This window comes from Rhinoderma darwinii, chromosome 12 (genome assembly GCF_050947455.1).
Source record: "Rhinoderma darwinii isolate aRhiDar2 chromosome 12, aRhiDar2.hap1, whole genome shotgun sequence".
NCBI classification, from domain to species: domain Eukaryota; kingdom Metazoa; phylum Chordata; class Amphibia; order Anura; family Rhinodermatidae; genus Rhinoderma; species Rhinoderma darwinii.
In genome coordinates this window covers 10,380,178-10,524,356 of record NC_134698.1, presented here as the reverse complement: position 1 = coordinate 10,524,356, position 144,179 = coordinate 10,380,178, and the positions used below count along the sequence as shown (strand labels likewise).

The 144,179-nt window shown below is 42.4% G+C and overlaps 5 protein-coding genes across 8 annotated transcripts; 3 read left to right on the top strand and 2 right to left on the bottom strand.

Moving 5' to 3' along the window:
* The first annotated feature begins 49,675 nt into the window (after nt 1-49,675).
* LOC142664454 (uncharacterized) lies at nt 49,676-82,421 on the top strand. 4 transcript variants are annotated; one of them, XM_075843520.1, is made up of 16 exons: nt 49,676-49,980; nt 56,224-56,326; nt 58,277-58,372; nt 60,062-60,139; nt 60,778-60,840; nt 62,502-62,573; nt 62,692-62,844; nt 63,625-63,711; nt 72,578-72,652; nt 72,751-72,816; nt 73,695-73,769; nt 75,154-75,240; nt 78,065-78,139; nt 79,654-79,725; nt 81,061-81,153; nt 82,222-82,421. In XM_075843520.1, exons 3-16 carry the CDS (start codon nt 58,309-58,311, stop codon nt 82,224-82,226), a joined length of 1,065 nt encoding a protein of 354 aa, XP_075699635.1. In that variant the 5' UTR covers nt 49,676-49,980; nt 56,224-56,326; nt 58,277-58,308; the 3' UTR covers nt 82,227-82,421. The 4 variants fall into 4 exon arrangements, with proteins under 4 accessions (XP_075699635.1, XP_075699632.1, XP_075699633.1 ...); XM_075843517.1 differs by lacking the exon at nt 49,676-49,980 and adding an exon at nt 54,966-55,117; XM_075843518.1 differs by lacking the exon at nt 49,676-49,980 and adding an exon at nt 55,882-55,950.
* Nucleotides 82,422-89,395: 6,974 nt separating this feature from the next.
* Nucleotides 89,396-94,820, bottom strand: LOC142664723 (C-reactive protein-like). Its single transcript, XM_075844010.1, has 2 exons — nt 94,750-94,820; nt 89,396-90,152 (listed from the first exon to the last, which is right to left on the bottom strand). Exons 1-2 carry the CDS (start codon nt 94,814-94,816, stop codon nt 89,533-89,535), a joined length of 687 nt encoding a protein of 228 aa, XP_075700125.1. The 5' UTR covers nt 94,817-94,820; the 3' UTR covers nt 89,396-89,532.
* Nucleotides 94,821-102,642: 7,822 nt separating this feature from the next.
* Nucleotides 102,643-103,840, bottom strand: LOC142664903 (germ cell nuclear acidic protein-like). The gene is made up of 3 exons (XM_075844328.1): nt 103,717-103,840; nt 103,412-103,619; nt 102,643-103,144 (listed from the first exon to the last, which is right to left on the bottom strand). The coding sequence occupies exons 1-3, from the start codon at nt 103,832-103,834 to the stop codon at nt 103,057-103,059; spliced, it is 414 nt and encodes a 137-aa protein (XP_075700443.1). The 5' UTR covers nt 103,835-103,840; the 3' UTR covers nt 102,643-103,056.
* Nucleotides 103,841-115,785: 11,945 nt separating this feature from the next.
* Nucleotides 115,786-118,577, top strand: LOC142664995 (mucosal pentraxin-like). Its single transcript, XM_075844522.1, has 2 exons — nt 115,786-115,857; nt 117,958-118,577. The coding sequence occupies exons 1-2, from the start codon at nt 115,791-115,793 to the stop codon at nt 118,575-118,577; spliced, it is 687 nt and encodes a 228-aa protein (XP_075700637.1). The 5' UTR covers nt 115,786-115,790.
* Nucleotides 118,578-136,507: 17,930 nt separating this feature from the next.
* LOC142664994 (jeltraxin-like) lies at nt 136,508-138,745 on the top strand. The gene is made up of 2 exons (XM_075844521.1): nt 136,508-136,622; nt 138,042-138,745. Exons 1-2 carry the CDS (start codon nt 136,508-136,510, stop codon nt 138,668-138,670), a joined length of 744 nt encoding a protein of 247 aa, XP_075700636.1. The 3' UTR covers nt 138,671-138,745.
* The last annotated feature ends 5,434 nt before the right edge of the window (nt 138,746-144,179 follow it).

Genomic DNA, 144,179 nt, shown 5'->3' with positions numbered 1-144,179 from the left:
GTATAAAACGGCATACTGTAAATAGATAGGTTGACCATTTAACACTCTAAGAAGGTTAAGCAACTACAGGTCCTGGACTTTGATTCAAAATCTGTACCAGGGCCCCCCAAACAACATGTGTCATTTATAACTCTGGTGTCCTCCAATGTGGTACCAGGGTCTGTGTGCGACTACTACATCTGCACCTCCAATAGTTGTGCCCTTGTTGACAACTATAGGTCAAGTCTATAAAACAACTCCTGTAGACGAAAAAAAAAATGTTAATGGTCTAAAAATCCCAATAATGTTCCCGTTCCTTCTCCCATTCTACAAGCATTTTCAAAAAGAATCCATAAAGGGATATGCCAAGGGGATACACCCTGTTATTATTACTAAACTCAAGACCCCTGCAATTAAGGGGCCGGTGCGTAGAGTCAGGGTGGCTCCAATCTGGCAGACTTGGATTGACTATTTATTACACATTACAAAGAAGTTCCAGATCAAGGCTAAAATAAAGGACTTTAATAGGGATGAGCCAACTGGATAAGCCTTGTGCATTTTCCGGTTGGGGTACATGGACGTTATAGAAGTGGCACCCCACTTGGATCCTGCTTAGCCAGAGCTGAGAGCCCCTACAAAAAGTGACTCCCGCTTTGACTAACTTGGCACGACCATGAATGGTTCCCCATTCATCTCAATGGGCGCTGTATTATACTACAATGCCCCCGAAGCCACTACTACTGTCATTCACACACATGCATATACCTTTTCGGGAGGTTTTAAGGATTAAATATGTCAAATAAAGTATTGATCATGGGGCAGACATTTTTCTGGACCTCCTGGCACTAATCCCATTAAGGAACACTATAGTCAATGACTGCTCTCAGGTACCAATGGTTAAGATTTAACTAAACCATTAATTGATATAACATAGGTTGCAGATTTAGTGTCCCCGTAAGGTGTGGTCATGGGTACGTAAGAGCCCTCTGGGTAAATATAATATGCATGAAAGTTTTCTGGACTCCTTCCAAGGAGCTCAATATTTTTCCCTTATATCCCTGGTATTGCTGGGCTGCTTACTGGCATTGTTCTTTCTAAAAACAGACACAATACAATATGCCATTCGTGGTGCCAGCCTCCTCAAATCTGCATCTTAACTTGCCATTCTGTAACACCCTGTCTAATCTTTATTCTAGAAACGTAACCCATACAGTATGTCAGTAACGGAGCCAAACTCCCCCCCCCCCCCCACGCAGACATACAATTTCAGCTGGGCTTTCATTCACATGCAGCGTGTGCAGAGTGTGCCAGACTCTGCCACAGCTTTCATTCATCATACGAATGAAAGATCAGTATGGGTAGTGACAATGCCAGTTTATTTTTCCAAAGGAAAGCCTGTTAAATGTTCTGTTCAGACACATAATCACAGCAGCATGAGCAAATTTCTGTGATATGGGCTGCCAAGCTTTACACTAACATAAAATAGAAAACGTAGCATCGGTACGTAAGAAATAGACCTTAATTTTTTTTTATATACAATATTCCTTCCAACAGGGTAGATATGGGGGCTACATGTTTGTGACCTATAGGATGTTGACATTATTGGGCAAAAATTGACATTTGCCGCACTAGATGTATATTAGATCTGGTGCAGTCAGAAATACTCGGTGTTACCTAATTATTTACGGTCCTCTGTCTTGCATTTTCTCTCTTCGTGTCTGGTGAGTGGGCGGGCTCCTCCTGGTGTGATGTAAGACCTGTGGTATGAACTCTGAACCAATCAGATATTTTCTCTCTTATGTTCCCCCTCCCCTTCACAGAATTCAGTCTCAAAACATAGGGAGAGATACTGCAGGTGCTTCTCCCTCCTCTCCCCTCCTCTCCCCCTCCTCTCCCCCTCCTCTCCCATCCTGTACTGTGTACTCTGAACCAATCCCCTCTCACAGAGTGCAGTGTCACAGACATAGGGAGAGATACTACAGCTGCTTCTCCCTCCTCTCCCCCTCCTCTCCCATCCTGTACTGTGTACTCTGAACCAATCAGATGTTTTCTCTCATATGTTCTCCCTCCCCTCTGACAGAATGCAGTCTCAAAGACACAGGAAAAGATACTGCAGCTGCATCTCCCTCCTCTCCTCCCCTCTCCCCTCCTCCTTGTTGCTTAAGCCAGTTGGATTTTTATGGGTGACTGAAAAGGTTGCTAAACATTTACAGAGAAAGAACATTTACAGGCTGCTGAAAGGTGAGGAAGGACATTTACAGGCTGCTGGAAGGCGAGGAAGGACATTTACAGCATGCTGGAAGGTGAGGAAGTATATTTACAGCATGCTGGAGGAGGAGGAAGATGCCGCTTGCATGTTTTCTGTATTGGCATGTACTACTGATTGATGCCAAATAAAACCCATAATGATGGCGCCATTAAAATATTGATGCTATATACCATAAGTACACAAATTGATTTGGTTTGAGGATATCTGTGGATGGTTTGTATGTTAAACAAACACTGCCCTTCCCCCATTACATGTACTAAATTTTACCAGGTATATATTACACAGTTGGAGCACAACTATCCATTACTTACCAATTTTTTATAAAATGCATAGAAGCCATTTAAGCACTAGGCGAACTCGATGATGTTGACTGAAACATATATCTCAATGGCGGACATAACCTTTGCGCAACCTGTGCAACTGCACAGGGGCCCTGAAGACAAAGGGGCCCACTGCTACCTTAATCAAATATTAGTACTTCCTACTATCTATTGGATCCCATGTAAGAGTCTATGCTTTTTCCTACCATGTCTACACAATTATTGGTGAATTGGCACAGGAGTTTGACACCACTAAATGTTCTATACAATAAAACATAAGCTCCATTCACATCACAGCGAAAACCTGTAACAAATTTTTAGCTGATCGGCTTTGTAAAAAAAAATGACAAAAATAAATACAGTTGTCAAAAACTTTATTTTAAATATAAATGAGTCATATTTCACATAATAAACACGCGTTTGCGCCTGACTTCTTCTGGCACTTCAGTACCATTGTCATGTTCATATCTCTGCTCTATATTCAGTAATCCTCTTCTGTACACAGAGATTTGACAGCCTTAGATTCGGCAAGATAAACAATATCAAACTCGTGTTAGCTGAGAATTATATCCGTATAAAAATCTCTGTAACAAAATTGTTATGTGGTAAAGGCCATTAATATTGTTGAGAAATGAGCGATCATACGCCGGGTTTGTGATTACATAAAGGTGCCGTTTCTATTAGTATAAAGGAAGCGGCGCAATCACTTCTAAATTAAGAAGGTGATAAATTTGTAGGAATCGCAGAATTCTGTTTATGCTAATGTCATATTTTAGAATACAGCTGTAATTTCTATGGTTCTATTATACAGAGTGGCTGGGAAAAGCTCCGTGTTTCAGGAGAAGCTTACAAAAAGGACGTCAAGGACAAAGAGCTTCTCGAAATGTGCTCCTATTATCATCCATCATGGGATTGTGCCAAAAACACGGCACAAAACACAAGCATCAGGCACAACGATAAAATATATCTCCCATAATGATCCCAATGAAACTGTGAGCATCATTACTGATCTTCGGAGTAATGACCTTCGTCAACCTTTGTCAATCATTTGTCACTTCTCAACTATGTTCTATCACCTCTTAGGCCAGAAAGTGGAAATGGGGTTACATGTAAAGCTCAATGAACCACATAGAGAGAGAGTGGTGTCAAGGGATCACATCTCGCGAAATCAACATCTTCGAGAGGTTCTTATGTTCTTCATATGTTTAGGGTTCCTTCAAAAGAATTTTCAGGTTAAACCCTTCCTGCATGATGACTGGGAATACACTTCGGCACTAATGTAAAAATCACTAGTGCGTGCCGTGTTACAGGTGAAGCTAAAAAAAAAGATGTCAAGGACTTAGAGCTTTACAAAATTGTGCTCATATTGCCCTCCATCATGAGGCTGTGCCAGAACACTATACAATAAAAAGCATCAGCCACATCATAAAATGTATCCCCCATAATGATCCCAATAAAACCATGAACCTTAGGCCCCTGCACACGGCCATAGCCGAAATTCTGTTTCTTGATAACAGCTACGGACGGCCGCGGGCAGTTTGCGGGCCGTTCTCCTATTATAAAGTATGGGAGCATGTCCTATTTGTTGCGGAGCATTTCTACGGCCCGGACACCTTCCAGTTCATATACAGGAAGGTGTCCATGGGCAATAGAAATGAATGGGTCTGCACTTTGATCCGCAATTACGGTCCGTATTTACGGATCAAAATTACGGCCATATGCATGGGGAGCTAGTCCACCTTTCAGGCAGAAGAAGCAATGACATCAGCATTCCAAAAAAAGCAAATCCTTTTATTGTCCCATAATGCAGACACCAGCAACGTTTCGACGTGAGCCTTTTTCAAGTTTGGTCAATCTTTGTGTCACCTTCCAATAATATGAAACTAGTCATGAACCCATGGTACTGTACGTTCCACTAACCTGAAGAAGATTCAGGATGACATACAAAGCCCAATGAACCACATGATGTGTTGGTGTCATGAATTCAAATCCCACCAGGTCAGGTTCTTCAAGAGGTTGACCTGGTGGGCATAGATCAGAGAAACCACCGTAATCAGTACTGATGAACCTGACCACTCACCACCAGGAGAAACGTTCAAAGGCCTAAGGATCCACAAGACAAAGTATGGGATCTCACCAGCTTCTCTCTTTTATGCCCACGTTCTTCAATCCGATTGGACCATGTGTTGGAATACTGAGGTATTATGGCTCCATATTGTATATTGTGCCCCATTATCACATTTACTTCGCCTGATTGTAATGGTTTATTATACAATTATGCAATAGATCTAACAGTTCCCATAAAACTTAAAGGTGAATTCCATCGTCATAACCCCTTTAAGTGTTCATTTCCTTGAGGATCCACTCTCCTCAACAAAAAAATAAAAAATATCACTGTATTTTTTTTCATATCTCCTGTTTTAATAATAATAATGATGGTAATTTTTCTTTATAAATCCAACTTGGACTTTAATTTTCATTCCCCCTTTGATACCTATTAATAAATCTTCCCATAACTCTTATTTATACAACTCTGTTTTCAATATTGACTAATATAAAGATGTCAAATCCATGAAATTGCATATCATCACTTCCTGTAGTTCATGTACCATAATATTTTTTCATGCTAATATGATTAATAGGTTTTACTTGCAATACCATTTCTGGCCAGATGGTGAGCTGTTCAGTGTAAACATTGCCATGACAATGATAGACAAAACAACATTTTTATTTTGTCATGTGTAATACAATACTCTGATCCCCACCTAGTGGTGGAAATATTTGCTGCAGTATTTAACACTTGTTATGTGAGATATAAATGAGACATTTATGTCACATTGCAGGAAAGTAAGGCTCATAGATGCACTCTACATTTTTTATTATTACTTTTTTTTTTCCTTAGTTATGATCAATATTTCTCTTAACTTTCTTTCACCTTCTTTTCCATTTTTAATCTATAAGTTGAGCAAAGATTTGGAAAACCACAGCTTTGTAAGACCCTTTCCCCTAACCGCTGGGTTATGTATATTTTCTTTCCCCTCTCAAGAAAACGTTTTAGCACATGTACCGACTGTTCCTTCTGCAGCCCGCAGTTGGTCTTGCATTCTCTTCCTGAAAGTGTAGCCGGTCGTACCTAAAAGGATTTCCTATTGATCGGAAAGTGAGGATTTCAGCGGGGCTCCAAGTGCCTTCAAAACTGGGTTAACTGAGAAGGTGCAGTTACTTTCCTGCATAAAAATCAGCAACATTTCTATCCACCTTCCACGAGAGTAATGCATCTACACTCCAGATACTTCTAATTCTTTCATGGAACTAATAGCCATGAAAAATAGCTGGAAATAAATACTCTATATATAGATGCAACAAGCAAAATATGAAATCTGTAATTCAATCAGATGGTGGGTGTTTTCAAGAAAAGATCTGGAAACAGACATGAGGAAGTTGCAAAAGATGGTAATACCTGAAGGACCATAACATGTGCTGGACCTCTCCTTCTTTAACTCTCATATGTATCAGTTTCTATCCAGTGGCATACATAGAACAGAGAGGGCCCTATAGAAAAGTTAAAAATGGGCCCTCCTTTATGGTCCTGACGTTGCCACCCGGAACAGAATGCCCTGGTGTAAGTTTCCCTCCACACTCCCTTTCCATGACCCAATTTCCTACCCTCTTGTTTGCTAAAAAAAAATTACCGTTTATTTGGAGAGGAGAGTTTATCACAGATTCTCACCATTCAGCAGCAAATGGGGTGGAACCAACCAGTGGTGGGTCCCCTATTTCTAAGGGCACCAAGGCAGCTGCATGGTCTGCCTCTAAAGTATGTATACCCTTGTTACCACAGCCACATGTGCCAGACCGTTGCTTCTTCAGCTCTCCTAAGCATCAGATTACTCCTTCTTTGGCTTTCCTATTTTCTGAGAACTGTCCTTCTTCAGCTCCTCTATGTGTCAGACCACTTCTCCTTCAGCTCTCCTATGTGCCAGACCACTCCTTCTTCAGCTCTCTTATGTGCCACCACTCCTTCTTCAGCTCTCCTATGTGCCAGACCATTCCTTCTTCAGCTCTCTATTATATACCAGACCACTCCTTCCGCAGTTCTCCTATGTACCCCACTACTCCTTTCACAGTTCTATGTACAAAACCACTCCTTTCTGAGATCTCCTAAGTACCAGACCACTCCTTCTTCAGCTAATCTATATACTAAACCACTCCTTCCTTAGTTCTTCTATAAACCAGACCGCTCCTTCCTCAACTCTCCTATGTACCAGACCACTCCTTCTTCAGCTCTCCTTTGTACCAGACCACTCCTTCCTCAGCTCTCCTATGTACCAGACCGCTCCTTCCTCAGCTCTCCTATGTACCAGACCACTCCTTCTTCAGCTTTCCTATGTACCAGACCACGCCTTCCTCAGCTCTCCTATGTACCAGACCACTCTTTCCTTGGCTCTCCTTTGTACCAGACTACTCCTTCCTCAGCTCTCCTACGTACCAGACCACTCCTTCCTCAGCTCTCCTATGTATCAGACCACTCCTTCCTCAGCTTTCCTATGTACCAGACCACTCCTTCCTCAGCTCTTCTATGTACCAGACCACTCTATCCTTGGCTCTCCTTTGTACCAGACTACTCCTTCCTCAGCTCTCCTATTTACCAGACCACTCCTTCCTCAGCTCTCCTATGTACCAGAACACTCTTTCCTTAGCTCTCCTTTGTACCATACCACTCCTTTCCCAGCTCTCCTATGTACCAGACCACTAATTTCTCTGCTCTCCTATGTACCAGACCACTCCTTCCTCAGCTCTCCTATGCACAAGACAACTCCTTCCTTAGCTCTTCTATGTAGCCAACCACTCCTACTTCAGCTCTCCTATGTTGCAGACCACTTTTTACTCAGTGCGCTATGTACCGGACCTTTTCCTCCTCAACCAAATGTACCAGACCACCCTAACATCAGGTCTCGTATATATCAGACTATTCCTTCATTAGCTTTTTTATATACCAGACCTTTCCCTTTTCAGCTATTATGCAAGGCCACGCCTTTTTCAGTTTTTCTATTTAGACCACCCCTTCCGCCTTGCTTGCCAAATCAATCAAAATATTTACTCTAGGTAACTTCATTGAGACATAATTTAATATAAAATGGTCTGCTGATGCATATCATGGTCAAATGTGTTAGAAGAGACAGCTACAGTAATTTATTCCTTACTCATAAAAGTTTAAAATAGTTCTCTGTCCCTTTAAATAACATTTCATATCAGACGTGAAAAAGTCACAGGTAGGAAATACTATAGACACATTATGTGAGAAATCTGTCGGTGGCTGATTGTTTTGTCACCTTTGTGTCCTCTCAGGATTAACAAATTGACTTTGATGTATCTGTCAGATTTTATTTTGGTTGTTGTTTCGAACTGTTTATTTTTTATATGAATAATAAATGTAATTTTTCTTATTGAAGTCAATGATCTCTGACTCACTGACCTTCAATTTCGTGACAGCGTACACATGAAATGGTTTTCGTCTAATGGGTTTCCCAATTTTCTTGTATATCTTAATTACAGACACAGCTCCCCCAACCTTTTAGTCAACACGCGAAGATAAAGATGTCATCTTGATTCCAAAAATACGTCCATCACAAAAATAGATATCAAGCACAACCTGTGGAATAAAGTTAACATGTCACTTTTAACGGACGCTGAATGCCGTAAAATTTAAACCCAAAAAAACAATGGCGGAATTGCTGTTTTTTGCCCTTTTCAGCCCACAGAGAATTTTTTACAACTCGTCCCGCAAAAAAAACAAGCCCTCCTACAGCTATATCGACGGAAATATAAAAAAAAGTTATGGCTGTTGGAAGACGGGGAGGAAAAACCGAAAATGAAAAACTGAAAACTGGCCTGGCCATTAACCCCTTAAAGACCAGGCCAATTTGAGTTTTTTTATTTTCGTTTTTTCCTCCCCGCCATAACTTTTCTATTTCTTCATCGACACAGCCGTATGAGGTCTTGTTTTTGCGGGACAAGGTGTAGTTTTTCATGGTACCATTTATTGTACCGCATAATGTACTGGGAATCTGGGAAAAAAATATTTGTGGGGTAAAATGGGCAAAAAAACTGTGATTACACCATATTTTGGGGGTTTTGTTTTTACGGCGTCCATCAGTCGGTAAAAATGACATATTCACCTTACTCTACAGGTTGATACGATTACGGAGATACCCAATTTTTTTATTTTTACCACTTTAAAAAAAATGAAAACTATTTACTAATGTTTTGTGTTGCCATGTTCTGAGAGGCGTAACTTTTTTTATTTTCCCATCAATTTTGCGAGGCGAGCTGCAGTTTTCACCGATACTATTTTGGGGTACATGCGACTTTTTGATCACTTTTTATTTCTTTTTTTTGGAGAGCTAAGGTGACCAAAAACCGGCAATTTGCATGTTTTATATATATATTTTTTTTACGGCATTCACCGAGCGAATTAAACAACGCTATATTGTGATAGTTCGGACTTTTATGGATGCGGCGATATCAGTTATGTTAAATGTATTTATTTATTAACATTGCTTTAGGGAAAAAAATTGTTTTTTTTTTGAACTTTTAATATTTTTTTTTTGAAAATGTAAAATTTTTTATTTCACTGTTTTTTACTTTTTTATTAGTCCCCCTAGGGGACCGGACGCAGCGATCGTTGGATCGCCTGCATGATATACTGCAATACTAATGTATTGCAGTATATCGTGATTCTGACAGTCTCCTTTGAAGCCCTGCCAGAGGCAGAGCTTCAAAGGAGTACAAAGATGGCAGACCTGGGGGCCCCTATTGGGCCCCCAGGCTGCCATAACAACCACTGTAACCGGCCGATCGTGCCGCGGGGACGAACTTTGATTCCGCCCGTTGCAGCGAGGTGTCGGCTGTGTAACACAACCGTCACCCGCTGTGTATGGAGCGAGCTCAGCCCGTGAGCTCGCTCCATACTTCCCCTTAACTGCTGCCGCGTACCAGTACGTCACGTCATTAAGGGTTTATTGAACCCAGCCGTGGCAGGGACAGGGCCCCCGTGTTCCTGGTCCTTTTATTGAATTTCCTCCGGTTTTCTATGAAGTCTCAGTGCTATTCATCTGTAAAAGTGCCATACAGTCAGGCTGGTGGCAAACGGCTAAATCTATTCCGCTGTTTACCCAAAAAGCAGCGATTTGTTGTGACGAATAAGCCGCGTGACATTGATTTTTATCAGAGGGACACGTCCTGTCTGCTTTCGGTACAGTCTGGAGGCTGGAGCTCCTGCAGCACACTCTGCGTAGAGGAAATGATACGGTTCTGCGTACACAGCTCCAATCTTGCCTAATGGCCGCCTGCGTGGTACTGTTATATCAGTCACACAGCTATTCCCCCCTGTATCTTCTCATCTTCAGCTTCCCAGCACTAAAGAAATTGGTGAAAAATGTGATTGCCCGAGAGGTGCGTCTTAAGATCAGAGAGAAGTGGCTTTAAGCGTGAGGCCGTAACATGGGCAGATCGTTTCAGTGTGTTTATTTCGAATGTTTTCTCGGAACGGAGAAATGAAACCCGCTGCTGCGGAGTCCCACTTGTGTTGTAATATAGAGTTGATGGCAGATGCTGCCACTAGTCCCTAATTTCTTCATTACTTTCATGATGCCAAGTGTGTTTTCGATAACTAAACTCACCCCCAGCTGGTGAATCCTCGAGTCATTGGAAGGAGGATAGATGTTTAACCCCCTTACAATCTACTGATACATCTAGAGGTACTTGGTGGCAAATTTAATAGGGGATTTCCCGAATATGTAGTTAATAATAAATTGTGCCAGCTCAAAACAGGACCAATCTCACAGCAGGAAGGGTTTTCGGGTCCCAAGAGATGGCAATTGTAAGGCCCTGTTCACACAGAGTTTTATGCAGGCAGAAAAATCTGCCTCAAAATTCCTTCAGGAATTTTGGGGCAGATTTTGACCTGCCTGCACTCTCTTTGCTGCGCTATTCCCTGCGTTTTTAGGCCGCGGGCATCGTGCGCCGCGGGCAAAAAATGCAGCGAAAAACGCTTTCTCTGCCTCCCATTGATATCAATAAGAGGTCAGAGACGGAAACACCTGAAGAAAGGGCATGTTGGATCTTTTTCCCGGAAGCATTTTTTTACCGCTCGCAGGAAAAAAACGCCTCTGCCTCCCATGGAAATCAATGGTTGGCAATTTTGGAAGTCTTCTGCCGCGGTTTTCGATGAGGTTTCCGCGGCAAAAAAAAACCAACTCTGTGTGAACAAGGCCTTACTGGGGACTGTGGCTGATACATACAAGGGGCAATGTGGCTCATTTCTATAAGAGATAATTTAACTAATACCTACAGGGGGAACTCTAGGTGACACCTAAAAGGGATATTTAGTCTGTCACTGTTATGATTAACAGCATGACTGCTGCTAATCCATTATTTCTATTTAATTCTGTGCTTGTGGGCGTTACTAGGCAATGCCTTTGGTCTGATTATGGATTTGGTCATCATTTAGCTTGGCCTGGTTGATTAGAGCGGAGTACTTTTTTTGGGCCTCTATTTACTTCAGGCCTGGATATCTCAGGAGCTGGTTATACTGTTTCTGGCATGTGCTAAACGTTTTCCAGATTCTTGTTGGTGACTATGTTCTTGTCTATGTGTTTGTTTGTACTGTGGGACCTGTTGGTCCTCTGAGGTATCTAGTTTTTGTATAGTGGTTTAATGTGTATCCTGGAATCAGTACTTCCACTGGTTTGTTTGCCTTTCCTGTGCGTTTGGTCAGCTAGCAAGCAGTTGTCTTACCCTGCTGTAGGATAGTATTCAGTTAGGGTCTGTGAGTGCTGTGAATTCTTGTACACTGTCTATTTGTCTGTTAACTGCTTGCATGCTATTCATCTGCCATCCACTCCATTTGTGCATCGTCTCCATCTTCTACTACTCGGTTCCACTCGTCCACTGGTGAGATACTTGTGCCTTTAGATTTCTGTTAGTGTTGATGCGTGCTTCATCTATGTGATAGCAATTGTCTGGTGTTGCGGTCTTGAGCACCATCAGTGGAGTAACAGTCACTTTATAGGATAACTGCAGCTTGTTCTTCTTATGTTCAGCTAGTGCTAGAACCGGGTTAGGCATACACATGGGGTCAAATTTATTAGAGCAGAATTTGGTAGAGGGAAGTAGGAACAATTTTAGGGGTTGGGGCTCCGTATTTCTTGTACAGAGCTTTAAATTTCCAGCCTCCTCTCACGCAGCCATAGTTAAATGATACAATTCTAGCTGCCTACAGCCACCACTAGGGCGAGCTTACAGATTTGGACATCTCCTGTTATACTCAATACTCAGTAAGCTCCTGAGCTCCCCCTGGTGGTGATTGCAGGCAGACAGAATTGTATGGCTGTGTCAAGTGAAGAATGTATTTGGAGCTCTGTACCAAAAAAATGGAGCGCTAATCCTTATAAAGATATACTGTGAAAGTAATTCTCTCTTAATTTCAGACCTAAAAACAAATGAAGTTTAAGGTTAGGGTTCCATTTTAAGTATGCCCTCACTTACAGGTTTTGATGATCAACAGGGCTTATTTTTTTTTTCCATTGATTTAACAAGAGTCACAAAAATCTTAGGAACTGCTTCCAGTCACACTAAAAGCTTATGTACAGCGTGAGCCAGGCATATTCTGAGCCACATCAATTGTGAAAGATGTGTGAGGATGCATACCCACTGCCAAATCTAATGCAATGCTTAAAGGGCAGATCCAAATGCTGTGCCAAGAACAAAAAAAAACAAAAAAAAAAAAACTGTCATGCACCTACGTCTGGCATCAAATCTAACATGGAAATCCAAATGCACTATATAGCTTAACACGTTAACAGCTTGCTCGAAGTTCATCACTAAAAGTATAAATATGGCCAAACCCAATGTGTACATTCGGGGTCACATTTGTTGTGCTGAAAACAAAGTACCACTTATTGTGTGATCACTTCATCTTATTATACATGACTTCATATGGTTCTGGTTAATGAATACTATTTAGTTATTTAGAGACAACCCCTTTAAGAATGCTACGGGTCCGGCTCCCGTCACTCCCGTCACCTCCAGCAAACAGTCGTGGCCAACCAGATGTGGGGGGACCTGAACGGGGATTCCCATTTATGAGTGGGGAAGTCATCTCTATGACATCTATATGCCATCCCATTTACTTAAGTCTTCAGATCCTTTAATCAGTAGTTTGTTAAAGAACTTTTTGCAGTAATTACAGCCTCAAGTCTTTTGGGGTATAAGCCTACAAGCTTGGCGCACCAGTATTTTGGGTCTATCTCCCATTCTTCTCTGTAGATTCTCTAAAGCTCTGTCAGGTTGGATGGGGAGTGTTGATCCACAGCTATTATAAGGTATTTTCAGAGATGTTCCACTGATTCCAATCCCAGGCTCTGTCTTGGCTGCTCAAGAACATTCCCACCCTTCGTCAGAAGGCAGTGATGGGGATGAAGCCCCCTTTGGCCTCAGGATTCCTTCTTTCTCAGGATCGGTGGGGGTCCTGGAGGTCGGAGCCACACTAATTATAAAATAATGGCATATCTTAGCGATATGCCATCAGTTTTTTTTAAGATGGGAATACCCCTTTAAGGTTGCTGTATTGTTGGAAGGTAAATCTGTGCCCTTCTCCAGAGCACTCTGGAGCAGATACTCATTAAGGGTCTCTCTGTACTTTGCATCCGTTCATCTCCATTCATCTTTTCTTCAATCCGGACTTAGTCTTCCAGTTCCTGCAGCTCGAGGGGAAGTGCTACAGAGAATGTTGTCCTTCTGGAAGGTTCTCGAGGAGCTCATGATCACCTCTCTGATGAAGTCTTCCCCCCGATTGCTCAGTTTGGCCGGGCTTACAGCTCTAGGAAGAGTCCAGGTAGTTACAAACTTCTCTTTTTCAAGAATGATGGTGGCCACTGTGTTCTTCCAAGTCTTCAATACTGCAACAACATTTTTACCCCGGCCAAGATCTGTACCTCGACAAAATCCTGACTCTAAGGTCTACTAAGAATTCCTTTGACTTGATGGCTTAATTTTTGTTCTACTATTCACTGTCAAGTGTGGAACATTATAGAGTGTACAAGTGTGTGCCTTTCCAAATCATGTCAAGTCGATTCGATTTTCGATAGGTGGACTTCAATTAAGTTGTAGAAACATCTCAAGGATGATCAATGGAAACCACTGGAGGCCACCTATTAGTTGCCTTCTTCCTCTAGGGCAGGTACACCGCTGCTGTTGGACAATTCGAGCAGGAGTGAAAGATACCATCTTACATCTATGATTTCAACCTTATAGAAAAGATCAACTATTGCACCCTGCACATTGAAGTCCATCTGTCTGTACAGATTGTGAGAGCATTTAATGTTCTAAACTACAATTCCCATAATACCAGAATCTTTCCACCTTTACGCTAAATAAATCAAGGCAAACTGGATAATCATTGAGGATCTTATTAGGGAAATAAGTGCTAATTAGTTTGGGAGGAGGCGTTCATATTAATTTGAAGGTGTTTTTTTCTACTTTAGATACATCTATTGTTAACCTGGGGGCGTTGGATTAAATTGGAATTTTAAATTAATTTTGTAATTTTAAAATGATAACAAATTTAGAATCCCTCTGTAATTAATACCTACATGGGGAGTTAATATAAATTAGTTAATATAAATTACTCGTATCAAAATTAAATGGGTGTATTCATGATAATATTGTGCTTAATAGAAATTGGTTGCGTTATAAATTAATCTGCAACAACAACAATGGATATTTGAAACCAGCTTACATAACTCTTTGTACTTGATACAAAATATTCTACTCCCACAATTCCAATGCAATTTACTGACTAGCAGAATTAATAAATCTTTACATCAGTCAATGATTTTAATTACAAAATTATATTAGATGGAAATGTAGTTTGAAATTATGACTTCCACCCCAATCTATATCCAACACACAGCCGGTTACTTTATTCACATGCTTATAAACAGACATGAGCATTTAGCTAAGCCCCGCCCATGAGGAACCAATAATGTCTTCTGTAGTTTATAGTTGTTTGTAGCCATCTTTATCTTGACTTTTAACGCATTAAATAAATTTTTCAATGTCTTTTGTTGTGTGATTTCACGCTGCAGCCTGACCGATACTAATTTAAATGATAAAAAAAATGATTGAAGCATCCCAAAGGGACTTCTCTCTTCCTGACTTTACATATGTTTTTCTTTTTGGTTTCTTTTGCATCTAAACAATGAAACTTTTTGAATTTAATCATTATGGATAAAGTACCAAAACAATTAGATGTGACCAATTAAATTACATGCTTTGAATTACTGTAGTTGGCCATAAATGGTCACTTACTTTTCAACAAACTTTTCATAAATCAAGAATCAATAAGAAATTGTGTAATATACCTTATTAGAGAAAAATGCTAATCCTAACTGTGCACTCACTCCAAATGTACTGCTTTTTCCATCGCCATAAGACAAGATGGACTATCAGCTCACTGAGGGATCAGGTTACAGCTGCCCATAGAAGTTTATGGAGGAGGGAGGGGAAGTAGGGAGCAGGAACAGAGTGAGAGAAAGGCCTAGGGACACACAGAGACACTGCATCAGCTTCCTAGTGTTTTATTTCACCCCAGTGCTGGATTCACAGCTACAATGCTCATTACTGCTGTATGTTATCCTAAATGTTGCTGCTGCTTCTAAATATGTGACAGATAGAGATAGGGGAGTAGGATGTTCTCTTCTTCGTGCGCAATGTATGGCAGACAAGATAGCAGTTAGGCTCCACCCACTAGTTCAGAAAATACTAAGAATTAGAGACAGAGACTGCAGAGGGGAAAACTGCTAAAAAATTATAGCATACAATTCATATAATGGCCAGAAATAGTGGTTTTCCTAATGTACATACACATGACGGCTTGTTCTGAAAAGTCACCTGAAAGGTGCAAGGTATGGAAACCTATGGTATAGCGTTTGGTGAGCACCACAACAGGCTTATCTAATGTAACGTCTATGGCCACGGCCCGTCGTTCGGTCGTTAACCTCGACGGCCGTGGCCATGGACAGCTTACCTCCCTGCAGCGTCGTCCCCCAGTCAGGCGCCGGCACTCACTTCCGGATTCTGAGTGTCTCCGGCGAGCGTGCGCGCCCGCACATGCACGCCTTAAAGGGCTAGTGCGCGCGTTTTTGCAGTAAATCTGCAATCTGGCCCAGGATGCCCTGGGCTATAAAAAGGGCTCTGCCCTCTTGCCCTTTGCCAGAGCGTTGTTAGTTTTCCATTGTTCATCTTGCTTATGGTCTCCCAGTGTCTTCCAGCCTCCCAGTGTACCTTGCTCCTGTATCCCGTATCCTGTTTCCGTGCTACCTAGTGCTATTGCCGTGCTGTGCTATTTGCCGTGCTGTGCTACAGCCTACACTGACCTGCTATGCCTCACCGGACGACTTCCCGCCACCTGGTCCTGGACGTGCCCGCCTCGCCTCTGCCTACGATTGCCTCAGGTACACTCGCTGAACTATCGAACTGTGTACTTACCGGTTTGGCCAGCTGCCATCCCGCTACGCGGTACGGCCCAGTGGGTTCACACCTCGCATCGTGACATCTAATATAATAGATTGTAGAGTAATGCTCGGGGAGAACTATCACAGATTAGCCTACTCCATAGGGAGATGGTTTTTATATATTGCACTGATGAGAACGAACAAACATGAAACATACGTAGGTTTTCGGGTTTTTTAGCTTTTTATATCTAGGTCACTAATCTAGTAACTGTTATAGCTATGGCCAGATTTACTCTACCTGCTTTCCCATGTTTTTATTTTTTGTCCTACATATCTTCTGTCCAACATCATGAATCAGCCTATGTATTTGTCCGAATCTTGGTGACTTTATATCTTCTTGCTTATGTTAGTAATGTATCTGTCAGTGAGTCCGTCAATATATCTTGTTTTATCGCTGCTGCCTATCTGTGTACAGTGTGTCTAAGGATTTATATTACTGCTTAATACTATTTCACTTCTACTGGTCAAATCCAAGAGAGATATAGGCAAAAGTGAAATTTCAATTATTATTTCAAATATTTTTACAATCTTGAATTTTTATGCATAATTTTTCCTCTGGTCCTGAGTTAATAAAAACAACTTTTATTTCTAAAAAAAAAATTCTGGCTAATTTTTTGAGGGATATCTTTACAATTTATTTTTTTATTTTTCAAAATGACGTTTTTCCCCAAAAAAAAAAAACAGAGTAGGACCATGTGCATACAAGCTGCTTCATGGCTTTTACCAGGGCCAAATCAGAATTGGTGGAAGCCCTTACAAATAAAATTTGGTGGGGTGCTCCCTACCTAGTAACCGTGTCATGTACTTGGCTAACTTAGAAAACAGGGTCCTCTTTTTTTTTTCTAGATACATCGCCATTCTCGTCCATGGTCTGTATCAGGTGTTGCAGCTCATCATCACTGACTTGAATGGATCAAGCTGCAGTACCAAACACAGCCCATGAACATGAGTGGCGCTGTTTCTCGAAAAAGAGCTGACCCTTTATTCTAATCCTGGTCAATCCCTTCAAGCTTGACATAAACGTAAGATAATTGTCAGCAGATCCCGTCAATGTTGAGGAGACGAGACAACAAAATAATATGTATGGGGACAGCCTGACTCTCCGCAATGTATGCAAGGTTTTAACATGCATAATCCTTTGTTCAACCCGGAGATAAGAGATGTCGGTTAGCTGCTTATCCCTCTCTTCCTAAGGAGGAAAAAAATTGATGCTAGACCCCCAGGTTCCTTCTTACTAGCAGTAGAGGAAAAAGGGGCATCGGAACTCTGGAGGGTAGAGGCCCGAGGGGAATTGCCCCTTTTACCCTTCTTATAAACTGACCCTGGGTGTTACTATCATATTACACAACATGTGCTTTGTATTAACATGGAATAGACTGACAACTAAGAAGTGGCCACAATCTTGGAGCACTTCTTCTGCATGCCTGGATGAAGATATAGTGATGTGTGCTATTTTTGTGTGTCCATTCTTTATGTTTTTGTATATGTGTATTTTCCACCCACACATAAAACTCATCCAGTGTTTCTGTATAATGTGTACAATTATCTTATTCATAGAAACATAATAGAAACTTAGATTATTCCTTCCTGGGAACCTGGGAACGTGACCGTGGCCGGAGGGTGGAGAATCAATGTTCTCCTGGAGGGGCTTTCCACTAATAACACAGATGAATAAAACATGGAGCTGTGTCCAGGTATTTCACGGAGGGCCAGCTGGACAAGGAGAGGAGCAGGTCCTATAATTGAGAGGTTTTCTATAGAGAAATACAGTGATAATCATCTACTGCATCTTATACGAGGAAATACAGAGGACAAAAAATTTTGAAAAGTCGTTTTGTTCCTTTTAGGTTCCAAAAACGGGTTAACCTGACATTCTTATCTTTGGTATGAAATACATAAATATTATCAAAGACAGAGTTGGTCTAGTTAGGCTGGGTTCACACGAGCATGTTACGTGCGTAATGGACGGAACGTATTTCAGCCGCAAGTCCCAGACCGAACACAATGCAGGGAGCCTGGCTCCTAGCATCATACTTATGTACGACGCTAGGAGTCCCTGTCTCTCCGTGTAACTACTGTCCCGTACTGAAAACATGATTACAGTACGGGACAGTTGTCCTGCAGCTAGGCAGGGACTCCAAGCATCGTACATAACTATGATACTAGGAGCCCGGCTCCCTGCATTGTGTTCGGTCCAGGACTTGCGGCCGAAATACGTTCCGTCCTTTACGAACGTAACATGCTCGTGTGAACCCAGCCTAAGAAGTCCATGACAACTTTCCAATATGGCCATTATTGGTAAATTTGAATGACTTAATTCCACCATGCAAGACCTACCTTACCTTAATTTCCATCAATGTCCATAGTCCTGGACCATCTGTGGGTTTCCAAAAACAAAGCTTATCTGACACCCTACAGGAGAAATTGTCAAGACGATGCCCCTTTCTCCTATATCACTTCCTGCTATGCAGCTATCAGCTGAAGCTGCATCACACAGACTTCCTGCTCTGCCAACCCTTTGAATGCACTCTGCACATAATACTTGTGATACTAAGAGCTCTCTGCTACATTTTAACTGCTTCCAACCAAGGTAGAGAAAATTATCTTGAAGAGAGCAGAGACCTTTCAGTATTACCAGTATTATCTACAGAGTGCATGTAGGGTGTAAGTAGAGCAGGAAGTCTGTGTGGTGCAGCTTCAGCCAATATCTGCAGAACAAGAAGTGATATTAGAAAAGTGGGCTCCGATTTGGCAATTTCTTTTCCACAGCCCGGGATCATGCAGCTATTTTGTTATTTCCTGTGGTGTTAAACCCATACAGAGTACAGAGCACCCTGAAAATTTGTATTTGAGAGATTATTGTAAAAGGAATAATTGCCCCAGTGTGTTACATAACCCTAGTAGTTCAGTACTAATCATAGAAATTCGCTTTGAAGTTTCACTTTACAGACTTTCATTGACACTTGATAGGAGAAGTTCGCGCTAGAAGGTGGAATATGAAGAAATAAATATTCTTTATTGCCAGATTATTATTTTTTAGGATTATTTGTGGATTAGCAACAACTCCAGACAGCTGGATGTATAGACCTTTGTCTTACTTGCCCATTAATGCACTTCTAAGTTATTCATGACACAACTATTTCGACACTTTCATTAACACTAATCCGCGTGTTAATAGGGCATCAGATTTTAGTATCTGTTACGACATCATTGTCTTTAATTCCCTCTAGCCCCAATTAATTATTTTGCCTTTTTCTTCGCATTCTTCGTCTCACTTCCAAACGGCTGTACAAGTTGTTTAGACATTTTTGAGTGTTTCACAGCTGAAGGGAAATGAGTTGAACCACGAGTACCGCAGTTCCCTATATTGGGAATCACAACAAAAATTTCCAATAGAACTGATTCCCACAACGCCCACCAGATGAAAATGAATAAATTGTTAGTTAAGACATATTGTGTATCTATATGATTGGTTACTGCATAATCAATTTAATAATATGAACTAAAGGGGTTTTGGGAAGTTACAAAAAAAAAATAAGCTTTTTGGCCAAAAACAGCGCCACTCTCCTCTTCTGGCTCGTTCTGGTATTGCAGCTCAGCCCCATTCACTTAGTCTGTATTAAAAAAAACAAAAAAACAGATGCCTTTGTGGACAAGAGCGACACTGTTTCTAGAAGAAAGCAGACCTATATTTATCATCTCATCCCCACACTCCTACTCACTCCAGACGCAACCCCAAAAATTCTGCACGCATCACCCCCAAAATGAACACACATAGCCCTACAATTTTAAGCACTCAATGCCACTCAATATTACAATGGTGTATATTAAATCAGTAAGGGGGCACCTTCTGGCGCTGGTTAATAATACCACATTCTAACCACATGGGGCAGGAGAATTTGGTGCTTGTTTGCCGTCACTTTTTTTTTCATGATCTTTGGGGTAATTCCCCACATCCTTGTAGAGTCTGTAGAGAGAGAATCCCTGCACAATTTCTCACCACCCATTAAAATAAGCGCTCCCTTTCTTCAGGAGCCCCATAGCACCTGCCTGCTGTGCCTCAATGTCACACTTTCCCTTGGGGTACATCATGACAACTGACAAGCTCAGCTCTGCTACATCTAATATGGGCCTGCACATCTTCGGTTCACTATAAAAGGCTTTCGGTAGTGTTGCTGGTTCCCAGTTCGCCTGTGGTTTACAATAGGTCAGACTACAATATAAGAATAACATGTATTTTTTCTCCATGTTTGACATTTCCTTTCCTAGCGCTGCATGTGAGAATTTCTTTCAGCTTTTGTGAATGAAATGCCGTGGAAAAACGTCACCGGTTGTACATTTCATATTTTTTCACATGGTCATAAGTTTCTTATTGTAAAGGACTTCACTCAATATTCCTGCTGTTCTCCTGACTCTCATAGAAGAACTCCGCTCATATTTACTAATGAAGAAACTTCTCTGTGGGGTTTTTACTGAAGACGCTCGAAGAGGATGAAAGGCTTAGAAATGTGACATGAAAGAGAATCTAGCAGTTTTATACATATATATATATATATATATATATATATATATATATATACACACTACCGTTCAAAAGTTTGGGGTCACCCAGACAATTTTGTGTTTTCCATGAAAACTCACTCTTATATTTATCAAATGAGTTGCAAAATGACTAGAATATATAGTCAAGACTAGAGATGAGCGAACCGGGACAACCGAACCCGGTTTCGGTCTGAACATCAGGAAAAGTTCGGTTCGCAGCGAAGAACAGAGTTCACAGCAGCACAGAATCTGCACGCTCCTCTCCTGAAATAATCTGTGCTGCTGTGAACTCTGCTCTTACCATTACGTAGCTCTCAGTCTGTTACCTCTCCTCCACTCCTGTCCTCAATAACACCTTCACATGATTGGCAAGTCACCACGTAATGGTAAGAGCAGAGTTCACCGCAGCACAGAGTATTTCAGGAGATGAGCGTGCGGATCTTGTGCGGGGTGGTGACTTGCCAATCATGTGAAGGTGTTATTGAGGACAGGAGTGGAGGAGAGGTAACAGACTGAGCTACGTAATGGTAAGAGCAGAGTTCACAGCAGCACAGAGTATTTCAGGAGAGGAGCGTGCAGATTCTGTGCTGCTGTGAACTCTGCTCTTACCATTACGTAGCTCTCAGTCTGTTACCTCTCCTCCACTCCTGTCCTCAATAACACCTTCACATGATTGGCAAGTCACCACGTAATGGTAAGAGCAGAGTTCACAGCAGCACAGAGTATTTCAGGAGATGAGCATGCGGATCTTGTGCGGGGTGGTGACTTGCCAATCATGTGAAGGTGTTATTGAGGACAGGAGTGGAGGAGAGGTAACAGACTGAGCTACGTAATAGTAAGAGCAGAGTTCACAGCAGCACAGAGTATTTCAGGAGAGGAGCGTGCAGATTCTGTGCTGCTGTGAACTCTGCTCTTACCATTACGTAGCTCTCAGTCTGTTACCTCTCCTCCACTCCTGACCTGTCCACAGAGTTTAAGGCAGCGCAGCACAGAGTATTTCAGGAGAGGAGCGTGTGATTGGCTGCAGAGGCCGCTGCAGCCTGTGATTGGCTGCAGAGGCGGTCACGTGGGATGAAGCGTTATCCCTGGAGGCCGGCCTTCTGATGTCATCCTGACGTGCGTGACCGCCACTACAGCCTGTGATTGGCTGCAGCGGCGACATGGATGAAACGTCATCGCTGGAGGCCGGACAGGAGGAATATAAGTATGAACGTATTTATTTTATTTTTTTATTACATTAAAATTTTATTTTCCGCGCGCCGAGCATGTACTGTCAAGGTTGCTGAAAGAGTTAGTGCAGCCCATTAACTCTTTCAGCACTGTGGACAGTAGCATGCTCGGCGCACGGAAATTACAGGTTCGGTCAGAACTAGTTCAGTTAGAATCGAACTTTTTCGTGAAATTCGGCGAACTAGCCGAACCGAACTTTTCATAAGTTCGCTCATCCCTAGTCAAGACATTGACAAGGTTAGAAATAATGATTTTTATTTGAAATAATAATTTTCTCCTTCAGACTTTGCTTTGGTCTTGGAATGCTCCATTTGCAGCAATTACAGCATTGCAGACCTTTGGCATTCTAGCTCTTAATTTGCTGAGGTAATCGGGAGAAATTTCCCCCCATGCTTCCAGAAGCCCCTCCCACAAGTTGGATTGGCTTGATGGGCACTTCTTGCGTACCATACGGTCAAGCTGCTCCCACAACAGCTCTATGGGGTTGAGATCTGGTGACTGCGCTGGCCACTCCATTACAGATAGAATACCAGCTGCCGGCTTCTTCCCTAAATAGTTCTTGCATCATTTGGAGGTGTGCTTTGGGTCATTGTCCTGTTGTAGGATGAAATTGGCTCCAATCAAGCGCTGTCCACAGGGTATGGCATGGCATTGCAAAATGGAGTGATAGCCTTCCTTATTCAAAATCCCTTTTACCTTGTACAAATCTCCCACTTTACCAGCACCAAAGCAACCCCAGACCATCACATGACCTGCACCATGCTTGACAGGTGGCGTCAGGCACTCTTCCAGCATCTCTTCAGTTGTTCTGCGTCTCACAAATGTTCTTCTGTGTGATCCAAACACCTCAAACTTCGATTCGTCTGTCCATAACACTCTTTTCCAATCTTCCTCTGTCCAATGTCTGTGTGCTTTTGCCCATATTAATCTTTTCCTTTTATTAGCCAGTCTCAGATATGGCTTTTTCTTTGCCCCTCTGCCCTGAAGGCCAACATCCCGGAGTCGCCTCTTCACTGTAGACCTTGACACTGGCGTTTTGCGGGTACTATTTAATGAAGCTGCCACTTGAGGACCTGTGAGGCGTCTATTTCTCAAACTAGAGACTCTAATGTACTTGTCTTGTTGCTCAGTTGTGCAGCGGGGCCTCCCACCTCTCTTTCTACTTTGGTTAGAGCCTGTTTGTGCTGTCCTGTGAAGGGAGTAGTACACACCGTTGTAAGAAATCTTCAGTTTCTTGGCAATTTCTCGCATGGAATAGCCTTCATTTCTAAGAACAAGAATAGACTGTCGAGTTTCACATGAAAGCTCTCTTTTTCTAGCCATTTTGAGAGTTTAATCGAACCCACAAATGTAATGCTCCAGATTCTCAACTAGCTCAAAGGAAGGTCAGTTTTATAGCTCCTCTAAACAGCAAAACTGTTTACAGCGGTGCTAACATAATTGCAGAAGGGTTTTCAAGTGTTTTCTAATCATCCATTAGCCTTCTAACACAGTTAGCAAACACAATGTACCATGAGAACACTGGAGTGATGGTTGCTGGAAATGGGCCTCTATACACCTATGTAGATATTGCATTAAAAATCAGACGTTTGCAGCTAGAATAGTCATTTAGCACATTAACAATGTATAGAGTGTATTTCTGATTAATTTAATGTTATCTTCATTGAAAAAAACTGTGCTTTTCTTGCAAAAATAAGGAAATTTCTAAGTGACCCTAAACTTTTGAACGGTAGTGTATATGGAGAAAAGTATTGGGACACCTATCAATCATTGAGTTTCGGTCTTTCCTTCAGTCCCATCCCCCCAGGTGTATAACATCCGGCACTCGCCCTGCCGTCACTTTACAGACATTAGTGATAGGACGGGTCATTGTAAAGAGATCACTGAATTCCAGCGCGGTCCTGTAATAGGACGTCACCATTGTAACATCAGTCCCTGAAATTTCCTCCCTCCTAGATATTCCACCATCACCTGTGAGTGATATTATTGTAAAGTGGAAGAAACCGCAGCAACTCAGACCACGTAAAGTTACAGAGCGGGGGGGGGGGGGCCGAGTGCTAAGGAGCAAGAGCAGAAAAGTTGCCAATGCTCTGCTGACTCCATAACTGCAGAGTACAGACATTCTCTAATATTAACATCCGCACAAAAACTTTGCCCAGGAGCTTCATGGCATCGGGTCTGAGCAGCTGCATGCCAGCCTTACAGCACCAAGCACAATGCCAAGCGTCGGATGGAGGTGTGTAAAGCCGCCGCCACTGGACTCGGGAGCAGGGGACACGTGTTCTGTGGAGTGACGCTTCTCTATCTGGCGGTCTGATGGACGAGTCTGGGTTTGGTGAATGCCAGGAAGACGTTATCTGTCTGACTGCATTGTGCCAACTGTAAGTGCAATAGAAGCAAAATATGTGTTTAAAACACCCGTAACAAGTGTGGGACCCCTCCTCCTCCGGCATACAGCTCATATGTCTGCCCCTGGTCACTGGCTTACACCTTCTAAAATTTGCATACTCGTCTAAGCTCCGCCTCGATCCACCAGGTGTCTTACTGTTTTGTGTACACAGCTCCTATGTAGATCTTTGTGTTTCTATGGTTACAGACTACAAACTAACCATGTGTAGTCAGATCCTGCAGTCATGTGTTTACGCTCTTCCATCTGTTTCCTCTTCTAATGTCTATAGGTTAGCAAGAAGAGGGGCAGTGGAAGTGGAGTAACACATGACTGCAGGATCCGACTACAAATAGGGTTTGTTTGTAGTCTGTAACCATGGAGATACAAAGGCCTGCATAGAAACTATGTACACAAAACGGTAGGAGTTTTTTAGTCACAACTATTGCAAAGTTGATTGATTTTTTTTATTTTAGATACATCGGAGCAATATAAATTGCTAATATTTTTAATATAATCTTGGTTTGACAGATTTTAAATTCAAGAGGTAATGGTGGCCATATGGATTGTGGCCTAGTCTTCCTAAAAAGAGATATAAAGACCTGGGGACCACTCAGGGACTTATATTTTCTGGTGTTTTTTGTTTTGTTGTTTTTAGTTAGAAATGTTTTTTCAGCTTGAAAAATAATGCCCAAACATATATATTTTTTGTAAAGTTTTGTGTGATCTACTTAATATTATAATTTTTGCACCTTGAGCTTTTAGAACGTACAGAGATTACCTACAGTACTATGTAAAATTACATGTTATCACAATGTGTCTTAAAAAGGAAATAAAGCTACTACAACTGACAAACTCGTTGCTACTACACCTGACAAACTCGACACTGCTACATTTGTATATGTCAAAAGCTGTGATTTTTTTTTTTTTTTAATTAGCACTCTCAGAATTAGCAGAATATTTTATTCTAGTTCTGGAGAAATCAGCTAGAGGATCATAGCGAGGTAATGTAGTGAGACCATGACTGCAATACATATCATGTGGCTGTGATGAAATATAGCAGCGGTAGTCTGGGTGACTCGTGTATTGTTCTGGTCGATCAGAAGCTTGACCTAACTTGTCCCTATAGTTTATGAGTGAGTATTGTGGGCTATGAATTAAATCCACAGAGGGCAGTAATGATGTAGACGTGTAAGTGGAGCCTATGAAATATCAGCTGATTTAAGACTGGTTGGGGCATAGTGGTCTTACTGGTGGCAAGACGTCTCTCATTAACTCTATTTTTCATACCGGACCCGTGTCCTTTATGTACTCGCCTAAGATGAAATCAATAAAACCAAAAATAAAATCCTCAGAAAGCCCCTGAGATAATGAAGGATGCCATGGACCAAAGTAGGGGGGGATTCTTAGTGCCCATAGTTCTCCTCCCGGCCACCGGATCTGCTTCTGCATCCTGCCACTTTGCCCGTGGGTCATGAGGATACGCCGACAGACGTCCCTGACCCCAGCCATTGTACCCCATCCTTTATATCGGCCCTTCCAAGAGTGCTCTGGGTTTGAGCCCAGAGGTCCATTAGTTTACTGAAGTCTGCATAGGTGTTCGTTCCGACCTGGCTTGTATATCTGACCACGTCGTTCTGTCTGCTACACAATATAATAAAAACCGTATACCGTTATAATGTTATTATATAATATTACATGTTAACCACTCTAGACCTTGAGGTATACAAGATAGAAACCGATAACCAACCCAATCCAAGAGCCCCAGGCCCCATATAGCAGTACTGCCTGTACTGTCATAATGGTCCCAACAGTCCAAACAAATCTCTCCAAATACAAAGACATAACAGTCCATATAGAGAACTGTCCATATACCAGGATATAGCACTCCATATAGAGAACCGTCCATATACCAGGATATAACAGTCCACATAGAGAACTCTCCATATAGCAGGATATAACAGTCCACATAGAGAAGTCTCCATATAGCAGGATATAACAGTCCACATAGAGAGCTCTCCATATACCAGGATATAACAGTCCACATAGAGAACTCTCCATATAGCAGGATATAACAGTCCACATAGAGAGCTCTCCATATACCAGGATATAACAGTCCACATAGAGAACTGTCCATATACCAGGATATAACAGTCCACATAGAGAGCTGTCCATATACCAGGATATAACAGTCCACATAGAGAACTCTCCATATACCCGGATATAACAGTCCACATAGAGAGCTCTCCATATACCAAGATATAACAGTCCACATAGAGAGCTCTCCATATACCAGGATATAACAGTCCACATAGAGAACTATCCATATACCAGGATATAACAGTCCACATAGAGAGCTCTCCATATACCAGGATATAACAGTCCACATAGAGAACTGTCCATATACCAGGATATAACAGTCCACATAGAGAACTCTCCATATACCAGGATATAACAGTCCACATAGAAAATTCTCCATATACCAGGATATAACAGTCCACATAGAGAGCTCTCCATATACCAGGATATAACAGTCCACATAGAGAACTCTCCATATAGCAGGATATAATAGTCCACATAGAGAGCTCTGCATATACCAGGATATAACAGTCCACATAGAGAACTCTCCATATACCAGGATATAACAGTCCACATAGAGAGCTCTGCATATACCAGGATATAATAGTCCACATAGAGAACTCTTCATATACCAGGATATAATAGTCCACATAGAGAACTCTCCATATACCAGGATATTACAGTCCACATAGAGAGCTCTCCATATACCAGAATATAACAGTCCACATAGAGAGCTCTCTGTATACCAGGATATAACAGTCCACATAAAAAATTCTCCATATACCAGGATATAACAGTCCACATAGAGAGCTGTCTATATACCAAGACAGAACAGTTCAGATAGAGAGTTCTCCATATACCAGGATATAACAGTCCACATAGAGAGCTGTCCATATATCAAGACAAAACAGTCCACATAGAGAACTCTCCATATACCAGGATATAACGGTCCACATAAAGAGCTTTCCATATACCAGGATATAATAGTCCACATAGAGAGCTCTCCATATACCAAGATATAAAAGTCCACATAGAGAGCTCTCCATATACCAGGATATAACAGTCCACATAGAGAGCTGTCCACATACCAAGCCATAAGTGTCCACATAGAGAGCTGTCTATATACCAAGACAGAACAGTTCAAATAGAGAGTTCTCCATATACCAGGATATAACAGTCCACATAGAGAGCTCTCCGTATACTAAGATATAACAGTCCACATAGAGAGCTCTCTGTATACCAGGATATAACAGTCCACATAGAGAGCTCTCTGTATACCAGGATATAACAGTCCACGTAGAGAGCTCTCTGTATACCAGGATATAACTGTCCACGTAGAGAGCTCTCTGTATACCAGGATATAACAGTCCACATAGAGAGCTCTCTGTATACCAGGATATAACAGTCCACATAGAGAGATCTCCATATACCAGAATATAACAGTCCACATAGAGAGCTCTCTGTATACCAGGATATAACAGTCCACGTAGAGAACTCTCCATATACCAGGATATAACAGTCCACATAGAGAGATCTCCATATACCAGAATATAACAGTCCACGTAGAGAGCTTTCCATATACCAGGATATAACAGTCCACATAGAGAGCTCTCCATATAGCAGGATATAACAGTCCACGTAGAGAACTCTCCATATACCAGGATATAACAGTCCACGTAGAGAACTCTCCATATACCAGAATATAACAGTCCACATAGAGAGCTCTCTGTATACCAGGATATAACAGTCCACGTAGAGAGCTTTCCATATACCAGGATATAACAGTCCACATAGAGAGCTCTCCATATAGCAGGATATAACAGTCCACGTAGAGAGCTCTCCATATAGCAGGATATAACAGTCCACATAGAGAGCTGTCCACATACCAAGCCATAAGTGTCCAAATAAAGAGCTCTGCATATACCAAGAAAGAACAGTCCACATCAAGAGCTCTCGATATTCTCAGACATCACAGTCCTTCACAGTCCAATACATTATATTGTGCATTCTCCATTCCAATATTAACAGGAGAGCTAGATAAGAATATCACATTCCTGTATACAGAAAATCTGGGACTTATTCAAGGACAAACAAAGGTGAATGTAAAGGTTAATTACCCAAATACCCAGGTAATACATGTAGTGGAAAAAGAACCCACTAGTTAAGATCTTATTACCTGTTAATGGGGTTATTCCCCAGATTCCACCCTCATTTCTACATCTGAAATACATGTCGCCAAATATTTTTACATCGTTACACGAATTTGCATTTCAAATCACGTCAATTAAGCTAATGAGTATCTCTGCGTTTATCTGATTAACATAATTTTGAAAGTGTGCCCGGAGGGGGCTGGGAGGGGGATTCTTGGTACGAATTTGCCTTGCGGTTTGTGATGGGTTACAAGGCCGGTTGCTGATTAGACGCTAAGATATTAACTGTATGTATCCCGACGCGTTTCCACCTGCTATCTGTGCTGATGATACAGAATTAATTAGGGTATTCGTCAGAGCATGTGCTCGCTGTATATATAAAGCTTTGTGTCTGCTTCCAATTTGTACGTGGTGTGATATATATGAGTGTGCCACTGTTCAGACTGCCCGTACCCACTAGTGTGTGCAGCAGTATCTATACTTGTGTGAGGGCATCGCAGTGCAGCTGAATAAATTGTTAATATTAAAGGGGTTGGGCCACGAAGACACACCCGTTTCTTTGTCGGCGATCAGAGATTATAATCTGCAACAGCCATTACCCTGTCATGGCCATTCATATAATTCATAGACACGCCAGGTCCGCCGGGAACCTCCCTCTTTGACATCTTTATGCCCTAAAAGGGTCTATAAACAGGGGTTTACTGGGTGAATAAAAAGAATAGAATAGTTACCTCCATGGGTAGATAACTTCCAAGGACTGTTCAGTCCCAAGTTTATTGAAATATTTTTTTATTAGCTCCACCATCTTTACACGGCTTCTTCCTTCCTTCCTTCCTTCCTTCCTTCCTTCCTTCCTTCCTTCCTTCCTTCCTTCCTTCCTTCCTTCCTTTCTTCCTTCCTTCCTTCCTTCCTTCCTTCCTTTCTTCCTTCCTTCCTTGGCAATCTGGCCTTCACTCCTGCAATATTCAGAATTATGGAGATGTTTTTGGAATTTTTTGTCACAACCTTGTAGAAATTTAGTCTGCACTAGGGCGGACATAGGCCAGCCCAGATTTACATCTTGTGCTAACGTCACCCACAAATCTTTTATCCAACTAATAAACACCTTAGCTGTGCCCAATTACCCCAACCCACAGATCTGCCACATTTTTGAAGAACCTTAGAGAGGTAGCCCCTGAAACTTTACGGGGCAAATGGAGAAGGGAACTTAATTTGCTGGTTCGCTTTTAACATGGGGAGTGAGCCCTGCATAGGGAAACAACTCTTCACATCCCCACTACCCTGGTGAATAACGGTAGAGTTGCCCAACTCTCTTTACTTCTACAAGAGATAAGAAGCATGATCGAATGGTTGGTGGCATGAACCAGACCAAGGGCAGGGCCGGCTCTAGGGGTGTGACCTGTGCGCCTCATCTGTCACTACTGAATGGGGCATCACTAGCCCTGATGGACTGGGCACCTGGAGCTTGTACCCCTGGGCCCACACTTCATGCTCAACCTATGGCTAAATAGATACACAGGACGCTGCTACATTCCTTAGTTTATTGTTTGACAGTAATTTTTTGGAAACTGCCTGGCAGAGCTAAATGGGCGACTTATGGCAATGTTATTTAAGCACTGTACGATTATATTATTTGGGCACTGTATGGTAAACCATAAAGGGGTGTCAATAAAAGTACTATACAGGGCACCAACAAACCTAAGGCAAGTCCTGTCCAGGGGGTAAGGTATTTTGATTTTTCCCGCACCCATGAGCAACCCTGGTGCCAATATGTAGTATGTGCCCTCATCTTGTGTGCCGTCATGGAAGGCCACCTCCAAATAATGGAAGATAAACCTGGTTATTTCAATGTTTTACACTGAAAAGTAATGCGAACTATATCCTCAACCAGTGTCAGATGTAGAGAATTAATTTGTAAAACTTCAGGATGTCTCAGAAGATTTTGTTGGCTGGTAGCATCAATGCCAGTCCTCGGCTATGATCTGCTGGGCCGCAAGACTCTGAATTTTTGGATTCCGAAATAATACCCAAATGCACTAATTAATCTTTACCAATCTGACATGGCCCCTGAGCTGCGGCATATCCCTGTACTCGTTACATGGTCTCTAATAATTGGCAGAATAATTCAATGGAATTCAAAAGTCCTGAGAGGAACATGATTCATTTGGCGTCCAAGGTCAGTATGGTGCCCGGTGCCAAGGCTGGCACCTTGGTTCTTATCAGTATTATTTTTGGCTTGTACATATTATTAATACCCAGATTTGAATACGTTTAGACTCCAGATTTTTCCCAAAAATGTCAACATATATATTAGATTTACAGTCCATCCTCATTCCTATTTTTAACCCCTTGCTGCACCATGATGACACTGTATGTCATGGTGCAGGGGGAGAAGTATGGAGCAGGCTCATGGGTTGAGCCCGCTTCATACTCTGCAGGTGTCTGTTGTGTAATACCTCTCACTAACGGCTAGAATTGGATTGAACTCCGACCCTGCCGATTAACCACTTAGATGCCTTGGTCAATAGCGACTGTGGCATATAATCTGTTAAAAAGAGCCGGTACCAAAAAAACTACAGCTTGGACCACAAAAAAACAAGCCCTCGCACCGCTCCATCGAAAGAAGATTAAAAAAGTTCTGGGTCTCAGAATGTAACTGTAATGTCGGGGTAGGGAGACAGACAGGTGAGCCCTAATCTACCCGCCACTCAGTCCCTGCCTAGTTGCACGGCCCGTCCTAGGCGACGGCGTACAACTGGGCGACGGTCCCTATGCTCAATATGTGCACGACAGACAAACAGACAAGGGTACACAGAAGCTAAGGGAAATGGGACTGTTGCCCACGGCAACACCGTGATCAACAAGAGTAGTGAACGAGCCGAGTCAAACCAGGAGTGTATGAGGTACCAAACGCAGAGCAGGAGCGTAGTCAGTAAAGCCAGGGTCAAAATGAAGCAAGGTCAATAATGATAGCAGGAGCAGCAGAGCCAGGAAACAGGAGAGAATCACAGGCAAAGACAAGAAGCAAATGAAGGTATAAATAGACCGAGGGCAGGAGCTAGCTCGGTCTGGCCAGGTTGTGATAGGTTCTCACACTCCTCAGCCTACCAGCCTGAGTGGTAGCAGATCGAGTCACTCTATCAGACCTAGGAGCAGATGCAGACTGATTAACCACGGGTGTCGACACAGAAGCTGTGTCTGGCAGATCCTTTACAGTAACGATAGAAAATATTTTTTTTACAACAAATGATCTCAATTTGGTATCGCCGTAATCGCATTGACCTGCAGAATAAAGTTAATATATATTTTTTTACCACGCGGTGAATGCAGTAACAACGAAACCCAAAAAACAATGGCGGAATCACCGGTTTTTTTTCCTATTCCACCTTACAAAGATTTTTTTTCCCGTTTCCACTACATTATAAGAATCATTATAAAAAATAATGGCTTTTCGAAGACAGGAAGGAAAAAATGAAAATGAAATTCCAAACAAATGGCTGTGGCGCCAGGGGGTTAATGGGGGAACGACTCCTACAACAGGTCATACAATACTCATACTACATGTGAAATCAGAGACCACTCATCCTGTAAACTCCTGAACTGAACTGATGCAGCCGCGGTTTTGCACGTGTCGCTGGAAAGCGATGTGACAAAGACAACAATTAACAGGAAATAATTATGTTTAGTTAATTGTCAAGTACTTTTCAACGAAGTCTATGGCCAATATTACTGGTTCTCGGCTGGCAGCGATTCAGAGTGTCGCCTATAACCCTGTTTTGATGCCAACGTGGTCTTTGTTTGAACGCCAGTATTCGTTACTGTGGGATGAACATAAAGGGTTACTATAGAAATGAAGGGGTACGTGTAACATAGACTGGGGTGAAACAATGGGGGAAATATATCAACAGGTTTACACCGGTTTTCTGACTTAAAATAGTCGCAAATTTGGCGCACGAAAAGTTGCGGGGTTTAGCCGAAGTGACGGAGACAACATATTTATCAGAATCGATGCCAGAAACTGGCGCAAATTTACACCTGCTCATAACAGATGTCGATTTATATTTTTTCGCACAGATGTTCAAAGATGCGCTAATGCAGCTCTTAATATATTCGGTGCATTTTCCGCCACCGTAAATTCGTTGTAAAGCCAGTCTTAAGATATTTCCCACAGTGGCTTAAAGGGGAGGTCTGGTTTAGAAAACCCATATTCAAATATTCTATTAGGGAAATCTGGAAAGAACACCTCTCTCTCTCTGGAGGACCCGGCACAGGCGTGTATAACACAAACAACCCATTGATTTACAATGCTCAACGTGTAATGCTTTATTTCACCTGCGGTTGTGCTGCAGGGGAATTGAACACTTCTGTTGGATTTCCCTGAAGATTATATTGGATTGAGGGACCCTTGTAACAGCTTATTATTTACGGATCACTTCTGCAGCTAAAATGGTCTCCTTTATTTCCTCAATTATCTAATAGAGTCAGCAACTCATCTTTGTACATGTTCAATATGGGGCCTAGAAATTTATGACAATGTCCTGGGTACAAAAATAAGTCAGACCGGGGTTCTTTAGACTGACCCCCTAGAGGAAATTGTTCTGAGGTCAGGGGCACACTTAGTTTCCTAGTTCCCATAATCCCTCCTTTGAGCAGTTCAGAAGAAAAGCATGAGCTAAATACTAAAATTATTTATGTCACCACTAGGGGGAGCTCACTGCAAGTGAATTCATTACAGCATTCAATGGGAGCTGTATAAATCTCGATGCAGTGAGCTCCCCCTAGTGGAAGAGGCAGACAGACAGAATTTTATTACGTTCATTTATGGCTATTTGAAGGGAAACAGCGGATTTGGAGATTTGGCCACTGTATCAGAACCCTGGACGTAATTATATCAAATACAATTATAGGTGCACTTCCCTGCCCTAAACCACCACTAACCCCTACCCAATTTTTGTTCATATCTATACTATTTGTAGGATTTGGTGCAGATTTAACCCTTTGCAATGGTTATTTGTGAATTGTCCGATAAGAAAAAGACCCAATTGGCAAGTGATTGTCTCCAAAGTCCGCTCCAAATGGGGTTGACTTAAATGCATCCTCTTCAAAGATGGGGAATCTGATTAATGTGGCTTTCAAAAGCACCAAAAAGACTGTGCACCCACCCCAGTCATAAAGAGTGGCCATTTAGTACAATGCTCTAAGGCGCCATCTAGTGGTTAAAATATGTATTGCCGTCATTAACATTTTCTATGCAATACACATGACACTTCATGATGCAGAACATAGAAAATAAATGATAGCGCCCAAGGTTGGATAAAGGCACATATGTCACATATAGATGCTGATGTCAATGAGCGCTGCGGGTTCAATGATTCATACAATTTCACGTGGTTACTGCATTGAGTAATATGTTATTTATATTCTGTATTGGGAAAAGTTGAGTGACAAGCAACCTGGCCTCCCTTACATCTTCCACAGGGATTGTCACCCAGCTTTCCTAGAATCCTGAACAGCAAGTCTGTCCAGTTATAGAGCAATATGGGTGTTTTCAATGGACAGCAAGCTGGATTTGCCATTCAGGACTCGGGGAAAGCTGTAGTTGTAATGGCGACCCCACTAGTTGTCTCCTACAGCATTAAAGCGGTTTTCCTCATCACAGACAAGTAACATTACATAGCGGTCATTCAGACTTGGAAACTTTTGAGAAGGGATCAGGGAGATTCTGAAAAATAATGTATGAAGCGGCACGCCACAATATCTTGTACATTTTGCCCCGCCCATGAGTATAAGACACGCCCACAATCTACATTATTTAAATCCCAAACAGTGCATATGACCTAAAGTAATACAGACCCTCTAAACAAATATTGACAACTACAATTTGTATCAAATTGGGTTTTTGTAAAACAGCGCCACTCTTGTCCATGGATCACGTCTGGTACTGCAGCTCAGCCCCAGTCACTTGGATGGGGATGAGCTGCAATTCCAGGCTAAGCCCATGTATAAGACTGGCGCTGTTTCAGAAAAGAAAAAACATCCCTTTTTCTAGTCCTGGACAACTCTTTTACTTAATAATAAGGACTGATTCTAGAAGTTATATTTACTGGGGATTTTTTATTTTATAGAAAAATGCTCTTTAATCATTAAAAAAAAATTGGCAATAGACAAAAGGGCATTATCCTTCTAAGGACAAAGTCATTTTTGGCCTTTATAACCAGAATAAATCTTTGATTTTTGCTTCCAAACCGTGGTTGTATCATTTTTATTTGAGGCAGATGTTTGCGTCTATGTGTGTCTGCAAGTTTGTAGTGAGCGTACATATGTATACGGAAGTGTAGTGAGCGTGTGTATGTGTATATATACATATACAGTGAAGGAAATAAGTATTTGATCCCTTGCTGATTTTGTAAGTTTGCCCACTGTCAAAGTCATGAACAGTCTAGAATTTTTAGGCTAGGTTAATTTTACCAGTGAGAGATAGATTATATTAAAAAAAAACAGAAAATCACATAGTCAAAATGATATATATTTATTTGCATTGTGCACAGAGAAATAAGTATTTTTATCCCTTTGGCAAACAAGACTTAATACTTGGTGGCAAAACCCTTGTTGGCAAGCACAGCAGTCAGACGTTTTTTGTAGTTGATGATGAGGTTTGCACACATGTTAGATGGAATTTTGGCACACTCCTCTTTGCAGATCATCTGTAAATCATTAAGATTTCGAGGTTGTTGCTTGGCAACTCGGATCTTCAGCTCCCTCCATAAGTTTTCGATGGGATTAAGGTCTGGAGACTGGCTAGGCCACTCCATGACCTTAATGTGCTTCTTTTTGAGCCACTCCTTTGTTGCCTTGGCTGTATGTTTCGGGTCATTGTCGTGCTGGAAGACCCAGCCACGAGCCATTTTTAATGTCCTGGTGGAGGGAAGGAGGTTGTCACTCAGGATTTGACGGTACATGGCTCCATCCATTCTCCCATTGATGCGGTGAAGTAGTCCTGTGCCCTGAGCAGAGAAACACCCCCAAAACATAATGTTTCCACCTCCATGCTTGACAGTGGGGACAGTGTTCTTTGGGTCATTGGCAGCATTTCTCTTCCTCCAAACACGGCGAGTTGAGTTAATGCCAAAGAGCTCAATTTTAGTCTCATCTGACCACAGCACCTTCTCCCAATCACTCTCAGAATCATCCAGATGTTCATTTGCAAACTTCAGACGGGCCTGTACATGTGCCTTCTTGAGCAGGGGGACCTTGCGGGCACTGCAGGATTTTAATCCATTACGGCGTAATGTGTTACCAATGGTTTTCTTGGTGACTGTGGTCCCAGCTGCCTTGAGATCATTAACAAGTTCCCCCCGTGTAGTTTTCGGCTGAGCTCTCACCTTCCTCAGGATCAAGGATACCCGACGAGGTGAGATTTTGCATGGAGCCCCAGATCGATGTCGATTGACAGTCATTTTGTATGTCTTCCATTTTCTTACTATTGCACCAACAGTTGTCTCCTCACCTAGCATCTTACTTATGGTTTTGTAGCCCATTCCAGCCTTGTGCAGGTCTATGATCTTGTCCCTGACATCCTTAGAAAGCTCTTTGGTCTTGCCCATGTTGTAGAGGTTAGAGTCAGACTGATTCATTGAGTCTGTGGACAGGAGTCTTTTATACAGGTGACCATGTAAGAGCTGTCTGTAATGCAGGCACCAAGTTGATTTGGAGCGTGTAACTGGTCTGGAGGAGGCTGAACTCTTAATGGTTGGTAGGGGATCAAATACTTATTTCTCTGTGCACAATGCAAATAAATATATATAATTTTGACAATGTGATTTTCTGTTTTTTTTTTTATATAATCTATCTCTCACTGGTAAAATTAACCTAGCCTAAAAATTCTAGACTGTTCATGACTTTGACAGTGGGCAAACTTACAAAATCAGCAAGGGATCAAATACTTATTTCCTTCACTGTATATACATATATATGCTGGAATGTATGTAGTGAGGATGTATATGTATGCAGAAATCTGTGGAGTGAGCATGTATACTGTGTGTGTTGAAATGTATGTAGTGAGCATACATATTTGTGCTGGTATGTATAGAGTGAGCATGCATATCTGGGCTGAAATGTACGTAGTGGGTATGTATAGGTATGCTGGCTGGAATGTATGTAGTGAGCAGGGGCGGACATACCGCATGTGCAGCCGGTGCAGCTGCACAAGGGCCCCGCGTGGGAAGGGGGCCCGTTCCTCTGCTGGCCGACTCAGTTCTCAGCTGCGCGATGCTGAGGACTGAGACAGAGGCCCGTGGACCACTGGCGTAGCTATAGGGGTCGCAGCGGTCGCAATTGCGACCGGGCCCCGAAGCCAGGGGGGCCCACGGCCCCCCGCACCACATCAATAAAAAGTTACTATAGTAACTCGGGCCGCGGGCCCCTGTTACTATAGTAACATACTTTACTTACCTTCCTGGTTCCGGATCGCAGCGGAGGTCCTGACGTCAGGCGCTGTGCGCAGCGCATGACGTCACAGCGCTATGCCGCCGCGCACAGCATCGAGACTACAGAACTCCCGCCGCGGCCGAAGAGGAAGGTAAGATAGCCCTGACTGGCGGGGTCCGACTCCCGGGACCCGCCAATCAGCTGTTTTGAAGGGGCCGCAGCACTCGTACGAGAGCTGCTCCCCTTCATTCCTGTCACTTCATTCCGGTCACACTGTGAATCGGTTTCGGCGATTCACAGTGTGGGCGAGTAGTGAAATGAAGGGGAAGCAGCTCTCGTACGAGTGCTGCGGCCCCTTCAAAACAGCTGATTTGCGGGTCCCGGGCGACACATCAGCTATTGATGGCCTATCCTGTGGATAGGCCATCAATGTTTAGGGACTGCACAACCCCTAAGCCTACGATGTAGCAGGCTTAGGGGGCCCATGAGACAGGATCACAGATTGTGTGATGCTGTCTGCTGGGCCCTGTATCTAAGCCAATCACATGGTAGGCTTAGATACATGGCCCATGCGTGATCCTGTCTGCTGGGCCCTGTATCTAAGCCTACCACACTGTAGGTTTAGATACAGGGCCCCAGCACACAGTAATCTTATACTGTATAAGATTACTGTCTGCTGGACCCTGTATCTAAGCCTACCTTGTGGTAGGCTTAGATACAGGGTCCCACAGACAGTATCACACATGGGCCCTGTATCTAAGCCTTAGGGTATGTGCACAGACACTAATTACGTCCGTAAGTGACGGATGTATTTCGGCCGCAAGTACCGGACCGAACACACTGCAGGGAGCCGGGCTCCTAGCGTCGTACTTATGTACGACGCTAGGAGTCCCTGCCTCGCTGTGGGACAACTGTCCTGTACTGTAATCATGTTTTCAGTACCGGACAGTTGTCCGGCAGCGAGGCAGGGACTCCTAGCGTCGTACATAACTATGATGCTAGGAGCCCGGCTCCCTGCAGTGTGTTCGGTCCGGTACTTGCGGCCGAAATACGTCCGTCAATTCCGGACGTAATTAGTGTGTGTGCACATACCCTAACACATGTGTTACTAATCATTTTTTGTGTGTTTTCTTACAGGTTCGGTCGTTGGACTACGGCGGATTCCAGGACTACTTCGATGACAGCTTTTTTTTTATTAATAAAATGGTTAATGAGGGTTGTGTTTTTTTTTTTTATTTCAATAAAATATTTTTTCTATGTCTTTGTGGTTTTTTTTAAACTATATTACTACCGCCTTAGTAATGGCCGCCGGCTGATTGACAGCATCCATTGCTAAGGCAGGGCTTAGTGTTAGCCGGTGCAGAGGCTAACACTAACCCCCTTTATTACCCCGGTACCCACCGCCACCAGGGGTGCTGGGAAGAGCCGGGTACGATCCAGTACCTGACCATCTGTAGTGATGGTCGGCCACTGGGGTGGCCGCAGGCTGGTATTATCAGGAGGGGAAAGGCCAGATACAGTGGCCCTTCCTACCCTGGTGATGCTAGGCTGCTGCTGCTTTATTGTATCTGGCTGGTTATGAAAATGGGGGGGACGCCACGTCATTTAAAAAATAATTGGAAAGAACGATGTCGGGTCCCCCCCAATTTTCATAACCAGCCAGATACAACACAGCAGCAGCAGGCAGCATTACAAGGGTGGGAAGGGCCACTGTTTTTGGCCTTCCCCAGCCTAATACTACCAGCCTGCGGCCACCCCGGTGCCTGCCCGTCACTACAGCTGGTCGGGTACTGGTTTGTACCCGGCTCTTCCCAGTACCCCTGGTGGCGGTGGGTACCGGGGTAATAATGGGGGTTAGTGTAGACTCTGCACCGGCTAACATTAAGCCTCGCCTTAGTAATGGAGGTTGTCAATCAGCCAGCGGCCATTACTAAGGCGGTGATAATAAAGTTTAAAAAGATACAAGCACATAGAAATTTTTTTTATTGAAATAAAAACACAACCCTCATTAACCATTTTATTGAGAATAAAAAAAACGCCGTCATTGAAGTCCTCGTATCCGAAGTCCAACAACCGAACCTGTAAAAAAAACACAAACACACAAAAATAATCAGTAACACATAAAGAAGCAAAATTATTATTCTTACCTTTCCTGGGTCCAGCGCTGGAGCCGCAATGTCAGCGAGCTGGGCCCTGTATCTAATCCTATCATGTGTGATACAGTCTGCTGAGCTGTGTATCTAATCCAATCATGTATGATACTGTGCTGGGCCCTATATCTAATCCGATCATGTGTGATACTGTCTGCTGAGCCACTGTATCTAATCCTATCATGTGTGATACTGTCTGCTGAGCCACTGTATCTAATCCTATAATGTGTGGTACTGTCTGCTGAGCCACTGTATCTAATCCTATCATGTGTGATACTGTCTGCTGAGCCACTGTATCTAATCCTATCATGTGTGGTACTGTCTGCTGAGCCACTGTATCTAATCCTATCATGTGTGGTACTGTCTGCTGAGCCACTGTATCTAATCCTATCATGTGTGATACTGTCTGCTGGGCCACTGTATCTAATCCTATCATGTGTGATACTGTCTGCTGAGCTGTGTATCTAATCCTATCATGTGTGATACTGCCTTCTGAGCCACTGTATCTAATCCTATCATGTGTGATACTGTCTGCTCAGCCACTGTATCTAATCCTATCCATAGTTTATAGGGTCGTAGTGCTATAGATATGCTATGCTGTCTCCTATACACACACTTTTTTTTGGGGCGGACACATATGTATTGGGGCTATTTCCCGGACATTTTAAGCCCTGAGGGTATGTTCACACGGCAGCGTCTGTTACGGCTGAAATTACAGAGCTGTTTTCAGGAGAAAACAGCACCGTAATTTCAGCCGTAATGGCATGTGCAGGCGTCTTTTGCTGCGTCCACTACGGAAGTAATTGAAGCTGGTTTTCCATGGAGTCCATGGAAAACGGCTCCATTTACATCTGAAGAAGTGACAGGCAGTTTTTTACGCGCCGCCTTTCGACAGCGGCGCGTAAAAAAAAATGACCATCGGCACAGAACATCGTAAGACCCATTCAAATGAATGGGCAGATGTTTTCCGACGCTTTTGAGCCGCATTTTCGGATGTAATTCAATGCTAAAACGCCCAAATTACGTCCGTAAATAGTGTGTGTGTGAACCCAGCCTTAGTGACGCCCCGGCTGCTAGTGCTGCATTGTTGGGTCACTTAGGAGACCCAGCGATGCAGCTGAAAGCGGACCGTCGGCCATGAGAAGTTTGCGGGGTGGGGGGGGGGGGGCCCTGGCACATTATCTGCACAGGGGCCTTTTGCAGTCTGTGTCCGCCACTGGTAGTGAGCATATAGATGAATGCTGAAATATATGTAGTGAGCATGCATATCTATGCTGAAATGTATGTAGTGGGTATGTATAGGTATGCTGGCTGGAATGAATGTGGTGAGCATGTATATGTATGCGGAAATATATGTAGTGAGCGTACATATGTATGCTGAAATGTAAGTAGTGAGCATGTATAGGTATGCTGAAATCGGTGTAGTAAACATGTATGCTGTGTGTGCTGAAATGTATGTAGTGAGCATACATATGTATGCTGAAATATAAGGAGTGAGTACGTATATGTGTGATGTGTAACTGCTCAAGCGGGAGTGCATTACATAGTGAGTGTGAATATGTACAGTATGTAGTGACTACACATATATGTGTGTGTGTGTGTGTGTGTGTGTGTGTGTGTGTGTGTGTGTGTGTGTGTGTGCGCGTGCGCGCGTGTGTGTGTGTGTGTGTGTGTAAGTTTGTTTATGTACTAATTTTATTTCACTGTTTAGGGTCACTGAATGGCACAATTATTTGGGCACAGTGCGGCACTATTTATAGCAGAGGTTACCCTGACTCAATAATTGATCTGGAATACCCCTTTCAAATGCTCGTTATTGGCCCCAATATTTTCAAGTTACGCCCTTTAAGTTACACCCCTGCTCTCAGTGCCATATGACTCACGATATGATGCACCTCTTTATGTCTATAAGCCAAGAGTGCTAGCTCCTATGGTTTTTACCCAGATGAAGAAAAAGTGCATTGGAAACCATTATTTCTAGTTAATTATGGGGTCTATGGGCGTTGGGTGGGGGGGCTTCCGATCTGTTATGACATGGCTGATAATACCAGAAGAATGTTGGGATTTTTTTTGCGGATCCATTGTTAGTCCACTGCTTGCTTGCTGTTGTGCTTTCGTTGCTGCTCTATGATACTGTATATAACGCTATTGTGCTTGTTAATGTCTTCCTATTATTATTATTATTATTATTATTATTATTATTGTTGTTGTTGTTGTTGTTGTTGTTGTTGCTCTCCGAGGCACCGGGGAGGAAAAAAAACACGACCGAATATTTCTCCCGTTTCTAAATCAATCAATGTATTGAAAATGATTACACAGGTGGAAACCGATGTTTTCACCGACCGAGGAAATACAAAATGATCCTTAACTGTATAACAACTAATGGAAGGACGGCACTCTATTGTCTACTGATAACGCCGGAGGCTGGAGACCATATAAAGTGGCACGCTGCCCCCTCCTGGTCATATCAGGGAATGACAGAAAAAGAAGAAAAATAGCACAGGCTATACTGTAAGCTCCAGAAGACCGGTGTGATCATTTCAATATCATCTGTAAAGCCGATGATGTCATCGGCAAAGCCGTAACTGTCATTTCCTTCATCCGGGGCGAAGATTCAGTTTGCTGCCCTTATCCCTGTATCTAAATGTCCCGGCCAAGGCAAATTCGCTGGTTGGCTCCCCCTAGCTACAACCTATTCAATAAGATATTCGGACCGCCACTGATCGCAAAGTGATGGCATATCCTAGCGATATATGTTATCACTTTGAGTAACGGGAATAACATATCTTCCAATCGTCCTTGAAAGGGGCGCGCTTATGCAAATGAGTATTTCTAGAAGTATTTCTAGAAGGTTTTCTGGGTGTCCTCACGTGGATTGGGGGCAGGACCTACTGATGTGTCCTTCCTTTTCTCTTATCTCAACATATCCTGAGATGTGTGGCACGAGATGACCAGCTTTGAAAAAGTCATACCCTGTCACGAGATGTCTATTCTATGTGTGTCTTTGTGTGGCCACCCAGTGGTTGTGATGTGTATTGCAGCCTGTCAAGAGTTTTGCCAGCATGTCGCGATATTGTATTGAATTGCTTTCATGAGGAATTGGAATTCTTAATCGAATTCAAGCAACGGTAAGGAGGGGAGACATCTGTAAAATATCCCGTGAATGGGGATTCAAATGATGGGAGGTATTGAATAACCCTTTAACAAGGCAGACGCACCATTCATGGTTGTACTGACCCTTCAGAGGAATGGAGGATTGTCTGGTAGGTTCGAGTCCAACATGATAACGGGTCCCTACCAGAACAGGAGACATGAGCCTTGTAGAAGACAATCCCGACTGAGGCTGTTACTGGAGCCCAAAGTCCCCCAGTCTGTTAAAGGGCAACTAAAAATCGGCATCTTTTTTTTTTTTTTAAGTACATATATTTTTATGGTGTTTTTTGTTTGTTTTTGTTGCGTTTTTTTCAATTAGTATGTTTTAGTACCTGACTTTTTACAGTTTTTTGTGGCGTTTTTCACATTGCAAATCACGTGATTCGAAGATTCCTTTTCAGATTTATTTAGAAAAAACGCCACTAAAAACGCTATAAAGCGTTTTTCCTTAAATACTCTGTGTGTGAAGGTACCCTCATAGAATTTTTAAAAGTGGACAAGCAACTCATTTACTGGGGATTGTTTTTATTCTATTTACGGGATCTGAATTAATGTTGGGGTCTGATTTGCGGTCTGAAATAATTTTTGGCTATGGTATGATGCTCCCACGCTCCCATCGTGATTGTGCAACTCCCATTTATCAGGACATGCTGGGAGTTGTACTTTCACGAGCGTTGTGATTTTATACCACGAGCTAGCAATTGTGCCGGTGTGGTGAAAGGATCCTATTTTTTTGATGATCTCAAAATTGAGGGGTGTATTGAGTACAATGGATGTTTAACCCTCAACAGATCATTCATCGCCGATTCTGAAAATCCTTTATTAATATTTTCAGAATTATTTCATTTTGCAGCTGAGTTTATACAGCAGAGTTTTCTGATGATAGAGATAAGGGCGCCACCTGCTGGCAGGTCAAGGTATACAGCTCCAGCAGCAGTTTGTACTCATTGAAAGCATGTTTACCCCAGTAGGGGGCATCCCATCAGGCACTTCCTGAATATTGTCTAAAAATATCCTTCCTATTCTTCCTGTCAACAGGAAATAAACAGTTCAGTGACGAGATCTTCAAGTATTTCTGAATATTGAAAAAAAACAACAATAAGGCTGTGCAAAGATGAAAGAAACGTACATTACATACACACAGAATTGAGGCTGCCGAAACCTCATTCACATGGCGCAGAAAAAAAATTCATGCAGCCGTCGCCGATGCGGGTTGACTAGGGTAGAAGCAGCGAGGGAAAAAAGGAGATTTCAGTGAGAAGGAAAGGATTGTTTAAAGGGTTAATACTTAGGGTAGGGGCTTAGTTGGTGCCCGTCAGAGGAAGAGTTTATGTCATGCCCCCTGCTCCTTGTGTTGTATTAACCGTTCCCCGGCGTCCTGGTTCACGTTGCTTGTCTATTTCTTTCTCAATGTCTGGAGGCCACTCTAACCGTCGCCGCTCTACGCTGGGTCCTAGTGCACGCGCGCTGACCTTTGCATTCTGAAATGGCCGATGCGCGCCAAAATTATTTCTCCTAGCTTTCCCTTGGCATAAAAGTCCTGCCTTGTCTAGAACTCATTTCCAGAGAAATTTGGTTCGTCTTGTGTTTCTTGAGTTCCAAGAGTTCTCCTGTTTGCTAGTGGTTGGATTCCCGTGTTTGACCTCTGCTTGTACTTTTTAACATCCGTGCCCGCCGCCTGTCCTGATCTTTTGCTATGTTACCCATGACGGACCTAGGCGCCTGCCTTTAACCACTTGCTATACCATACCTGACCACGCCACGCCTGTTACGTTGGCTGTCATTAAGGGAGACTACTTTGAGGGTAGCAACCTGGGGTTCCCCTGAAGCAAAGTCCAGATCCCTGTACAGGGGTTATAGGGTGAAGACCGTGGGTTCCCTCACACCGCTTCCCGGTTTAACCCTTTGTCAAATCCCTTGGTGATAAGGTGGGTTCACACCGCCCTCTGCTTGCCCCGTGGCAGAAAATCCAAGGGGCTCCATGACAGGTTAAATAGTGTCAGATAAGAGGAGTGAGGTAATTGCCAGTGGCGGCAGAATAGTGAAGTTCTCGTCCACCTGCCCTCACTTGGATTTTTTCGGGTTGGTTTGGTTGGGTTGGTTTGTCATAGCATTAGTGGCATGAGTTGGGGTCCTTAAAGGCAGAATTAATGGTCACACAGATATGTGCACGAGAGAAGGGTCGTAAATTATGTTGGAAGAGGATTGGGCTTCTGTTGGGCCAAAGTCCCCAGGAGCAAATGGAATAACTTTTCTTGGTGTCCTTGTGTCAGGTGTCCACGGCCAAGGGCAATGGTCCTATAACAAAAAAGGACAAAGGATAGGATGGGGACTGCCTTCAAGGACATTTGTCTTTCCATTAGTGACAGTATGTTTTATTGTACTGTTGGATTTTTATGTACATTATATTTGAAGAATTTTTTGAAGTTCCTAAAAAATTGACTGCTATGGCTTTCACCAGAACAAAGTGTCTGTATTTTATCATGTGGGGATCGTGTCGAGTTAGGTCATGACGAGTGAGAGTCTTCGGTCCTTTAACTCAAGTTTTTATACCCAATACCACTGCCCTTAAACACTTGGCCACTGTACAGAGAAGCTCTGATGAGGACACGTGGTCTTTCTCAATGCTAAACAATGCTGAAAGTTGTCCACAGTAGATAACTGGTGAACCTCGTCTTCTTGTGAGAACTGTTACGGTAGCACATGGTCATTGATCTACAAAAATGTTGAACTTTTTGAGGGGTTTCCACTGCTAAATTCTCACAGTACAAACTTCTATCACCAAAACACCAGGAAAAACGTTCATACCTCCAGATATGTTCGATCCAAAGTGCACAGCTTAAAGTCAAGTTTTAGTTGCTCAGGGCCTTTATCTTTAAGGCAATGATAAAGGATCTGCCTGCCCAAAACATTGACTAATTCTTGACATGGGGAAAAGGGATTCTCCACTCAACTTCATGTACCACAGCCTCTACTTGTGTATACAGTACAGAACTGTAGAGAACGGTACATTTTCAGAAGGATAGGTCTTAGTAAGAAGCCGCCAGGATTAACAAACGTTCCCTCTGTAGCATCTTACCCCAGTGGAGCATGATCAGGGGACTGTAGAGTGCGTACACTCCTACCGGGGACATGTGACTTCACCCACTCCCCTTCCCCATTATTGGCCATCCCCTTTACCAAGACCCCCATCCCTATAATAAAACTCGGACACTTGGGTTGGATAAATTTGGCCACAGCAGCCATTTTATTTACAAACAAACATAATGAACAACAATTTACAAATAATAATAACAATTGAAGGGGAGTCCTTGGAGCTACAAAAGTCTGTCACCAAACAGCCCACCTGCATCGTATTTTACTCCCAGCCGTCACCCTACTTGCTCAGGGGCACCGTTATACCTGCAGTTGGCTGACCTAAACCGCAACCACTCCCCGGGACACCACCCAGCAGGAGCCCAAATTGACCAGACTACCAACCATAATAAATTGGGGAGGGACCATACCCCCGATGAGTCCCCTCCCCCACAGTAATTTACCACCAACTCCAAGGACCCCCAATCCGCCATACAACTGCTGTGACATTGCAAAACTGTTCCACAGCATCCTCCGGCACCTGCGGAAAAAACAACGAGCAACAAAGCAAAATACCAAAATTGCCAACACAGACGAACAAAAACATTTAGGGATGGAGGGCGGGACAAGCTTTCCTGTGCTGCTAGGTGTAATGGCGTCGTCCTTCCTGTCTGCCACCCTTAAGTAACCTAGCCCCGCCCCACTAACCTCCGCCCCCTAACCACCCCTCCTACCTCCTTAACTCCTTCCCTGCCTACATCCCTGATCATGGTGGCCTCCCCCTAGGGCATTCTGCCGGGTCCAGCCTGTACTGGATACTAAGGCTGGCGTTGAAAACTGCCCCTTTATGTCTATGGATTTTGAGCTCTGTATAAGACAATCCGGAGGGGCACATGGTTTGCACCGTTTGGTCACTATGAGTCTTTCTGCATACATTTATATCTATACAAATATGATACTATAACGGGTTAAATGGGCCTTTATAACACTATAATGCTGATGAAAACAAGTGCACGGTCAGCAGCTGAATAATCGTTTTGTAGATTTCAATGGCTAGTAATATCCTCACATAATATCAGAAAGTATCACTCAACATGCTGCATGCTGGAAAGTGGGAAGTGTATTATAAAAGCTGAGGCAGGAAAATATTAATGTGTCCAGCGGTGGACCGGCTCCGGCATCCACTTTAAGGCACTTTGCACGGTCTTATTATTTACTGTTGGGTGTGTTAATGCGTGCTGCTTACGTTGAAAGTGGCAAGTGATATAATGAAATAGTAATAAAAATCTAGACCCCCCGGGGCTGTAATAGAAAGCTAAGACTTGTAGGGCTACCGTGATTCTGATGCGATCGCAATGGTTTTCTATGGCAAAATGATCGCAAGTGTCCTTGCGTCTGTTGCATATAATCCAACCATGTCTGATTTTTTTGCAAACCTCACTTGGTTGCTTACATAAACATAGACCTCAGTTTAGCTCCAAATTCAGCTAAATTATACAATTCTGGCTGATTCCTGCAGCCACTAAGGGGAGCGCTCTTCATATGAATTTATGCAGCTCCCACCCACTCAATGGTAAATGCATTATCTGGCCAAAGTATTTGTACTCGTGACCATCACACCTAAATGATCTTGTTTGACATCCCAATATCCATGGGCGTTAATATGAATTAGACCCCTTTTTGGAGCTAGAACATTCTCCACTCTTCTGGGAAGGCTTTCCACCAGTTTTGGAGTGTGTCTGTGAGAATTTGTGCCTATTATTATAATACATACCTCAGCTGCTGACGAACCTCATTATACATGCCTTAGCTGCTGCAATTCACCATCACTCACACCTCAGCAGCTGCAGAACAGAGAAAGCAGCCACTCTCCACAATGACCCGCCCCTGCGGAGCCCTCCGGAATTACAAAAGAGGGCAGCATAGATTACAGCCGCTGTGAAAGTAGAGAGGAATTAGAATTTCGACCACTGAGTCCTATTCGACCCAGCCGCAGACCTAGGGAGGTAAAAGTTACTAGCAGAACTCCTGTATACCCTGCAAACCGCCTATTCAATATCCTCATTCAGGATATAGGTTTAATGACACGACCAACAGGCAATGCCACACGTGCACCCACCATGCACACCATTTTCCTCTACAGGGAAGGCGGCAGCCTGGGCTTAGTAGGATAGCACTGCAAATTGACAACCTCTCAACATGGAATATAAAAATATTAAGAGCGGGCACAGTCATGTCTATGACTGAAAATGAGATCGAGTAACAGGTCACAGTGCTACTGTGCAACTAGTTTCCATCTCTAGTTGCCCCAGAGGAAGCCGGAAGGGTGAAACCCAGGGTCGGGCGAGACTGTTTGGCGTGCCGCCTAGAAATTTTAAAGATTTTTACTTACCTTGATGCTTTTATTGCTTGTTACTTCTGTGAGTATGGATTAAACTTGGCGTGGAGCAATCTTTTTTCAGAGGGTGTTGCACTATGTGTCTTCCTTTTTCCATCTATTAGAGACATAAGATCCTTTTCCTACCAGGAGTTCTTTGAATGTGGAGAGAGACGATAAGGAGCTTGGTGGAACTACAAGGATAAGAATTACCATCCACACCCTCATTGGATTGCGGACTGTCCACTGCATTTTTCTGGGAGAGAGTGTCTATACTGAATGATATTGGACTGTTACCAGTGCCGTCTGAGCGGTAAACTTCACTGTACTTTATATCTGTTATTTAGGGTATTTGTTGGATCATACCCAATTTAGTTTTGCCTGCTCCGGTCTGAGAGAGATTTTGTGGGTATTTGAGCCAAGAGAAACCACCATTATATTAGTTTCCATCTCTACCTGGCTCCGCACCAACCCTCGCTGCCCAGTCTGCCGTAACCACGGCTTCCAATGAAGAACTCAAAATACACCAAAGGCCTTCAAGAAGGAGGTGAAGATTACGGCACTCATAAGGTAGAATTCAACTTGTACTTCCGCCAGTGTAAGGGGCCCCATACATACATTGGAAATGCATTAGTTTGAAGGCTGGACAATAAATTCACGTCCTTTCTTCTTTTAGCCTGGCATTGGGCAACAATATGCCAAGATCCAGACTAACCATTTATGACATGAACTAACTTTAGTCTTCATGTGTCTGCCCATCTCTCTAGTCTACCACAAACTTTGGTCAGCATCTCACCATACATGAAGGGTCGTGAAGATCACGAGGTGTCCTTCATCTCAACAACACCCGGTGATGATAAGTGACCTGTGACTCCTTCTTCTAACTCCACACTGATAAGTCTGAAAAGGATGGAGAAAATCGGGTCATGACGACCTGTAGTTCAAGTAAGAATAAGACCACCTAATGGTCATTTCCACCATGATCCGAGGATTCCTCATCTACTACATAAGGATACCAACTCCACCGTGTGCAGTGATCCTGGGAACAGCGACTTCTCTGGACTCGGATATTGCCATACAATCCAATGATTGGCAAATGAACAAATAAAATACAAAAATATTTACCATCTTTGTCTGGTTTGTTTACAAGGAACTCGTTCATCCATACATAATTGGTGCAATAAAAAGTGAAAAATCATATAAGATCCACGCAATGGGTCCCCCCTACTGCTGCACCCCCAGGCTGCAAAATCCCCCACACAACATCCCCCACTCTGCCCTCCTCATTTTTTAACCCCCTATACCTGAGACATGTTGCTATAATGTTTTTTAAGCCCCTTCAGCCTCCACGATCTAACATTTATCACCTACTGTATCCCATTAATAGGTGTTAAATATAAAGGGGTACTCTCACTAATTCCTATGGGAGATATAAAAACAGCCAAGGAAGAGGAATCGGCAGTTTCCATAACTCCCATTGGAGTTCCCGAGATAGATGCAGGTCCCAGACATGGGATCGGCATCTATCAGACATTTGTGGCCTATCCCGTGGATATGCCATAAATGTCTTAGATGGTAATAACCCTTTAACGGTTGGAATACGCATTTAATCATTGCCATGTGATGAGGGCATTGTGTATGGCTCTATATACACATGTGCCGTGTGAATACAGCTTGTAAAACTATTTCAGACAAGAACTGGAAGTGTTGCCCATAGCAACCAATCAGATTACTGCTTTCATTTCCAAACTGCTTTAAAAAAAATAAAAGCTGAACTCTGATAGGTCGCTATGGGAAACACTGGAAGTTCTTGACTGCACAATATTCATACATGCCCAGGTTATAACCAAACAGTGAACATGTAGGCCTAAGTAGTCCCCCAGAACATCACCCCAGTAATTACCTTAAAATTAAAGGTGTTCATCTGGTGAAACCCAAGACACAAAAGTACATCTGCTCCAAAGAGGATCCAGTCAATGAAATGAAGATCAGTGTTTTCTAATCCCATAAGATTTGGCCACTTCACCCATTGCCAATAGGTGCAAAAAATCACGAATACTCGTCCTGAACGGTTCAGTGACTTTCAACACAGCACTGTGATGTGATGACAACCAGGGCTGGCCCGACGGGTGTGTGACCTGTGCGACACAGGGCGCCTCATCTGTCATTACCGAAGGGGCCAGTATTAGCCCTGATGGACGGGGCACCCGGCGCTTATACCCACAATCCCACTCTACATGCCTACACCCACTAATTTACTGTTTAGGTAATTGTTCGCCTTATTTTTTAGTGCCATAAGGGGACTTTTACTTTTGATCTTTTTTTTTTTAATGTACAATGTCCTGGCATATTTCTATTTATACTGTATATGAATATATACCGGTACATTATGCCTGGGAATAATAATACTTTTGAAGCATTTAGGTAGAGCAAATGCTCTCAATGTACGAAGTGCAGCCTGCGGTCACTGCTGATGTTTCTGCCTCGGCAAAGACAAACCAAAGGGAGAGACTGAAAAAGTATTAAATGCATAGAGGGTGCCCCCAAAACCGGAAAAGAAGTGTCGAGACTGGCCCCTTCACCATGTCCTGTGTAAGAGATTAAGGGGTTAAAAAGTTGAAACGCATGCGCAAGGAAAGCTCCCAGCAGATACGCTGAGCATATCCAAAGGGCCCTATTTACCAAAGTGTGTATTTTTGGCATACGCCAGGACGGTAAACAATGGCATCACTTTTTCTCAACTGTATAGAATAGCGTAGTCGACTGTGCTATTTCATACAGAGGCGCCCGGCAAATAAGTATATATGTCCATGCCGCAAGCAGATGGCTCCAGTCACAGAATATCAGCCGAGCTTCAGTACTGCAGCACGGTCACTATACAGTGTACGGAGCCATCTGCTTCCTGCTCCGAATACTGCATACCCTGAATAACATCCGGCACCCAGAAGCAGCTGGAGCAGCTGATCGTGTGAGGTCCGGGTGTCGGACCCCCACCGATCATAAATTGATGACCTATCCTGTGGATCGGTCATCGGTTGTCCGTGCCTGAATAACCCATTTAAGTGTTAATATTTTTTTATTATTGCAGGGGCAGCAGAAATATATTATTTTTGTATGTTACTATATATTTTCTAATTAGGCCACTTTCGATAATTGGTTGTCATATACAATACCAGACTTAATGCTGTAAAATTCTGTCTGTGACTTCAGCACTAGAGGGGTGTGAAATGCGTCAGACTGAGATCTGAAGACTTTCCACCTTTTGTACTGCACTTTATAATCGGCATTCATAAAACTTAAGGTTTTTGCTGTAAAGAGGAATGACTAATATATCACAACATAACATGATTGATCTTTGATCTGAAGTTTTAGAAGGAAAGATTACAGATTTATTTCTGTCTATGTTTTTCATGTTGCCTTAACACAAGGGGTTTGACAAACTAGGCAATTGCCTAGGGACCCCTTTTTATAGGGGGCCCTGTGGACAGAAACCCCAGAAGCAAACTAAAACCTACCCAGCATTATTTAGCAGTGTATGCTGGTATTATGTGGGAATTAAATTGTAGTATTAATGTGGGAAATTTATGGCAGCATTATGTGGGCTCTTTAGGGAGTATTATTTGGATGCTGCATATTATTTGGGTACTATATGGTGGCATTATATGGGCTATATGCGGTAGTATTATGTTGGCACTATATGCCGGATTATGGTATTAATTGGGCTGAGAAAAATTGTCTAAAATGGCAATCAGGGATAGAGGGACGGGCATTACTTCCACTAATAGCCCAACAATTGGCTATCACTCCACAAAAACACATATTTCATTCCACTAGAACAAACCCCTTGTCCAGGAATCTCTCGAAACAGGGGAGATCTTCTGAACTCTAAGCAGAATGGGCAAATCTCTTGCAAAATGTTGCTGTTAGCTGCCACTAGGGGGTACTACCTGTCTATGTATTTATAGATTGATTTCAAAGAAGCTGTTTAAATATGTATGCAGTGGGCTCCCCCTAGTGGCGACTGGAGGAAGCCAGAATTTTATTGAACAAGAAGTACTCTGCTGCACTGTTTGTTAGGTGGCACTCTGATTGTAGTATTTTTATTGGAGGCATTCTGACATATCTCTAAACATTTGCATTCACATTCGCGAGACACCTTTAAGACCCGCCCCCAATCCATCTGGGACACCCCCAAAACAAATTTGCATAAGCCCCACCCACTTTGATGCTCATATGTAGGACATCCCACTAAAAATGGAACGGTTGAAAGGAATGATTCTGCTGGCACTGTCTATGTGAGACCCTCTGCTTGCAGTATTGCGTATTGAGGGCATCAGAGAGGTGGTCAGCCAGGGCCGGCATTAGCACGCAGCAAGGTCGGGCAGATGCCAGGGCCCACTATGTGAAGTCCTGTGTAGTTTCTACTATAAAGAAGATACTACAGAGGAGACATATGCTGTGGAAATCCATGGCTCTCCCGGAGCGTCTTTGACATTGGTGGGTGGGCTCTGGCACTTCCCTGATACACGGATATTGGCTCATAAATTTTCCAATTTTCATCTCCAATCTCTGACATTTGAAAACAACAATGAAAATGTCACATGTGAACATTGAATTGGCGACGGTGTAAGAAGCTGATATATAAGGGTGCCCGCTGCGACTCTATTGCCCAAGGGCCCATATAAACCTAAAGCCGAACCTGCTGATGCCTCCTTCTGGTAGCTGTGCCGTGGGGTAGAAAGTGCAGGAGATGTGGTGGGGGGGGGCACAGAAAGGTTGAGACAGCCCCTACATGCGGTGCGCTGATCAGCATACGGTTGGGTGGGGGGTGCGCCCCTAACGCCGGTCTTGTATTTGATATTATATTAATGTTAGTCTTCTGTATACAGTGCTGTCTCTCTAGGCGCCTCTTAATATATATGTACTCAAGTATACTGTGCCGGCAACAGGGACAAACATGAGTCCCTAATCTGAAAACCCGAAAACCTTTTTAAGGGATATGGACATCATGAGGGAGGTAAGTCTCCCGCTATTATTAGCGGTCATGTTTTACATGGTAGGCACTTCAACTAATGACGTGTATGCTAGACACGATCGGCAGGCAGTAGCCGCATCATAATGGTCATACTCGTCATGCCAATTGGACGGGCTTGGCAACTGTGCCCTGTTGTTAGGGCATGCTTAGATGTACTATCAGAAGACAGGATCATCTACTGGCATAAAGATACACATTGTCAAGTCCCATTATTATGAGCAGCAGCTAATATCCATAGTAACCGGCGTGTGAAGCACGGACAGCAGTGGACAGGCTGGGGGTGACTCAATAAGGTGCTGGTCAGTGGTCTCCGGTATCGGGAGCCTCGCTGATTGCAGAACATCCCACATTTGCAAGAGGGTGCGTGGGGGATGATCCATAGAGCGAACAGGATCGAGGTGGTTCCACAGATGCTAAATTAGGCTCAAGTCTGGAGAATTAGGGGCCAGGGAAGTACTTGGAAGTCTTGGTCGGGCTCTTCCGGTCGGACATTTCTAGCCGTGTGACATGTCGCATTGTCTTGCTGGAAGATTCCATCTGCCCCAGGGAAGACAAACCGCATGTATGGGTGGACGTGATCTGCAATGATGGATTCACACCCAAATCGGTTCAGAGCCTTCCTCATGAATGAGTGGCCCAGAGATGCCTGGAAATAATCCCCCGACCATAACGCTGCCGCCACCGGCATGTGTTCTTCCAGCAATGGTTGCCGGGTGTTTGTTCTCTGATGTTTCTTGCCTGACGCGCCAACGTCCATCCGTTCCATGAAGCAGAAAACGTGACTCATCAGAGGAGATGACCCTCTGCCAATCATCGGTGGTCCAATCCCGATACTGCCGTGCAAATTGAAGCCATTTTTTCCGATGCACCTTTGTTACATAGGAGCAGTGACCGTCCGCCGGCTTCGGACCCCCATACGCAGTCAGGTTTGCTGAACTGATGTTTTAGACACACGTCTGGTCGCCCCTGGTTGATTTTCCCGGTGAGCTGCTTCACTGTAGCGTGTCGTTTGGTCCTCGCGCACCTTCATAGCGGAAGTTCACCTCTCACATCAATGGCACGTGGTGCTCCGCAGTTTCCACGTCGGTTATTCCCAATGGTGCCATTTGTCCACTCACGATACACTGTCACCACAGCAGCACGCGAACAGTTCACCAACTGCGCTGTGTGAGAAATACCGCCGCCCTTGGCCCGAAGGTCAATAATCATCCTCAAATCTAATAAATCGCCCCTTTTACCAATGGCAACAACGAGTGATACGTGTTCAGACAGCCTAACGCACGCCTCATACACCCACCAAGCCAGCCCACGACACATCACTGCCTTCATGGGCTACGCGCTGCTGACGTCGAAATTAGAAGGTGCTCATAATAATGTGACTTGACTATGTATAAGCCAGTACTGTCAAAATACAACTCGTCCCACAAAAAAAAAAACATGGCCTCATAAAGCTGGGTCGAACAAAAAACAAATATAGGCAAAAAGGCAAAATTAGAAAATTATTCATGTCCTCAGGCCAAAATGAGCCTAGTCCGCAAGGGGTTCAAATTAAATTCTGTTAATTTCAAATATTTAATATTATATTGTCACCTTATGCCACGTTCACATGGATTTGATGCAGGTTTTGGGCGGCTATTCCGAAAATTTCTACGCTACTTTTTTTCTTGGTAAATTCCTCTCATATTTTTTCAATTATCCAAGGAATTTTTTCATGTGTGGGACCTAAAGGGGCTCATCAAGCGTAATAGTGCACCTAACTGACTAACTCAGAAAGTTCTTCTGAAGATCAAAAATTATCCCAAAACTTTTTTGAGAAACTCGTTTGACCAGGAACATCCAATGGAGACGAAGGATGGAAATTAGGTAGTACAAAAATATTTTAAAAAAACTATTGAGGCCGATTTACTACTGTGTCTGCATCTAGAATGCGCATTTCATTTTAGACTAATTTAAAAACAGATCGTTTGCACCTCAAAGGGGTAATTGCCTATTTAACTCCAGTGATACCGAGAGTTGGATAAGCAGCTAAACACCACTGGATCCGCTTATCTCCAGTTTAGACAAATGAATTTAAATCTCTGCCCCATATACATTAGATTGTTGTTGGATTCTGTCGATATCAGTGGGATCTGGTGACCATTATCTACATCATTCTCATCATCAGTGTGTATGATGTCATCAAATATGTCATCGTCCCTCAAAGTCGGACCCACCCACAAGGAGCAGATCACGTTCTGGAACCCTCTGAGTTTCTATACCTATAATATCTATATATCTATATATCTATAACTGTTCCCACTAAATGTATGCAGCTCCGCTCAACGACTGCTACATCACAATGGCAGAACAACATGTGCAGAACGCGCCCGTGAGTAGTCACCCAACAATCATTTATACACATAGAGTTATTCAAGTCAAGCAATACCTGTTCAATATTTTAAGGGGAGCTCCACTTTTAGACAGGTTTGACCTAAAGGGATGAAAATAAATGTATTTGTGTTACGAAAATAAAAAAAATATACAATATTTTTTTTATTTTTTATTTGTGGCCTTTTTTTGATGGGTGGGGCCTCGTTTGAAGTAATTATATGTATTATATGATACTGTTATGTTAATTCTTGTTGTCATGTCACTATGGAAATAAGTGTTCTATATATTAGGGGAACACAGGCAACGTACCATAGAGGCAGACCATGAGGCTCTTATGGGGCCCTTGGAGAAAGCGGGCCCTGTCCATGTTGGTCCGATAAAATTTGCTATCAGGGGGTGACAACCTGCGCAGGGCTTCATCACCCTCTCCTTGGCGCCCGGTATCGGAAATACTGGATACATCAATATGTAGGAGTGTGTATATCCAGAATTGCCACCATGAGACCCTGTCTGCTGATACTAAGGAGCAGCCCAAACATATGTGGGGCATATCATGTAGACGGCAAAGGCAGGTGCCATGGGGCCTAGAAAAAGAGGGGCCCCAGCGTAGGTAAGCCAACCATTACCCCATGGACAAAGGGCCCCCTTCTCTACAGACCCAACAGAACGAATGGTCTTGCTGCCCGTCTCTCCACCATGGGTACGAATAGTACAAATAATCACCGTCTGTTCACCCTGGTTAGTTGTCCGCACGTTGTACGTCATGCGACGCAGCAGCTTAGCTCCAACTGTATAACTGTCATCTGAGCTCCCATAATGCACTGCTCTCAGGTAACCAGAATCCTGTATTTAGCTTTGGATGTGACTGGAGAAGCATCACACCATTTATCGGACACTTCAAGCACATAGCAGAGCTGTTCGCGCGCATCCGTAATTCACTATTTCTAAATGATACATTTATTGATATATAAAGTCTGCGGGGGGTTTGCTAATATTTGTAGGTGCATTTCATTGACCCCGTTATTCTTTGGTCTTAACATTATTTTGTTTATCGTTCTTGAAGTCATTTTAACTTTTTTTCTTTTCTTTTTGTTTATTTTTTAGTGCTACTGGGAGACACGCCAAACTGGTTGCCAGAAAAAGTCATGTGGCTTTTATCATATATTGCCAAGAAATATACAGGGGCTGTTCTTACCGCCGACTAGTGGTAAGGATATGGGGGCATAGGTTGGCCATTTATAGAAATACTATGTCAGTTCTATTTTTAGAGATGAGGAGGTCATGTAGTTTAAAAGGGTTGAGAAACAAGGGTCTGTATTTTTTATTTCTGAAAACAGCGCCACTCTTGTCTATAGGCTGTGTCTGGTATTGCAGGTCAATGATTTTTTTTTTTCTAATTTCGGATAACCATTTCAGCTCAAAGGAGTTTTTGATGATGACCATTGCTTCTAGTATCAAAATGTTGGGCACTTATATTCCAAAATATAGAGTCAAGGTACATGCTCCATATTCATCAAAGAGTTAGGACACTTTCTAAGTGAGCTGATGATAGGTTTCAGAAAGAAGCCTCTATGCACTACACAGCCAACCTTTCTATTAAGCGGACGTATACATTGCAGCCATTGCTTGGGTGCCGGGTCATCTGTGGCGACCCCGTTCAGCAGGGGATGATATTGCACCCTGTGAGACTGCTCAGCTACGTCATTTCAAAGAAAACTACAATCAGCAAATTCTATTTGTTAGAAACCTACATGTAAAACATTCCCAACATTAAAGAGTTTGTCCGGTTTCAGCAAATGAATCTTATTTTTTGTAAAAATTAAAAGTTATACAATTTTCCATTATACTTTCTGTATTAATTTTTCACCGTTTTCAAGATCTCTGCTTGCTGTTATTCAGTAGGAACATCCATTGCTTGTATCCAGTGCACGGTGCACGGCTCGTTACATGGTCATGTGATGATCACACAGGTTCTGAGATCATTAGAAGACACAGCTCTTACACGTACTGTAAGGCTCTGTTCACACTGAGTTTTTTTACGCTGATTTTGACGTCGGAATCAGAGCCAAAAAACGCCTGTAAACCCCCCACCCCTCCCCATTCATTTCAATGGGAGGCAGAGGCATGTTTTTTTGCCACGGTTCCGCCGCTGATCTCCTATTGAAATCAATAGGAGGCAGAAAAAAAAGCGGTGCTCGTTTCTGAACGTTTTTGCACAGCATTTTATGCCCACGCTCCCTGCATTAGTATCAATGTCCACGGACGAAACAACGTTGCGAAAAACACAGCGAAAACTTCAGAAAAGAAAAAGCGCCGGCAAGTCAAAATCTGCCTCAAAATTCCTGAAGGAATTCTGTATGCAGATTTTTTCTGTCTGCAAAAAAACCCTGTGTGAACAGGGCCTAACTGTAACGAGACATGCACCCGTGTGTCCATCACATGAGCATGGACAGAATTTTATCCACTGGAGGTAAACAATGAATGTTCCTACTGTAACAGCAAGCAGAGATCTTGAAAACCGGGAGGAATTAATACAGAAAGGGTATTGGAAAATTGTATAACTATTAATTAAACAAAAAAATAACATTCATTTGCTGAAACCGAACAACCCCTTTAAAAAAAAACCTCCTTGTAGGAGTTAAAATTGTCGAATATTTCCATACCTGGCCTATACAATGTCCAAAAATTGACCCCAACGTGATATTTGACCCACACAAGACCAGGTTTAGAACTGAGCTTTCATTTCTTCGCAACAGGAGGTCTTCAGAAGATAGAATCATGGTCAGGGTCATTCAAGGACATGGGCGCTTGTATGATGAGATCCTATTGTGAGTGCTCAATTGGTAACAGGGGGGATGGGAAGTTATTCGGTCACCTCTGTCTTTAATGGCCCTTTGTGCCCATATGGAGATATAGGGAACAACAACTAGGCCAATATGGCGAACATTGCTGTCCTGATGAGCTTAGAGGAAAAGTTGAAGGGTCCATGGTCAAGTCTATCTAAGGTTCCTCAGTATTTTCCACTTTAAGGTCATCAAGGTTCAAATAAAACCTACGTAGTTTCGGGTACGGCCATAAGTGACCATTACTGTAGATTGTAGAGATTTATACGAGACATCTATTGTATGATAATATCTTCTTATTCTTTATGCCTCAGACGTTCAGGTGCAGAGTGACGTCACACACCAAATGCCTCTGACGATAAAAATATACCTACTGGATGAAGATGATGAAGAAGAAGAACTGGATGACAGTAAATACATCCTTAATTGATCTGATGATTAAAAAAAAATCATGATTTCAAAAATTTTCTTATACTTAAACCATTGGGTGACAACATAGTTGCCGACTGTCCGTAAATTTAGAAGATTAGTTTGTGGAATTTTTTTTTCCCATTTTAGATAGCAATGTTCTGCGAAGTTATGTCTGGCCTAAAATAGTAAATTAAAAACTTTTTAATACATTCCCGATACCAATACTCCGTACAGTAGGTCTCCTGTCTATCCTGTTGTTCCATGCATAGAAGGGGGCAATAGGACATATTGTCCATAGTGGCAACACGTGACTTTACTGTAGTGGTCAATATCTGCCACGGTGTTATGTCATAGATGGTGACATCATTAAGGCAGGCAACAACGATTGGCTGTCCCAGTCAGGTGACACATTCTTCCAAAAAAGTGGCAAAAGACTTTCAAATGAGTGCATATGAGGCCAATGGCGGGGGAAACAAGTCTTAAAATTCAGAAAACCCCTTTACTACCTATTAAGGAGGAGAGAAAGCTAAATATTATAGTATATTAATGTGATTAAGATTATTAATGTATCATCCAAGCAGGATCGGACTGGCCCACCAGAGAACCAGAGGATCCTCCGGTGGGCCCAGGCTCTAACACAATAACGGACCTTAAGGCTATGTTCACACGGAGTATTTTGGAGGAGGAATATCTGCCTCAAAATTCCGTTTGGAACTTTGAGGCAGATTTTCCTCTCCCTGCACGCCTACTTTCGCGCCGTTTTTCGCCCGCGGCCATTGAGCGCCGCGGGCATAAAACAGCGCGAAATACGCTTTCTCTGCCTCCCATTGAAGTCAATGGGAGGTCAGAGGCGGAAGCGCCCGAAGATAGGGCGTGTCGCTTCTTTTTCCCGCGAGGCAGTTTTACTGCTCGCGGGAAAAAGACGCTGACGCCTCCCATTGAAATCAATGGGAGGCGTTCTCGGGTCGTTTTTGCCGAGTTTTGTGACGCGGTTAAAAACTCTGCAAAATACTCCGTGTGAACATAGCCTAAAGGTCCAGCAGAAGACAACCCCATTTAGAGGTGACTTTGGAGCAATCACTTGCCACTAGGCTCTATTTCTCATCAGTTGATTCACAATGAACCTATCAGAACTCATAGATGGTGTGTACAATGATAACAACAAGGACTATGATGAAATAAAAAGTAGAAATGTTCTATATAGATGGAGGGTGGGCCCTCAAAATCATATCCTCTGGTGGGCCCAAGGAACCCGGTCCGACGCAGTATCCAAGAAATACCCTCCTCCTATGTCCAGGAGCCCCTGTGTTATGCTATGGGAACTTCTACACATGGGAGAGCTATTGGGGGACAAGAAGTCAAGGAGCTCTTCTTCAAGAGGTATATGAGGGAGCACCAGGGAAGTAACAAGTAACCATGGGGCCCATGGCAAAACATTGAATGGGGCCGAGCACAAACACCTTTAGTATCATGGGAGTCCAGGACATGAAAAGTTCATGGCTATTTAGGCTTCCACCGTGTTCTCCTTGTTGTCCCCATTTTCTTGGTCTCCGAGTGATCTTCATTCGATTTTCCACTGCTCTCTTTTTCTCTGCCCATCCAACCTCCCCAAAGATCCCCTACATCTAACTACAATGACCCCATAGCTGTATATACTGCTGGTTATTATATTTTATATTACTCTACAGTTACAACAGAAGAAAGAGTTCAGACCCAAGAGGAAGAAGCGGAGGAGAAAGCCATAATAGCAGTTTGTCGTTCAGCAGGTAGTAATATAGATACTTGGATTAAGAGGAAGCTAAACTATAGAGACCATCAGCCATATATAATCACTAAGGACATCTACCTACTGGGTCAGTAGATCATGGGGCCTCATGATGCTTAAAACCAGGCTCGGCAGTCACGGGGACACTACATACTACACCATGCAACATGACATAATCATACTAAAGTATCATATCCCTGGTAGTTTAGGGGTTAATAATCTTATTCCTGGTGGTCTTTGGATTTATTAAAAATGATGCTGGTAACTGGTGTTAAAGGGTAACTAAAATTAGTGGAAAACTAGGAAAAGCCGATCAGAAACGAAGCGGCACAGTGCTCACCGGATCGTTTTAGCCTCTTAGTTTTAGCGATCGGTGGGGGTTTCAGTGCTTGGACCCCCGCCGATCAAAACTGCTGACATGTCAATATGAGTTGTCAAAGAATTTTTAAGAGTTTTGTTATACTATAATAATAATATCCTAAAGCTGCTGCTGCTACGACTCAGCTCGAAGGACGGAAGTCTTGAAAAGAGGTCACAGGCCAAATGTGCCCGACGCCTCTCAATACTGAATCTGGGAATCTTCCATGGGCAAATCATTCCAACAGTCCTAAGCTGATCCAGAAAAACTTTCTATTTTAGGAGACATATTTAAGATCTCCGCCTGTGAAGAAAAAGAACATCATGAAGAAGAGACTCCTGGAGGTAGAATTTATAGACTATCTAGAGTATAGACAGTCTACTGTAACTTGCATTTATACAGATGGAGCAGCAATATCACTATGTCAGTCCTCACCATCGGGGCTATATCAAGGTTGGTGGCAAAGAATTTGGTGGAGGACCACTTCTCCTCTTCTTTCTGCCATGCCATTCAGCAGTAGCCACGCCATAACCTTGAATTACAACCAACTGAAGTCTTCCTCCCTAGGTTACTCATTGTTTGAAACTATCATGTCTGGCTGATGGAGTATTTGGTAAGTGATGGAGGCGACTGGGTGGTGAAGGTCACTAGGTGATGGCGGTTCCTTGGCAAAATGCCCTTTTGGATCACCCTATAATCTGGCCGTGCTACTGTTTCATGTTCCTCATGTTTTGAGCATCATGGCCAAGGTACATCACACACTTATATGTCAGTTATTAATTTCCCTTCACATAAATTGCCCACTTCAAAATATAACCACTAGATGGTGCTAATATACAGGGATTTAACCTGTTAACAATTTTTATATTTTATAATGGAGACTAAATGACTACGCTCATTGAGAGTAGGTCGAGCATCCCACAGAACTAAAACTTTGTTAATATACACTCACATTTTTTAGCCTCTTGGATGGGACCTATAAGAAATAGGTAGGACTTGGTGTTCGTCGGTCGGGCTTTCAATATGGCTCTCTGCGCCTGCGCTGCTTCCCTGGTGACGCGTCCCGGGATTCGCGCATGCGCAGTGGGTCACTGAGGTCCGACGGCGATATCCAAGTTCCGTCACAGTCAGGCGCCGCTGAGATTGGCTCCTGATTGGCAGAGGGGAGATCAGATGACTCTATCGATGCACATATAAACAGGGCACCAGTATAACATCTGCACCCCTTGAGAAAGCTACGGGCGAAACGCGCGTCGGGGCGCTATCCTATACCGCTGGGTCACACTCCACCTCCCATACATGGGTAAGTGCACACTCTGGATTTACTTTTTTGCCATTTTTTAGGCAATAAGTACCTACTTTTCAGTCACTATAGACCCTTTCAGAGTTAGGCACTTTGCCTGTTTTTCATACAAATCATACTATGTTAATGCACCCCATGTTGGAGTTACATTGAGTCATAGTAACTGTGCATACTATCTGTGTTTTCCAATATATACAGTGACTCAATGTACACTTTTGTGATCCATTTAAGGACAATTTTTGGATTCTCTGTCTATGTTATTTTATGTATTTTATTCTTGTTTCTTAATAAAGATATTTAGTTGTTTCACACATTGATATATATGGACTCTGTTTCTCCGGTTTATCATATATTGTTAGAGTCCTTATCTCTAATTTTTCATATGGGTGGTTGAGTGTTTTTCCCACCTCTATATGCACTTGTCCTGTGAGACTCTTGTTTAATCAGAGACAATGTGGAAGTGCGGCTCTATTTTCTAAAGAGGTACAGAAGAACCTGCACAGCAAATGCCCAATACAGCACGTACCTGGCACAAAGAGCATGAACAGTGGAGAACGTAAAACCACAAACGCCCCCGACGGAAACCCAATGGAGTCCATTAATGTCATTGGGTCCAATCGGGTGCCAATTGTCTCCCGGAACGGAACAATGAAGTTCTACATTATTCATGGTTTCTACTACAGGAATAATTTTTCTTGGCAGGAGGTGACAATACTAAACAGAAACCCCCTGACCTTGGAGAAAAGAAAGCATTAGCACCCCCGTATGAGAAAGGTACAGTGTTACTATTCATCATTACATGGGGGGAAGGAGATGCATTTCTAGCGTATATTTTACATTACCTCTAGTATTATCTGTGATGTATGACTTCTCAGTCCCGAAAACTTTACAGGACATGGAGGGCAGAAACCCCCTGAGAACCATACAGCTCCTGTAGGCACAAGTGAGAGTACCACTGGCAAGAATCCACCAGGACCCCATGATGATCCGCCATCTAAACCTGAGAGATCCGCCAACTGGAAGGGGTCCCAGCACTATTATAGAGGTGTGTGATCCATTTATAAACTAATACTATCCTTAGTAGAATAATGACAGGACAGTCACATGAAGTGGTTGGTTCTGTCCCATTGGAACCTTTCCTTTTTTGATGATGGTTTTTGTATCAATCAGTAGTATGAATACATAAAGCTTTGTAATATACCTTATTAGGTACGAAAGAAAAAAAAAGGAGAATAAACAAATAATAATATAGGTGCTGATGGTCCAGACACAGTCCCTAATCTCCTATTTGGAGCGCTGTGCGGCGACCAACAAATATGTTTAATGTATAATACTTAACCTATAGCACACAGTTCATTTTATTATTACTTTGCATATGACACAACTATTGGATTCAATTCATTTATTAAGACTAAATAAAAATAAAAAGACTAAAAAAATAAAAACTATTGCTTATTAGGGACAATGCATCTTCTTTACCTTCCAGCAGCCTGTAGTTCCCTATGCCTACAAAATCTCAGTCTATTTTTACAAATTTCCTCAGTCTTTCAATGGAAGACAAGGAGTTGTGGAGAGGAGGGGGATGCAGCTGCAGCTTCTCACTCTGTTTCAGTGGAAGAGGAGGAGGAGGAGTAGAGAGAAAATGTTACTACCTCCTATGCAGAGACAAAGCAGCCTGCGCCCCATCCCTTTTTGCAAGCGGAAAGTATTTGACCCCTTCTAATTGTCCTCTAATATTGTTGCATTATTACTTTTTTATATATATTTTTTATAATTTCTACAACTAATATTCCTCAGTTTACTTATGAAAACAATATAATTTCAGGTGGTTATAAGAAAGATGGCCAAAGATGGAGAAAAAGATACTGGTACACAGACTATGACCAATACCAAGCAGACAAGGGTTATTATGGTATGTATTACGGTATGCATTATGGTATGTATTATTTATACATGTCTTTTTTCTATGTTATGTAGCTTATCTAGATTATTATATGTGAGACAAGACACAACTTCAGTGAATTCTAGTATGAGGGGAATGTCCTGCTCTTTGGTGCTGTCATATCCCTGCAGGGACAGCAGCTGTAATATATGCAGGAGCAGTAAACGTCTTGTCTTGCAGCAGCTGAGAATAGGCTGTACACATAAGATTTTAACAATTAATTCATATAATAATTTTTTTTACTAATTAAAACCAGATACTGATACATATTCTTTTTTTCTAATTTATTTTTATTATCATACTGTAGATTTTGTTTTTCTATTTTCTGTACATGGTTATTAGGCGGTCATCTTGTCTGAGCTGCTACTCAGCTCTGTTAAAGCATTTAGAGATATGCTTTACAGCAGCCACATGGACCTTAGGGAACAATAGTCTGGAGCTGACCCATTGACTTGGGACAGTGTTGTGGGCATGCTCTGTGACCTGTTCAGAGGTCATTGTGCAGGAAGGGATAGGAGAGGAGCTGTGTCCATCACCTATTATGAATGGTGGATCCTGTGTTATCTATATATAAGTGTTACCTGTCAGTGTAATCCTGCCAGTGATGATAATGAGATGACTGCTGAGAAGTGATCTCTACAGAAAAGGAAGGGTCAGTCTATTATGAATGGTGGATTCTGTCTTATCTATATTTAGATGTTACCTGTCAGTGTAATACTGCCTGTGATGATAATAAGATGAGTGCTGAGAAATGATCTCTAAAGAACAGGAAGGAGCAGTATATTATGAATGGTGGATCTTGTGTTATCTATATATAGGTGTTACCTGTCAGTGTAATCCTGCCTGTGATGATAATGACTGCTGAGAAGTGATCTCCACAGAACAGGAAGGGCCAGTCTATTATGAATGGTGGATCATGTGTTCTCTCTCTCTTTCTCTCTCTTTCCCTCTCTTTCTCTCTCTCTCTATATATATAGGTGTTAGAACAGGAAGGGTACGTCTATTATGAATGGTGGCTCCTGTGTTATTTATATATAGGTGTAACCTGTCAGTGTAATACTGCCTGTGATGATAATAAGATGAGTGCTGAGAAATTATCTTTACAGAACAGGAAGGAGCAGTATATTATGAATGGTGGATCTTGCGTTATCTATATATAGGTGTTACCTGTCAGTGTAATCCTGCCTGTGATGATAATGACTGCTGAGAAGTGATCTCCACAGAACAGGAAGGGACAGTCTATTATGAATGGTGGATCATGTTTTCTCTCTCTCTTTCTCTCTTTTTCTCTCTCTCTCTCTATATAGTTGTTAGAACAGGAAGGGTCCGTCTATTATGAATGGTGGATCCTGTGTTATCTATATATAGGTGTAACCTGTCAGTGTAATCCTGTCTGTGATGATTATGAGATGACTGCCGAGAGAACAGGAAGGGTCAGTCTATTAGGAATGGTGGATCCTGTGTTATCTATATATAGGTGTAACCTGTCAGTGTAATCCTGCCTTATGTTTAACATAAAAACTTGATTTAAAGGGAATGTGTTGCCAGAAAAACATGTTTTTTTTTTTAAATTAAACATTTATTGTTTGGTTGATTAAACATTGTTCAAATTTTTTTTATTTTTTTCACGAGTCAGGAAATATTATAAATTAATTCTAATTTAGAATACTTCCCATTTCTGGTCACTAGATAGAGCTATTCCCAAAATTGTAGCATTGCAAAATTGGGTAAAAAGCCCTCGCTCTAGTGAGCTCACAGCATCCCCCCCCCTCCTTTATCCTGGCTAGTGCCGGGATAAACGAGGGGTTTGAACGGTGTAACCTCCTACACTGTGTGTCGCCATTTTTTGAGCTAACACACAGTGTAGTAGGTTTACATACAGTAGTAAACACACACAAACACGAACATAGATTAAAATCTCTTACCTGCTCCTGCCGCCGCGGCTCCCTCCGGCCCGTCCGCTCCGTCTGCTGCCGCTGGTCCAAGTGCACAAGTCCGGAAGCCGCGACCGGAAGTAGTAATATTACTGTCCGGCCGCGACTTCCGGTCCACAGGAAAATGGCACCGGACGGCGCCAATTTCAAATTGGACTGTGTGGGAGCGGCGCATGCGCAGTTCCCACACAGACGCCGTACACACAAGTGAATGGGACGGGAGCCGTTCGCAGTCCCTATGGGACTGTGGCTGCCGTATTCCATGTCTGTATGTGTCGTTAATCGACACATACAGAAATGGAACAAAAAATGGCAGCCCCCATAGGGAAGAAAAAGTGTAAAAATAAGAAAAAGTAAAACACAAACACACAAATAAATATAAACGTTTTTAATAAAGCACTAACATCTTTAACATATAAAAAAAATAATTTGTGATGACACTGTTCCTTTAAACAATAGGTAATTTTCTGATGACACAGTCCCTTTAAAGCTCCTGCACCCCAATGATAAATCTGTAATAGGGTCCCACACCTCCTTACCATGTACCATTTATAATACTAGTGTTTTCTTACATGACAGAGGGACCTTTGAGCCCTCTCATGCATCATAGCCCAGATGTGACTGTTTCTTCTTCACCACCTATAGCTACACCCTGCATAGAACTATAGTAAAACCTACAACATTTTTACAAATCAGTTAAGAGACTAATAAGTTACTAAAATACAAAGACATTATTTACTTGCTCTATAAACACATAAATTGGTACTGCAGAAAAGTGGCAAGCTCAGAGCTGGGTTCAACCCCCCACCCCCCTTAAACAATAGATTAGGTACAGATGTAGTAATCCTTATCTTGACTCTGATAACTTGCTTCAGTGTGATAATGTGTCACATAAGCCATTGCAAAAAATCAAGTTAAAGTTTCTTGTCATTGTGTATTTATCGCGTTAAAAGTCAAGTTAAAGATCGCTTCATTATATTATGGCCCCTATATACACAATGCACCCAACTAAAAATGTAGAATTAAATCCTAAAATGCATCACATGTACTTTCTGAAACTAGCCACAAGAGGGCAGCAAAAAATAATTTGACTATATACTCTGTATGTTGGCTTGAATAAATCACAGTTTTTTCATTCATCCTATTGGAGTGCTGCAAGATTTTTTCACCTGAATATATATATATACTATGGCGTAAACACATATAGTAATATGCACAGTTACAGTATATAGCCCAGGGGTCGGGAACCTATGGCTCGCGAGCCAGATATGGCTCTTTTGATGGCCGTATCTGGCTCGCAGACAGGGCTCCTACCCAGTGGCGGATTATCATTAGGGCGTTTCGGGCGGTCGCCCGGGGCCCAAGACTGCCAGGGGGCCCAAGGAGCCTATGACCGCCCGAACCCCCTCATGCCCAGTGGCGTCGCTAGCACCGGAGGGAGCCCCGGTGCCAGGACCGCACCTGTCAGGCGAGGGGAGCTTTGCTTCTACTTAGCAGCCGTGGTCTGTGCTGCTTTAGAAGCTCCCCCTCCAGCCCCCCTTCCCTGCTCTAAACATCTCTGCTGCTAGCTGTCGGGACATGGGGGAGGGGAGACTGTCGGCGGGCTCTGTGCTGTGAGCAGGAGAAGAGCTGCAGTGAAGACATAAAAGGTAAGTGCATGTGTGTTTAATATCCATATTCATGTGTGTTTAATGTCCATATTCATGTATGTTTAATGTCCATATTCATGTGTGTTTAATGTCCATATTCATGTATGTTTAATGTCCATATTCATGTATGTTTAATGTCCATATTCATGTATGTTTAATGTCCATATTCATGTGTTTACAAGGTGTACTTTGTGTATAATGTGCATACTCGTGTATAATGTGCCTACTTAGTGTATAATGTGCATACTCGTGTGTACTTTGTGTACTATGCATACTTTGTGTATAATGTGCCTACTTTGTGTACTTTGTGCATAATGTGTGTACTTTGTGTACTGTGCGTACTTTGTGCATAATGTGCGTACTTTGTGCATAATGTGGTACTTTGTGTACTGTGCATACTTTGTGCATAATGTGGTACTTTGTGTACTGTGCATACTTTGTGCATAATGTGCATACTTTGTGCATAATGTGTGTACTTTGTGTACTGTGCGTACTTTGTGCATAATGTGCATACTTTGTGCATAATGTGGTACTTTGTGTACTGTGCGTACTTTGTGCATAATGTGCGTACTTTGTGCATAATGTGCGTACTTTGTGCATAATGTGCGTACTTTGTGCATAATGTGCCTACTTTGTGCATAATGTGCGTACTTTGTGCATAATGTGGTACTTTGTGTACTGTGCATACTTTGTGCATAATGTGCGTACTTTGTGTACTTTGTGCATAATGTGCGTACTTTGTGCATAATGTGCCTACTTTGTGCATAATGTGCGTACTTTGTGTACTTTGTGCATAATGTGCGTACTTTGTGCATAATGTGCGTACTTTGTGCATAATGTGCATACTTTGTGTACTTTGTGCATAATGTACGTACTTTGTGCATAATGTCCTTACTTTGTGCATAATGTGCGTACTTTGTGTACTTTGTGCATAATGTGCGTACTTTGTGCATAATGTGCCTACTTTGTGCATAATGTGCGTACTTTGTGTACTTTGTGCATAATGTGCGTACTTTGTGCATAATGTGCATACTTTGTGTACTTTGTGCATAATGTGCGTACTTTGTGCATAATGTCCTTACTTTGTGCATAATGTGCGTACTTTGTGCATAATATGGTACTTTGTGTACTGTGCGTACTTTGTGCATAATGTGCCTACTTTGTGTACTTTGTGCATAATGTGGTACTTTGTGTACTTTGTGCATAATGTGCGTACTTTGTGCATAATGTGCCTACTTTGTGTACTTTGTGCATAATGTGCGTACTTTGTGCATAATGTGCGTACTTTGTGCATAATTTGCGTACTTTGTGCATAATGTGGTACTTTGTGTACTGTGCGTACTTTGTGCATAATGTGCCTACTTTGTGTACTTTGTGCATAATGTGGTACTTTGTGTACTGTGCGTACTTTGTGCATAATGTGCGTACTTTGTGCATAATGTGCCTACTTTGTGTACTGTGTGTACTTTGTGCATAATGTGCGTACTTTGTGCATAATGTGCCTACTTTGTGTACTTTGTGCATAATGTGCGTACTTTGTGCATAATGTGCGTACTTTGTGCATAATTTGCGTACTTTGTGCATAATGTGGTACTTTGTGTACTGTGCGTACTTTGTGCATAATGTGCCTACTTTGTGTACTTTGTGCATAATGTGGTACTTTGTGTACTGTGCGTACTTTGTGCATAATGTGCGTACTTTGTGCATAATGTGCCTACTTTGTGTACTGTGTGTACTTTGTGCATAATGTGCGTACTTTGTGCATAATGTGCCTACTTTGTGTACTTTGTGCATAATGTGCGTACTTTGTGCATAATGTGCGTACTTTGTGCATAATTTGCGTACTTTGTGCATAATGTGGTACTTTGTGTACTGTGCGTACTTTGTGCATAATGTGCCTACTTTGTGTACTTTGTGCATAATGTGGTACTTTGTGTACTGTGCGTACTTTGTGCATAATGTGCGTACTTTGTGCATAATGTGCCTACTTTGTGTACTGTGTGTACTTTGTGCATAATGTGCGTACTTTGTGCATAATGTGCCTACTTTGTGTACTTTGTGCATAATGTGCGTACTTTGTGCATAATGTGCGTACTTTGTGCATAATTTGCGTACTTTGTGCATAATGTGGTACTTTGTGTACTGTGCGTACTTTGTGCATAATGTGCCTACTTTGTGTACTTTGTGCATAATGTGGTACTTTGTGTACTGTGCGTACTTTGTGCATAATGTGCGTACTTTGTGCATAATGTGCCTACTTTGTGTACTGTGTGTACTTTGTGCATAATGTGCGTACTTTGTGCATAATGTGCCTACTTTGTGTACTTTGTGCATAATGTGCGTACTTTGTGCATAATGTGCGTACTTTGTGCATAATTTGCGTACTTTGTGCATAATGTGGTACTTTGTGTACTGTGCGTACTTTGTGCATAATGTGCCTACTTTGTGTACTTTGTGCATAATGTGGTACTTTGTGTACTGTGCGTACTTTGTGCATAATGTGCGTACTTTGTGCATAATGTGCCTACTTTGTGTACTGTGTGTACTTTGTGCATAATGTGCGTACTTTGTGCATAATGTGCGTACTGTGTGTACTTTGTGCATAATGTGCCTACTTTGTGTACTAGTGTTTAGGTAGTGTTAGCAATAGTTACGGCGCGGCAGGGTGGTGGTGGAGAAGGGGGGCCCAAGTTTGGGTAACAGCCCAGGGCCCATGGTCTTCTTAATCCGCCACTGCTCCTACCTGTCTATGGGAAGGATGCATGCACCGTGCTCCATCAGCCCGTGCACCGCGCTCCATCAGGCCGCGGTGCACGCTGATATTGGTAGTTCTTTGATGGCCTGATAAGCATTGGCGGCAGTGGTGAGCGGCAGGGAGCATGGACTACATTTCCCATAACTCCCTGCATAGCCGCGCCGTCTGCAAGCACGCACCTGCGTCCCCTAGTGAAGCGGCATCTGCCTCCTCCCTTGTGTCTCCCTTGGACGTTAACGGTAGGAAGTATTCTATTCGTCGTTGGTTAGCAACAGCATTAAAACGTTATTATGTTATAAAAAAAAGAGTTCGGAGATTTGTTGTTCTTTAAAATTAAATACAAGTCAATGTGTGCACTTTATGTACAGTGAGACTATTTAATAAAGTTCAATTATTTATTACGCTGGGTGTGCCTGCTTGTATGTACCACTTTAAGTAGTAAATGCTTTAGTTCCCTATGGGTCTGAGCCTCTCTTTTTTGTTCATTTTCTGTAAGACCAACACTTTTAAAAGGGCCACTGACAGATACAATTGCTCCAGCGGTCACTTAGTACACAAAGGAGTGTTCCTCTCTGCTGCACTAAGCCACCGCTGGACCTAAACAATAATTCGCTGTAAAATAATAAAATAGATAATTGACATAACTGACAATGCGTTGTGTGACATGTCCAACATTCCAGCTTCTTTCTTCTGCGAATGCCTCAAAGCTGGCATTCTCTCAACATCAGGTGGGAAGAATGCCAGCTTCCAGTCATGCGCAGGAAAAAGAAGAAGCCAGACTGCTGGACTGATGTCATGCATCGCAAGCTCACAATGTAAGTTATTTATTTAATTTTTTTACTGCTAATTACCATTGTTTCAGTCCAGTTGTGGCTTTATACAGCAGGGAGGAGCATTCCTTGCTGTACTAAGTGAACATTGGAGCGATTGATCTGTCAATGGCCCTTTAAACATATTGTACGGCTCTCGCGGAATTATATTTCAAAATATGTGGCGTTTACGGCTCTCTTAGCCAAAAAGGTTCCTGACCCCTGATATAGCCCATAACAACATGTCAGCACAACTAAATATTGGTAAATTAATCTTAAAATGCAGCAAATGTCCTTCTAGCCACAAGAGGGCAGCAAAACAGCATCACACTCTATATCTAAAAAATACTACAAAGTTAACACACAGATGAACAGTATGAAGCCCATTACAGCAGGTCAGCGTACTTGTATGTGATTATTAAAAAGGGTACGTAGATTCTAGATGTTACTGGTACTTCCAAGGGCCGCAATAAAACTTAATGGAGTAAAACTGATAAATTGTGTTGTACCCGGTGCTTGGCCTGAGGAGCTGGTGCATGACGCAGGGATATAAATACAACCAAAAACAGAATCCACGCGTCATGCACCATCTGTTTTGCCCACATCGCCTTTAAGTTATTTAAAATATAACAGTGACAGCCACAGTGCCCCACCATAGAAGTCACATGCCTCCTCATGGCAGTGAGAGCTATAGTGCCCCCATAACAGTAACAGCCACAGTGCCCCACCATAGAAGTCACATGCCTCTTCATGCCAGTGAGAGCTACAGTGCCCCCATAACAGAAACAGCCACAGTGCCCCACCATAGAATTCACAAGCCTCCTCATGGCAGTGAGAGCTAAAGTGCCCCCATAACAGTAACAACCATAGTGCCTGCCATTGCAGTGACAGCCACAGTGCCCCTATAGAAGTGACAGATACAGTGCCTCTCATAGACGTGACAGCCACAGTGCTCAACATCGCGGTGACAGCCACAATGCTCAACATCGCGGTGACAGCCACAATGCTCAACATCGCGGTGACAGCCACAGTGCTCAACATCGTGGTGACAGCCACAGTGCTCAACATCGCGGTGACAGCCATAGTGCCCAACTAGCAGCACCAGCAAACTTTGCAACTTTGTTAGTAGTCTTGTATGTCTCCATGGTTATAGACTATAAAAAAACCTTGTGTAGGTTGATCCTGCTGCATACTCTTATCCATTGGTAGCCAACTACTTGCCAACATACATTTGCAGGAAGTGGGGAACAGGAGTATGACTGCAGGATCAGACTACACATGGTTTGTTTGTAGTCTGTAACCATGGACACACTTAGATCTGCAGAGGAGATATATACACAAAACGAAAGCAGATTTTTAGTTAAGACTATTTACAAAGTTGTTTCATTTTTTATTTTAGATCCATTGGAGAAAGATGAACATACTCTTAAAAAATCTCTATGCAGAACTATGTGTTTCCATGGTCTCAGACTACAAACAAACCCTACGTAGTCTGACTATCCCCTACTTCTTGCTAATGTACATTCATTAAGTAAGAAATGGGGGACAAATGGAAGGACATTTTCATCTCTTGGCTTCATAAAACCCTTTTCCTCAAGGAAGGACTTTAATCTTAACAGAGTATGTTCTTATTTCTTATTCCATAAGGTTAAAATACACAAGGTGAGACCTGGTCCTTGTTTCTTTCAGACAATTACCAACCTTGCAGGAAGCCCTATCCAAAAGGATGGAGGAAGACGTTGATGTATGAAGAGAAGTATACCGGTATTATCTTAACTCATACAGTATATTATAATAATCTCTCCTACCCCTATATATGGACAATGGTGGTATACATAGAATACAATATGGTTTCCTTTCAGAGGATAGCAAACCTGCTTGCCAGGGACGGAGCGATGATCATCAGCAGGCAGACAATAGACGTCATGGTAAATACAACTATTGTCACGATGCAGGGTGTGGATCCACTGGGCCTTACCGCGTAGCGGGATGGCAGCTGGTCAAACAGGTATAGTACAGAGTCTATAGTCCAGAATGGGTACCTGTGGCAACTCGGACAATAGCAAGGCAGGCTCGGCTGGGACCAGGCAGCAGTAACCTCTTCTTGTTAAAAGGGTTCCTTGACAAGAAGCTGATCACAAAGTGTCCCTCTGCTGAGACACCAGCGATCAGCTGTAATCTGTGGGGACATCTGGCAGTGAGTGTTTAATTTCCCTGCAGCGCCGCCACAGGGGAAATGAAGAATTACACACTGTCCATTCAAATTAATAGGTTATCTGTGTAATGCAGGACAGGACAGGTCCTCCAGAGCGAGAGACACTCTTTGTAACCGCTCTCTACTCTGGCCAAGACATGAGATTCCTAAATAGAGGACCCCCCTCTATTAACTCAGAATTCCCTAATAGGGTGAATGAAAATGGGGTTTCTTAAACCCAATTCAAAACTCTCAACCGTAATATCAAAGCAATTAATTTCTCCAGGTCAGGACCTTACGAAACACGTGTGAACACTAAAGGAAGAAAGAAAGTCTAAATATTCACTGACCAGTAAGAGTGGGCAACACCATACAAACCAATGTGTGGCCAGGCTGGACCTACCAATATTGTCCATTGGGGAGGTTCAGAGAAGTTCAGGACCCAATGCTGGGGGTAGGGGGCAGAGAGAGGGGATAGAAGAAAGCCAAGGCAAAGATTTAACGAAACCATGCCCCAGGAAGTCAGGGGGCACTTTCTCTACTATGCTCCAGTCCCTATTAAAATGAATGATTAGTTATATTATAAATATATATATAATTTTTTTCCTACAGACAACTACCGACCAGCCAGGAAACCCCCTGGAAATGGATGGAGGAGAACATATTCCAATGAAGAGAAGAATTTTGGTATTATGTACATCTTTACGATTAGGAGCCACCCGGAGCCTCTGTCACAGATGTGGTAAAGTATGGCAGAAGAAATAGCGCAGCATGCTGCGCTATTTCTTCCAGTGAAATGACGGACCCTGACAGAATCTCAGCGATACCCATTGAAGTCAATAGGTTCTGTCAGCTGCCGCCAGTGTTCGCCATGCAATGGCTCCATCACTACAGTTTTTTCGTTCTGCTGTTCTTACGATAAAACTGAAAAACTGAAAAACTTAATGCAGACGTGAATGTAGCCTAAAAAAAAGGGATAAAAAAGTATATACATGAATGTATGGAAGGAGGGGCTTACAGGATTAACCCCTGCCCCACTTGGCAGGACTGGGGTTGCCAGATGCCAGGATAAGTGTAAGGACTCTATTGCCTGTGCAGCAACCAGGGTTTAAGGAGTCGAGGCAAAGCAGGTAAATGAAGGGGGTTGTGGCTGCACTGCTATAGGGCATGTGACTGGCACTGTTATGGAGCATGTGGCTTTAACTTTTATGGGGCAAGTGGCTGGAGGTATTAACTGGCATGTATATGGGGCAATCGGGCTGACACTTTTATGGGAGCTTTATTATGAGGGCTTAAATGTGACTGGTACTGGCACCTGCTTTGTTACATGGGGCATTGTCCAGCTAGACATTAAAGGATGGGTAGGCTATGGTCATAAGGGCATATGATCAGCAACAATACTGTTAGGTAGGTAGGATATGGTAGTTAAAGATGCTACGTCAGTATAAAGGGCCCTATGATGTGTCAAGAAGGCATTCCCACCACTACTACACCAGTCTGACCTGTTGACATAAGACAGGATAAATCCATGGACCTATAAGGTCTACCATCTACATGATGCAAAAGATATTGACCTTCATAAGATTAGGCAATCTATCTCCTACTGTATCTTCCAGTTTGGGGAGCCTGTATGCCCCTATTTTTCTGTTCTTTGATGCCAGGCTTGTAAGTAGATGTGGTTCTCTACAGTTTCCAAGAAGCAAGAGTATACGGAATATAGAGGCAGCCTATACGCCTGCCATGTGGCCCATGGATAGAGGGGTTCATCCCAACTATGTATTTTCATAATTTTAATGTGTGGTGAGAACCTCCTCAGGGATGTTTTCTCTACAAGTGCTGCAAAAGAGGAACTAGAAAATGTACGCAAGTCCTAAAAATTGTGTGATCAGGACCTCCTGTCGTGTGTGGTAATTTTTGCCTTTGCTATGGGTCCATTGTCTATGTGCAGTATGCCACTGCTGAGAAGCTCAAATCTGGCACCAATGATGCTTCAAATTACATTAGTTATCCATAACTTCTGCACAATAATTGGACATCTTAAATAATTAGCGAATAAACGTTTTACTTTTAGAGTATTACCAGTTTAACCATAAGAAAAGATCAAGGGAGAATAAGAAATCCATTGCTCGGCATTATGAACAAGACCAAAAGCAGACAGGTACCGTGTTTGATGCCAGTAATGTATGTATTGTTGTTTCAGGGGTGAGGCTGGAAGGCAGGATCTAGGTGCCAAGGGGGGCATCAAGGAGCCACTCAGCCGGGTCAGGCTATTTAGATACAGGTCTAGGACAGCTAACATATTTTTTTCCCTGGGTAAAAGAAAGCCTAGCTACAGCTCAAAACATTGTGAGAATTACCAGGACAATAGTGTGACAATGACCAGGATAACAGTGTGAGAATCACCAGGGGAACAGTGTGACAATGATTAGGAAAACAGTGTGACAATAACCAGGAGAATAGTGTGACAATGACCAGGAGAACAGTGTTAGAATGACCAGGAGAACAGTGTTAGAATGACCAGGAGAACAGTGTGAGAATGACCAGGAGAACAGTGTGACAATGACCAGGAGAACAGTGTGACATTGACCAGGAGAACAGTGTGAGAATGACCAGGAGAACAGTGTGACAATGACCAGAAGAACAGTGTGACAATGACCTGGAGAATAGTGTGAGAATGTCCTGGAGAACAGTGTGGAATGACTAGAATAATATTTTGAGAATGACCAAGGAGAACAGTGTGAGCATAACCAGGAGAACAGTGTGAGAATGACCAGAAGAATAGTGTGAGAAGAACCATTAAAAAAGTGTGAGAATGAACAGGAAAACAGTGTGAGAATGACCAGAAGAATAGTGTCAGAATAACCAGGAGAACAGTGTGAGAATGACCAGGAGAACAGAGTGAAAATAACCTGGAGAGCAGAGTGAGAATGACTAGGAGAACAGTGTGAGAATGACCAGAATAACAGTGTGAGAATAAGCAGAAGAACAGTGTGGGGGTGAACAGAAGAATATTGTGAGAATGACTAGAACAATAGTATGACAATACCCATAAGAACAGTGTGACAATGAACAGGAGAACAGTGTGAAAATGACCAGGAAAACAGTGTGAGAATGACCAGGAGAACAGTGTGAGAACAACCAGGAGTACAGTGTGAGAATGACCAGGAGAACAGTGTGAGAATAACCTGGAGAATAGTGTCCGAATAACCAGGGTAATAGTGTGATAATCTCCAGAAGAACAGTGTGAGAATGATCAGGAGAACAGAGTGAGAATAACCCAAAGAACAGTGTGAGAATAAGTAGGAGAATAGTGTGACAGTGATCAGGAGAATAGTGTGACAATGATCAGGAGAATAGTGTGATAATGATCAGGAGAAACGTGTGAGAATGACTGGGAGAATAGTGTGACCATGACCAGGAGTGCAGTGTGACAATGACCAGGAGAATAGTGTGGCAATAAACAGGAAAATAGTGTGACAATGACTGGAAGAACGGTGTGACAATGACCAAAAAAATTACCAGGAGAATAGTGTGAGACTATCCAAGAGAACCGCATGGAATGACTAGGATAATATTTTGAGAATAACCAGGAAAACAGTGTGAGAATGACCAGGAGAACAGAGTGAAAATAACCTGGAGAACAAAGTGAGAATGACCAGGAGAACAGCGTGAGAATGACCAGGAGAATAATGTGAGAATGACCAGAAGAATAGTATGACAATAACTATGAAAACAGTGTGAGAATGAACAGGAGAAAAGTGTGAAAATTAGCAGGAAAACTGTGTGAGCAGTGTGAGAATGACAAGGAGAACAGAGGGAGAATAACCAAGACTATAGTACGAGAATGACTAGGAGTACAGTGTCAGTATAACCAGGGATATAGTGTGAGAGTGACCAAGAGTACAGTGTGACAATGACCAGGAGAATAGTGTGACAATGACCAGGGAAACTGTGATAATGACCAGAAAAACAGTGTGACAATGACCAGGAGAATAGTGTGACAATGACCAGGAGAATAGTGTGATAATGGCCAGGAGAACAGTGTGAGAATGACCAGGAGAACAGTGTGAGAATAACCAGGGATATAGTGTGAGAGTGACCAGGAGTACAGTGTGACAGTTACCAGGAGAATAGTGTGACAATGACCAGGGAAACTGTGACAATGACCAGAAAAACAGTGTGACAATTACCAGGAGAATAGTGTAACAATGACGAGGAGAATAGTGTGACAATGGCCAGGAGAACAGTGTGACTGGACTAGAAGAATATAGTCAGAATAACCAGGAGAATAGTGTGAGAATGTCCAAGAGAACAGAGTGGAATGACTAGGATAATATTTTGAGAATAACCAGGAAAACAGTGTGAGAATGACCAGGAGAACAGAGTGAGAATGACCAAGAAAATAGGGTGAGAATGACCAGGAGAATAGTGTGAGAATGACCAGAAGAATAGTATGAGCATAACCTTGAGAACAGTGTGAAAATGAACAGGAAAACAGTGTGAGCAGTGTGAGAATGACCAGGAGAACAGTGTGACAATGACCAGGAGTACAGTGTGACAATGACCAGGAGAATAGTGTGACAATGAACAAGAAAACAGTGTGACAATGAACAGAAAAATAGTGTGAGAGTGACCAGGAGAATAGTGTGACAATGACCAGGAGAATAGTGTGACAGTGACCAGGAGAATAGTGTGAGAATGACCAGGTGAACAGTGTGACAATGACCAGAAGAATAGTGTGTCAATGACCAGAAGAACAGTATGACAATGACCAGAAGAATAGTGTGAGAATAAGGGGGAGAACAGTGTGAAACTGAACAGGAGAACAGTGTAAGAATAATCAGGTGAAACTGTGTGAATGACCTTAAGTCCCCAATTTCTCTGCTCTCATTGGCTGAGCTGAATGCTTATTACCATTTGGTAACGACCAATTCTCATAGGAGCTCAACTTAATTTAAAATCGGGATATTATTTTTTCTCAGATAACTACCGTCCGCCTAAGGAACCCTCAAGTAGAGGCAGAAGAAAGACTGATTTCAACTTGGAGACGAATAACGGTATAAATATAATGATATGATATTTGAAGTATGTTGTAGAAAATCATAGCAGGAGTTTTATAAATACATATATATTTGCCATCTAAAGTCTGATAATTTAGCACATGTTTTAAGGGGCAGAATTTCAAGGGCAGTAGGTGTAGGTCAAGGTAATTGGTGGAGTCCCTCTATGACTGTGCATTTACAGATAGCTGTCAATCATTGATGAGGACCGCCCACTAGACTCATAAGCATCGGATTTAATCAGTTAATGACAAGTTATACTGAATCTATTCCCACACATTTCTACATCAGTGTGCTCAGCTCCTCCTGCGCCATAAAATTGTGACTACACATAGGTCAGAAAGTTCAACATGAAGAGTTCCCTTTTAGGTTAAGACTGAAATGTTCATTTAAAGAGATGTGGCATGAAGGCAATCATTTGCTAATAGGGCATATAAGCGTCATAAGAGAGGGGTTCCCCACTCGCGACCCACCTCCATTAGCCAGAGTGGACTAAATGGTCATATTTGATTGGCACTTATGTTACAGTACATATATCCTGCCGCGGCCGCTGGAAATGTCTCTTTGGCTACGACTTGCCCCGGCACATACAACTGATTGCCGCACTGGCTTCAATCTGTTGTCTTTCTTGGGATTACCCCTGTAAAATTATGTGTTCCTCTTTTTTAATGCAATGTCTATGTCACGAGGGGTACGTGGACCCACTGGGCCGTACCGCCTTGATGGTATGGCAGCTTAGCAACAGGACACAGGTCACAGTCTATAGTTCGTATAGTGTACCTGTGGTAGCTTAGGCAGTAGAAAGACAGGCTCGGCTGGGACTAGGCAGCAGGCAGGCACCAGGCGTGGTGTAGCAGGACAGGCGTGGAACACAGCACAGCACGACTTCAACTCAACACGGCACTTGACCAGGATAGCACGGGATACAGGTTACAGGTAGCAGGAACGGGGAACACTGGGAACTGGGAAACACTTAGGCGACCATTTGCATAGACATACTAGGATAAAGACAACAAGGCTGAGGCATTGGAGGGAGGGGCACAGTCCTTCAAATAGTCCAGGGTGCTCTGGGAGCAATCAGCTCAATCTTCCACCGTTGTACGACCCGGCTCCTTGTCTGGACTGAACTCGCGAGCGCACCCTGGTGGTCACTGTGGAACAGGACGGCCACATGTGCAGACATCTCTGGAGAGAAGGGTGTCGACCGGATGGAAGGAGTTCGTGGTCAGCGACCAAGGATGTTACAGTCCATTTTTAAACAATATTTCAACATAAGACTCAGTTCACACATTCGTAAGGAGGCTTCATACGGGGTTCTGTATGCCATTCTTGTATTTTTTTATGGCAAAAATATCGCAGTCTGCAGTCCAAATTTTGCCCTAAAAAATATCAGGCCAGTGCCAAGGTGCTAGAGTGAACAGAGCCCAAACATATAATTTTTTCTAATTTTCGTTCGTTTTTTTTTCTATTAATATCCAAGCTCAAAATTAATATGAATGTTCTTCTTTCAGAAAATTACAAACCATTCAGAAAGCCCTTTACCGAAACCTTCCGGAAGCAAAAAGCCATAGAGAAAAATACTGGTAAAATTATTATCCTTTTACAGTCACCCACTCCTGCCCCCCTCGCCCTGGTGTCTATTGTGAGGATATTACATATTAGTTGGCTTAGGCTTTCATATAGGTCTTGGTTTATCTCAGAATGTATCAGTAGTGGCTCCTCGATAGGCAGATCCTATCCCATTCTGCCCTTTTAAGTCTCTTTACACTGACCAGTGATCGGGAAAATGAGGTGAACGCTCGTTCCTGATCATTGTCCTGTCTAAACAGGTCAACGACCAGCCGATAAACGAGCAAACGCTGGTTCATTGGCTGAACTGCTCATTTATGCAGCCAATTAAATTGTCGGTAGTCGGCAGCACATTTCCATGTGTAAGCAGGGAGATGTGCTGCCAACATAATGCAAACGAATGGGCAAAAACGATCATAACGATCACTCATCCCCATACATAACCGATCATTGGTTCTTGTGAAAGAAACAAACGAATGCTGATCGACAAGCTGTCGCGTCGATCGCCGCTCATTTGTATGGCCCAAACATAAAGTCTTAAAGGACCTTTAGGAAGAGAAAGGATAACTGATAAATCTGGTAGAGGGTGGATTGTCTTCTTCGGACTGTCACGGCGCGGGGTGTGGATCCACTGGACCGTACCGCGTAGTGGGATAGCAGCTGGACAAACAGGTATAAGTAATGTCTATAGTTCTGGAAAGAGTACCTGAGGCACCGTAGACAGTAGCAGTGGTTTCAAGCTGAGATGAGGCTCCAGCACTAGGCAGGCACCAGGCGGGGTGCAACACAGCAGATGCAGCAGAAAGCACAACACGACTCCCACACTTTAAGGCACAGGGGCACGGTAGCACGGGATACGGGATACTGGCAGCAGGAACGGAAACTGGAAACTGGGAAATACTAAGGGACCATTTGCAAAGACAGACTAGGGTAACACAACAACGCTCAGGCAATGAATGGATGGGCATAGCACTTTTTATAGTCCAGAGGCATTCTGGGCTAATTTGCAGATATTCTGCATGTGCAGAATTAAGGCCGAGCACGCACGTGCGCGCGCACCCTTCGGGATCCAGTACCACGATGCGGAAGTCAGTGCCAGCATCTCCCAGGAGGGAGATGCCGCCCGGCACTCACTAGTCCATGGCCGCGGCCTTCATGGGTTAAGTCAGGACGATGGTCCGCGGCCATAGATGTTACAGGGACTTTAGTTCCTGATGTTGCACAATTCTCGCTGCGACACGTTAACTGTCACATTCTCTATGTCAGTAGATCAGACAACATAGTAAGCCTAATTCTGAACAGGAGGTTCTCGAAGTAACATATATTTTTTTTATATATCGCCCTTACAGGGTCTAACCAAAATCTGGGAAATGCATCCTCGAAAGAGAAAAACAAAGATTCCACTTCAATGTCCAAAACCCAATCAGCACAAAGGCAGCCTGGTAATTGTGTACTATAAGGGACAATGTCCCCCCTACTTTAAATTCCAAAGAATATTAGAAGTCACCTTAGAGTTCCAGAAATGCCCCTTTTAACCCCTTAAGGACCGAGCCATTTTTAATTTTTTTTGTTTTCGTTTTTCACTCCCCGCGTAGCCATAACTTTTTTATTTTTCCGTCAATGGAGCGGTGTGGGCGCTTAATGTTTGCGGGAGGAGTTGTAGTTTCTAATGGCACCATTTAAAGTACCATATAACAAACTGGGAAACTGAAAAAAAATTACTTGTTGGCTAAAATTGGATAAAACTGCGATTCCTACATTGTTTTTCGATTTTTGTTTTTACGGCTTTCACCGTGCAGTGAAAACTACAACGTAACTTTATTCTGCGGCTCAATCTGATTACGGTGATACCAAATTTATATTGTTTCTTTTATATTTTATTACAAAAAACTTTTTGTTAAAGATGAAACTTTTTTTTTCACCACATTCTGAGAGCCATAACTTTTTAATTTTTTCGTCGATTGAGCGGTGTGAGGGCTATATATTAGTAAGTCAGATATTAGAGAAGCAGACAAGATTTGGTAATTATGTTTTATTTAATTACAGAGGTATTGGCATTTTACTGTTTTATTCTAGCGGCCATTTTGAAAAATAACAACAGGAAGTGCATCCTTGTGATTGTCAACTTTCAATAAGCTTCTCAAAAATGTATGGTCAATATAAGTTTGTTGGCGTATTCAATCAATAACTAAGTGACAAGTTACTGAGAAGCTAATTCAAAGGTGACAACCAATATGGCTGCACTTTTTATTGTCACTTTAAAAAGATGGCCGCCGCAACAAAGGATGCCCATATCTCTGTAAGGACATAAAACATAAGTATCAAACTTTGGCAATTTCTGTAAATATATGGCCAATTTTAAATTTCGGGTGGAATTATTTTTAGGGGAGCATGGATCGGAAGGGACTGTCAGAGTTTAGGGGGTGCTGTGGCAGTCACTATTATGGAACCCCTATTGCTGCCATCTTGTATGCAGTTTTAGTTATTTCTGACTTTGTCTTTTCTTCTAGATTGACACGGAAGATAGACCTACAAAAATATTAATTTTAATCTCCAGTGAGATCTGCTCACAAAATATAACAAAAACCTAAAAAGGAAAACTATTTTATGACTTTAAGCAGAAATAAATTAGTTATAGTCATAGCGTTAGTGTATGAGCATTACTAAGAGATCCAAGGCCATCGTCCCCCTCTAAGGAGCCCCATAAATCTTAAGCACTAAGCCGTCAATCACTAATGATTGACACATGATCGATGTGGACTTTATGGGATACAGTAGATAACTGCCATATAAAAGAGGTAATATACAAAACATACAAAACTTTATTTAAATTTGACATCAACCAAAGTTTTTTTTTATGGGACATTGCACATTAGCTCTGATAGACCTCAGAAGTATAAGAAAAAAATATGTCATAAAAGAGAGGAATGAGAAGAGCGCCAGCAAGATGGATGGACATCATGGAGAAGGAGAACACAAGATGAAAGAAAGACCTTCATATGGCGGGAAAAATCGACGTAACAGCATATAATATTTTTCTATATAAAATAGGCATCACATAATGGACCAGCCTGAGATTAGACAGCGCCCTCTGTTGGTGCCCCCCCCCCTATATCGTGTACAATGTACAAATAATGCCAAACTGTGCCTAATTATAAGTACCATAAGATAAGGTGCCCAAATAACAGTGCCATACTTTGGACTAATTACATTTTACATGCAGTTGCCTAAATAAAAATGCTATAACAGTGCCACCACCATCATACCCTACCCAAATACTGCAGTGCCATCCAAAACCAATATGTCTACATAATACTAATATTCACAATTCGTGGTGGACACTAGCCTCTGATGCCAGGCTGAGCGAATCAATTCTACACAAATTGAATTCGGTCCGAATTTCTAAAAAGTTTCCGATTCAGCAAAACTTTTTGGGTTTGCGGCCTACGAATTGCAACAAAATGACGACCGATGCTGTAATTTGAGGCGTTGTCCACTATTTATTTTCACGAATGTGCGGGTAGCAGCATTGTGTGGCACTTACTAATACATAGAATTCATGAGATCAGCGCCGATGTCATCCTCTGTGAAGTGCTGCGCCCTTGTTAGTACAGACTTCCTCACGGACTGTACGGCGCTCCCTTTCTGATCATGGTCGCTGATGTAGGGGACGTCCATCAGCAGCCTCTATTAAATAACAATGCACACAGTAATACGAATGCTCTAATTGTGCTTGCTTATTCAATGGAGGCCACAGAAAGACGTCCCTGGCCACTTGTCTCTCTATCAGTGGCCATGATCAGAACAGGAGAGCTGTACAGTCCATGGAGAAGGCTATATCAACAAGGGGCAGCGCTTCACAGAGGAAGATCGGCGCTGATCGGGATAATTTTATACGGGCTGCAATGGGCAGCGGAAATAAACACCAGAGGTTAGGTGGGCCTCTTTTTTTATTTTTGTGGCCGGGCCCCTGACATGAGTTCTACCTGTACAGTTCTGATGACTGCCCTAATCAAGGGAATAGGGGTCCGATGACTCACGAGAAGGTGAAGCCGGGGAGAACTTGTCTGCTCTAATAACCTGGAATTTGTGTTAAAAGTTTCACCTTGGAGCCACAGTATATTAAAGTATAACTCCAACTTTAAAGGCTCACATTTTTTTTGTCCAAAAATTCTGGTTAATTTCTTTATGTATCTTTATAAAGGACAGAGTTTCGTTTTTGTAATATAGAGGACTAATAGACTGTATGGTTATAGAATTGAATGATAAAATACTAGCTGCCACTAGAGGGAGCTCAGGAGTTTTCTGCATACAGATTTATTATTGAGTACAATAGAAGATGTATGAGTCCTGTATGTATGCAATAAGCTCCCTCTAAGGGTGGCTGCAGGCACACTAAAGAATTAATTTAGAGATCTGTAAAAGAAAAATGGAGGTCCATCTCTTATAATGCTATGTTGTAATAATAATCAGCAGAGAACTTAAAGGGGTTGTAAAGGATTAAAAAAAAACAAAAAAAACATGCCTGCTTTGTTCCAGAAACAGCACTACACCTGTTACCTGTTGTGTCTGGTATTGCAGTTTAGCTCAATTGAAGTGAATGAGGCGGAGCTGCAATACCACAAACAACCTGTGGACAAGTGTGGTGCTGTTTTTGGAAGAAGGTATCCATGTTTTTCTTATCTTGGACAGCCCTTTTAAATAACCTAATAATAAAATGATCTTCAAAGTTGGTCTTTACTATATCATCTATTACTTTCCACCCAAATATTAAAGGAAATGTATCACTTACATTATTTTTATTACTTAAAACTAAGCTGTGTCCATCACCTATTGCTTGTCAATGGTGGATCTTGTGTGTGTATGTATATAAATATATATATATATATATATATATATATATATATACAGTAGGTGTAACTTTTCATTGTAACCTGCCTGTGATGATAATGAGATGACTGCTGAGAAGTGATCTCTACAGAACAGGAAGGGTCAGTCTATTATATATAGTGGACTTAGGACTGTCACCTTAAACAGATTAAAAGATTAAAATGGTCTAGAATTTAGGCACTATCTCTAAAACACAATGGGATGACATTTTGACTACTCTAGCTAGTTCTAGGCTAAGCTCTTCATATAATTTGGTACAACACAAAATATTACACAGGATATAGTATACGCCTGTGGGAATCTTCCCCGGGTACATGGCAGACCACTATGTTTATCAATTCTTTATTATAGATCGCAAAATACTGTATTGCCAAAAATTGGGTGGCCAAAAATTCTCCACAGGTGGCAATATGGAAGAATCTTGGTAGGGAAATAATGTATCTCTATGAGTGCAGGAAAAACTAAAATGTTAACCTTCTTCTCTTTTTTTTTTTTTTCTCTCTATTTTCCATTTTGTCACCCTCTTTTGGGCTGGGCTTGGGGGTTAAAGTATATATAACTAGAATTTTACATCTTATTGTTTTCTCTACAGATCATGTCTGAAAATCAGTTTGGTATTAGCAATTTTGCACATATATTAGATATTATGAAAGGATCAGAACAGAAAGGATCAGTCTATTATGAATGTTGGATCCCATGTTATCTATATATAGGTGTTACCTGTCAGTGTAATCCTGCCTGTAATGATAATGAGATGACTGCTGAGAAGTGATCGCTGCAGAGCAGGAAGGGTCAGTCGATTATAAATGGTGGATCCTGTGTTATCTCTATATAGGTGTTACTTGTCATTGTAACCTGCCTGTGATAAGATGTCTGCTGAGAAGTGATCTATGCACAACAGGAAGGGTCAGTCTATTATAAAGGGTGGATCCTGTATTATCTATATATAGGTGTTACTTATCGTAACCTGCCTGTGATAAGATGTCTGCTGAGAAGTGATCTATGCAGAACAGGAAGGGTCAGTCTATTATAAATGATGGATCCTGTGTTATCTATATATTTGTGTTGCCTTTTATTGTAATCTTGTCTGGGATGATAATGAGATGACTGCTGAGTAGCGATCACTACAGAACAGGAAGGATCACTCTATTATGAGGCTCAGTGGCCAGTTTGAAACCTGCAAGATTTAAGGATTATATTTTAATATAAATAATGACATGGAAAATAAAATTAATCATCTAAAACTCTTAAAAATATGTTTAACATAAACACGATTTAAATAATAGGTCATTTTCTTTAAATCCAATCTTAGTGATATGTAAATGTATAAGAAAATTTGTGTATATTTGGTGCCATGCCCAATTCAAATACAAATACATTTAGGGTTGGTACTGTCCGCAGCCACTGGCTTTGGGCAGCCTTTGGCAATCTGGTTAAACCAAGGGTGGGGTAGGCAGGTGGCCCACTGTAATTCTGTTGCACATAGGGCCACATATGCTGGTCACTATTTAGGGGCACAATATTGGTATAGGCTGGGCTGTAATAACCACCCAATCTTCTGCATGGAAAAAGGAGCGGTGGCCACAATTCATAGATGAATAGAAATGGTTGAAATAATATTTATTGTTAAAATGTAAAAATTTTTTTTTTTAATGGAAATGCTATGTAATTTAGTCTTTGCATTTTTATCATCTACTGTTTCGTTCTTGTGGGTATTTTATTGCTTTCGCAACACCTTTGCATAACCCTGTCCTGTGTGACTATAGAATTAGGGAAGTTACGATAAGACATATATTTCCTAAACAAAATCTTATCTTGGCTGCACTTAGATATGTGTAAGGGTGTGCGGGTGAATTTCTATACTTTGCTGCCTCCGATGTATATTTTGCACATATATCAGTAAATGTCAATTTATTGATGCTCTTTGACTTTATTCCCTAAAGGACTCATAACTTTTTTTTTTTAGGGCAATTTTTATTTTAATGTACTCGAATATATCTATATACCAGTACATTAGACTGAGTACTGATATTATGCCCTAACAACAGGAAATATGATCAGACAGCCCAGGGTTCGGTCCTTTAATGGACCAGGGCTGTATGTCCCTCAAACGCATCACACAGATTACCTGTGACACGATCAAAGGGGGGGTCCTCCCTTCTTACTTTGCCTTTAAATGCCGCAATCAGATTTAACCAAGGGGTTAACGATGGAGATCAGAGGGTTCTCTGATCTACACCGCTAGAATGGAGAAGTACAAACGGGTAGAGAACTGAGCATCGCGGCCCCTTCAAATAGCTGATCGGCGAGGATGCCGACAGTTAGACCCCCACCGATCTTATGTTGATGGCCTATCCTAAGGATAGACGATCAATTTTAATTTCCCGGATAACCCCTTTAACACGCATCCTTATGTAGATCCCTATCCTTGTATAATTGTACATATTACTGTATATAGTAATGTATTGATTATGTCATAGCCATATCTCTTAAAGATACTGTAAGCGAAATAGTTTTCCTCCAGAAGGAAGAAAATTGTCTTTCTAGTGCCACCTATAGGTGACTACCCTATAAGTCCATGCCCAACCCTTGGGAATGTTTTACGTATTTCATTTTAGGTCTATTAATTAGACTTGAATGACCAGCATGTAATGCTACATGGGAAATTTGTGGTTGGCTCCCCCAATGATCACAGCTGATCATCACTGGCATAAACTATAGGAAATTTGACGTGCTGTGGGTGGCCCCGCCCCTTACTCTAGGCCGCACCCACTTAAAAATTAGTGCAGTGGTAGTAAAACGGCTGAAAAGTCACATTTATTTTTGAAAATCTCTTTTTATTGAAAGCAATAATGCATATAAAAGAGAAAATAAATCTCACCATGGCAATGTATACAAAGCGTACAGATTGAAAAGGGTGCGCAGACCCCAAAAACAAGAATGATATATGGAGAGCATGAGTACAAACACAATTTGTCAAAAGAAAAAACAGAAGAACTATATACAATAAAGTGTAAACCTCCAGGTAGCGTACCTAGTAATTATATATTTCCAATTAAAAGACCATGTGACAAACGAGAACAGTACAATAATTGATGGGAATATAGACCATAAATACTGCCAAGTGATCGAGTCATTAATTCATAAGGATATGGGATGAGGGGAGGGGCATATTTATTTTATTTATGGCTTGGCACCAAATCACCATTAAAGGGCCGAGATGGTGCCCTTGACTATGGAGGGCACGGGCCATGAGGGAAAGCCCATTTTCATTTTGTTATTGGGTCCTCCATATGCAATGAATACCACTGACCTAATGTCTATATGCCATTTGGGTAAATTCACGCTGTTGTTCCCTGTTATCACTAATTTCAGGCTATATGTAATTTTCTTTACAAAAAGTCTAAAAAAAAAATTTTGCCCCAGTGATATTTTACCCAACAACAACATTTTAATAATAGTTTTTTGAGCATTGCTGAATTCTATAAAGAAGTAAAGCAATGCCTTTAACTGTGAGAGCACTCCCATCATGCCTCAGGACAGAGCACAGGGTTGTAGTAGATTAAATAATGCCTGTATGGCATAAGCTTCAAGAACCAGTAATAGAAAAATTGTTCTAGTCAAATTTACTTTAGGAATGGGCAGGAATCGAGGTGGTAAGTATATTCAATAGTGTATTATTTTAACATTTTGGGGCTATGGCGACCTTTTTGAGGACCTAGAAAATCCTTTTAGGTTCGTGAATAAGATGTAAAGACCTACCAAGAAAGCAAAGAGCCCGAACAAGCTCGGTGCATATATAGGGCCAGCTAGATGCTGGAAGATTCAGTTCTAAAGCAGAATTGTGAATGCAGCTCTGGAGTATAATACAGTTGTAACTTAGGATCCGTTAAAGATACAGTAAATAATGTCATGTATTTACAAACAGGAATTGTGTACAGACCACTATATGTCATCAGGTCACCACGTAACAAAATGGGTGTTATATATATTGTTTGCGCTGGAGGGCGTTTAATATTAGATAGTGCCAGCATAGCGCAAATGGTGTAGCTACACCAGGCCCACCTTGACGCAGTGAAAAAGTCCAGTCCATCCGAAAAGGTAAAAAGCCTAAGGGGCATTGTGGCAGGCATGCTCGTGAAATCTGTGATAGCTACACTAGGAGGGCATCTCTGGGGGCATGCACTATGGCGGTGACAGATTTGGGGGAAGAGTAGTTGCCCCTATTTTTCTTTTCAAATGTCCGAGGCTATGAAAATTTTCAATAAAGTGGGGCCCATTCATGACATTTTTGCCGTAGGCTCACCAGTATATTAAAATGCCACTGTGTAGTGCTTTAAGGAATTTTGATCCACCAAGTATTACCAAATATTTTTACTTTCCTATAATGGATGCAAGCCCACTTCTCAGGCAGGAATGTTGCCCGGAAACCCCTATTCTCACGAATGGTGGGGTCCTGGCAGACAAACTGGGAAATCCAGTAAAAATGGCCTTAAATGGGTTTTCCCATAATCAATATTTATCACCTACAGGATAGGGGCTAAATATCTGATTGCATGGGGTCCGACCACTGGGACCCGACCAATCACGAGAACGGGCTTACCATACCATTGCTGGGAGCCCCAAAGGAATGGAGCAGTAGTGTGCGTGCTTGACCATCACTCCATTAATTTCTATGGGGCTGCCGAAGATTTCTCTTGGCAGCCTCAAAGAAATAACTGGAGCGGATGTCGGGCATGCGCAGCACCGCTCCATTCCTATGGGGCTCCCAGCAATGGCAAGAAAAGCCCGTTCTCTTGATCAGTGAGGATCCCAGAGTTCAGGCCCACACCGATCACATTAGTATCACGGAGACAATCGATCAAGGACAAGTGATAATTGTCCCTTGTGGGAGAAACCACCTTAAACTGCAGAGTTTTCAGATAGATTTATTAAATAGGCAGACAGGGGGCAGTATTTATGGTGACGTCTCCTGTAATGTTAAACCTTAGGGCCCTCCAAGTAATCACATTACCTCTTATGTTGTCAAGATACAGAAAATCCATAACTTCACTATTGGTTAGAACCTTGTCCCACATGTTGATATCGGCAATGTCACCAATAAACGACTGCAATTTATCGAAACTTCCCCCATATGAATCCTGCTCCTCCCCTATAGTAATAAAATGGTTTCCAGAGATGGTGTATCCTTTTTGGAAACCTATCCTTTCATATAAGTCTCCATTGATCCAAAAATTTACATTTCCAGTGTAGGAACTCCAGGTGACACACGTGCTCGTCCAGTCTCTGGATAACGGCTTCTTCAGGGTGACACGTAAGTCTGTCGATACGGAAAGGGATACTTGGTTATTTCCCTTAACTTCTACTAGAAAGGAATTAAAATCCCACTCAGTGGCCAAAGAAAACAGCACAAATTCTCGATTCAGAGATGTCTTGAATCTCAGACAAAGAGAAATTTCTTTGAATATATTATTCTGATCGGGGAAGATGCGAGCGTAGGACTCAATTGGCGTACTGGCGAAAGTGAAGACGTCCTCCTTCATGTCTATATCTAAAAATAAAATAGAGACACATATTTAAACAATGGTCAATAGAAATACAATTTTCCAGTCTATTGCCCTAAGGAGCTTTTAACCCCTTCCCACCGCAGCCATTGTTCTGATTTTCACTTTAATCTTTTTCCTCCCTACCCTTCAAAAGCCACAACTTTTTTTTTCCCATCATTTTTTGTGGGGCGAGCTGTAGTCTCTATTGGTACCATTTTGAGGGGACATGAGGCTTTTATGATTATTTTTTTTAATTTATTTTTTTTACGGCATTCACCGTGCTGGTTCAATAATGCAATATTGTAATAGTTCAACTTTTACAGATCAGTTATGCTGATTTTTATATTTTTTTACATTGTGCGTTGGGGTTAAATGGGAAAAGTATTTTTTTTAAAACTTTTAATATATATATTTTATATATATATATATATATATATATATATATATATATATATATACATATATATATATATATATATATATATATATATATATATATATATATTTAAAAAACTTTATTTAACTATTTTTACTAGACCTCCTAGGGGCCTTGAACCAGGGATTATTGGTTAGCTTGCATCATGTACTGCAATACTAATGTTTTGCAGTACATCATTATACTGAAAGTCTCAGATGAAGCCCTTCATAGTAATACAAACATGGCAGACCTGGGGGCCTTCATCAGGCCCCCAGGCTGACATGTCAACCATGGCACTGCGCTATCACGTCACAGGGGGGGCCGATACAATGTCACAGGGGGCCGCCCCCTGTTTCTAACCACTTACATGCCGTGGTCGCTTTTGAACGTGGCGCCTAAGGGGGTCACACAGCCGACATTCTCGTTCTATTGAGCGGCCTCAGCAAGTGACACAGCTCCATAGTCCCCCACCCATCATCCAATGTGTATATATATATATACAATGATGTTGGGAAGGGGTTAAAGTGATAATAATACAATTAATAACCACCTGGCCAGGTTATTAAGAGAACACAGAAGAGACCAAATGCAAAATATAATAACATGCATTTGCATTCATGTACAAAAAAAGGGGAATCATCAAATGTATACCCCCGAAACAAACAAATGGTATCATAAGGTACCGAAGGCAATAGGCCGTACAGGATTGGATAACAAACAATGTCCACCTTTAACACCAGTAATGATAGAAGATGTATGACCCGGCCATGGGCAAATAGCCGTCTATGGTTTGTTTAGATGCAGTTCATGCAAGTAAAAAAGACAGCAATAGCTTTTCAATAAACTCATCTGTTGACAATTATGTATATTCATGGGGCCCCAAATTTTTTCTTTAGAGACATGATGGCCCATATTACACTTATAGAATTATTGGTCCAAGGTGGTAGGGAGTAAGTCAAGACTGACAAAGGTAGTCCTAGACCTGGTGACCACCACCCAGAACCAAATTGTATATCCCAAGCATTATATATTCTATTTAACCAACAGAGTTCAAAAGCTAGCAAGAATATTTCCCCATTTTAAGGCCTCATTTACACGAGCGTATTATACGCACGTGCGACGCGCGTGCTTTTCACGCGTGTCGTACGCACCTATAATAGTCTATGGGGCTGTTTAGACGATGCGTGAATTTTGCGCAGCGTGAGTGCGTTGCGTAAAACTCACGACATGTTCTATATTCTTGCGTTTTTCACGCAACACGCACCCATTGACTTCAATGGGTGCGTGAAAACAACGCATGCCACACTGACGGTCCTGCGTTGCATGCGCGAAAATCACGCAAGAGCTGTCAAAAGGATGAATGTAAACAGAAAAGCACCACGTGCTTTTCTGGTTACAAACATCCAAACGGAGTGTCAAATTAGAGATGAGCGCACCGAACTTCACCGGGTTCGGCCGAACTCGTTTTGACCGAACCCGGCAAAAAATGTTCGGGTACGCGACGTCAGGAGACAGTCACTGCCCACGGTGCTGAAAGACTTAAACTGTTTCAGCACCATGGACAGTGACTTTCGATCACAATATACATATACGTGTAAAAAAAAACAGAAGTTCTGACTTACCGATAACTCCCGGCTTCTTCCTCCAGTCCGACCTCCCGGGATGACAATTCAGGCCAAGTGACAGCTGCAGCCAATCACAGGCCAAGCACAGGCTGCAGCCAATCACAGGCTGCAGCGGTCTCATGGCCTGCCGCGTCATCCTGGGAGGTGGGGCCGGATGACAAGAGAGGGACGCGTCACCAAGGCAACGGCCGGGAGACCGGACTGGAGGAAGCAGGCAGTTCATGGTAAGTGTGACCGTCTTTTTTTATTCACAGGTTGGTGTAGATTGTGATCGGCATTCACTGTCGAGGGTGCTGAAAGAGTTACTGCCGATCAGTTAGCTCTTTCAGCACCTTGGACAGTGACGGGCGTCGACTACCTCATCTCTATGATGGCGGCTGCGCGAAAATCACGCAGCCGCGCATCATACACGGATGACACACGGAGCTGTCAATTGCCTTTTGCGCACGCAAAACGCAGCGTTTTTTTGCGTGCGCAAAACGCACACGCTCGTGTAAATGAGGCCTAAAGATGACCTCTCTAAGATTGAGTTCACGAATGATAAGGAAATCATAACAGGGTTATTTTCATGATCCGGGGCGAGTGGATGTCAGCTGAGACGCTGGTATACAGCCTTTACAGCAGAGATCCCCTCAACACGGATCAAAGCCAGATATATTATCTTTTATTATTATATTTATTTTTTACTAAAATATCTTTAATTGTCAGTGCTCTCTTTGGGACCATACTCAGGCAGTGCCCACTAATGATCTAATTTTGCTATCCAAAGTTAGATGCAAACAACATTTAAGATTACGTAGTATATCCCAGTGGAATCCATAAAATGGACCCTATCGTCTTTCTGATTTTCCTTTCCCCCTTAAGAATATCCTTCCTATCACTCAGAGCTTTGTTGTATCCTTGTGTAATAATGCTTTTTTTGGGTAACCCCTCACTTGGTTAATTCCACTCCCTTGAATTAAATTTTTTTTAAACTTCAAACCATTTTGTCGAATTTGTAGATTGTACATGGTTCTTTCCTCTCTATGAAGTCAAATTCACATCAGCTGGCCAGGCCTTCATTTAAGGCAAAAATATTTTTTTTATTACGCATATGAATTATATTTTTTATAGGGTTTTCTGTTAAACAATTATAACAAATAGTATCCGGTTGTCTCCCAGTCGACAAGTCAAAGATCCCTATGCAAAGCTTCCATAAACACATGCATATAAATACTAGAGTAGATGCTTGCTATCGTACTACTCCTTTTACATAAATTAATCCTCTTCTACCCATAATGCATTCTGCCTAGCAACCACTTCCTGTCTGGGTGACCTCCATTTGAGTACTTATATCTACATGGACAGGAGTAGTCACAGGCAGTTCTATCTGCAGTACAATAGACTACCTTTTAAAAGTAAGCAGACTTGGAGTAAAGAAGGGGGATTTGCGCTGGTACCTATGCCTTGGGAAACCCTCCTTTAAAGAGGCTCTGTCACCACATTATAAGTGCCCTGCCTCCTAGATAAGGAGATGGGTGCTGTAATGTAGGTGACAGCAGTGCTTTTTTTTTAATAAAACGATCTGTTTTCACCACTTTATTAGCGATTTTAGATTTATGCTAATGAGTTGCTTAATGCCCAAGTGGGCGTATTTTTACTTTAGACCAAGTGGGAGTTGTATAGAGGAGTGTATGACTGACCAATCAGTGACCAATCAGCGTCATGCACTCCTCTCCATTCATTTAGGCAGCGCATAGGGATCCTGCTAGATCCTTATGTGCTGTCTTATACTAACACATTAACAATACTGAAGTGTTTAGACAGTGAATAGACATTCCACGGGATGTCTATTCACAATTTCTGCACTTCGTTACTGTTTTTGTGGTAGTTACAGCAGAGCAAAGCGTAATCTCGCTGTAACCTGTCATTTACCGCGTAATCTCGCGAGATTACGCTTCCTCTGCTGTAACTGCCACAGACAGAGTAACGAAGTGCAGAGATTGTGAATAGACATCCCGTGGAATGTCTATTCACTGTCTAAACACTTCAGTATTGTTAATGTGTATAAGACAGCACATAGCGATCTAAAAGGATCCCTATGCGCTGCCTAAATGAATGGAGAGTAGTGCATGACGCTGATTGGTCACTGATAGGTTAGCGTCACACACTCCTCTGTACAACGCCCTCTTAGTCTAAAGTAAAAATACGCCCACTTGGGCATTAAGCAACTCATTATCATAAATCTAAAATCGCTAATAAAGTGGTGAAAATAGATCGTTTTATTAAATAAAAAGCATTACTGTCACCTACATTATAGCGCCCATCTCCTTATGTAGGAGATAGGGCACTTATAATGTGGTGACAGAGTCTCTTTAAAAACCCTGTGTTTGCCCCTGGAGATTGGCCCATGTATGGACCCCGATGTGTCCATGGTACTGAAAACATAGCAGGGATTCTATCTATTTGTTTTAAGCCTCCAATAACGTCGCCCGTCTAATTATAGGTCCGATCATCCAAGAGTGCTTGTTATTTGGTCAGGTCGCACTTTGGTTTATGAGAAGACAACTGAAATCTTACCTTTCTGGCACAGGATTCCAGATATAATCAAACATAAAATCGTCCAGATCAGCATCTTTTTTTCCATATCCTGTTAAAAAAGAATAAATAAAAATTCAATTAAACTACTTGAATGTGCGTCTTGAAATCGTCAGACCAAGTTGACATTCTTCTTAAGAAAATTTTAGTAGAACCCCTTTCCTAGTGTAGCTTCCCACTGGTGATAAAGGTGATCACCAGATGATCTCGCTACTGTAACCCATGGCAATCAATTGTCATAGCAAGAGTAATGTATTATTAAATGTCATTCTTTGAATAAAAAAAATCCTATGGCTGCTCATCCCCCACTGACCACAGACTGTAGTTGGCCCATGAAGCCTGTCTACAGACTGCCAGTTCTCTACTGAAACATTGATTTGTAAATAATATTAATCCAAGAGCAACCACAGGGGCGACTCCTGAGACCCCCAGCAAACAGTTGATCATTTTTCCAGCAGCAGCCCCTACAGGGGAAATGTAGTGTTACATGGCAGGAGTGCATCATGTTGGATGGAGCTCTTTGTGGTACCGTCTGTTTGCATGTCTCTCCCCCTATATGGTGTACTGTCATATAGTGTACAAAGAAACATACCAAACAATGCCATACTGTATAAAATAATGTAATACCAAAATAATAGTGCCAAACATTGGCCAAATAACTTTTCCATATAGGTACCTAAATTACAATCTTAAACATTGCCTTCACCACCATATACAAAAAAAATAATATACTGTATAATGCCGAAATAGCAGTACCAGAAAAAGTAAATACCACCATATAGTGACAAAATAATACCAACATACAGTACCCAAATAATACCACCATACAGTGCTCAAATAATTCCACCATACAGTGCTCAAATAATGTGGCCATACAGTGCTCAAATAATACCACCATACAGTGATCAAATAATACCACCATACAGTGCTCAAATAATACTGCCATACAGTGCTCAAATAATACCACCATACAGTGATCAAATAATACCACAATACAGTGCCTAAATAATACCGCCATACAGTGCTCAAATAATACCACCATACAGTGCTCAAATAATACCACAATACAGTGCCTAAATAATACCAACATACAGTGCCCAAATAATACCACCATACAGTGCCCAAATAATACCACAATACAGTGCCTAAATAATACCAACATACAGTGCCCAAATAATACCACCATACAGTGCCTAAATAATACCACCATACAGTGACAAAATAATACCACCATACAGTTCTCAAATAATACCACCATACAGTGCCTAAATAATACCACCATACAGTGCCTAAATAATACCACCATACAGTGCCCAAATAATACCACCATACAGTTCTCAAATAATACCACCATACAGTACCCAAATAATACCACCATACATTGCCCAAATAATACCACCATACAGTACCAAAATAATACCACCATACAGTACCAAAATAATACCACCATACAGTCCTCAAATAATACCACCATAGAGTGCCCAAATAATACCACCATACAGTGCCCAAATAATACCACCATACAGTCCTCAAATAATACCACCATAGAGTGCCCAAATAATACCACCATACAGTGCTCAAATAATACCACCATACAGTGCCAAAGTAATACCAACATACATTGCCCAAATAATACCACCATACAGTGGCTAAATAATACCACCATACAGTGCTCAAATAATAGCAACATACAGTAACCAAATAATACCACCATACAGTGCCCAAATAATACCACCCTACAGTGGCAAAATAATACCAACATACATTGCCCAAATAATACCACCATACAGTGCCTAAATAATACCACCATACAGTGCTCAAATAAGACCAACATACAGTGCTCAAATAATACCAACATACAGTGCCCAAATAATACCAACATACAGTGGCCAAATAACTGCTCCATACATAAAGTATTCTTACAACCTTTAGACGTTGTATAGAACTAATAAAGCTATACAATTAATATTAACATTTTTGGGGGGCACAAGCCTTGGGTGCTAGGACATCTGAGGTGCCCCCTTAGCAGGGGCAGATGATGTGTCCTGTGCCACCACACACCCCTAAGGATAGCTCTGCATGCAGCAATTCAGATGAATGGCTGTCCTTGTGATACATGGGCGGATGTATTGTGCCAACCGCGGAAGCCCTCTGCTTGTTATCGGCACTCTGCTCCGGTTCATAGTTAGGGGTCTTGCGCGGGAGACCCCTTCTATGATATCAATATGCTCTAATAGGGCATATGGACAGGGCTTTTCCTGATGGGACATCCCCTTTAATGCATGTTGTGCTTCTATGCCCTTTCTATATCATAAAAAATATAGTATTTTAGATAGCGCTCCTTACCTTTTAATGTATTCGACCGGACGAGCCCCAACAGAAAGCTCCTTCAGCGATGTGAAGAGAGGATCCGACCATGTATTATATATAGATCATCTCTATGATTTACATAACTGTTCTTCCTGTATTTTTTTTTCTTTCTCTTGTATTTATTTACATGTCAGACAATTTTTCACTGTTAAGTGAATAAAAATAAGAAAACAGGAAGAGCAATAGGAGGGATTTACACAACGTGTATGACACAGGACATCTTTAAAAAGATCTCCGGAGTCGTCTGAGTTTTCTACGCGTTACAAGTTGAGTGTGTATTATAAAGTGAATTTCCTCCTTTTTACAACATTTACTTTTTAGGTTCGAAATCCTATTTCATAATAGTGGACGGAGCTCTATTTTACTGATACAGAGCTCCGAATCCTTGCATAGTCATAGTTAAAGGGATATTCCCATCTGAGACATTTGGGCTCAGCTGTGTCTATAACTATCATAGGAATCAATGGAGAGAGCTCATACCTCTCCGTTTACTCTTTGCCTGACAGAGAACGGGTGACTCCTGTTCTGGAGATAGGTGCGGGTCCCCAAGCTAGGAAGCCCACCTATCAGACACAATAACACTTTGTGGAGGACCCGTCACCTCTCCTGACGTGTCTATTTTAATAAATATTTTGTATTCCCCATGAAATAACAATTCTGGAGCATCTAAACTTGGCTACATCTGTAGATTGTGTACGGATGTAGCCATCTTTATCTTGATTCTGATAATTTGCTGCAGCGTGATATCACACAACAAAAGCCATTGAAAAGCCATTAAAAACATCAAATTAAAGTTGCTTGACACTGTGTATTTAATACGTTCAAACTCAAGATAAAAATGGCTACATCTGTAAAATATCAGAGAAGAAACAAAGGGACGAAAAACAAAATATAAAATGTGGTCTCCCACGCTGTGACCACAATGAGCAACATCTTGTATCAGGAAAGTAACGTGTAACTAAACTTTTAATAAACTTTTGACATGTTATAGTAACATGTCAAAAGTTTTGATTGGTGGGGGTCCGAGCACTGAAAACCGATCAATAAAACAAAGCGGCAGAATCACTCGGGTGACCGCTGTGCTGCTTCGGTTTCTGATTGGCTTTCCTCGGAGCGGTGTATGGGCTCAATAGAAAGTCTATGAGTCAGTACACCCCTAAGCTTTCCGGGGAAAGCCTGTCAAAAACGAAGCAGCACAGAGCTCACCCTAGCACATATTCCGCTTCGTTTTAGTGATCGGTGGGGGTCTCAGTGATCAACTTCTGACATGTCACTATGACGTTAAAAGTTTTTAAAAAGTTTAGTTACCCTTTAAAAGTAAAATATCCTGTCATCCGGAGTTACCCCTTTTCCAGTGGCAATAATACAGTGAGCGGGTGGCGGCAGACCCTCTTAGCTGCTGAGCTCCATTGCAACTGCTATACCTACAACCCTGGTAGTTACATCCTTGGTTCATACATAACCACCACGAGTTTAACCCGTTAGTGACCGGCCCATAGTCTTTTTACGTCGGTCACTAACGGGCCTTATTCTGATGCCATAGACTTTTTACGTCGCGGCATCGGAATAAGTAAACAGAGCAGGGAGCTGTCAAATCTGAGGGCTGGGTGCGTCCCTGCTCTGCCGGGTGAGATCGATATTAGTATCGATCTCACCCATTTAACCCCTCAGATGCAGTGCTTAATAGCGAGCACCGCATCTGAGTGGTTTTGGAGAGAGGGAGGGAGCTCCCTCTCTCTCCCACCGACACCCGGCGATAAGATCGCCGAGTGTCTGTGTTTGCGATGGCAGACGGGGGCCTAATAAAGGCCCCCAGGTCTGCCTGGAGCGACTGCCTGCTAGATCATGCCACAGGCATGACCTAGCAGATGCCTGTCCGTTTTAAACGGACAGGCATAATACACTGCAATACAAAAGTATTGCAGTGTATTATAATAGCGATCGGAGGATCGCATAGTGAAGTCCCCTAGTGGGACTAGTAAAAAAGTAAAAAAAAATGTTTAATAAAGTTAATTTAAAAAAAATGTGAAAAAAAAATGAAAAACCCACTTTTTCCCCTTACAAACTGCTTTAGTATTAAAAAACCAAAATAAAGTTAAAAAGTTACACATATTTGGTATCGCCGCGTCCGTAACAACCCCGACTATAAAGCTATTACATAACTTAACCCGCACGGTGAACGCCGTAAAAAATTAAATAAAAAACTACGGAAAAATTGCTGTTTTCTGTGAATCCTGACTTGTGATTAAAAAGTGATCAAAAAGTTGCATCTACTCCAAAATGGTACCGATAAAAACTACAAGTCTTCCCGCAAAAAAAAAGCCCTCATACAACTGCATGGGCGAAAAAATAAAAACGTTACGGCTCTTCAAATATGGAGACACAAAAACAAATAATTTTGAAAAAAAAAGAGTTTTTACTGTGTAAAATTAGTAAAACATACAAAAACTATACACATAAACAGAGCAGGGAGCTGTCAAATCGTTGCAATCATACCAACCCGCTGAATAAACTTATTGTGTTATTTATACCACACGGTAAACGGCGTAGATTTAGGACGCAAAAAAGAGTGGCGAAATGTCAGATTTTTTTCTATCCCCCCCCAAAAAAAAGTTAATAAAAGTTAATCAATAAATAATATGTCCTCCAAAATGGTGCTATTAAAAAATACAACTTGTCCCGCAAAAAACAAGACCTTATACAGCTATGTCGACGCAAAAATAAAAAGGTTATAGCTCTTGGAATGTGACGATGGAAAAATTTAAAAAATAGCCTGGTCATTAAGGTCTAAAATAGGCTGGTCATTAAGGTCAAAAATAGGCTGGTCATTAAGGGGTTAAAAGTAATACCGCCATACAATGCCACGATACTACATAATTAATACCAGTACACATATAATAGTGCCATTTGCACCAAGAAAGTGCCATACTGGGTCTATATAATAGAACATTACAACTAATAAACCAGGTGATCACATACCGTTTCTATCCATGACCCAAATAATATCACCATATTGGGCCATATTGACCGAGGATGTATTTTGGATATATTTCTATAATGATTTACCTTAGATGTCGGCACCCTCTTAATTTTCTATTCCTTCCCGTTTTCACCTCGCTGGAATGGCAAGTGAGTATATCATCACTGTGTGCTTACCAGTACTGAAAATTACTTCATTTCCCATCAGGCCTGGGATCACATGAAGATTCATGCAGAGAACTTTTTCCCGTTTATTTGGCATATATAATAAAAATGTTACACCAAAATGTTACCCAAAAAAAAAAATCACAATTTACTGAATACGTTTTTAATGTAATATCTAGAAGATCGTGGTGAATACGTAAATAGAACAATTTTCCAAGTGAAGGACGTCGATGAAGATCCAGAGCCAAGAAGGTTGGCAATTTTAGAGGAACGCGTTATCACCGATGCTTGTGCTCATTGATTGCCACCAGTGTGAAGGGGGAGAGGGGAGCCGAAGCTGCAGGGTGTCTAAGGGATCGGAATAAAGGGAGGGCACATGAGACATCTGTCTCATATCGCTCTATATATCTATTAAATTCTTTAAATAAATATGTATGATCTGGGGCCTACAGTACGCTGAGGAGGGAAGACCTGTAGAAAAATTAAAAACGGACCCAAAATTTAAAGGTTTGCTTTGGGGCCCAGTGTACTCTAGTTATGGTCCTAGCAGTAGTGTATATACTGGTCACCTCTCGGACCCACACTTCTCAGGAATATAGGGGTACCCCGATGGCCATTGGTGATCCTATCTAGCCAAGAAGGGGGAAACGCATGCATGTGGATCTCTCTTTTGGACCCTGACGAAGTCATTGGCTCAATTATCTCTAGAAGTCCAATAGACTTAAAGTATTTCTCCGGGATCCTTATACTATCCCCAAATATTGCTGAAATAATACAGCAAGCAAATAACATTTCCATTCTAGAACCAAGTGAGGCAGGTTTCAGATCACAAACACAGGGGGCCACATGAGGCTCCTGACGACCAAGGATGTGCCACCATTTTAAGGAGCTACTCTAAAATTTTTGATGGGGCATTGTGACTGCCATACAGGACATTGAGGCTGTTGTGGGGGCAATCTGTGGCTGTCCTGTGAGGTATGTGTTGTTTAGAGGAACCTGGGCAGAAAACACACCAGAGGTGTGTCATAGCTGGAAGATTTTACACCAAATGGCAAAGACGGGAAAGTTAAGGATGAAGATGGGAGAAGAGGCGCCAGTCATTGGACTTACCCTTTGTTTGTGCTGTAATTAATGTCAGATAGATGTGGGTCCCACCACTGGGACCCGCACCTATCTCTAGAACGGGGACCCTAAACCCCGTTCTACAACTGTGTGTTCCGGCGGACGCGTGTGATTCCCGACCATGAAGGAGAAAACAGCCTAGCTCGCTGTGCTATGCTGTTTCCGTAGCTACCATAGTAGTGAATGGCAGTTACGGAAGCAGCGTAGAATGCGAGCTAGGTTGTTTTCTTCTTCATGGTCGGGAATCACACGCGTCGTCGGAATACAGAGTGGTAGAACGGGGTTTAGGGGGCCCCGTTCTAGAGATCGGTGCAGGCCTCAGAGGTGGGACCCGCATCTATCTGACATTTATGACATATCCTGTGGATATGTCATAAATGTCTCTGACATGAAAACCCCTTTAATGTTCATGTCTTACTTTACCAATATTGTGCCCACGATGTTTCCAGAGTCTAGCAGCGCCCCTGTGCCCATCATATAGTGCCACATGCAGCTTCCTGGTACTGAACCCATCTCTGCCAACAGAGGAATATGGAGGCTACAAGGGAGCTCAGCGGCAGGAGCGCTTCGTGTCCAGGGTGAAGGGAATGGGCAGAATCTGTTCCTATGTAAGGCTATGTTCACACGGGGTATTTTGCCGAGTTTTTTGACGCGGAAACCGCATCGCAAAACTCGGCAAAAACGGCCCGAGAACGCCTCCCATTGATTTCAATGGGAGGCGTCGGCGTCTTTTTCCCAGTAAAACTGCCTCGCGGGAAAAAGAAGCGGCATGCCCTATCTTCGGGCGCTTCCGCCTCTGACCTCCCATTGACTTCAATGGGAGGCAGAGAAAGCGTATTTCTTGCTGTTTTATGCCCGCGGCGCTCAATGGCCGCGGGCGAAAAATGGCGCGATAATCGCCGCGAAAATCGGCGTGCAGGGAGAGGAATATCTGCCTCAAAGTTCCATATGGAATTTTGAGGCAGATATTCCTCCCCCAAAATACTCCGTGTGAACATAGCCTTATAGTCTCTAGGTGTTGTCTGAATGACTGGAATGAAACTCCCCTTGTTTATATGCAGATGTAGCAGCAGCGGTTGGGGCTCTGTACAATGTTATATTACACGTCTCAGCTGCTGCAGAACCTCTTTGACTCTTCCAGTTTAGCACACGATTCTATGGTCCATAATTTTCTTGTAAATAATCCGTACACTGAGTTACTGACGCCATACAACATTACAACCAAAAATTGTCCTTTATAAGAGATGTTTTATTTAATGATGGATTTATATCCTGTGGTTGGTTTTATAGCGCCAGCATATAGTTTAGCGCTGTACAGGGATCACCATCCTTGACCTATCAGTATATTTTTTTTAAGTGTGGGAGGAAACCGGAGTACCCGGAGGAAACCCACGCAAACACGAGGAGAACATACAAACTCCATGCAGATGTTGTCCTGGGTCAGATTGTATACGAGACCCCGATCCTGCAAGGCAACAGCGCTAACCACTGAGCCACCGTGCCGCCCCAAAATATATGATATGACCATATTGTGGTGGAAGATAGAGATGTCACTTTCCACAGGTCTTCTGGATGACTTCTTCTATGTGCTGCCATCTTTGCTGGTTTTTATTCTGGCTTATGATGGAACATGATGGCTACTGATGGATCTTCTCAGTTCTTGGTCACGAGGACCATCTTGTTGTGACAGGAGCCACACAGAAACCTCTCAGTGTCAAGAGACTCTGTCCATCGTCCAACTCTAGGGGGAGAAAAAGCTTATATTAAAGACAAATCCTAAAAACCCAAACAGATCCAGAATAACTGATGTATAACCCCCTAATATTCTTTCTGTAGAGACTAGTCTCCAGACAACAGTAAAGCAAGCAGTGGTGGTAACTAACTGATTATACATACTTAAATAATACAGAAAGAGGACAGAAATACTAGAACATGACCCCTCCAGCCTCAGGTCCGGTCTTTCTCTGCTTGACACAATGCCAGGCTTTTATAACAGATGGAATCTTACCTGAATTGGCACCCTGAGCATTCATAGACCACCGGGTAGTGGATCTCATAATCATGGTGTTGTGTAATGGGTGGCAGCTCAGGGTGAGCCAGGTTGGCCTCCTCACAGTAGAACTTCCATAGCCGGCCATGGCAATCCTCCGCTCGTCCATCGATGATCCAGCAGGCAGCGTGACACATCTCATGGATCAATGTGTTTTTAACTCGTTCTGAAGACAGAGGAGGAAATAATTACAATCAGTATTAACGACACTTGGAAGATTTCACAGCAGCAGATCTAGAAATGGTCCATGATGTGACACCGACCTGCAGAATCGCAGACTTTGTCCGATAGTTGGATAATGGCGCTGCGATCTCCATTGTTATTAAGGAAGCCGGTGCGACCGCATGTTTTTCTCAGCCTTTTATTCCAGCTGATGTCCATGTGTTCAGGAAGCTACAGAAGAAGGAAGGAGAAAATCTAGAAATATGACAGAGACACCTTTACATCTATGATACACGGATGTTTTCTGACCGTATACCTGATTGTCAAAGACGCTCTGGTTGTAGAACTCGTACAGACGTCTTGTCAGCTCCTGTTTGTTCTGATGGAAATTGGTCACATATTTGGATCTAGGAGAAGTCAGGTCTCTCAGGAAACAGTTATTGATGGGACGCTCCTGTCTCCTGATAATAAAACATATTAGGAGTTCACATATTAATAATGGAAATATTCTAAGAACATACACAATATGGAAACACACATAACAGCTTATCTGAGAGTAATTATACTGCCACCTAGTGACCAGATAACATGAACTAGATAACATGGTTTATATAGAAATACTCTACCTTGCCTCCTTCTGCACGAAGCTGAATGGAGAATTGGGCTCTGGAAAATACAACAAATAGTGTTATAAACTTATCAGTAATTCAGTTTTCCTGATCAAGAATAAGAAATGATGATCATTACAAAATCTTTATTGTATACCTGACTCTATATGTAACAGGTGGGGACCAAAGAAACCATCATCATCCTCAAGGCTACTTGGAGACCTTGGAATAGGCAGGTGAGACTGGAAAAATGAAACATAAGACCCAAACAATTTAAAAGAAGGAGAAGAAACAATATAAAAGTGTAACTAAATACTGTAGAGAAGTGACCACCGACCTGATGTAGATTCTCATCACTGCCGCTGTCCTGTGTGTCCGACTCAAAAATCTCACGGCACTTTTTCTTGACCAATAACTATGAAGAAAAAAATAAAAAAGTTGTTATTTTACCTTTATAATCCCAAAAATTGTAATCTCAAATAGAAATATGAACTAAAATATCTTCACATTCAAGCCGCCACTCACCTGGTCATCACTGCCGGCGTCCTCTGTATCAGATTCGATAATAAAGCAACGTTTGCGCTTTTTATTTGACATTTTTGCACAATTGAAAAGCAAAAATCTCTCTCCACAAATTCTATCACCCTCAGCGGATGTGTCCGGAACTGGAACTTTTATCATCTCTTCATATTGTGACATCATCATGACTTGGTATGGAATCACCGATACTGTGATGTCATGACTTATGTGATCTGTTGGACTTTAATGTGTGTGTATGTATATGTATATGTGTATATGTATATATATATATATATATATATATATATATATATATAAATATATATATATAAATATATATATATATATATATAATTACGGAACGGAGTAATATCTGTATACAGGAATAGTCACATAGTAAAGGTCCCTTGTACAAAAAATATATCACTCCAGTTCTAAGGTGAATTGGCAAAATTGCTGAAAACATGTGATCACCCCTAATAATAGTGATAAAAAATATATAATATATAATATGTATTTAAGAAAAAAAAAATGCACACATGCCACACTCATGCCACTCACCCACTGGACACATGTCGCCCACACATCTGCTAGAGTGAATTCATCTCATTCTCCAGCTGCTGCCTGCTTCCTTTTCCATTACTTCTTGGCATAGACTACTACTTCCATCCTCACCCTCTTCAGTACCAAGGAAACTGAATTATCTCCATCCCCTATTTCTATCATCACATCCTCAATTTCTGACTACTCTAATTTTCCTCCTCATCAGAGGGTTGAGAAATGGAAAGTGGAGGATGCTCCAGGACATGTAATAAAGAACTAGTACCTACAATAGTGGATGGACTCATAGCCTCCTGGACTCTCTACTGTCCGATTTCTGTGTGATATAGAAGTTGTAATACTATTAGGTCGCTAACATGATCGGTGGATGCTGGAGATTGTCTGTCGTGGCTCATACGTTCTGTTGTAAAGAGCTAATGGTTAATCATCCCTTTCAACTTCACGAGGTGTACGGTATATCGGCAGCGTTTCTCAGTGCTGTCAGGGAGGAGTGAAGGACCTGCTTGGTTTCTTAACTTCTTGTCTGGATTTTTTGACTGTGCCCTCCGCCTGTTTTCACCATCTGTGTTGGAAGCAGGAAAAATAGTCTGATGGATCACATTTTCTTTTACATCATGAGGAGGGCCGGGTGCGTGTGCAACGTTAGAAGACAAGCCTGCGGGGGCAGTGTGATGATCTGGGCAATGTTCTGCTGGGAAACCTTGGGTCCTGACATTCATGTGGATGTGACACTTTACACCTACCTAAACATTGCTGCAAACCAAGTACCCACTTCATGGCAGCGGTATTCCCTAATGGCAGTGCCCTCTTTCAGAAGGATAATTCGCCCGCCACACTGCAATCATTGTTCAGGAATAATTTGAGGAACATGACAAAGAGTTCAAGGTGATGACTTGGCCTCCAAATTCCCCAGATCTCAATCCCATCGATCATCTGTGGGAGGTGCTGGAAAAACAAGTCCGATCCATGAAGGCCGCACCTCACAACTTACAGGACTTATCGTCTTGGTGCCAGATACCACAAGAATGTTCAGACGTCTTGTAGAGTCCATGCCTCGATGGGTCAGAGCTGTTCTGGTGGCACAAGGAGGATCTACACAATATAAGGCAGGTGGTTTCAATGTTATGGCTGATCAGTGTATATAGATATATATATAGATATGTATGTACAGAAATGCCACACACATATCCAAACTTATCACACTTGCCTACTTTGCAGAGAGCCAGGTCTTCATACAGGCAGCCTCCTCTAGTATAAAGCGGTGAGCAGCATGTGGATGGTGTGATGTATGATCTGCTGCCTTGATCTGCAGTGTGGGGGGCTGTATTATAAATCATTGATGTGATTGGACACTGTGTAATGCTTAGTTTCCCCTGTGGGGGCACTGCAGGGAAATTGAACACTTACTGCCAGTATTCCTCCACAGATAACCAGTGATTGCCGAGGGTCTGGGGAACGCTTGTGATTAGCTTATTGTTAAGGTACAATAACAAGTAGAGACTCTCCAATCTTTAAAAGTCCCACAGAACCCCTCTAAAGGGTTGTCCACTTTATATATAATCTGTGAAAAGAGGGGGTAAGGGGAATATAGGGAGTTTACTAATATATGCTCTTTAGATTTTCTGCCTTGTTTAAACGCATTGTGAAGCCACGTCCAGTCTTATCCCTGGATAGCACCGCCGCACCCGTCCTGATAATGGCCTCTGAGGATGGGCATGAGACGCAACCCCGTCCATCAGCACCTCCCATCGAAACGTTCTGCGCCTTCACTAGTTTTCTGGTGCCTTATGACATTCTCCGGTGCCTGATTTGGTGACACATTGTCCTCCCTATAGAATGATGTAAATTACACAGGTCACCAGCAAAATATTTAGATTGTAGATAAGGAGAAATTTCTATTTCTAAATGATTACAGTTACAATTCATGAAAGGAAGGAGGGAAATTGTCATTTATTGAACATATACTTATTACAATATAGAAAGATTTGTCATTAATATCTGCAAAATAAAGAAATGTAACAACTATGCTGTAATCCGGGGCTGCAGAAATGAGTACACCGTTGGCTAAAATCTACTAATAAGTAACATTAAGTACTGCACTGACTCTTCTTGGCATGGAGTATACAAGTGTAGGACATATTGTCACATCTATCCTGTCCCACTCCTGCAGGATGACCTCCTGCCTTCGTGCTTGATTGGGAGTGCTGCAGGTTCTCAATAGGGTTGGAGTCGAGGCACCTTCTAGCCACGGCACTTTCCCCTTTCTTAAGAATATTCGGGGTGATCGTCCTGCTGAAAAAGTATGACCGGGGTGTGTAGAGAGGGTAGCATCTTCTCTTTCATTATTTTGCAGTACATCTGGGGAGTCCCGTATGACTCCTGCTCCTCAACTATGATAATAAAAGGGTGTCTGGAGATGGTGTGTCCTTTTTGGAAACCTTTCCTTGTATAACGTCCCTATTAACCCATTACTGTATAATTCCAGTGTAAGAACTGCAGATAACACATACGGGTCCAGTCTCTGACATTCGTCTTCTTCAGGGTGATACGTGATCTTCAGTAGACTGGAAGGGAAAACGTCTTATTTCTCTTTACTTCTACGAGAAAGGATTTAGAGCATGTTTCATGAGTTTGGCACATCTTCGGCTGTCCGTGCGCCACAAAGCAAAATCGATGGCAGCTATGAGCTGGCCTCGATTATATGTAATTTGTGCCACAGGGGGGAAATTCCTTCCTGACCCTGGGAAAAGGCGATCAATCCTAGAACCCTGGATCAAACCTGCTGATGTTATTAATATAATTTATGTTATTACTGCTAATATTTTATACTTATACTCTACCTATTAAAATACTATTCTTATACTGTTATTATGTCTATTACATTTTTTATGCTTATTTAACCTAACAATTATTATTATCAGATTATTAATCATATTACAGTTGTTGTTGGTGCCATACATTACATCACCGGCACATTGGTCTGAGGAGGGTGGTCCAGATGATGTTCCTCTTTCCTCGGAGGTTGCTGTGGATGTAACGGAGGAGGGAATGCTGGCAAATCTTATATATTCTTCCTGCCTGATGTTGAACTCTTCTCATCTTCGTCCTGACCTGTCCAGTGGTGTCTGCTACCTTTTCAACAGTTCTCTCTTCATCCTCCTCATTCTCATTATGCTCCTCAGTGACTTCATTCTCCTCATGGTCTACATCTATGCTTTCTAATTCCTCCTCCTTGTTGGACTCCTCCTCATCGTTGTCTTCCTGATTCGTTCTTCCTGCTCTTCTTCTTCTTCCTCGTTGTTGGACTCCTCATCATTGTCTTCCTCCTCATGTTCTTCTTGTTCGTCTTCCTCCCGGTCCTCTGCCTCTTCTGCCTCTGTCTTGTCATCCTCCTCCTTCAGATCTTCGCACAGCTGGCCTACCATCATTGGTGTAGTTTTGGGTTGTTCTTCTTCTGAGCTTCCCGGTTGGTCGGCATGAGGAGCTAAGAAAAAGAAAAGATTCAGTCAATTGTCTATTGAGACGTTCCTATAAAACCTTCACATCTATAGAGAGATCATGGATGAATCTGTTATATAGAGAACTCAATGGGCGGTATGATCAGTGATCTCCATCCTGAAAATTGGTGACGGCAGGAAATTCATACAGCCGATCACATTATATAGAAATAGGGCACTTATAATGTGGTGACAGAGCCTCTTTAAGGGCAGCAATATAAATACATATAAAGCTAGCTCCCCCTAGTGGTGGCTGATAACATTATTTTTGGGAGATTTGTCTGGAGATCGCCACTATTTTGGGACAATCTGGGAGACCAGACAAGTAGGATTTAGGTAAAATGATAAAATCATCAGCAGATTCCTAATAATGTGCGTGAAGCATCATGGGAGATGAGATAAATTAGCTTAATTTTCATCACATTATGGGATGTGAGAACTCAGAGACTAGTCGTTGTCCTGTAACAGACTGAGGACCACTGACTGCTGACCAGTGACATATGTAACAGAAAATTTAAAGGGACATCGTTGTGCAGGAAAATCAGTGAAGGAGCTTAGCCAATGCTGAAACCCTTTTATTCTGAGGATGGGTGGGGGTCCTTAAAGTCAGACCCCCACTGTTAAGGGTGTTAAAGGTCATCAATTTAGGCAGGTCATCAACTGGACCTCCTAGTCTCTTATCTGGTTTCAAATATGTGGGAGAGCTTGACGATGCTTCGGAGAGAAACTACACACTTCACACATTTTGTAAGTGCAATCAGATTCTCTAGTTTATTAGCAAATAATACATAGATTATATATAATTAAAAGGGGTGTTGGCCATGTCTCCCCCTCCAATCACATAAGAGGGGTAATGGCCTTCAGTCCATCCAATCAATATTGACCATGTCTCCTCCTCCTCTAAATCACGAGGGATTTTATTCTGGAAAAGAACACGTATACATTATATCACATTCAATCACATTATATCATTTTATATCACATGTTTTGTATAATTGTAGTCAGCATATTTTAGCTACGTGCTCAGACATTATATATTTTAGCTATGTAAGCAGATTCATAGTCTGTCTAAGAAAGAGGAAATATCATTTTAGCTCGCGGTGAGACATCTAAAAGAAGAACAAGACTGAATCGGTAGTTTTAAAACTTGAGAATAATATATAAAATGGAAGATAAAAGTCCAGGCTTCCATCTCAGCCACCGATTAGGAAGTGATGGCATATACTAGCGGTATACTATGACTTCCTGAACTGAAAAAAAAAACCTTTAAAGGGAACCTGTACCTCTCCTTACATGTCTGTTTTAGTAAATACTTGTATTCCCCATGAAATAACAATTCTGGAACATCTTTTCTGAGAACTCTATGTTGAGCCGTTCCTCTGTTATTCCTACTAGAAGTTTATGAATAAATTGACAACTGGGTGTTACCAGTTGGGGCTGTGTCCCTACACAGACTGACACTGTCCAATCAGTGCTCACAGTCTCAGACTGTGTAGGGACACGCCCCATTAACAAGGAGAATGGTTACACCCAGTTGCCAATTTATTCAGAATTTTCTAGGAAGAATAACAGAGGAACGGTACAATGCAGAGTTATAAGAAAATATGTTCCAGAATTGTTATTTTATGGGGAATACAAGTATTTACTAATACAGACATTTCAGGAGAATCTTATAATTAGAATATAACAGTAGTGATGATGATCTCCTCATCCGCAGCACATATTCCCTCATCATTACACGTTCCGTCTTCGTCCAAGACAACCCCCGTTCCTGCCCTATGTCATATAATGTAATGTTATATTGCAAAAGTAAAAAAAGGAACATGACCACATTTTATGTAATATCTAAGACAATAAATAGATAAGACAGCAGGAAGGGCAGTGTCTTAAATACAATTAAGATTCCAGAAGGTTTATCATTGAATATTGCTGAATTCAGAACCGGTCCATATCTGTACAGCTTAATACATAGTCAGGTAAGGAGTCTTTGAACTTAAATGGATTTTAATTATACTCATTTTATCATCTTTACAATATATCTTTATTACCGTTTTTTGTAGTTTTCACTTTGTTCTTACTCAGTGCCATTTATAATACTCTAATGCTTCTTGGAAACCATCAGCAAGCAGGCTAGATATTATTACATACATTACAGTTGGATTTGTACTCTAATTATGCCTTAGATTTATACATAGAGACTGATTATCATGAACACAGAATACTTACATTGGGAAATGAAATCGGTAGCACTGGACAAAGATACGGAGCATGGCTCGTAGGACGGTCCAACGTCTTTTCCAATAGACAATAATAGAGATCAAGGCAGAACTACTAACATAGTATAATACATAAATAATTGGTAAATTAATACCATGGGTGCCCTAAAAAAAAATCATAATACATAAATATATGATTACCGGAAAGGTAAATGCCTCTCACCCTTGATGGATTCTCAGCGACCCTCTCGCCCCAATGTGTATGTCATCTTGAAGCAGCTCAGAATCGGGCAATTGCGCATGTGACTACTTCGCTGTATTGAATAGAGGCAAATAGATCTGACTTAATGTGGCTATGTGACCTAGAGACTCAGTGTGAAAATATCCCGTTTTTCTTACACTTATGGTCAATATGTCCCAACAAAACGGGGATACACTGATCTTATTGAGGAAAGAAATACATATATCGCTTTAACCCTTATATAAGAGGCATTGACCTCTCCAGTAATTATGTATTCATATCTTAATGATGATTTTATCAGGCACCTGCGATATTAATTTATCAATTCGTTATGTATTACACTATGTTTGTCCACTGTATTTGTCTGCATACACAGTCCTGGTCAAGAGTTTTGAGACTGACACAAATTTTGGTTTTCGACAAAGTTTGCTGCTTCAGTTTTCTTAGTGGCAATTTGCATTAACTCTAGATTGTTATGAAGTGTGATCAGATTAATTGTAATTAATTGTAAAGTTATTCCTTGCCATGAAAATTAACTTAATCACAAAAACCCAATTTCCACTGCATTTCAGCCCTGCCACAAAATGACCGGCTAACATCTTGTCAGTGATCTTCCCGTTAGCTCAGGAGAAAGAGAGGAGAGGGAGAAGCCAGGAGAGGTAGAAGATACAGGGGGGTTGTCGCCAGGGGTGTATCGTGAGGGGGGGACGATGTGGGCGGGAGGTTTGTCGCGTGGGGGAGACGTGAGAGGGGTGCAGGGGGGGTGCCGTAATTATGGGGAAGACCCGCTGATGGTGATAGTATTGTGATCATTGTGACAGATTGTCACAATGATCACATGCCCAGAGACCACGATGATTAGTCTCTGGGCAGAAATCTGTGATGTCAGCTGTCTAGAGACAGTAAACCCGGCCGTCAAAAAATGGGACATGCTCTATTTTCGGCCGTTCTCCCGGCTCCCATAGAAGTCTATGGGGCCGTGTAAAGATCTACTGTCACTCGGATGTGACCCAACTGACGGCCGAGCTTTCTGCCGCTCGTTCGGCCTCTCCTCCTCACAGTGCGAAGTGCATGTGAGGAGGAGGAGGAGGGTATTTTTTTCTCCCTGTAGGAGCAGAATCCCCAGACACAGCGTTGCCGAAGCTGTGGCCGGGGATTCCGCTCCAGGAGAAGTCCCTGACTTCACTGTCTATATATGGACAGTGACGGCAGGGACTTCTCCTGGCACGGTCCCCTACTCCTCAAACTGAATCCCCGGCGGTGTGGCCGGTGTTTCCACTCAAGGAGAAGTCCCTGACTTCACTGTTCATATATGGACACAGTGACGTCAGGGACATCTGAAGCGGCACCCCCGGAGCTGTGGCCGGTATTTCCACTCCAGGAGAAGTCCCTGACTTCACTGTTCATATATGGACACAGTGACGTCAGGGACTTCTGAAATGGAATACCCAGCGCTGTGGCCAGTGTTTCCGCTCCAGGAATAGTCCCTGACTTCACTGTGCATATATGGACACAGTGACGTCAGGGACTTCTGAAGCGGAATCCCCAGCACTGTGGCCGGTATTTCCGCTCCAGGAGAAGTCCCTGACTTCACTCTCCATATATGGAGATTGAAGTCAGGGACTTCTCCTGGAATGATTCCCTACAGTGGCGCTATCTACGGGAAGGTAGCAGGTGCCATTTATGGGGGGTGCTACGTAAAATGGTGCTGTGTAGAGCTACCTACAGGGAGGCTGTGTGGCATTACCTACAGGGGGCTGTGTGGCATTACCTACAGGGGGGCTGTGTGGCATTACCTACAGGGGGCTGTGTGGCATTACCTACAGGGAGCTATGTGGCATTACCTACAGGGGGGATGTGTGGCACTACCTACAGGGGGCTGTGTGGCACTACCTACAGGGAGGCCGTGGCAGTATCTACAGAGGGCAGTGTGTGGACTACAGAGGGAAGTGTGTGGCAAAAAATTGACAAATGTAATTCATATGTTTTTAAAACGGACAGAGAAAATAACGAATGCAAAACGGGTCAAAATCGGCCATTAAAACCGGAAACACGGCCCAGAACAGAAACGGATGCAAAACGGCCGAGCAAAACGGACCAACACTCGGACCCTGTCGTGTGAATAGAGCCTAAGTGCAGCAAGTGATAGAACAGTGATATAGAACTTCTGTCCTCACACTGCAGTGTATCCTGTGTGATGCAGCTTCAGCCTGCCTCCTCTGCAATCTGCTTGTGATAGGTTTCTTCATGTCTGTTGTTACACAGGAGACAGTGAGTAGCAGCATCTCATAGAAATACACTTTTTTAATGCAGCACAAAGATGTACAGACAGTTAGTGTGAGTCAGTGGGGTTACAACTCTGCAGCAAATCATTGTAAGAACTCACCTTTTATATGACTGCACTCCTGCTCCCTTAGATAAGGCACAAATAATTTCTTCAGCAGCACTATGTACATGGGGGGGCATAAAGAGGAACAAGGAGGATGCTGGGTGGGGAGGGGTCTCAGTTCTTCCAGGAGGGATTGATAGGTGATGATGTAATCCTGTAGTTCAGAGAAAGTCAGCCACAGAGGAGAGTGACCTCCTGTCTACACATGAGAGCATGATCTATTCTGGTGGTCAGACTGAGATCACATGACACAGCTGCCCATAATGAAAGGGTTCAAAATGTATAGATGCAACTGAGCTGGAAAGAAATAAATGACTTCTAGAATGTTGCTGGTAAGTTAGCAGGATATGTGCAAAAAAAATAAAAAAGCAACAACAATCTGCCGGAGTGCTTCTTTAATTAACCCCTTAGTGACCACTAATACGCCTTTTTACGTCGGTCACTAATGGGCTTTAGGCTAGGCTGACGCCTTTTCACGTCAGCCTAGTCTAAGTGCTGCACGGGTCTCCCGTGCTGCACGGGTCTCCCGTGCTGCACGGGTCTCCCGTGCAGGCAGGAGCCGGGGCTCTGCTGTCTGATGACAGCTGAGCTCCTGCTCCAACGCCCGCGATCGAAGTTTACTTCGATCGCGGCCGTTTAACCCGTTAAATGCCGCCGTCAATAGCGACCGCGGCATTTAACTTTGTTTACGGAGGGAGTGCGCTCCCTCTGTCACCCATCGGCGGCCCGCGAATGAAATCGCGGGTCTCCGATGGGGTGTCATGGCAGCCGGGGGCTTGATAAAAGCCCCCAGGTCTGTCCTGGACATATTCCTGTTAGGACGCGCCGGAGGCACGTCCCAACAGATTGCCTGTCAGATTTACACTGACAGGCAATAATGCTCTGGTATACGAAGTATACCAAAGCATTATAGCAGCGATCGGAATATCGCACAGTAAAGTCCCCTAGTGGGACTAATAAAATAAGTCATCAAAGTGAAATAAAGATTATTAATAAAAAGTACAGTAAAAAAATAAATAAAACCATTTTTTTCCATAAAAAGTGGTTTTATTTAGTAAAAGTGTAAAAAAAAAAAAAAGTACACATATGTGGTATCGCCGCGACCGTAATGACTCCATTAATAAAGTTAATATGTAATTTAAACCGCAAAGTGAACACCGTAAAAAAAAAACGCAAAAAAACATGGCGAAATTGCAATTTTTTTCCATTGCCCCCCAAAAAGTCATAATAAAAATGAATCAATAAGTCCCATGCACCCCAAAACAGTACCATTCAAAACTCTGTCTTGTCCCGCAGAAAACAAGCCCAAAAAATCACTACATTGATGGAAAAATAAAAAAATTACGGCTCTTGGAAAGCGACGATGCAAAAACAAATAATTTTAGTTCAAAAGAGTTTTTATTGTGCAAAAGTCGTAAAACATAAAAAAACCTCTACATATGTGCTATCGGCGTAATCGTACCGACCCATAGAATAAACTTAACATGTTATTTACGTCGCATAGTGAATGGCGTCAATTTAAAAACGCATAGAACAATGGCGGAATTTCAGGTTTTTTTTATAATCCCCCCCCCAAAAAGGTTAATAAAAGTTAATATAAAAATTATATGTTCCCAAAAATGGTGCCATTAAAAAGCACAACTAATCCCGCAAAAAACAAGTCCTCATACAGCTATGTAAACGAAAAAATAAGAACGTTATAGCTCTTTGAATGCGACTATAGAAAAACGAATAAAATAGCTTGGTCATTAGGGCCTAAAATGGGCTGGTCACTAAGGGGTTAATAAACTTGACTGTAGGAGTTATTGATGTAAATATACATTCACTGTACATTATCACTGCTTCTACCCTGATTCTTACTGTTTCTATGGTTAAAGCAGTGGCATACCGATCATAGCGGCATGGCACATTTGCTAAAGGACCCATGATGGTCTGCACCTGGCAGAGAACTTCTGTCCCTGCTTGCTTTGGCACTAATATTGTGGCTGATTTTAGCTGCCACTAGAGGAAGCTCACTGCATACAGAGTTATACAGAGTTTATTAGTATTTACAGCTCCCTCTAGTGGTGGCTTCATGCAGTCAGAATTCTATCATTTATGAAGTGAGGAAAACTAAATTAGATTTAATTTCCAGTCCACAGGGAATGGAAAAAATATTGGTCTGGATGATTCACTGCTCACTGGCTGTTTCTGGTATCATAGGACAGACAGGTAAGATTTACATACCTGCACTTTTGGGGTCTCACATTCCTTTGTATGTGATGACATTACACATTATGATCAATATACGTTATAACAAACCTGCATTCATTTGTATGGGAGATAGCTCTGTATATCATGTATTATTCACCGACCAGCTCCCACATCTGCACTTGCCTCCCCCCCCCCCCCCACCACCTCCACTCCGTAGGCTTTGACAGACTGCATTGCACTTTGCTATGGAGTCACTCGGGTGGGGGATTTAAATCCTGTGACTCTTGACACTCACTGCTTAATGGGAATGTATCACATATATTTATTTATTTTTTTACTTATTAAAACCAGATAGTGACACATATTCTTTTTTATTTTCACTACATGAGGACAGCCATCTTGCCAGATATGCTCTTAACAGCATTTAGAGATATGCTTTACAGCAGCGACCTGGACCATAGGAAACACTAGTGTAATGGCAGGAAGGAGGAGAAGGGAAAGTGAGCCCTAATCTACCCACCGCCCTGTCCCTGCCTACTTGCAACGACCCGCCCTAGGCGACGGGGTATAACTAGGCGGCGGTCCCTACGCTGTCTAAGTGCACGGGAGAACAAACAGGGAACACGCAAGGGAAGGGGCAGTAGCCACGGAACGCCGCGAGGAAACGGAGCGGTGAACGAGTAGTCAGGACCAGGATGAAGTGGAGTATACCAAAGTGAGCACGGAGAAGGAAGCAAGCCAGGGGCAAAGCAAAGCAGGTTAAGCGGAACTGCAGCAAGGCAGAAGCACGGCAGAAGCAGGCTGGAGCAAGCAGCAGTGAGGCCAGGAATCCAGAAGAATTACAAGCACTGAGGAAGAGAGCACGGCAGGTAATAAAGGACAGGGGGCGGAGCTAACTCCGACTGACCAGGCCGCGATAGGCTCTCCCACTCCTGAGCCTGCCACCCTGGTTGGTGGGAGATGGTTTCAGTCGAACAGGTCTGGCCTCAGGTGTGGATTGATTAATCCCAGGAGTATACCTAGACGTAGTACCTGGCAGATCCCTAACAACTAGTCTGGAGATGACCCACTAACTTCTGTGGGAGAGTTTTCTAGGCATGCTCCGTGACCTGTGCAAAGGTCATCATGCAGGGAGGGGGGAAGAGGGGAGCTCTGTCCATCACCTATTGTTTGTCAATGGCGGATCTTGTATATATATATATATATATATATATATATATCATCACAGGCAGGATTACACTGACAGGTAACACCTACAGTATATATACTGTATGTATATTTATATATGTGTATATATATATATATATACATATATAAATATACATACAGTATATATACTGTAGGTGTTACCTGTCAGTGTAATCCTGCCTGTGATGATAATTAAATGAGTGCTGAGAAGTGATCTCTACAGAACAGGAACGATTAGTCTATCAATTGTGTTATCTATATATAGATGTGTTATCTGTCAGTGTAATCCTGCCTGTGATGATAATGAGATGACTGATGAGAAGTGATCTCTACAGAACAGGAAGGGTCAGTCGTGAGGCTTAGTGGCTGGAGTGAAAACTGCAAGATTTTAGGATTATTTTTTACTACATATAATGAACTGAAACAATTTTAAAAAAACTCACCAAAAATCCTTTGAAAATATGTTAAACATAACAACTTGAATTAAACAATAGGTCACATTCCCTTTAAGAGTCTCTACACCGCTATGTTTCTGCACTTATCTATTGTGATGTCTCAGCTACAGACTTCTAATCCCGTCTTTCTCATCTTCTCCTTGATACCACTCCCATGTGACCTTGTGTTTGACCTTTGGCTACGTCTTGCCTCTCATCTTCTCCTTGGTACTGCTGTCATCTGACCTTCGGCTTGACCTTTGCCAAAAGACATAAGACAAAAAGAATAAAACGCTACCTAAAAAACCTCAAAATCGCCATAAAAAAGTCACAAAACATGTGGTGTTTTTCCTAAAAATGCTGCGTGTGATGCCCCCTAAATCTTGTTTTCGACTGGCGAACTTCTATAATATTGTTCTGACCTTTGTACAATATTGTTGACCTTGTTTTTAATTATTATATCAATTTTTTCATTTTGTATTCTCTTTTCCTATAGATATGAATGATGACGTGTTCACTTTCAACAAAATCTCAGATGATTCCTACGTTCGCCTCATTCCTTCGCAAAATGGTCCATTCCATGAACTAAGTCTCTGCCTGAGATTCAAAGCGATTCTCAAAAAGCGGTTGATCGTGTTTTCATTGGCTACTGAGGACGTACCAAATTCTTTCCGAATTATGTTGTTTCCCCAATCCCACGAACAAGTTACATTGACGATGTCTAAGATCCTCCCTATCCGCCTACATAGGGCAAATTTCAATGAATGGACCGGCATGTGTGTTGGGTGGAGTTCTTATACTGGAGATGTAGCATTATGGGTCAATCAGGACTTTTACCAAAGCAAAAATTTCAATAAACTCCCCGTTACTGGTGTCCCTTATATTATCATTGGGCAGGAACAGGATCTATACGGAGGAGGGTTTAACGAATTGCAGTGCTTCCAGGGTGATATTGCCGATATCAATATGTGGAATAAGAGTCTTTCCAATGAGGAAATGATAGATTTTATTAATTACGATAACATAACGGGTAATGTGATTACCTGGAGGGCCCTGAAGTTTAATGCGAGAGGAAGTGTCACTATAAATACTGCCCCTTGTCTGCCTATTGATTAATTCTACTGTATACAAAAACTCCATAATTAAACAAGTTCTCCACCTACATATATAGAAAAATCTGATTAAAAGTGCAAAGCCTGCATGATGAATAAAACATGATCAACTAGGGGTCGCTATAGTAACGTGTCGTCCATAGTGACCTCTGGTTTCTGGAAGGTAGCTGACGTCATGCAGACGTGTAAATAGAGATGAGGTGGGCGCAAAAAAGGTTTAATCTCCAGCAGTGGAAGGCTTCTTCACTGTAAGAGCAGTAAAGACGTAATATAGTCACCCCAGCAACTGAATATAGCAGAAACAGGTGATCGCTTCATGATGCTCCTTGAAACAAAATAACATAAATGCTTATGTAACAGTATGTAAACATGTAATGCTATAAATCAACATTTTTATTCCGTTAAAATGTATTTATGACTTTTCTTCAGAACCTTTGCACAGATGTCCCTCAGGATCGACCATTACAAGATTTATCAAAACTATCTAATAGAAAAACTGCTTTCCGCTGTAAAAAAAAAAAAAAGAGGCATTTGCATTCCCACATCCTTGGGTTCATGTGGGCTGTTATGTGGCAATTTGTACCATTCTGTAGGTGACCCTTCTATGCGCGTACCAATCCAAGTAGACACCCGGATGTGATATGGGAGTAACATACACAAGATTGACAGACAGAACATGTCTAGTTCTATAGGAAGTAGAGGGAATTTATCACTGATCGACTAGATAGACTTGGGCCCCAAAAGAGGTCTGAGGGCCACCCTATAATCTTCTTTCTAATAGGTTTTTAGCGACACAACCCATAAGAAAAAGTCCCTAGTGGCAAGCGATGGCTCCAAAGTCACCTCCACATGGGGTGGTATTCTGCAGGATCTGTTGTATTAGGGGTCCTTTATAGTGTAGGCGCCTGGGATGGGCCAGTCTGACCCTGTGGACAACTTTTATTGTTTTAAAGAGGACCTATAACCTCTCCTGACAGATCATTTAAGTAAATACTTGTATTCCATATAAAATAATGTTTTTTTGTTTTTTTTAGAACTCTGAGTTGTGCCGTTCCTCTGTTATTCCTCCTAGAAATGTATGAAAAAATTGACAACTGGTTGTTACCATTCCTCTTGTCAGAAGGGTGTGTCCCTACACAGTCTGAGACTGTCAGTCCTGATTGGACATTTTCAGTTTATGTAGAGCCACACCCCCATCTGGTAATTGTCAATTTATTAATACATTTCTAAGAGGAATAACAGAGGAATAACATGAGTTTTAAGAATGCTACAGACTTGTTATTTCATGGGGAATTGAAGTATTTATTAAAACAGACATGTCAGGAGAGGTGACAGGTCCTATTTAAAGCTTTTTATAAAAAGTGGAACATGAACTTCCTTTTATCTGATTACATTTCATGCTACATAGTTGTGTTATGTTTGTGTTGTCATACAAATGTTGCGGACATAGAAGGACACGGACATTAACCCTTCCTATACCCTAGACCACCTAGGATCTTTAGGATAGGCCATCAATGTTTGTTCAGTGAGGGTCTGACCTCAGGGACCTGTGCTTGGTACAGCAGCTCTACCCCTTCACTTCAATAATGCAGAATAGGATGAGCTGCAGTATCGGGGTCAGCCACGTACAGACGAGGCACTGCGCTGGTGTCAACAATGAAGTGACACTGTAATGGGCACATGGAAATAGTCAAACACCCTTTGCTCTGCGGCTGCAGTTAGATTGGCTATATTTATTTTTTCACAGCCCATTCTATTATTTCTGCTATTACTCATGACATACGGTACAGTAAGTTACCTCACGACCTCCTCTATAGGAATTGAAATGCATATGCAGCTGAGCCAAATGCACATTTTGAAGGGGTATTGGGGTAAACAATCTTCATCTGCTGAAAGGTACAATAGGAAACATCTGCAAGTGGAACAGTAACTTTCTAGCTTTTTGGAAGTCTGACCACAATTTTGTTCCAGTCACAAGTTCCTTGTCAAACTCCTGGTGGTCTAGAGTGGTTTAGCAGTTAATGCCTAATACCTCTGTTGGTCTAAAGTAAAGAAGGGGTTAGTATTGATATACATTGTACGTGGTGGTTATGGGTTAATATCTATTATCCCTGTCTTAGGAGGTCACTTTTGTCAGTTAGTGAAATTTTTGATCTGCTAGATCTGCCCCAGTCACCTGTAAATGTTATTATTATCTGCTAGATCTTCCCCGGTCATCTGTAAGTTCTATTATTATCTGCTAGATCTGCCACAGTCACCTGTAAGTGTTGTTGTTATTATTATCTGCTCAACCTGCCCCAGTCACCTGTAAGTGTTATTATCTGCTAGATATTCCCCGGTCACCAGTAAGTTCTATTATTTGCTATATCTGTCCTGGTCACCTGTAAGTGTTATTACTATCTACTAGATCTCCCTGGTCACCTGTAAGTGTTATTACTATTTGCTAGATCTACCCCGGTCACCTGTAAGTGCTATTATTATCTAATAGATCTGACCTGGTCACGTGTAAGTGTCATTATAATCTGCTAGATATGCCCCAGTCACCTGTAAGTGTTATTATCTGCTAGATATTCCCCGCTCACCTGTAAGTTCTATTATTTGCTATATTTGCCCCGGTCACCTGTAAGTGTTATTATTATCTGTTAGATCTTCCCCAGTCGCCTGTAAGTTCTATTATCTACTAGATCTGCCCTGGCCACCTGTAAGTGCTATTATCATCTGCTAGATCTGCCCAGGTCACATGTAAGTGTTATTATCTGGTAGATCAGCCTGGTCACCTGTAAGTGTTATTACTATCTACTAGATCTCCCTGGCCACCTGTAAGTGTTATTACTATCTGCTAGATCTACCCCGGTCACCTGTAAGTGCTATTATTATCTACTAGATCTGACCTGGTCACCTGTAAGTGTCATTATAATCTGCTAGATCTGCCCTGGTCAGCAGTAAGTGGTATTATTATCTGCTAGATCTGTGCCGGTCACCTGTAAATGTTATTACTATCTGCAAGATCTACCCCGGTCACCTGTTAGTGTTATTATTGCGAAGTGAAAGTATCTAGGAGTAACAATAGCTCAGCCACGAAGCAATAGACTACACAAACTCACAGAGCACTGCTGGCAGAGGCTGAAGCACGTGGCACAGGAAAATTGCCTATACTCTGTTGTATCACTTGTCACGGCGTGGGGTGTGGACCCTCTGAGCGGGATAGGAGCTGGCCAAACAGGTACAATACAATGTCTATAGTCCAGAAAGGGTACCTGAGGCAATGTAGACAGTAGCGGTGGATTCAGGCTAAGATGAGGCTCCGACAGTAGACAGACACCCGGCGGGGTGTGACACAATAGATGAAGCAGAAGACACCACTCCAACTCTTGACAGGACAGAGGCACAGTAGCACAGGATACAGGGTACAGGCAGCAGGAACGGGTAACACTGGGAACTGGAAAACACTTGGAGACCATTTGCAATGACAAACTTTGGGTAACACAACAACGCTCAGGCAGTGATCAAGAGGGCAGAGCCCCTTTTATAGTCCAGCAGCATTCTGGTCTAACTGCAGATATTCTACAACTGTGAGCCCAGTGGCCCTTTAAGGCTGTGCACGCGCGTGCACACGGGCCCTGCGGGAGACAGTGTCTGGACCAGGAAGTGAGTGCCGACATCTCTCATGAGGGAGATGCCACCGAGAACTCACTCGTCCATGGCCGCGGCTGTCAGAGGGTAAGTCAGGACGATGGTCCGTGGCCATAGACGTTACTTACATCACTCACTACAGAGATTCAAAAGAGCTGTGTATCAGGTTTCCATGGTCGCTACACACAAGCCTAAGATCACCATACATAATGCCAAGTGGCAGCTGGAGTGGTGTAAAGAACGCCGCCACTGGATACGTTACTCATAGTCTTCCGTATTACAGAAAACGTGTACCGCGCAGTCTACTTTTTTTGCAGTATCCGGCAAAATAGAATTGTGTGGTCTACTACGCTATTCCATCCTTAAAAAAAAAGGTATATAGAGAATACCAGCTAATGGAGCCCTATGGACATGTTTTGCGTGTACGTCAGAATCTCTCCTGACATAGACGATAAAACAAAAAAACACATGTGAACAGGGCCTTAATAAATAGGCGCATCTTACTCCAGCAATCAGTATATTAAGATGGGCGCATGAAACGCCAGTCTTAATTAATCTTCCCTAGTGTTGCAAAGGTCAAATAGCCATGATGGAGCGGTTACACGTGGCTCTCAGGCAGGTGCGTAACTAGGAAAGACTGGGCCCCATAGCAAACTTTTGACTGGGGCCCCCCCTCCCTTGGGTGTCACACAACCGCCCCTTGTAGATAGTGCTTTTTTACGGCCCCCCCTGTAGATAACGCCATACAGCCCCCCTGTAGATAACGCCATACAGCCCCCTCTGTAGATAACGCAATATAGCCCCCTCTGTAGATAACGCCATACAGCCCCCTCTGTAGATAACGCCATACAGCTCCCTCTGTAGATAGCACCATACAGCCCCCTCTGTACATAACGCCATACAGCCCCCTCTGTAGATAGCACCATACAGCCCCCTCTGTAGATAACGCCATACAGCCCCCACTGTAGAGAACAGATATCTACAAAGGGGGCTGTATGGAGTTATCTACAGGGGGAGGGCTGTATGGCGTTATCTACAGGGTGGCTGTATGGAGTTATCTACAGAGTGGGCTGTATGGAGTTATCTACAGGGGGGCTGTATGGCGTTATCTACAGGGGGGCTGTATGGCGTTATCTACAGAGGGGGCTGTATGTCGTTCTCTACAGTAGGGGCTGTATGGCATTATCTACAGAGGGGGCTGTATGGAGTTATCTACAGAGGGGGCTGTATGGAGTTATCTACAGGGGGGCTGTATGGCGTTATCTACAGGGGGGCTGTATAGCGCTATCTACAGAGGAGGCTGTATGGCGTTATCTACAGGGGGGCTGTATGGCGTTATCTACAGGTGAGGCTGTATGGCGTTATCTACAGGGGGGTGTATGGCGTCCTCTACAGTGGGGGCTTTATGGCGCTATCTACAGAGGGGGCTGTATGGAGTTATCTACAGAGGGGGCTGTATGGCGTTATCTACAGGGTGGCTGTATGGAGTTATCTACAGAGGGGGCTGTATGGAGTTATCTACAGGGGGGCTGTATGGCGTTATCTACAGGGGGGCTGTATGGCGTTATCTACAGAGGGGGCTGTATGTCGTTCTCTACAGTAGGGGCTGTATGGCATTATCTACAGAGGGGGCTGTATGGAGTTATCTACAGAGGGGGCTGTATGGAGTTATCTACATGGGGGCTGTATGGCGTTATCTACAGGGGGGCTGTATAGCGCTATCTACAGAGGAGGCTGTATGGCGTTATCTACAGGGGGGCTGTATGGCGTTATCTACAGGGGGGTGTATGGCATCATCTACAGGGGGGGCTGTATAGCATTATCTACAGAGGGGGCTGTATGGAGTTATCTACAGAGGGGGCTGTATGGAGTTATCTACAGGGGGGCTGTATGGCTGTACAGCCCCCTCTATAGATAGCGCCATACAGCCCCCACTGTAGATAACGCCATACAGCCCCCCCTGTAGGTAACGCCATACAGCCCCCCTGTAGGTAACGTGCAGCCCCCCTGTAGATAACTCCATACAGCCCCCTCTGTAGATAGCACCATACAGCCCCTTCTGTAGATAACGCCATACAGCCCCCACTGTAGAGAACAGATATCTACATAGGGGGCTGTATGGCGTTATCTACAGGGGGAGGGCTGTATGGCGTTATCTACAGGGGGGCTGTATGGCGTTATCTACAGAGGGGGTTGTATGGCGTTATCTACAGGGGGGCTGTATGGCGTTATCTACAGGGGGAGCTGTATGGCGTTATCTACAGGGGGGTGTATGGCGTTATCTACATGGGGGGCTGTATGGCGTTATCTACAGAGGGGGCTGTATGGCGTTCTCTACAGTGGGGACTGTATGGCGTTATCTACAGAGGGGGCTGTATGGCGCTATCTACAGAGGGGGCTGTATGGAGTTATCTACAGAGGGGGATGTATGGAGTTATCTACAGAGGGGACTGTATGGCATTATCTACAGGGGGGGCTGTATGGAGTTATTTACAGGGGGGGCTGTATGGCGTTATCTACAGGGGGGCTGTATGGCGTTATCTACAGAGGGGGCTGTATGGTGTTATTAACAGAGGGGGCTGTATGGCGTTATCTACAGAGGGGGCTGTATGGAGTTATCTACAGAGGGGGCTGTATGGAGTTATCTACAGGGGGGTCTGTATGGCGTTATCTACAGGGGGGCTGTATGGCGTTATCTACAGAGGGGGCTGTATGGCGTTCTGTACAGAGGGGGCTGTATGGCGCTAACGCCATACAGCCCCCACTGTAGAGAACGCCATACAGCCCCCACTGTAGAGAACGCTATACAGTCCCCCCTGTAGGTAACGCCATACAGCCCCCCTGTAGGTAATGCCATACAGCCCCCCTGTAGATAACTCCATGCAGCCCCCTCTGTAGATAGCGCCATACAGCCCCCACTGTAGATAACACCATACAGCCCCCTCTGTAGATAACGCCATACAGCCCCATTGTAGGTAGCGCTATACAGCCCCCCCTGTAGGTAACGCTATACAGCACCCCAGTAGGTAACGCCATGCAGCCTCAACTCCCCAAAAACATCTGACCTACAGTGTGTCCTACATAAGACATGTATCCCCTATCCACAGGATAGGGGATACATGTGTGATCGCTGGCAGCGATAGGGAGAACGGGGGACCGAAAGTCCCCCCGAAGTTCTCCATGACTAACCTCTGACTTCTGGCATCTGCGCAGCTCAATAAAAATGAAAGGAGCGCTGGTCACGCATGCGCACAAGCGAGACCGGCGCTCCATTCATTTCTACGGAGCTGCCGACACAGACCCCTGAAATCCGAGGTTTGTGATGGAGAACTTCAGGGGACTTTCAGTCCCCAATTCTCCCTATCAATGCCAGCAATCACACATGTATCCCCTATCCTGTGGATAGGGGATACATGTCTTTTGTTTAATGGCAGAGCGGGGAGATACCTCCCTGCTCTGCCGTAGTGTTCAGTGGCGTCGCGCTGTAGCAGCCATAGCAGCCTCCGGCGACACGGGCCCCCTCATGCCGCGGGCCCCGTAGCAGCCGCTACGGCTGCTACGGCGGTAGTTACGCCACTGCTCCCTATCAATGCCAGCGATCACACATGTATCCCCTATCCTGTGGATGGGGGATACATGTCTTTTGTTTAACGGCAGAGCGTGGAGATACCTCCCTGCTCTGCCGTAGTGTTCAGTGGCGTCACGCTGTAGCAGCCATAGCAGCCTCCGGCGACACAGGCCCCCTCATGCCGCGGGCCCAGTAGCAGCCGCTACGGCTGCTACGGCGGTAGTTACGCCACTGCTCTCAGGGGTAAGGTCATGCAGTCGACTATGGTATTCATTCTGTCAAAACGACGAAACCCTTGTACAACTGAGACAAATGTAAACCATTTGCACCGGATCCGTCACCATTGAAACCAATGGTGATGCAAACGGAAACCTATGATTTACGTTTGTTTAAGTCAGGGTTCCGGAATGACGGGAAGCTCCGACGGAACGTTGGAACGGAACCTTGACGCAGATGTGAACGAAGCCTAACATGTCTATCATGCATGTGCCTCTTTGATAATATTAGTAAATCTGCCCCTATGTTTCTTGTATCACCTTGATGCCCCACTTATTACAAAGCAGTATAAAATATGCTATAAAATAAAGTAGTACTGAGTCTGAAACTTCTACTTTCTATCTGTGGAAGTCACATTGTATATCTGGAATTGTGGAATGAGAAAAAAGGATTACTTTAGTAAATAGGTCCTACCGCTAAGATTAATCTCATGTGGAGCATAAGTATTTACTATAACAGACATACCAGGAGAAGTCACAGCTACTCTTTAAATACAGTAACTCACAGGTGACATATTTTCCCATTGGAGACGTTCTCTTTTCCTTTCTTCTCCATCCGGCCCAGACATCCATGATCTGCTCTGACCACTGCAGAGTTTCTTGCCCACACATCTTTGGCACCTTGCTTCTACAGAAATAGCAAACCTCTATAGCAACACAAATATATTTAGACCCCCCAAACCAGACCCCTAAATTAATTCGGACCATAGACCAGACCCCTTAAAATAATAAGACCCCAGACTAAACTTCTAAAATAATTCAGATTCCAGACCAAACCCCTAAATTAATCAGACCCCAGATCAGACCCCCTAAAGTAATCATCTCCAGACCCCATAAATTAATTAGATTATAGATCAGATGTTATATGCGCGGCTTCTCGCTCCCTTGACCTCTTCAGGTCCAGGCACCCATAAATCGAATAGACAGCGGATAATCACAAAATCGGTGCAGGGTTATATTCGGGCGAATTACCCCATCGCCTCCCCCTACCTAAATCCGCCCCCTGTCGCATCTCCCTCAGAACACAGATGAAGTTGAAGGCAGCAGGTCTCCGATGTAGGTCTACAGTAGGAGGGGCACTGATTTTGTGGTTGTAACATAAGATAAGAGATTTTGTGTATTGTGATATGGGAAAGTATTCTGCAGGCGCACCCAGTGATTAAATAGTTCATCATTATACGCATAATACTCCACGTAATACTAAACATAACAATGCACATAATACTACATGTAATACTCCACGTAATACTCAATGTAATACTCCACGTAATACTCCACTTTATGATACACATAATACTAAACATTAGGACCCGGTAATTCTGCCTTCACCATATAAGATGTTATGTAGACAGGAGTCTTACCTTCTACTCTTTATCAGAGCTGTGTCCATGTATTAAGCAGACACGTTCTTTATATATACATGACATGTCAGGAATGTAAACTGGAAATTCCGCCTTGTATTGTGTTGCTAGTTATACAAGAAAAGCTAGAAAAAGTATTCACCCCCTCTCCTCCCCGGGGATGTTTTATGTTGTACTGTGACATTTTATAATTGCCATGGCTGCAGTGCAGAGATTGTAAAGGCACTGCGGCTATAAATGATACCATCGCAGAGCCCTTATAGACTTTTAACATTAATTAGGTTATAGAGAATAAGAATAAAAGTTTTGTTTTAAAATGATACAATAAATCTATTAAGGATCTATTGATTGAGAGAGCAGAAATAGGTTTATTTTCTTGCCTTAGGCAAACTGTTGGTGTACTTGTATTGTAGTTCTACGCTTAATTTTTCGTTGTGTGTCCAGTGTAGGCAGGCACATTAACGTTAACGGGCCCGCCTCTTCCGTCCTGCAGAAGGCTTAGAATGCAGGCCAGAGGAGGTCTGTAGCCTGCACCGCTTTGTGTGACATGCAAATGGAGTTAGGTGAATATTTTAGCTTGTATTTTTTATTTTTACCAGTACTATTAGTTTCGGGGGTACTTTGGGCAACACATTGGGCACTATTAATGTTGGGGAACAATTTAATGATAATGTGGCTTTGGCACAATTATTTTGGGGGGCACTAGGTGGGCACTAGTAATTTTGGGGGCTCTATGGGAGCACTGTTTGGCACTAGAGTATAATGCTTGGGAGATACTGATGGCACTAATACTGTTGGGGCATTATCTGCTTTGCTCCATTATTGTTGGGGCACTGTGTGTGGCACTGATTACTGTCAGGGGCTGCATTTGTGGAAGTAATTATAGTCAGGGGCACTGTGTTTTCACAATTATTTGGGGGGCACTGTGTGTGGCACTATTATTTTTTGGGCACTATCTGTATGGCAATATTATTTTTGGAGTGGCTATAATTATGTCACTATTATCCCTGCAGTATTTCATTTGGTGGCATTGTGCAAAGATGTCTGGGCAGCAAACTCTGCAAAGAGGAGTCGTGACTGGAAGAAGCTTCATGGTGGTCTGGGCCGGATAGTGAAGATTAGGAAATAGATCAACTCCAATCAGAGAAGATGTCACCTGTGAGTCACTGGATCTAATTGTTATGTATTATGCCCATGACTGTGTCAGATCATTGCTGTGTTTTGTATGTTCTGTAGCACTGTATTTAATTTAAATAGGCACTGCATTTTGAACAAACTTTGCATAAATCAATAGTTCAAGTGAATATAAGAAACTTTGTATTATATCTTATTAGTGAAAGTGCCTCTTTCTCTACTTATAGAATTAGGCTCCTTTCCTCCTCATCCCCTCTCCTAACTGTTCACTCACCCTGAATTTACTGTTATATTCATCTAGTCCAGACGGACTATCAGCTCACTGAGAGATTAGGTTACAGCTGTCCATAAAAGTCTATGGAGAGGGGAGGATGGAGGAGGGAGCAGGAGCATAGTGAGAGAGAGAGGCAGAGAGACACAGACACTGCTGCAGCTCATAGTAAGTGTTAGGCCATGTTCACATGGCATAATTTGGAGGCTTAAAAAACGATGCATAATACACATCAAGAACACAAGCATTTTTAAGCTGAATATGTGTATTTTGATGTGTGTTCGTAAAATGCGTCAAAATACAAACTGAATATACACTGTGTGAACAAGGTCTTATATCTCACCACAGTGCTGGATTCACAGCTAAACTGCTCATTACTGCTTTATGATATCTTCCATGGTGCTGCTGTTTCTATATGTATGCTACAGAGACAGGAGAGCAGGATGTTCTCTTCTCTAAGTGTGCTGGGAATGGGAGTCATGGTAGCAGTTAGGCTCCATCCACTAGCTTATGGAAAATTGAGAATTAGAGATAGATGCTGCCAACTAGTTTAGAGACAAGGTGAGCCACCATTGCTAGTATTGCAACATTTCAAAAGACTGTACCGCTTACCTATGAGAAGTATATTAACAACTCCCTTGTGGCCATTTTTTCAATACCATCTGCTTGGGGAAAACTACTGTTAATTCATCATACCTGGGTTTTCTGTCATTACGAGGGGCAAAACCTGCCATTTCTTACCCCGAGAGTTACACACCACTTATTTGACTGTCAGCCCCTACTCCAAGCTTTATTGTGGCAAAGAGGACTTCTCTCTCATCAGAGCCGTATACAGCTGCACTTTCTATACAGACAAATGGTATAGGCTCCCTCTTTTTTTCGTTGATCAGTATCTATGAAAACAAAATTTGTGCTCCAGTGTTGTTACACAGTAAAGCATAAAACATCCCTGGGGAGGAGAGGGGGTGAATACTTTTTCTAGTTTTTCTTGTGTAACTAGTAAATAAATACAAGGCGGAATTTCCAGTTTACATTCCTGACATCTCATGTATATATAAAGAACGTGTCTGCTTAATACATGGACACAGCTCTGATAAAGAGTAGAAGGTAAGACTCCTGTCTACATAACATCTTATATGGTGAAGGCAGAATTACCGGGTCCTAATGTGGAGCATTATGTGTATTATAAAGTGGAGTATTACGTGGAGTATTACATTGAGTATTACGTGGAGTATTATGTGGAGTATTATGTGGAGTATTATGTGTATTATAAAGTGGAGTATTACATGGAGTATTACGTGTAGTATTACGTGGAGTATTACATGGAGTGTTACGTGGAGTGTTACGTGGAGTGTTACGTGGAGTGTTACGTGGAGTGTTACGTGAAGTGTTATGTGAAGTGTTATGTGGAGTATTATGTGGAGCATTACGTGTAGTATTACGTGGAGTGTTATGTGGAGTGTTATGTGTAGTATTTTGTGGTGTGTTATGTGGAGTTTAAAGAGGCTCTGTCACCACATTATAAGTGGCCTATCTTGTACATGATGTGATCGGCGCTGTAATGTAGATTACAGCAGTGTTTTTTATTTAGTTATGACCTATATTAGCTTTATGCTAATGAGTTTCTTATTGGACAACTGGGTGTGTTTTAATTTTTGACCAAGTGGGCGTTGTGGAGAGAAGTGTATGACGCTGACCAATCAGTGACCAATCAGCGTCATACACTTCTGCCCATTCATTTACACAGCACATAGCGATATAGCTATATCGCTATGTGCAGCCACATAAACATACTATAACGCTACTCATGTGTCATGACAATGAATATACATCACTACCAGCCAGGACGTGATGTATAATCACAATCCTGGCACTTCTGTAGCGTCTCTGTGAGATTTACAGCAAAGCAAGTGTAATCTCGTTTTAAATTACAGGTTACATCGTAATCTTGCGAGATTACACCTGCCTTGCTGTATATATCACAGAGACGCTACAGAAGTGTCAGGATTCTGAATACACATACTGTCCTGACTGGAGGTAATGTATATTCATTGTCAGGACACTGCAGTAACGTTATAGTGTGTTTATGTGGCTGCACATAGTGATATAGCTATATCGCTATGTGCTGTGTAAATGAATGGTGAGAAGTGTATGACGCTGATTGGTCACTGATTGGTCAGCGTCATACACTTCTCTCCACAACGCCCACTTGGCCATATAGTAAAACACGGCCAGTTGTCCATTAAGAAACTCATTAGCATAAAGCTAAAATAGGTCATAACTAGGTGAAAATTTATAGTTTTTCTAAATAAAAACCACTGCTGTAATCTACATTACAGCGCCGATCAAATTATGCAGGAGTTAGGGCATTTATAATGTGGTGACAGAGCCTCTTTAAGTTGATATGCAGTAAACAGAAAAAATGGGCAAGTGTAAGAATCTGAGCAACAAGGGCCAAATTGTAATATCTAGACGACTGGGTCAGAGCATCTCCAAAACGGCTTGTCTTGTGTGGTGTTCCCGGTATACAGTGGTTAGTACCTACCAAAAGTGGTCCGAGGAAGATAAAGCTGTGAATCTGCAACAGGGTGCCCGATGCTTATCGATGCATATGGGGAGAAGGGCTAGCCCGACAGATCTAAACGTCAAAAATGATAATTTTTCTAAATAAAAAACACTGTTGTGATCTACATTACAGCGCCGATCACATTATGTAGAAGATAGGCCACTTATAATGTGGTGACAGAGCCTCTTTAATGTGGAGTATTATGTGGAGAGTTATGTGGAGAATTATGTGGAGTATTATGTGGAGTGTTATGTCTAGTATTATGTGGATTGTTATGTGGAGTATTATGTGGAGTATTATGTGAAGTGTTATGTCTAGTATTATGTGGATTGTTATGTGGAGTATTATGTGGAGAGTTATGTGGAGAATTATGTGGAGTATTATGTGGAGTGTTATGTCTAGTATTATGTGGATTGTTATGTGGAGCATTATGTGGAGTATTATATGTAGTTTTATGTGGAGTATTATGTAAAGTGTTATGTGTAGTATTATATGGAGTATTATGTGGAGTAATATGTGGAGTGTTATGTGGAGTATTATGTAAAGTGTTATGTGTAGTATTATATGGAGTATTATGTGGAGTAATATGTGGAGTGTTATGTGGAGTATTATGTAGAGTATTATGTGTAGTATTATGTGGAGTATTATATACATACAGTGAACAGTGAAGTCAGGGACTTCACCTGGAGCGGAAACACCAGCCACAGGGTCGGGAATTCCGCTTCAGAAGTGCCTGACGTCACTGTGTTCATATATGGATAGTGAAGTCAGGGACTTCTCCTGGAGCGGAAACACCGGCCACAGAGTTGGGGATTCCGCTTCAGAAGAGCCTGACGTCACTGTGTCCATATGGGCACATCTCTCTCTTTACCCTAAAAATGGCCCTCTCCAGAAATAATCCTTCTCTCTGCAGAGCACCAGGAACATTGGGACTTGGATTGAGTTTTATATAAAATACTTGAATATTTTGAAAACTAAAACATTTGCATCGACTTACCGGACGCTTATTGCATTTATTTTTTTATCCACAGAAAAATGAAAAACATTTCCATTCTGCTTGTGCTTTTCTCCGGATGTTTAGCACTGAAAGGTAAATACACGTCTAATCGGAACCTTATACTGTATGTCTCCACCTGTATGATTGTGGCACCGAGTTGTAACATTTGGTTTAGCAATTATTTTTTACAAATGGCCAGAAAGTCGAAAGGTGTAGACAGTCCATTCTATGATTCCTGACTAATCTCCTAGCAAAGGTGGTGCTGTCATTCATTGCTGACAGGTAGGACACTTCCACGCCTGATGCATGCATGGCCTGTGACGGGGGCCCAGGCCATGAGTCGGGGTTGGTGGAGAGACTCACTGGCTAAAGTAGCCCACTTCAGGAGAAAGTTTTTGGCCCCTCCACCTGGGTAAAAATATTGCAAACACGGGTATAATAACAAATCAAAACTTTACTGGTCACTTCACTTTCATAAGACCTCAGGGGCTTCTGTCCCGCTTGGCAACTCGGCTCTCAACAGCCCTTTCAGCAGCTTCCGACCTGCCTGGCAATTCGGCACTGCACGCCTTAAACTCTGTAAATCCGGGTGGTCAACTGTTGCGATAATTCCAATCATATCTTTAGGAACTACAGGCCTATATTTACTACAGGATTGGGAAGAAGTCTCTCTCTGATCACCAGTAAAATGCCAAACCCTTGGCATTAACCTTCTCACCCTTTTATCTCATCCTGTGAGGCTCCACCCTTCTCTCCGAGACTGCGTGCCTACGCTTGCGCGTTTTGGATGTTACTGTACTACAGTAGCTGGGACCACTCGCAACATGGCACCTGGGAACGACACTTCCCAGAGCAGATAATACCCAATACCCAAAGACGTTACCTTGCAATAAAAGATTTTCGCCCCAGAGGAAGTCATCGCCCCAGAGGAAGTCATCGCCCCAGAGGAAGTCCTCACCATAGAAACACATTTAACTACATGAACATAATACAATTACATTGTTTTCCCATCTTACACACATCGTCTGTTTTTCTTTGGAGTGCGAAGGACCCCCCATTTTCCTAATACGTGGGAGTCGCAGAAGTGGAAGCCCCATGTATACTGTCGATATGCCATAAATGCCTCATATGGGACTAGTCCTTAAAGTTTTATTGCAGCCCTTGGGAGTGGTATAATCTGACAATGTGGCCCTTGGACCAAATGAAGATTGTGCACCCCTGCTATATACTGACAATGTGAGGATTGGCTGACTTTTTCTGAGAAGCTGATTTAATCCCTTCCCGACATCCACCGTATAAATATGGCGCATGTAGGGTGTGGGAGAATTAAGTGGGCTCATGGGCTGAGCCCGCTCCATAGAATGAGCGTGTCGCCTCTATCTTATAGACAACACTTCAAGGTAATGAGCGGGACCCCGCTCAAGTGCGATCCTGAGAGTTTAACCCCTTAAATGCCGCGGTCTATAGTGATTGTGGCATTTAAGTGGTTGGAAACAGGGCATCATAGGAGACTGTCAGTGTAACTACAGTGGATATAAAAAGTCTACACACCCCTGTTAAAAATGCAAGTTTTTTGTCATGTTACAAAATCAGTACAAGATGAATAATTTCAGAACTTTTTCCACCTTTAATGTGACCCATAATCTCTACAATTGTATTGAAAAACAAACTGAAATCATTTAGGGTGGAAAAATAAAAATAAACAAAAATAATGTGGTTGCATAAATCTGCACACCCTTAAACTAATACTTTGTTGAATTCCCCTTTGACTTTATGACAGCATTCAGTCTTTTTGGGTAGAAGTCTATCAGCATGGCACATCTTGACTTGGCAATTGTTGCACACTTTTCCTTGCAAAAGCGCCCCAAATTTTTCAGATTGCGAAGGCATCTCCTGTGTGCAGCCCTCTTCAGGTCGCCCACATATTTTCAATGGGATTCTGGTCTGGGCTCTGGCTGGGCCATTGCAAAACTTTGATCTTCTTCTGGTGAAGCCATTTCTTTGCTGAATTGGAGGTTTTGCTTTGGGTCGTTGTCGTGCTGACAGGTGAAATTCCTCTTCATCTTCAGCTTTTTAGCAGAGGCCTGCAGGTTTTGTGCCAATATTGCCTGATATTTGGAACTGTTCATAATTCGATCCACCTTGACTAAAGCCCCAGTTCCAGCAACAGAAAAACAGCCCCAAAGCATAATTCTGCCCCCACCATGTTCCATAATGCTGCCTCTGCCATGCTCCATAATGCTACTTCCACCATGCTCCATAATGCTGCCTTCAGCATGATCCATAATGCTGCCTCCACCATGCTTCACTGTGGGTAAGGTGTTATTTTGGTGATGTACAGTGTTGGCTTTGCGCCAAACATACCTTTTGGAATTATGACCAAAAAGTTCAACCTTGGTCTCATCAGACCATAACATGTTTTCCCACATGCTTTGGGCAGACTTGATGTAGGTCTTTGCAAAACATAGGCGGGCTTCGATGTTTTTCTTTGTTAGAAAAAGCTTCTGTCTTGTCACCCTACCCCACAGTTCAGACATATGAGGAATACGGGAGATTATTGTCACATGCACTACACAACCAGTACCTCCAGAAAGTCCTACAGCTCCTTTAATGTTGCTGTAGGCCTCTTGATATCCTCCCTGACCAGTTTTCGTCTTGTCTTTTCATCAAGTTTTGAGGGACGTCCAGTTCTTGGTAATGTCACTGTTGTGCCAAAAGTAAGCCACTTCTTGATGACCGTCTTCACTGTGTTTCATGGTCTACCTAATGCGTTGGAAATTCTTTGGTACCCTTCTCCTGACTGATGGCTTTCAACAATCAGATCCCTTTGATGTGTTGTAAGCTTTTTACGTTCCATGGTTTTTGCTGTCACATGCAACAAAGAAAATGTCAAATCCTAATAGAACAGCTGAACTTTATATTGGGTTACCCAGAATCACTTAAAATAATGGCAGCTGTGTACTGACTAGTATTTAACATGAGTTTAAATGTGATTGGCTAATTCTCAACACAACCACATCCCCAATTATAAGAGGGTGTTCAAATTTATGCAAAGACATTATTGTAGTTTTGTTATTTTTTTCCCCTCTAAAAGATTTCCGTTTGTTTTTCAAAAGAATTGTGCAAATTACGGGTCACATTAAAGGTGGAAAAAGTTCTGAAATGATTCATCTTGTACAGACATTTTGACATGACAAAAACCTGGCATTTTAACCCCTGGTGTGTAGACTTTTTATGTCCACTGTACATTAGTATTGTAGTATATCACACAAGCAATCCAGCGATCACTGGTTCAAGTTCCCCTAGGGGGACTAGTAAAAACATTTAAATGCAGTACAATTACATTTTTTTAATATATATATATATATATATATATATATATATATATATATATATATATATATAAAATATTAAAATTTCAAATACCCCCCTTTCCCATTTTACCGCAAACGCAATATAAAAAAATTAACATAACTGGTGTCGCCATGTCCGTAAAAGTCAGACCTATTACAATATATCATTATTTATCCTGCACGGTGAACGCCATAAAAAAAATAAAAATTCAAACTCCACAATCGCTGTTTTTTGGTCACTTCATCTCCAACAAAAAATGGAATAAAAAGTGATCAACAAGTTTCATGTACCCCAAAATGGTACCAGTAGAAACTACAGCTCACCATGGAAAGAATAAGCCCCTATACCGCTCAATCGACGGTAAAAAAAAAACATGGCGACAAATTTTATTTTTAACAATTAGTTTTTCCTTGTAAAAGTAGTAAAACATTAAAAAATATATATAAATTTGGTATCACCGTTATTGTATTGACCCGCAGAATAAAGTTAACGTGTCGTATTTACCACATGGTGAATGTTGTAAATACAAAACTCCCCAAAAGATTGAGGAATCGCTGCCTTTTACCTATTTCACCCCACAAATAAATGTTTTCCACTACATTATAGTGTACAATAAGTGGTGCAGTGAAAAACTACAACTCGTCTTGCAAAATACAAGCCACATACGGCTATATTGACGGAAAAATTAAAAAGTTATGGCTTTTGAAAGGCGGGGAGGACAAAACAAAAGTGAAAATCCGAAAAATGGCTGCGGCCGGAAGTGGTGGCAACCAATATGGCTGCTCTTCCAGTTGTCACATTAGAAATGGCCGCCACAGACAAACTGTGGAATAATTCCATAGTTCTTAAAGAGACACTCCAGCGAGTTTTTGTTATTGTGATCACTTTTTGTACAGTACACCTGGTAAAGGGTTGGGCAGGCCATCCTCTTACCAGGCGCTATGTGGCAGAAATATCCCGGCCGCAATGCGGTCATTGTGATTCATACAGCATCTGCTACGTGGAACGGAAGTCACTTTTACTATACATTCCTATGAGACACTCAATGTGAGTCTCATCGGTGTGCAAACGGAAAGTGACTTCCGGTCCACACTGCAGACGTTATATGAATCGGCCAGTCACAGTGCGGTGACTGCATTGCGGCCGGGATATTTCTGCCACATAGCGCCTGGTAAGAGGATGGCCTGCCCAACCCTTTACCAGGTGTACTGTACAAACAGTGGCCACAATAACAAAAACTCGCTGGAGTGTCTCTTTAATGTCATTCTCTCACCGTTCCACTGGATCATGCTCGGTCGCCCACTTTGTCACGGCCAGGCCTCTGATCAGAGAGTGGATTAAATATGTCACTATTTGGTTTAGTTTAGGGTTCAATAGGGCTGACACCTTTTCCACCCAAAAATACCAACCAGGTTTAGGGTGTATTTACACATGCTGGTTTTTTGGGGGGGGTTTCTGCAGCGATTTTACACAAATCGCCGAATAAAAAATATATATACAAAAACAGCAGGTGTATATACACACAAACATGGGTAAAAAGTAGTTGTGGCTTTGGGGGTGACTTCACTGAGTGTGATTTACCACAGGCCTGGGAGTGTCAGACAAGGGATGACTATAACACAATCAATATCCTCCTCTGACCTCCGCTCTTGACTCTCCGGGCTGCGCAGGATCGGCAGTGTGCATGTTCGCGCTGAGTGTGAGGGTCTCCGACTCTCTGTTCGCTTGCCCCCTGCAATCTACCGCCAACGCCAATCTTGCACTTAAGTTCTGACATTGCCAGTTTATTTTATTCTATATGGCATTACGAGGATCTTTGGGGAGTCGAATCTAACTAGTGCACATTATGTTGTATTGTGTCCCCCGGTGAGCCAGCCCTATTTATTACATTCATATATTGTTGTCATACTCTTGATGTTCTGTCTGAATGAAACTCTTGAAGACCCAGTAGTTTAATAAAAAAAATATTGATTGTATTTGTGGTCCACTGGTTTTTACTGTAAAACATCTTGTGGTCCAGAAGTTTATAATTTCCATGGTGGTCTAGTGGTTAAATGACCATGGTGGTCTTGTGGTTAAATGACCATGGTGGTCTAGTGGTTAAATGACCATGGTGGTCTAGTGGTTAAATGACCATGGTGGTCTTGTGGTTAAATGACTAGTACCCTGGTGGGCTAGTGGGTGAATATATCAAATCAATGGCAGTCTGGGCATAATAAATAAATCTGGATGCAACTATTATCATTATATACCTGATGATTATTAAGATTTATTATGATTTACAAGTTATTTTCCATCTTTTGGTCTAGATAAATATGTCATCATTTTTCCTAAGCAAACAGCCACCGACCACGTGATTCTGAAGCCGACAGTGGAGAAACCTTTAAAGCAGTTTACCGTATGTCTGCGCTCCTATTCTGACCTCGGCCGAGAACATTCTCTTTTTTCCATAGCCACGCCCGGTTCAGGGAACGACAACACCTTCATCATCCTTCCAAGACCTCCAAACTCATGCGCTGTTTGCATAAATCAGGAAGAAATTGCCTTTAAGGTGGATCCTGAGGTTCTAGACTGGAAAGACACTTGTGTCGCTTGGGACTCAGAGACAGGACTGGTCCAACTGTGGATTAATGGCAAGCGTTACCCTAGAAGAATTACTACAACCAGAACTCCCATAGGACCTCAGATGAGTGTCATCCTTGGGCAGGAACAGGACTCTTTTGGTGGTGGGTTTGATGCAGGTCAATCGTTTGTAGGTGAAATATCTGATGTCAATATGTGGGACTATGTTCTGTCCTCAGAAACTATGAAGGACTTTTTTCATGGTTATTATTATATACCTGGAAATAGTTTTAACTGGTTTGATGAAACTTATGTGATTAAAGGGGCGCCATTGTCTTTGAAAAAGAACGATGAACTAAAGTCAATGAATACATAATTGTATGGAATATGCTTACTACTATATTTGAAGTATTTGCATTTAATTCATTCCTTACAGCCTTCTGGATTTGTATGTGGTGGGTCCTCTACAGTTACGGAGAGTAAACTGCATCTGTTATTCCTTTACATGCGATTTCATGAAGTAATAAATAATTAATATCTCCGTCAATTTTGTCCCGTGATTAGACCTATGTAATAACCATATGAACTCTATATGTCATATAAAATATACCTAGAATTATATCAAAGATATCTAGAAACATGTAGGCTCTGTAAACCAAATATAGCCACCCCCAATTATTTACCTTTGTGGCTTTCTAAAGCCAACCTGGCATTGAGATTTTACACAGTTAGTGATCTGCAAGTGGTAGTCTACAAGAAGAACATTAAGGGTAGGAGCACACAGCGGAAAAAAAGCCTCCGAAAAAAACGCACATTAATAATTAATACAGCAGAAACGCAGCTCTTCTGTTGCAGGTTTTCGCCATTGAATTCAATGGGGTGCTTAAACCCGCAACAAAGTGGTTTGTGTTACGACATTTGCAGCGGAATCACAGTGATTCCGCTGCAAAAATCGCAAGTAAGAAAGAAAAAGTTATACTTACGCAGATTTCCCTGCTTCTTCTCCAGTCCGGCCTCCTGGGATGACGTTTCATCCCATGTGGCCGCTGCAGCCAATCACAGGCTGCAGCGGTCACATGACCTGCAACATCATCCTAGGGGGCCGGACTGCAAACAGAGAAGAGTGAGGGGGTAAGTATGAACGTTTTTATTTTATTTTCCGGTGCAGCTTTGTGCAGCGGGAAATTCCGCCGGTAAAAACGCACCACAGTGTGGTACGATTATTCCGACGCCATTCCGTGTGAAATCCGCCCTGAATGTGTGTGTGTTCCCTAAAGGCGTATTGAAGTGTTAGTAAGTGATAGTATATATTTGCTGACTGCCACCTGTTCAGTGTCAGCGGGTCCTGCGTGTCTCTGACTTGCAGGATCCACTTGTTATCGATCACATCTAAGTTATGAGCTTAGATGTGATCGGTTACAGGTGGATCCTGCGTTAACACTGAACCTGTCAGTGCCGCGGACCTGAGGGATACAGATTTCACCGCTAGATACAGCTGTTTTGTACAAAGCAGCTGTATCTCAAAAAGTTGAAATTATTTTCAATAAAAAGTATTTAGAAAGTTGTGCCAAACACACGGATAGATATTTTTGTTGAAAAAACAAAACAACGTTTTCAAGGTGTACATAGCCATAAAGTTAAGTCTTAATCCATACCCAGTTCCTTGGAAACCCATTATTTCTATGTGATTACCTTACGATAAGAGGTGGAATTTAGAGAAAAACAGATCTAAAAAGTGTAAGAAAGTTAAAACCGGAAGCAGAAAAAAGAAAAAGGAGCATTACCCACCTCACAAATCCCTGGCGTTCCAGCGCCGCCGCTCTGTTCCTCCCCGTCGCTTTACTGTTATGGGAGAATTGTGGCTGTCATTGTTATGGGAGCACTGTGACTAATAAAGTGGCGGTCTCCACCGAGGGCCGTGACCCAGGCACAGCGCTGTACTTTTTGAGTGGCTTTGCCTTGTATTGCAGCTCACTGCAACTAAAGCGACTGAGCTGCAATACCAGGCACAGCCCCTACAACAATGAAGGTGATATGCCTGGTAAACAATAAAAGGACTTTGAGGTCAGTGGAGAGCTGCAGCTCCTTAAATCAGCTGATTGGCAGCGGTGCCGGGAGTCACCAATCAATTTTGATGTCCCATCCTAATATTCTAGTCCTGGAAAACTGCCTTGACCACTTCACCACCCTAGATCACTAAGGATATTGGTATTGAGCCTATATCTTACTGATATTAGAATTTCAATTTCTATTTATCTTAGCCACAAGGTGGCAGCGTTGAGTACCTATCTAGATAAGCAATCATGCATTTAATGCATAAGTCTATGTTTTATCCACATGGTGGCAGCATGGAACATGTACAGTACAAAAAAATTATCCAGAGTATTGTAAATGTGTATTTTGCTTATCTGGCTTATCCACAAGGGGGCAGTATGATTTATATAAACGATAGGAATAATGTGCTCTAGATGTTAATGCAAACAATTGGTCAGCCATAAGGTAGCAGAGCGGCTCTCTGTTCCGGCTCATAAAGAGAGGTTCCAAGCGGCGGAACTCTAGCTGCTATGAAACTACAACTCCCATCATACAATGAGAGCCAAAGACTTTATTATTCCAGCCAAAGGCTGTCAGGACATTCTGGGAATTGTAGTTTTACAACAGCTGGCGTGACAGGTTGCTGACCCGTACTCTTTATGATGTCCATATGACCTAATAGGGCATATGACAGGAGTTGTCTTCAAGAGACAACCGCTGTAAATGTTTAAATTCTGTCTGCCGGCAGCCACTAGGGGGAGCTCACATCATACAGATTTCTACAGCTTTAGCCCCTTCCCGACATCCACCGTATATATATGAAGGCCCCCAGGTCTGCCATATCTGTGCCTTTATTATCCAGAGACAGGGCTTAATAGGAGCCTGAAAATCCAATACATTAGTATTGCAGTTTATCGTGCAGGTGATCCAACGATCGCTGGTTCAAATCCCCTAGGTGGACTAATAAAAAAAAAGTTAAATATAGTTAAACAAAGGTGTTTAATAAAAACACTGTTTCCCATTTTCTCCAAAAGCTATGTAAAAAGAACAGTCTGGACCATTACAATATAACATTATTTAACCCGCAAGGTGAACGCAGTAAAAAAAAAAGTGAAAAACCAAAACTCGTCCCTCAAAAAAAAACAAGCCCTCGTACGGCTATATCTACGGAAAATAAAAACATGTCTTTTGGAAGGTGGGGAGGAATAAGCAAAAATAAAAAATTAGCTGCTTCGTGTAGGGTATAATGGGAAAAATAATAAATCTGTAAGCAGCTCCCCCTAGTGGTGGCTTTAGCAAGAAATAACTTTTTTATTTTAAATCTTTAGCTGTTTGGCTGCTTCTCTCAATCTTTACTACATAGGAACATAATAGAGGTATAGGACACTTTCCTTTACACCTTACAGCAGCGGTCTGCAACCTGTGGTTCTACAGATGTCACAAAACTACAACTCAGTCACAGCATACTGGGTGTTGTAGTTTTGCAACAACTCGAGAGCCCTAGGTTGGTGATTAATACCTTACACTTCTGAATTGTTATCCTCACATCTAAGAGCACGGTTCTCATGAATACACAAAAACATCAGAGGAAGTTTACTTTTGGCAAGGCAAAAGTCCAATAAACACAACATATAACAAATAATTGTCTACCTGTTCCCGGAATTAATTTTACGACGGTTGGCAGAGGTTTCCCTTAATATGCCAGTCAGATATGTTAGATGTCACACTGCCGTAGAAGACACACGTGTGACTGATGCCTATAATGCCCCAAAAAAGCTAAAGAATTGTGTATGATCTGACCTACTAAAGGGCCCTCAAACTTTTGGGGGTTACATAGGGCTCTCCCCTCATAGAGCTCTCTTAGGCAGTCCAAGTTGGAAAGTTAACTTAATGCCACCCCACACACCCGCCCAGCATTCCTATAGTCATAATTTATTTACTTTTACATATTTTTCCTTCACCCCTTCCTGCCCTGCACCGTAAATGTAAGGCGCTGGTAACCGGAAGGTAAATCCCACCACCGTACCGATACGGCATTGTGATTGCATAGCTGTTGTGTCGGGGCCATCAGCATCGGGAGGAGGGGGTCTGAGATAGACAATTGCCACCCTATGCCAACAGCCAGGAACGGGGAAAACTCCAATACTGAATGTTTAACCCTTATGATGTTCCAATCACAAGATCTTCTGACAGATTTAAGGGAATCCCTAGCTGTCTGTGCATTAAATTAAAAGAATAATTGTGATTATTTTTCATCAAAACAGTTTTTCTTCAAAAAGTCATTAAATATAAAAAGTCTATATAATATATCTTCCTAATCACTTTGAACTATATATACATTACGACATAAAACAAACATAAAACAACCCATATAGCAAAATAATAAGAGAGTTATGGTTCACAGAATACAGAGGCAAAAAACAAAACTATGTCCTGAAGGGGTTAATGCACTGACATATTGTTAGTTTCTTTGTCAGGTGCCGGGAAGTGACTGAATTTCGGGAATGGCTTCTCGCCTGTGATCAGAGGTGTACCTTGAATCTCCTGGGCCCCAATACAATATCTGTAATAGGGCCCCTACATCATGTGCAATTTATAATACTGATGTCTTTGTACTAGGCAGAGGGCATTTGCGCTCCCTCATGTACCAGCACCCGGGTGTGACTGCCATCCTGCACCCCCTATGGCTCCTGCCCCCCAGGCTGCGCTGTAATATATACGTTCTGTGCTGGTGCATTTTACATGCTGTGACTTGCCAGATGCATTTTTCATAGTCCGCACGCAACATGTGCAAGTCTGATAGAGATCTATGCACACAGATCACATTACACTTGTAGCACATGCACCACACACACACTATACACATGCCACATATGCCACACACTCATAGGAGACATGCCACACATGCACTGCTCACAAATAGGTAACATGCTACGCACGTGCCACTCGCACATAGGACACATGCCACACACACGACTCACACATAGGGCACATGCCACACACAAAACTCACACATAGGACACTTGCCACACACACCACTCACACATAGGGCACATGCCACACACAAAACTCACACATAGGACACATGCCACACACACCACTCACACATCGGACACATGCCACACACACCACTCACACATAGGACACATGCCACACACACACACCACTCATACATAGGGCACATACTATACCGCTCACAAGCTGTACAGTACTGACCGTTGTAGCAGGAACGGCTCCAGGTTTATGTGGGCCCTTGGGTGATAGAGTCACAGTGGGCCGCCTTATGCATCAACTTCTTTCATCCACCCAGAATATCATACACCAAGCAAGTCACCGGAGACGCTTTTGTTTTGTTTTTTACCTTTTTTTTGGTGTGTTTTGATTTTTTTTAGTAAAAAAAGGCGTTAGAAAAAGGGGGGTGTCCACTGTGTCACTCCATCGCCCCCCGGAGTGCAATCGCAGAATAGTCATGGCAGTTTAGGGACCCCCAGGTCTGCCATCTTGGTGCCAGGAGCCGGTTAAAATCACAAAAAAACTGCAATACATAAGTAGCAATCTAGCGTGGGGAACACGGAATAATAGTTAAATATATAGCGGCATCTGCCGAGAGGGCTCCTCCCCAAAAGTCCTGTGTTCATGCACACGTCCGTTTGTTTTTTTTCTTGATGAGGAGGAGCACAAACAGAAACAATACGGACATCAAAGCGCACACTCGGATCCGTTTTATGAGGCCTTATAAAAGGACAACGATGTGTGCATGAGCCCCAAGAGAAGCTGCACAGGACAGTATGGGTATGTTCACACGTCTTAACAAATTACGTCTGAAATTACGGAGCTGTTTTCAGGCGAAA

Excerpts from the sequence above, each read along its gene's own strand:
- LOC142664994 (XM_075844521.1), top strand. The coding sequence starts at position 136,508 with ATGGCTGCTCTTCCAGTTGTCACATTAGAAATGGCCGCCACAGACAAA. Across the intron at positions 136,623-138,041 it reads TGTTATTGTGATCACTTTTT|ATAAATATGTCATCATTTTT; the intron begins GTACAGTACACC and ends CTTTTGGTCTAG.
- LOC142664995 (XM_075844522.1), top strand. The coding sequence starts at position 115,791 with ATGGAAAAAATATTGGTCTGGATGATTCACTGCTCACTGGCTGTTTCT. Across the intron at positions 115,858-117,957 it reads TGGTATCATAGGACAGACAG|ATATGAATGATGACGTGTTC; the intron begins GTAAGATTTACA and ends CTTTTCCTATAG.
- LOC142664903 (XM_075844328.1), bottom strand. The coding sequence starts at position 103,834 with ATGGACATCAGCTGGAATAAAAGGCTGAGAAAAACATGCGGTCGCACC. Across the intron at positions 103,620-103,716 it reads CAAAGTCTGCGATTCTGCAG|AACGAGTTAAAAACACATTG; the intron begins GTCGGTGTCACA and ends CTCTGTCTTCAG. Across the intron at positions 103,145-103,411 it reads TGCTCAGGGTGCCAATTCAG|AGTTGGACGATGGACAGAGT; the intron begins GTAAGATTCCAT and ends TTCTCCCCCTAG.
- LOC142664723 (XM_075844010.1), bottom strand. The coding sequence starts at position 94,816 with ATGGAAAAAAAGATGCTGATCTGGACGATTTTATGTTTGATTATATCT. Across the intron at positions 90,153-94,749 it reads TGGAATCCTGTGCCAGAAAG|ATATAGACATGAAGGAGGAC; the intron begins GTAAGATTTCAG and ends TTTTATTTTTAG.
- LOC142664454 (XM_075843517.1), top strand. The coding sequence starts at position 55,052 with ATGTATGCAGCTCCGCTCAACGACTGCTACATCACAATGGCAGAACAA. Across the intron at positions 72,653-72,750 it reads GTATGAAGAGAAGTATACCG|AGGATAGCAAACCTGCTTGC; the intron begins GTATTATCTTAA and ends GTTTCCTTTCAG. Across the intron at positions 73,770-75,153 it reads CAATGAAGAGAAGAATTTTG|AGTATTACCAGTTTAACCAT; the intron begins GTATTATGTACA and ends TTTTACTTTTAG.